Source organism: Fundulus heteroclitus, chromosome 3 (assembly GCF_011125445.2).
Source record: "Fundulus heteroclitus isolate FHET01 chromosome 3, MU-UCD_Fhet_4.1, whole genome shotgun sequence".
Taxonomy (NCBI): domain Eukaryota; kingdom Metazoa; phylum Chordata; class Actinopteri; order Cyprinodontiformes; family Fundulidae; genus Fundulus; species Fundulus heteroclitus.
The window spans coordinates 25,816,817-25,931,491 of record NC_046363.1 but is presented as its reverse complement, the minus strand read 5'-3'; the positions used below and the strand labels follow the sequence as shown (position 1 = coordinate 25,931,491).

Below are 114,675 nucleotides of genomic sequence, written 5' to 3'. Positions count from 1 at the left end.
CTGACAATAATCAGCACCAATCCACTGTAAGGCGTGCTTCCCTCACAGACGCCCCTTATTCGTTCACGCAGTGTCGGCTGCAGATGAGGTGGGTGCAAGGCTGCAGCGCTGGGAGACGTGTTTACCCCGACCCAGAGGAAGTCAAGCCAGGACACACTGCCCATTTTCCATTAATACAGACTCGACTCGCTTTTTTGGCTTTTTCATCAGTAACGGTTCGACATGGCCGTTAAAACGTTTAGAGCCTGCTCCGATGTGGTTCCAAGCGGAGCCAGTCGGCCTGAAGACACAATATCAGAAGACTGTGGGTCACTGATTCACTTGGGGGTTGGAGTCACTGTTTGTGTAACCAGAGCGATTCCGAAGCAAGAATCAGTCCCAGCAGCAACCCCGAATCAATACCGAGGTCCGTCGCAGAGGGGGACATATCTTTGTTCTTGGCGGCGGTTGAAATACTGCCTTGCTAAGTCGGCTGTGCCCCTATTGACCTGGTACACAGTCGTAATGGAAAACCACCCATTTGGAGCTGAATCAAGCCGACCCTTACTGTACCGAATTGATGTGTCACCATGGAAAAGAGACGTTTTGTTGTTGTTAAATTGGAAAATTTCTCATTTAAAATTGAACACTTTTCTAGACTCAAGTTTTTGGTTTAAAACATTTCGTACATTTGGGTCATAACATTTACACTACGTTTTTTTTTTACACAAAGTTTGATTAGCATTGATTAAATGTCAGGTGAGCCGATCTGTGTGGAGTTTTGTGGCTCTCTCTCTCTCTCTCTCTGTCTCTCTCTCTGTCTGCAGAGTGCAAATGGCAGGCTGCAGCCACAGGTGCTGCTCATCAGCGGTAAATACCAGGAGCATAAAAGGATGCAAGAGTCAGGAGGTGCTGGATCCTCACCCAGCTGCAACCGTGTTGCTGCGTCCTTAAGAAGAAACAAGTAAGCCGACCTGGCTGTGTATTCAAGAGCCTTGCTAGAACTGCTGTTCCTCCCCGCTCGGCCAAGCCGTCGCCTGCCCGTCCGCCCTCCAACGTTCTTCAGCAGAAACCACCAGCCAAGAATCACCGCGCAGACCTCCGCTCATACTGCCAATCACAGCTCTCTTTGTATGAACTCACACCCTCTCTGGAAACTCAACATAAAGTAAGCCAGCCACTGAACTTTATAAACTACCAACTTGCTTGTTGCCGGCGTTTAAATCCATTTATTCTCCATTTATTAAGTTTGTGAGCAGAGCCCTCCCACTTACCTTCCATCTCGTTCAATAAAACTTATTAATCATCCATCTGCCTCTGTGTTTGCTGTCCCGTTCAGATTCAGATTGGAAAAACAAAACCTACATTAAAAGTTGATAAAATTTTCAAAGACTTGGAATGGATTAAAACTCAGTCTTCAAAGCACAATGTGAGATCTCTGATCTGCTTATTTTGTTTAAAAGAAAAATGAATGTCAGTGGACAGCAGGCAATTTAAACCAGAACCAGGGGGTATGCAACCTGTGGCTTCAGACCGGCTCTTTAAAAAAAAATTGGCCCAAACCAATAAAGAACTGGACAATCTAATCTAATATTGGGTGACGAAAAGACGATTTTTGCAATTAGCCAATTTGCTTTGGAGGAATCTAATTTCCATTAAGAAAAAGTAAAACTCAAAAATGTCAATATTTATTAAAGAGATAATTTACTCAGATCACAGTTGAATGCAGCAGATTTCTATCTAAGTCTTTAGTAAACGGCACATTCAGCGCCGCTTTCATCTGACGACCTTTTGGCAGTCTGACATGTCAAGTCACATTCATACACTGATCAATCAGTGCACCAGGATTAAATTATGATGAATCATGACATATCCCTCATGCAAATAACATTGACTGATTGCACCAGACTGTTTGTAGTTTCCAGATTTCCTGCAACCACAATTACTGTCCACCCCCACCGCCGCAGTCGTCATTTGCTCTCTCCTCCGGGAAATGAATGTGGGCAAAGATGGCAGCTCCATTTGCAAGAATAAAAGACTCGACGTGAACCGCTAAGAATACTCCGCGAGAAACCAAACGACGGCAGCGACAGCCGTTCCTCCTCCATATGGACCGTATTTGTGAAACTGTGTTGGGGCCATATGGTCGCGTTGGGTCAAAGACGTGTTCTAGCTGCCCCCCTACATGGCTCACCTTATGGCAGGTACATGTGAAATCTGTTAATTCAAAGGGTTTCCCACACTGCAGCATGCTAGGATGACATATTGTGGCGTGTAATCGGTATAAATAGAAATATTGAGAAGATGTCATTATAAACAGTAGTATAATTAGCAATAACATATAAAGAGCATAAAAGTGCCGCAGTCAATAATAATAAAGTAAGCATTTTTCTTTTTTTAAAAAATTAATATCATTATTATTTATTAAATAAACATGTATAGGCAATCATTTTATAATTGTAATAAATAAATAATCCCTAAAATATTTTGTTATAATACCTGAAGTCTTCCAATAATTTATCGAATACACAATATAATTAAATCTTAAATTCATTGATAAAATTTTATTTGATTATGTCTCAAAATTGCATAAAATTATTGGATTATTTATGTAATTATTTCATAATTTGTGCACTAGAATCTAATAGACCCCAACATCTAATAACCTGCATAGCAACTGAAGTCTCACACAAGATAAAAAATATAACATTTACTTATGTAATCACAGATGCTCGTAACCAATAATAAATACACATTTTATATAATTAGTTTGAAGTATGAATCTATTAAACAACGAAGCCTGTCTATAATCAGCAGAAAATTAATTCATTAATTTATTTAATGTATTTATTTTTAAACTGAATGCTAATTATCACATACATAATTATTTACTGACTTCTTGATAGGGTAAACTGTGCGCTGTTATCCACCGATAATAACATACATTCACTTATATGCTGGGATGAGATTAAATTAGCTTTATTTAAATACCAGCATCATAAATAATTCAAAAAACAGCACGAATAAAACATCTGTGCAGTTTTCACATCAGTATTATTACATTATTTTAACCCTCAGATGCAAGTCAAGACATAAACACACACGGCAATAAGCCCCCATCCATGTGCCACAGAGACACATGGCTGTACCTGCTGTGACCTTCCCCTCAAAGACAAGGAAGCAAAGGGAAGGGACAGCTCTCACAGACCTTTAGGCAACCCGAACAGGTTATGACTCCACAAACACAAATGGTGGACGAAATTCAAACCTCTGAGATAAAAAGCAGAATGAATCATACATTTCACACAAAAAAAAAAAAAAAAAAATGTTACCGCAATAATGAAACCCCATAAAGCCATGCCGGTGTCCTTTAAATAGGAGAGCAAAAATTGGAAACCACATTGGGGCAAAGCAAAATGCATCCATGGTGTGTCACCACGCGTCTGTTTCATCAGTGATCCATCTGGCTTAAACGTGAATTAAAAGGCTCTTGAAAGGCGAGTTATTTTTACAGTGCAGAGTGGAAGCTAGCTTTGGAGAAGTCTTCAGGGGTTAGATCGCTCCCATTTGGCCCTTGGTGTAAACATTGGAAGGCAATTTAGCATCTCCTCTTTGGCCAAGGCCCAGGGTGCTCTGTGAAAACTCAGAGAGGGTCGAAGCTCTGAACACACCACAGGAAAATGCAAATAAAACCTTCACCATTTTCAACATTTACTTAGATACGGACATAGATACCTTAAAAATTTAACATGATTTGAAGCTTTAAGGAATTTTTACAAATTACATGTAATGTAGAAAATTACATGTAATGTACATTCATGTAAAAAATTACATGAATTCAAAAGAACCTCCAACTTTTGAGCTTTTATGGGTTTTGACTGCATAATTAGAATCATTTTTAAAAAGTGCAGAGTTGTGTGCCAAAGTTTCAGTTTATGGTCGATTTCACAAATCCACACAGGATGCAAAGAGGGTAAAAAGCTGTATATGTGAACACCTTCAGTAATATTTGTTTAAACTTCTCAAGTTGCACCTTGACAACACACCATTTGCAGCCATTAGCACATTGTCACCTGTACGTCTAGATTGATATTTGACTACTCGGTAATTTAACCTAGTTGGTTTCAGGTCTTCTGACCAGATTCAGGTTGAGACTTTGGGAAGATCATTGCAGAAGCTTCATATAAACCTGCTTTATCCATTCAAAACCTGTTTTGTGTGGTTTGGCATTACCATCTTGTTGGAACACACACTTGTGTCAAAATTTCAACATCTGACCCAAATGTTCCCTCTCAAATAACAAAAAAAAAATCATTTGGAGGCCTACGACGAACAGAAATGTCCAGCAACGCCAGTTTCACTGTCCTCAATGAAGTCAGTTTTACAAATCCTCAGCCCTTAGACCGTGCCAAGCTGCTGCACCAAAATGCAAGCCTTCTTCCTCAGCTGAAATTTGCAGCTGTTGGACAAGCCAACAACCTTCTGGAGAAAGGTTTTATGCTCAAAGGATGCAAAAATGTTAGCTATTTGGCCATAAAGGCAAGACATATGTTTTGTAAGAGTCAGGGTTCGGGTTACAAACGTAAGTAAACTGTATCTACTGTCAAGCATGGTGGTAGCTGCATCATGCTATGGGGTGCCGTTTTACTAGAAGCACTGCTGGTGCAATGGACCAAATGGGTGGAATAATGAAGGACTACCTCAAAATTCCTCAACTTTCCCGTAAAACAGCTAAACAGTTAACATTTGGAAACCACTGGCTCTGATCAGGACAACAATACCAACCCCACTGGTATTGGATTGTGTAAAGCAGACTAAAAGCCCTGGAACAACCCAAACCTCGATGTTACTGAAAATGTGTAGACCATGACTGAATGCAAGACCCCAACAAATTTAAATGAAGTCTACTAATTATGCCAAGAATTTGCATCATCCGACTAAAACTTTCTCTTTATTCCCGAGATAAAGGGAACCTGGTTAAAATGTCTACCGCGAGCTGGAATTCTCTGGCACAACAACCTCGATATCCACAATAAAGCCAGTTTTACATCAACGTGGACTGACAGGGTGCTGACCAAAAAGAAGCATCTGCACTAAAATCAACATCTTGAAAGCTACGTTGAAGCTTGAAGCTCCCCAAAAAAGACAAAACAAAAATATCCCCTGGAAAAAGTATAATGTTCAAACATTCAACTAATTGACCACAGTGACAATTATGATAGGGATGATGAAGGGGATGCGTTCAAACATAAGAACAATGTACCAAGCAGCATTGTAAAGTGGTGGAAGCAGCATTGTAAAGTGGGGCTTTATTACTAAAAGTTGAGAAATGGGGGGGGGGGGGGGGATAACTGGAGACTATCTTCAATTTATTCATCTTATTTGAAGTTCTGACCTCAACTGCAGTGAAAAATGTGTAGACTCGGCATGAAAGCCTGTTTAAAATGGCTCTATAATTGCTGTCATAAACAACGGTCAAATGTCCGGCCGGAATTAAGCTCATTGACGTCTGCAGAAAGCCTGTGGTGGAGGTGCAACTTTCTAAGAGACACTTAACCCAACATGAGATTGGGGTGTGTGCTAATAGTTTCATCTGGATGTTAAAGTCAAGGTTGTGTGGATTGGAGAAATATTCAAACCTGTGCTCCTAGTTCTTGTTTTTTTTTTCTTTTTTCTTTTGGTTTGTTAAATCTGCTGTATGCTGTGCAAACACTCCATACTGGAAATAAATATAGTTTATAAGAATCATTTAAAGCCCCAAATTAATATGACTTTTAAGTCACGATGGTTAAGCATTCACTTTTGACTGAGACTGTAAGTAGTCAGTCGGTTTGATTTAAAAACACTTTGGTGTTGTCAAAAAGAAAAAAAAGAGGAGGCCACTTCTCTTACTCTGCAGCTTTGTTAACGCTCAGATTTATATACTTAGGGCACTACTCTAAGAAACAACTTTAAATCTGAAGAAAGAAAACTGCCTCAGGCCAAGAACCATACATTTATATGCACCTTTAATGTGCCACATAAAAAAAAAACAAAAAAAAACTCACCTCTTGACATCAAACATGGGCACTTCACACCTCACAGACAGCAGGGCTGCATTAACTGTTGTTTAATTAACATTGTTTTAATCCTATCAAAAGGGACAGCCTTTGCTTCACCGAGTGCCAAATGCAAATTAACACTGTGCACTGAACTGATAAGGTTATTAGATCTTTCCTTCGCAGACAGCAACGCGCCGAAAAAGATGCTCGGATGTCACCATCCCTCCTGACGCATGTGTCTAAAGATCTGATGTGAAGATAAAAGAGCACAACTCAAATTATTTTGAAGCGCCGTGTCAGGCAGGATCACCCGAATACATTTTTCACCTAAAAAAAGGCTAAGTTTGTTAAGCAGATGTCTAAGGAAAAAGTTGCCTGCCTACCAGAGGTGCCTGGCGTGCGACTATTTCGGGGCGACGGTACGAAGCCACACCCAGGACTCATTACATAGCGACCCCTCGTTCAGATCAGCTGAGCGCTTCCCTCTTTGGCATTTAGCTGACATTCTTGTTAATCCTTCAAAGGGAACGAGGCTCTCACCGAGGTAGAAAGCCAGGTCCGTGCGCTGTTCAGCCATCGTTGTGTGTCGGCACATGTACAATTACGGCAGGATGTAGAATCTCTTGTTACATTATTCATTACAAAGCCCTGACTGATTGTGTTCCCCGCGATAATATGACAAAGAATAGCTCCCGTCGCGTAAATCCACCAGGACGCGACAGCTTTGTTCGCTGGTCTGTAAGCGGTAAAGGGCAGGAGATAATTACAGGTGCGTATACTGTTGAACCTTTTGGAAATATCAGGAAGGAGCACACTGCCTGCATGACACCTCCCTTACTCAACCCTGCAAGGATGGCCTTCACTTTAAAACCAACACCATCACGTTTTTTTTTTTGAGGGGACCAGTATACACTGATTACCCTGAGAACTTTTCTTTTGTTGTAAATTCGTCCGTTGCAGGGGGTGGCAGGTCCAGGAGGGAAACCAGGACATCCCTCTCCGCCTCGTTCTGGAGGATCTCAAGGCGTCACCACATGAGGAGGGATATACCGGTTGATACCGTCAGACATTCAGCTGATTACCTGTCTGTCAGTATGGAGGCCGTACAGAACAGAGTGATAGCCAGACGCTGCTACACGAGCGACACCGCAATGGCTTTGTTTGTTGTTAAGTGTGGCAATCGGAGACAAAGACATGACATAAAACACTTAATCATTTATCAGTCCATATCACAAACGGGGAAGAGTAAACAGAGGAATTATCAAGACAAAGGGTTTGGTTGCCATAAAATAGGATTCATGGTATGCCACACAGACTGGCGACCTGTCCAGGGTGTACCCCGCCTCTCGTCCACTGACAGCTGGAGATAGGTACCAGCACCCCTTTAGAAAATGGATGGATGGATGGATGGATGGATGGATGGATGGATGGATGGATGGATGGATGGATGGGTATGCAACACTACCCAACATCACTGAATGTGTTTCAACAAATCCCTTTGAATTAATCACCATAATAACTAACGGTGGTTTTTATCCACTGTTTGCACATTTGCTGCTACAGTAAAAGAGCAACAAGTAGCACGAGGGTCTTTAAATTAAAGGAAAAAAAGGTTTTGTTTTCCCCTTCACAGTTTTTATACCTTGAACTGCAGAAAGCAAACGTTGACTGACAGATGGTTCAGCCAATCACCTGCCAAATATTGCAGAACGACTGCCCCTTTTTCCAAGCAGTCTGCACACAGGACTACCCCAGATGGTTCTGCACAAGAAACCATCTGGCCAAGCAGGTTTACCAATGCACCGATTTCCCTTTTCACTACTTTAACTTCATTAATTGCAGCTGAGTCTACTGTTTGCACAAAACTACAAAGGTTTTAATATTTAGAAGAGAAAAGAAATAGAAACATCCTTTAGTTTTGGGAGAAGAATATTTTTCAGAGGTCCACAAGAATCCTAAATGATTACAATTTCTCAGCTACTACTACAGTTTAATGAAAGAATCCAGCCAAGGGGTTCGTAAAAAACGTAGAAAAAGTAATCAATGAATAATTATATAAATTTAAGACATAACTGAAGGTCATTTAAAACCTTGAACGGGAAATCTGGGTTTAGCTAAAACAGTTTAACGCCAACTGAGATTTTTTTTATGATCCTGCAGAAACCTTGTTAAAGGAGCTATCCCTGAATTTATTTTGGTCTCGTTTTCCTGAGCTACCTCTATAGTTATGCTGCTATAGGCTTAGGCTACTGGAGGACATCAGGGCCTATATTTCTCACTCTACTGATTTCTACTGTTCTCCAGTTTTGCACTGCATTGCATTGAAATGACAGTTGTCATTTAAGCTTTTAACTTTTTGCTCTCTCTCTTTTCTCTTCATAGTAGGTACACCTGGTCTGACGTTCTGTTAACTGTGACATCATCCAGGAAAGACAGATCACCCGCTATTATCATCTAATGTAGAACAGATTACTGGATCAATGTGTGCTTCTGTGCTTTTTTATCTCTCTTGTTGTGTCTCTGCTCTGTCTTCTGTAACCCCAGTCGGTCGAGGCAGATGACCGTTCATACTGAGCCCGGTTCTGCTGGAGGTTTTTCCTCCCTGTTAAAGGGGAGTTTTTCTTTCCACTGTCGCTTCATGCTTGCTCAGTATGAGGGATTGCTGCAAAGCCATGGACAATGCAGACGACTCTCCCTGTAGCTCTACGCTTCTCCAGGAGTGAATGCTGCTTGTCGGGACTTTGAAGCAATCAACTGGTTCCCTTATATAGGACATTTTTGACCAATCTGTGTAATCTGACCCAATCTGTAGAATATGATTGATTTTGACTTGGTAAATTGCCTCGAGATGACATGTTTCATGAATTGGCGCTATATAAATAAAATTGAATTGAATTGAATTAAGAAAAATGCTTTTCACGCAATGCATTATGAGTTGCATGACGTAATTCGACAATAGTGATTAACTGACTGCACGATCAAGCAAGTGTTTTTAGCAGGAATAAGCAGCGAAATGGGGACAACCCAGGACGGCTTTTCCAAGGTTATCATACCGTCAGAAACGCTGGCTCATGCTTACTACTGATCTCGCATTCTCAGCTCTACTCGGCTCGCTTGAAACTCTGGCCGAGTAGATGCTAAAAAAGCAGCAGGCAACGCGTACCTTTACCTGATGGTACCTTAAAAAACAATTCTGGTCCAGTAGGTATTAGTGGTAAAGGGGCTTTCTTCTGAAAATGTTAGGTGCTGGACAGAAAATGAGTGAAAAAGCTGCCAAGGTTCATAGAAAAGAAAATACCTCAGATAGCCCAGAGTTATAGTTACCATTATCACTTAGTTATAAGACAGTCTGGAAAAATAACTATGAAAAACAATGACTCAAGTCTGTATATGCAAACACACTAATGTAAATTACAAATGGCGTTTAATTTTTTGTGAAAGATTGGGAGGAACCGAGGAAGACGACAGGGGGGCGAGGCAGAATAGTTCTAAAGCCTATTTGTATCTTCTGTTGATATTTCATCCATGTTCAAAATATCGATCAGCCAACCCTTCTCAGACACCCAGATAACCCTGCTGCCATAATGTACCCTACATATTTGATATGGGAGCTATTTTTAAAACTTGGGTCTTTCAGCTGTATGAAAAATTGAAAAGCACTGGAGGAGGGAGGGAGTGAGAGATGAAGGGAAGGAGGCGGGGAGGGGCAAGAAAAGGAGAGGGCGAAGGGTGGCAGAAAGAGAAAGAGGGAAAGAAAGGGATTTACTGTAAGAGAGACAAATGTCAGAGGAAAGGGGAGGTGGTGGGATGGCCATGTGGGAGGAAAAAGATTGGTGATGGAAAGAAAAAGAGAGGTGGCAAATGAGGGTGCAGAGCAGGCAGAGCTGGATGGAGATGACCTTTTTATCGCTCAAGTAACACGGTTTTCTGTCACAACAATGCGCGCCGGTGGTGTGATGTGGTAGTTTAGGAGGATGAAAGGCGCCAGAGTTTAACCAGAAACTGAAAATCAGTTAAATCCTGTCATACTAAACCCAGTCATGTTCAACCACAAACGTCTACATATTTTACAGGGATCTCATGTGATAAAGACATAAAATCTGGCAGCTTCGACACAAAGAAGCGCAAACTTGAGAAGTGGAGGGAACATGGTTTTCGATACTTTGTAGAGGAAGCTTTTGCTGCAAGCAGAGAGACGAGTCTTTCGGGGTACATCTCTACCAGGTTTGCATGTGTAGAGAAGGAATTTCTTTGTCTAGTCTTTGCAAAAAAAAATGTAAACTGCCAGATTATGGATGAAAAACTTTTTACTACAGATTTTCCATTTCATTTTGGTCTGGACTTTGGCTGGTCCATTTTAACACATGAATATAATTTAATCTAAACCATACTATTGTTGCTCTGGCTGTAAATTCAGGGTTGTTGTTGGAAGGTGAACCTCTCCTCAGGTCTCAAGTCTTTCAAAGCCTCTATAGCAGGTTTCCTTCAAGGATTATTTGAAGGTGTATTTTGTTCTTTCCAACTCTAATTAGCTGCTCTTCCTTCCCACAGCATGCTGCGTCCACCATCATGTCTCATTGCTACGGATTATGTATTCTGGGTGATATGCAGTATTAATTGTCTGTCAAATATCTTGCTTATGATCTCATCTGACCAGAGCAACCTGTTCAAAATATTTGTTGTGCTGTTCCATACAAATCTTGAGGCAGACTGGAATTGGGTATCGTATGGATTTCTTTCTTTGTCGTATTCTTCCACGAAGGCCCGATTTGTGGAGGGTGCAACTCCTATAGTCGTCATGTTGACGGATTAATTCACCTGAGCTGTGGCTCTCTGCAGCTCCTCCAGAGTTACCATGGGCCTTTTTTCACTGCTTTTCTGATTACCGGTCATCTAGCCCAACAATACCAGTTTAAACTTCTCCACGACTCTATCCCTGCATCGCCTGATTTGTTCCCTGGATTTTATGACACAGAGTTTTCAGAAATGTTCACCAACAAACTTTTAAACCACAAGTTTTACCGCTTACTTACCTATTACACCGTATATATTTTTTACAATTATATATTGAAAATTTTTTTTTGTGTTTTTCCTTTCATACTGGTAATAAATTAAGAACAGATTGTTAAATCTAAGTATTTACCCTGCTGGTATTTAGCTAAATAAGGCACATTTGGTCATAAATCTGGCCGCTAGATGAAGTCTTAGTGCTTTCAATATGAACTTTGCAATGTGTTGAATATTCATCAAGAGGCATAAGTGGTATACATACATCACCTTGGCTGTGTGTCGGGGAATTAGTGGCCAAAAGGTCAATTAATGAAGGTGGATTTTAAAGAAAATTGGTTACACGGGGCTTTATTTAGGGTTCCACAGTAAATGAGGTTGATTAAAAATAAGTGACTTTGTGGAACAGTTTGAATACAGACATTAAGCAAAGTTTAAGCATAAACATATTGAACAGAAGGTATATAAATATTTCTTAATAGGCATATGGAAGATGAAGAATACATGTAAATATGTAAACACTTAGAACATTATAAAATGATTCAGGTATTTATACTGCTTAAAGGCATACTATGCAACATTTTTCAGTTAATTAATGTGTTCCATACCGTTTTGGATGATTAAATGAGTCATTTCAGGTCGAACAAAGGTTTTCTCGGCCGCACTGGTGGTCTGTGGGGGAAATACCGCACTTGCAATTGCAAGAGCTCACGGCCCGCACTCACAGAAGTCTCGCTTTACGACGAGAACTCCATGTGTTTTTGCCCTGCCATTCACTATATGCACGCACGAAAGCAACAACAAAGAACCGCGTGTTAACGTCAAATTAACATGCAAGCATATCGAGTTTTATTATTATTATTATTATTTATTTATTTTTTATGTTGGCGAGACGCTACCGCGGCGGCGAGGCGGCTGCCGCGGCTTGGCGAGGCGGTGGCGGTAGCGTCTCGCCAACATAAAAAAAAAAAATAAATAATAATAATAAAACTGGCGAGGCGGCGGCCGCGGCTTGGCGAGGCCAGGCGGCTTGGCGAGGTGGTTTGGCGAGGCGGCCGCCGCCTCGCCAAGATAGCGGTGAGGAAACCCTGATGTTCATACCTTCACTGTGTTAGTCATTGGTCGTACTACCGTTTTTTCGACTTTTCGTTGCGTTCGCCTGTCTGCTAAGCTCAAAACAACCGCGCCTGGCTTGATGGAGAAACCAGAACAGCTGAGCATCTTTACGACAGTGCACTTTTACTTTCGCCCTCTGGGGGGAGCCTCGCTGGAAAATCAACCCCGGTTGCATAGTATACCTTTAAAATTGTGTTTTATTTTGAAATGGATGCATTTTATGGCCATTGATATAGAAACTTATTTAATTATTTGAATTTTTGATATATCATATAGTTTATGTATATTATAGAGGCAGTATATGGACAAAAAGAATAAAGGGAGGGAATATAAAAGTGTAAACTTTTACCCTCTCCTTTTTCAAACATCTAGCTAGAATGATTTGTTTTGATGATTCCCTTGACATTTAGTGCTTTCTTCTTTTTAATATTATTATTAAAGCAACGTTGTCTGAAATTGTTCGAAATAAATAAAAAGATTCAAATTCAAAGACACAGTTGTCAGATTCCTATTTGCAAAAGGAAACAAAGAATTAAACCACAAATCACTTTTCTTTCACTGCACAAAATGCTCTAGAACATAAAGTCTCAATAAATTACATCGAAATCTTTTGCTACAATATAAAAAAAAACCCATAAAAAATAATACGGAGTATAAAAACTTTTTTATGTGTGCTTTACAACAGTCCACTAACAAAAAAAAGAAAAGAAGCGTGTACACACCCTCTTGGTGAGCTGCGTGTCCATCATGAAGTTGTGCACGTGTTTCTCAGCTTTGGTCAGCTCCAGCTTCCTGGCTACCACAGCAACCACCAGAGCTGTGCATCCTGCACCCTGAGAGAGAGAGACACACACAGAGAGAAGGAGAAAGGGAGGCGGAGAAAATAAACAGGCAGGGTGCAGACACATTAATATGGGAGATATCTGGATGGGGAGCTACCCCAGACAATTGAAGGTTTTGCAAGGGCAAATACAAGGAGCTGAATGACAGAAGGAGAAGTGAATAGGGGGAGAGGAGAGGATTAGGAGGAACAGCTCTGCTCCAAATCCACATTTCTTCACGGTGAGAAGCAAGCCAAGTCTATTTTCACTTTCAATCCATCTGGTGTAAGATGCCTTCTATATATTCCCTACATATGAGCTGAAAAATATACCTCCTTATGGATAAAAAAAAAAAATGGAAAAAAATCAAGGTTCGACACCACCTACTTTCATTTAATTATATGCTGTCGATTTGAATTACATGGTGTCAGTCTTCCGTTCTCAACGGAGAGTTGGGGGGGGGGGGGGCCTTCAGGACGTGTGAAAGTGTAAACCACGGACCAGTTTTGTCTGTATTCCAGATCAACCCACATGGGACACACAGCAAAAATTCATTTGGGAGAGAGTGACAGCAGCCTCTCAACCAGAAAGACATGCTTGAGAGGAGAAGAGGAGCAGGAACACAGGGAGGAAAAGGCAGACTTAATTAACTTTCAGATTAGACGCTGTTTTGAATGGGGCTGCTGAACGCTCCCAGGTTCCTCTGAAGGGGGCACACACACACACACACACACACACACACACAGAGGAAAGAAAGGGAGAAGGGATGAGGAGATACGGTGAAAGCAAGGAATCATGGAGGGAGGGATGAATGAAGGAGACGAGGGTGTGTGCATGCAAAATAGCAGGGGAGGAAAATGGAGAAGAAGGCAGTGTTAATGAGGTCACATATCTCCTGATAGGCAATGAATTAAGATTAAGAGTGGTTAATGAAAGTGTACAAGTGTCTTCCTTCCTCCTTGTGAGTGCGCGCATCTCACAGGAGGGTGGGGGGGGTGAAGAAGTAGAGGATAAAAGAGACGTATAAGAAGACAAACATAAGTTTAGAGAGGGAAGCTGCAACATCCCTGTAACCTGTAGGAAGGAAGGAGCCAAGAATTCGTGCGAACGCTTAAAAGACAAGAGAGGCTTGCCAAAAATAAGTTTGGCTGGCTTCGGTGAGATGTAACGCACAAACAGGCATTAGTGCCCACGTCTATACACTCATCCACTCTATTTGCACTCATACAACAGCTATGAATAAAACATGAGAGCCAAAGGAAAACCCTCAGAGCATTCATACGTGCGCTCAATGAACGAGCGTCACAGCACGCGCAAACAGAGTGTGGCGCGCACGGTCGCGGTTTCACGAGGGGTCCTCCTTTGGTCAGGAACAGTAGGGGAGTGATTGGTTCATCAGGGCCGGCAAGGTGTGTGTAGGTGCGTACACTTGTTCTAGGAAGTGTGTGTGTGTGTGTGTGTGTGTATGGGAGTTTATTTGTGTGTGCGCCCGCATCCATTTGATTCCAGCAGGCTTCCCTCCGCAATCTCCGCAGAGTGACACGACTGATGATGGCTGTGCTGCTGTGATTTGTTTCATGCGCCTGTCAGGGTGTTTCCCTTTGCTTCCTCCAGTACAGCGCAGCCGTCTACACAGCAATCAGAGAAAAGAGGGGAAGCTCCATCTGTGCTTGCGCACCATCATAGCTAAAAGGCTTTCCACGAATGCCGACGCAGTCTTGCGAAAAATAAGTGCGATACATCTGATCACGATGGTCATTGCAATATCAAAGTGTGCACTATCACTATTAGAAAAGATTGCCTGGGGGAAATGTTTGGTGGTATGACATTTTAAGCGTCGTGCACACAAATGTCTGCATTACCAGTGATGCATTTAGTTTGTTGGACAGAGACTTTTACAAAATTTATTATTTTTTTTTTTTTTACTAATTTAATGCCCACAGTTGATGTATATCTGTAGTGGCCGAGAGCTCAGAAACAGTGGTGGGGACATCACAATGAAGGAAAACATAGGAAAAAGGTCAGAAAATTGAAATATAATAATCAATATTAGCCTCTACAAGCACTCTAGAAGCACCTTTAACACAGTTCTGTTTATTTCTTTACCAGCCTCACATTTTTATTATTCTTCCTTACAAAGATGCTTAACTTCACTGATGTTTGCAGCCACTTTGTTTTGTATGGCTCTCTTGAGCTCCCACCCAAGGGGTTTTAATTATATCTAGACTTTAGTTGGGCCAGTAAAAAACCTTAATTCTTTCTTTTCATCCATTGTGATGTGCTGTATATTTATTTGCTGTGTTTGGGATTATTACCCTGTTGACGATCGACCTTCAGCGGCTGATCCAACAGCCTAACATTTGACTCTGTAATACCTCGATAAACAGAGGAGTTAATGCTTGCTTCCAAGGGGCCAAAGGTTGGTGCAAAACAAGCTTGGATCATCACCTTTCCACTACCATGGTTAAGTGTTAGCACAAAGTGTTTTTAATATTGTATGTTGTGTTTGCTTTTAACCAAACACAGCAATATGCAGGATGGCAGAGTGTCTCGATCTAGGTTTCATCTGTTCAAGGTACATTGTTCCATAAGTCCTGAAGATAATATTTTGTTTGCAAGGAATATTGCAATTTAGTGAATGTTTGTTTAGAGGTCAAAACAGCTAACCTGACTCTCGCCAGCTGTATTTCGCTCCGCCTAGCTCCACTCACATCCATCTGGACCTCTCCATAGGAATTGCCTTTTTTGAAGGCTGGGCATTATCAAAAATCCTTGCATATGATTGGATAAGCCACTTGTCTGTCATCTTTATCGACGTGCTATTTCAACCACTCACACCGAAGCTAACCCGTGACGTTGTGAGAGCGACGCAGAAAAAAAACAACATTATTTTTTTTTAATGTGTTTGCAGCTCTAGTGGCACCTGTATTATTGACTGTGAGCTGACAGGAAGAGGGGGGAAGACAGGCGGCAAAGCGCCGTAGGTCGGAGTCGATCCTGGGCCGACCGCGTTGAGGACTAAAGGCCTCCTAACATGGTTCGCGCTAACCGCTCCGCCACGGACGCGCCCCGGAAAACAAAACTTGCCAAATCCGGTCGGGAGAAGGGCGAAAACATCGTTTCCACCAACAAAAGCCTTCAGAGCCGTTCTCTGATGTTCTTTTAATGAAACAATATTAGGTAGATTGGACAACACGGAAGAAATAGCAGCATCAATGTTAACGCTTGCTTCCTCAATGCGAGCCGCCATTGTTGTCTGAATCAAAACAGTCTCACGTCACTGTCGCTTCTCCACTACGTCACATCTATGAAACTCCAGCCCTGCGTCCTGATTGGCTGGACAATAAAATTGGTTGGAGAAATCACTCTCTATGGGAGATGTCCCAGATGTATGTGAGTGAAGCTAGGCGGAGCGACATACATCTGGCGAGAGTCAGGTTACAAAACAGCAGCCAGCTACAATGTGTTTGATAAAATCTGACACAGATAACGTAGGGCAGGGGTCTTCAGCGCCATGCATGTTTTTTGTGTTTTCCTGCCTTCACCCACCTAACTTCAAGAAAAGGGGGATTAACAGGCCTCTGCAGCTCTTGATGGCTGCTGAGGAGGTCCTGCAGTCATTCATTCCTGGTGTGTTGGAGCAGAGACTCGTCTAAAACATGCAGGACAGTCGATCCTGAGGACCAGGGTTATAAACTATAGATTGTTTTAATAGTAAGTGATGATAATTTGTGAACTAACCATCATCAACAACTTCTCAATGGAAATAAATAGTTTGGTGATCTGTTCTCACATCAGCAAACGCACAGTTAAATTTTTTTTCAAAAAAACTAAATAGGATATTCTGCGATAAACAGGGTGTACCCCGCCTCTCGCCCGTTGACAGCTGGAGATAGGCACCAGCATCCCTCGCGACCCCAACAGGGATAGACGTGTTAGAAAATGGATGGATGGATGGATATTTACCAACATTGATTTTGCTCCATTGTTCTAGAAAATGCATGTACTTAGGGGGTGAAAGAGCACAAAGCGATTTAAAAATAAAGAAAAGAACTCATTCTCTTAAACTTGATGGAGCACAAGCTTATAAAAAGTAAGGGGCAACTGAGGCTAAGAAAAAGCCATCATATAGTTGTATCACTGCATCAGCCATATCTCCAGGGTCTGGAAATTGGTGTGAATGCAGGAATACCTCAAGCCTGCGCTGTTCTAAGGGTCAGCTGTGGGAGAAAACATGTCTGATTGCTCGAGTCTACAAAAATAACTTACTTGATTTGCTTATGACCTTAATCCTTTTCAGTTCAAAATAATGTTCTTTAGAGTAGAATAGATATACCTTTATTGTCACACAATGGGGAAATTCAGGTGTGACAGTGGCAAAAACACATTGACTGTATGTATTGATGCCATTTGGAGAAAAATAAAAGGTGTTCCAGTCATGTGTACATTTGGACAGGAGGACCCTGCTGCAAATGACAGATTTTTTTTAATGTTGAAGGGTGCAAAGATTCGGGCCCTTGCCAGACACTCACTATGTCTGCTTTGCTGAATTTAAAGCCTAAACACCAGCTGAAAAAAAAACTTTTTCTGGAAAACTGCCACACACATCACATATGGTGATGCAAACATTGTTCCGCTTGAAAACCACTGCAATTTTAATCTGTGGTTTGTAGTTAGTTCAGGGTTCTTAAACTCCAGTCCCCCTGATGTGGTGTCCTGCAAATATTTGATACTGGATGTCCCTGGTCCAATGCACCTGAACCAAAAGACTGAAAGCTGCCTCAGCACGGAGTCCAGTAATGATATGATTATTTGATCCATGCGTGTTTAATCAGGGCCACACGCAAAAGTTACAGAACACAAGCCCTGGAGGATTGGAGTTTGACGCCCGTGGGATGACCTGTAGTTTTTCTTATGGTGTGCATGCCCAGTGACAACTGTAATTATGTGAACTTCATAAATGCTTGATATAAAAGGAGCCTAATCAGCACAAAATTTCAGAGATGATCAGAAATGCATATGGGTAAGGTTAGAGCTTAAATTTCCAAATAAGCTATACCAGAGCTAGTTACCTGACTCTAAGATGGTCTCGTTCAACACAAGAACCACAAAGAGGATGGTATTCCTATAAAGAACATATTCACTCCAGGACCAACATATACACATTCCCAATAGCTGTTAATGCACACAATAGTTGGGGATAATTTCTGTTTCTGTCTAATGTGAGACGGGCCTTTGTGTTCTTTCTTTCTCAGCAGTGGTTTTGGATCTGTCCCTTGGATGCTATTTCTGTGCCGTGTCTTTCTTATTGCTTAATTAATCACAGTTAATTTAGGATTTAACAGTGGGGACAATTATATTTCCCTACAGCACAGGGTGGCTTGGATAGCTTTTTCTCCGTTAAAAACTGCATGTTGCATTTTGTCAGATTACCTTTGGCTGATATAAAAAAAAATAGTGACGAGAAAAACAGCCCCCCCACCCCACCCTCATAAAAAAGCAGAAAATCTGTTAGTCAGCTACTATCATGTGTTCCTGTGTTACCACTAAATGACACACCTTGTTGTACCTTAATTTTAAACAAACATCTCAGACTGTTCGCAGCGTTTCTAAGCTTTTTACCCTCCCACCATCCACCCGCTGAAAACAAACACACGACCGCCCACACGTGCTCACTTACACCTGGAACACCCCCAGGTAGCCGCGGGACGGTGGTATATTCCTCCATGCGTTGTCATAGTAACATCACTGAGAATTTCTCTCATGCAAACTCATTACATTAACTCTAAAGCACACACACGCACACACACACTCACACAGGCAAATAATACAATATATCCAGTCTATATGCTGTTTTTTTTTTGTTTTTTTTTGTTTGTGTCCACGACTGTGAAACTCCACCAGATATTTTCCTTTGTAACAACATTCCCAGTAACCATCTGACGCTCAACAAAAATAAAACGCTCTGACCGCTCGAAGGAGCGCTTGTTTATCTGTATTTGTCATAAAAGAGTGTGTGGGCGCCACGCTGAGAGTGCATGTGAAGTTCTCTGTCAGTGTGGCGTGTGTGTGTGTGGGGGGGGGGGGGGGGGGGTTGTAGCCCAGTCTGTAGCAGTGGGCTCTGGACTATCTGGATCCATCCCTCTGTTTTATGTCTGTCTCTTTTTCTGCGTGTCGGGGTGAGAGTTTTACTCAATCTCAAACATCTATTGGATGATTCAGCCAACAAATGGGGGTCCGTGCGCGTCTGTCTTGTGTGAAACGGTGTGTTTGCTCACACATTTAATGGACTGCAAAGTGAGGAAGGCAGGTGAGCTGGCAAATACAGAGAGAGAGAGAGAGAGAGAGAGAGGTTGGATACGGTGAGGATGAAAGGATACGCATGCTGTTTTTTTTTTGGTAGAAATCTGAATCATCTATCTGAATATTTTCAAAGATAAGTATACACACAGCTCAAGGAAGTTTTCAAGTGTGTTTTTTTTTTTTTTGTGAAAGAGATATTTTAAGCATTTTTGAGTAGTGCTCTTGTTTCCATCTAGCAGTCATTAAACTGTACCTAAAGGCACTTCTACACTAGCTTAAATACCCAAGATGCTGCTTGATTTTCAGTGCCCTTGTACAAAACACACATATTAAGTGAATTTAAGGATGCAAATGGAATACCAGAATTCCCACAGTGACGGTAATAAACATAAAATGCTATTAGAGCAGGCAGGTAGTCTCTTTTTCTTGAGTTACTGGAGTGTAAAAAGGACAGGTCGTCATAGTTCAGACTTTTTTATGCAGTTGTACACCTGCCCCCACCATGCAGTAAAACCACTAACCTTGCCTCTGCTCTCATTACATTAGTAGTAGAGGAACTGCCAGGATATTTAAAAACAAACAAAAACAAAGCTGTAAAAGTAATGTGAAATGATGCAGAATTGCAGCATATGGGGGGGGGGGGGGATTATGAGATGAGCTATAAATCACAGAAAGGAGGATGACAGCTTCATTTTCACTTACTAGTTCTGAACAAAATATCAAATCACAGTTGTCATCACAATTTCCATATGTGCAAAATTACAACAGTAAAAATGTGGTTTGATGCAATAGTTTATGGCCCTATATCATATAAGATCATGCATTCATGCACTGAATCCACATCTGCATGTTCTCTACAGATTAAAACATTACATTTACATACACTGTATATTCTCACTGTCTGATATTTGCTGTTTAATAGTTTGGGAAGTTTGTTAAGTGGAGGCACACAGGCATTACAGTTTGCAATGGTACCGAAGGGCATATTTAATTTAGAATTGAACTGTATATCAACTAAAATCTAAGTTTCCTTACACTCAAAAAGACAAAAGAAAAGTGACGGTTTGACTGCAGGGATAGGGAAAAAAATGACAAAAAGAGAAAAGCAAACAAGAAAACAAGAATGAGAAGAAAAAGCTGGAGAAAGAAAGATCACCAGCAGAGTAAACAGTGAAGAAGTTGTCTGCTTAAATACTGCCACCAGCAGATGGACGGCAGATAAAAATAAACACGTGGCCTCGGGGAAGAGGAAAACGGACCAGAAGAAGGGAGGATGAGAGAAACAAGGAAAGAATTTGATGAAATGTAAGGGGCGGATAGTGGCAAAGGAAGAAATTGAAAGCATGATAGAGTTAGTGAGAAAGTGAGAGTGGGAGGACATGGCACATTGAAAGGTAGGACCTTCATTATGCAATGAGGACAGAAACACGAATAACACACAAAAAAACACACACACAAGCCGCTAATGTGCTCCTGTTTGGACGCCTACGCCACCAAAACACACAGAAGCACAGATGCAGCTAATTCAGAGAGGATTGCCCAAATTTTCACAAGGCAGAGAAGACAGCACGCTCTTCAATCTGCTGACCTTTGAACAGGGTGAGGACAACGCCTCGGGGAGACTGCGAGGGACACAGGAGGAGGGGGGGGGACAAAATGTACTGACCATGATGCCTGTGAGCAGACAGACTCCTTTGCCACAGTAGGTGTGAGGAACCATGTCTCCATAGCCGATGGAAAGGAAAGTGATAGAGATAAGCCACATCGCTCCCAGGAAGTTACTGGTCACATCCTGGGCGTCATGGTACCTAGAAAAAAATAAAATAAATCCCAGTTCATAAACTGCTATCGATGTATTTTCTTGAGCTTTTATGGGAGAGACCTATAAAAAATGGTGCATAAATGTAATTCAGAAGGCATTTGCTAAATTTTACATTAAAATAGTGGTGTGTGTTTGTATTCCCTCCATCTGAGGTAATTATTGTCCTGCAATTTAATTTCCCTTTGGGATCAATAAAGTATATTTGAATCTGAATTACAGCTGCAACTCTCGTGGGGTATGACTCCACCAGCTTTTCACACCTAAAGACTAACATTTTTGGCCCAACTTCAAATTGTATGGAGTGGGAAAATTTTTTTAATTTTTTTCCCACTGATCTTTAGCTGGATTTAACCTTTGATTTAGCTTGGACCATTCTGACACATAAACATTGTGTGATATAAACACTTTCATTGCAGCTTGGTATGTTTAGTGGGGATGTCCTGCAGGAAGGTAAACCTTCGCCCCAGCCTCAAGTCTCTTGTACCCACAGGTTTTTTTCCAGCGTATTCCTGTATTTAGAGCCGTTCACCATTTTTTCCATCAACTCTGACCAGTTCCCCTTCCGCTGGATAAGCATCCACACAGTATGATGCAACTAACACGGCATCATGGAGAAAGGGTGCTCACGGTGATTTGCTTTTTGGTCTCGTCGGATCAGAGCAACCTTTCACACACGTTTTTTTTTTTTTCTTCTATCACCTATAAACTGCGGCCAAACTTATTTTAAAGTGGCTTTCTTCTGCCAGATCTCTGGAGTGCATGTCTAATTGTACTTGATAGATACTGAATTGTGGATCTGGGCAGCGCCACCAGAGTTGTCATAGTCCTTTTCTTTTAAGTGGACGGATATGTCTTGGCACATTTACCATTGTGACAAACTCTTGCTTCATGAGATGTTAGTGGCTTGAGGCAATTATAACCTCACCCTGCTTTAAGTTTCTCCACAGCTTCTTCTTCTGATATGGCTGCTGGGTTCCTTGGTCTTGATGATGCTGGTTGTTCCCTAACGCTATCAGAGGCCTTCACAGAACAGCTGGAGACAGGAGAGATGTTTGTGCGAGTTGTGACTTTTAAAATCAATCGGTTGCAATGGACTCTGTGTATGGGTATCAGAAAGGGGGCTGATATGTATTTGTTAGAAAATAAAATAAAAGACTTTGAACACATTAGAGAAACACTGCACTGATAGTAAAACATAACAGACCCACTGGCTCAGTCTGTAAATGTGGGCGTCAAAACTAAAACACGTGTCCTGTAATTTTTCCTAGCACTGAATAAAAAAACATTACTGCAACTCCATCATTCCTGTTCCCATAGCTACCAAACACAGATCAGAAAAAAAAGGAGCTTCTCTTTCAGGAAAACTATTCAACAGAAAAATAAAAAATAAAAGGTTACCTTGAAAGTTTGCCTCAGACACTGTACACGCACCGAGAGACTGAGCTCCAAAGCTTTATATAAACACATTCTTTACACCTTCTATAAATGAAAGTAAAGTTTATTTTGTTGTAAATGTAATTTGCAGTGGAGAGGAAATGTCAATTAAAGATGAATGAGAAGCAGGGCAGCAAAGCAGCCAGTCAACGATGTTTTTAATCAAGCTTATTAACCAAGTGACATTTCCCGTTATCGCCGAGATTATCTCCAAAAGCATCAGAACTCATCCAAACAGTGAGTCACTTTTCGCCTTCCAGGCGATGGTGCATCAGAAACATTACACAGCTCATGAAATTAAATTACCATCCTTTAAATGTAACAGAGCCATCCATGAGATTACCTCTTTGCAACACTCCTCGTGTATAATTGATTGACATATGCTTATAATCTGTTTTTTTTCCCCCAACATCTGGATGCTGAATCAAAGACCAACAACATCAGTAGTCGGCACAGTTATATGTTTGTTTGTGTAGTATGGAAAATGAGTGTTTTAATATGAATGTGTAAAAAGACACTTTTTTTCTGCACTGTTTCCTACAAATTAAGCTACTTCAGCAAATGTTAAAATTTCTAAATCAAAACAGAGGTCTGTATTTCTCTTGATCTGACACTTTGTTAATCACCGCTTGTGTGATTTCTTTCATGTGAGCTGCTACTCCCAATAATATAAAGAGTTTTTTTTTTTTTACCCGTGAATGTGAGGTTTCAGACCCTGAGGCAAGTTGCAATTAGCTTATTCCTATTTTACAAGATAATGCTACACAACCACTTCACCTGCGCTGCTATAAAAAGCTGCAGCTGGGAGAAAGAGCTTTGAGTGTGATTGCCAGACTGCTGTGTGCTGCATTTTATTAACTTTTGACCATTTCACCAAGGAAAAAAAACATATGTCCCTTCATATCAAGGTCAAAGTAAGTTCAAGAAACTGCATGCCAAGGTTTTGCAAATTCATTCATTCAAGTGAATTTGGGATAAAATTGGTGAGTTAGAACAGGGAAGGGCTGTGCTGAGTTTATTTTCAATGTTAACCTACCACAATGTAATACAGTGTCTGTTTCTGTACTGAACAGATGAATGTTTTGCATTACTACCCACCGTGACTTTTGTTGCTCGTAAAAATGTATGTGTGTATGTGGACAGGTATTTTTGCTGGCTCACCTGTCTGTAATACTGCAGAACCAGCAGGTCTAATTAGAGCTACTGCTTATAGTAACTTATGTTATATCAAAAACAAGCCCTAAAAACCACAACCCACTCACCGACCCACCGACTTGGCAACACTGTAATTTGGGGGACTAACATTAGTGGTGCAGCTACACTACTAATGTCCAAAGGTTTTGGCATTTAGGCCCAAATTGTCTGAAGTTAAAAATACTAGCGGGCCACAGAGATGGTCTTTTTTAAAAATAAATTAATAACACTTTTACTGTGACATTTCTAAATAAACTAAAACAATTTTTTTTTAAAACACAACTTCTTACTATGGTTCAAAACTAAACAATCCGAACAACTTCTTTAGTGATCTCCATTGCACCAAAGTTGTACTGCTGATAATATGTGTTACATTCAGTCACTCTTCTTATTTGATTCAGTAAATAGAGGATTTTTTTAAGCTTCTGTCAAATTGTTTGTAATGTTAGTGTAGCTAAAGCAAATTGGAGCAACTGTAAACAATTGTAAGGTGAGGGGATCTTCATCAGTGTGGACAGAATGTCTGCATAGTGTAGTAAGGGATTTACTAATATTATTATCTGGTCATCACTGTTTGAACAGCAGTAGAGTCATATTTAAACTGCAAGTCAGTGATAAAATACATTGATGTTTGTGGTTGTATTGTCATAAAATGTGAAAACCACAAGGGATGTAAAAACCTTTGAGAGGCAGTAACTTATAATTAGCAATTCAGTTGAAATGAAGTAAACAAAGAAATTAGCAAACCGTCTGCTTAAATCAAATTAAATGCACAACAAATTAAAAACTGTAATACTTAATCCTGATGATGAATCCTTATTATGAATCCCTCATAATAACTTTTTCACCAAATGCAATCATTTATTTAAGTTTCCTAACTGTATCCAAACTTGCAGTCAACATAAAACTTTCTCTACTGACCTCTCACACACTCGTACAGTCCAGGCAGCGATGATCCACAGGGAGATGCTGAAGACCAGCAGCACCGTCCCAGGGCAGATGGTCATGAGGGTTTTCATTACAAACCTCGTGTTAAAATGGACCTGAAATACAAATACTTGCATAAGCACAATCAAGAACAGGGTATAGCTGACTGAATGTACAATAGTCTTCCTGTGAACCTCTAAATCCTCAACCTGAGCCCACACAGACTGGAGGTTTTCCTAATTAGTCTTCAAAGTAGCTGTTGCTAGAAGCAGGACTCTGGGATACTGACAGTAAGAACACTAAGGCAGCTAAGAACAGGTCCTGACCTCCGTCTTGGGTCAAGCTTTACAGTGTCTTTGGATAATTGGCCAGTTTCTGAGTAGCTGTTAAACGCGACTCATTTGTCAATAAAAGGCAGACAGTAAGGTTCTGGCAGATGGATCATTTGATGGTTGTGTCCTGGAAGGATAAAATGGACGATAAATGAGTTGTCATTTTAGAGCAGCACTTCAGTGGCAGCCTCACTTATTCTCTTTGTCACTCTGAGCCCCAGGGCCAAAGGAATGTCATCATATTTACAGCAGCAAACTGTTACATCCCTCATCTAAAGTCTGGTTGATCTCCATTGGTGTCCTTCCTCCTTTACACCTGGTGTCCCATCTTAACATTGTGCTCTTACAAAAAATGGATGGGTGGAAGGAAGGAAGGAAAGCAGGAAGGAAGGAAGAATGGAAGAAAGGATGGATGGAAGGAAGGGAAGAAAGGTGAAAGGATAGAAGGAAGGATGGATAAATGGGAGGGAAAGATGGAAGGAACAAAGGATAAATGGGAGGGAAGGTTGGAAAGATGGAAGGATGGATGAAAGGAAGGAAAGAAGAATGGAAGAAAGGATGGATGGATGGAAGGAAGAAAAGAAAGGTGAAAGGATAGAAGGAAGGATAGATAATGATGAGATGGATGGAGGAAGGACCGCCCAGGACGAAGGCAGGACGGCGGGCCGCCGAAAGGTGCCGGTGCCTGGCCGGGTCTTCCCTGGCTGGGGGGTGCTGCTGGCCTGCCGCCGACCCAGCCGGCCGGCCGGCTGTCCGCCGCCTTCCGCCCCGGCCGGCCCTCCGCGTGCCGGGTCGCCGGCAGGGTCGCCATGCCGGGGGGCTCCGGCCGGCCGCCGCAGGCAGGGGCGGCCTGGCCGGCCGGCCGGCCGGCTGCCGGCGCGGCGGCCGGAAGGCCGGAAGGCCGGCCGGCCGGCCGCCGGCCGGCCGGAAGGAATTTAGGAATGGGACAAGGGACAAACTTCTGGAAATTCAATCATTCATGTAATTCCCAGGTTCATTTATTTTTTGGTTCGGAAATACATAGAAACAGCTTATTGTCACCTACTGGAAGGTTGTAATATTTTCTCCTCTGCACTTCTAATTTTGGTGCATAAAAGTTGATTTGTTCAACAATTAGCTCGCAAATAATGGATAGCTTGATAAAGCCATTGAGATACAGTTAAAGCACCTTTAAAGGCAAGCCCAACACTTTGAGATCCACAGATCTATCGTATGACTTCCTCTGCTGTTTCCCTATTCCCACTTCACAAACTCATTCTAGCCTCCTGTTTTTATGGCCCTGTTGAGCTGTATGCAATATCTGGCTCCCACTTGATGCCCTCATATCATATTGTATTATGAAATACTCTCCACGGCTTACACCTAAGTCTCTAAGCACAACAACAAACGAGGGGAGGAACAACACGTTGATGAAAAGAAGATCTGACCAGGAGTACAGAATGAAGGAACAAGCTCTTCTATTAAGAGATGGGAGCTCTTGACATCTGTGGCTTAAGATTTCCACAACTTTAAACCCGGAAGAAAATCACATCTTTGAATTCATGCAGCAGACACCCACAAGCACTAAAGTCGTCTGACCTTATTGAGGGCGCCTATACTCCTGGAGGAGGCGTCAGTGAAGAGTTTGCTGTGCAGAAGCATGACTCTGGCGATGAGGTAGAGGCGCAGGAACATGGGCACGCTCAGTACCATGTCCAGGTCAGCCTCGGCTTGCGAAGGCACATACGAGAAGGCCAGTCGCGCCCGCCACTGGAATTTAAAGTCCCCAGGCACTGGATGCACAGCAGACACCAGCAGCTCCAGGGCGATTAGCAGAACCCTCTCCATGGTCATGGCGATGCGCCAGTCGTCCGCTCCATTGTCTATGACGAACAGCTGCGGGGAGAGTAAGGACACGGCGAGAGTTATATCAGTAAAAGGAATGAGACGTCTTTTAATAGCTGTCTGGGGGGGGGGCGTCATGATGAACCTGTTCTGGCAGAGTCTTCTCATCAGTACAGCAGACTTATTGATGATTATAGATACCAGCAGCAAATAAGCGTAAATGTCTTTTCTACGATGTAAAACAAAATCCATTTAATCAGCAGTTGAGTCTCCTCACAGTCCTCTGGCTCGTTTTCATATACCCTGCAAGGAATGTCTTTCTAAAATTAAATCAGGGATGCTGAGTCATGTGGAGGGCCAGCTCTCATGCAAAGCAGGTTTCTAATTACCAAATTACTGCCATTTCTTTGTTTTATACAAGGATGTCATGTTTTATGATTCCATGAATGTTTGCGGGCTATTTTTGGAAATAAAGGGTAAAAGTGGGTCAAAGAAGTTAAAGATCTCATTTTAGGGAGAAACCTACAGTCATGGGACGTTTGTTAAACAGAGCAAAAAAAGTTCCATAAATCTTTTGTGCACTTTTGACAGTTCAACCTTTTATTCATGTGATCCGATCTGTTTGCTCCATTTATGTATGTCAATGCAATCTTTACAAACACCATAAAGTATTCTATGATGTTTAAAAGAAGACTTTTTTCAGGATTTAAGGCAAGGTTCTGTAAGCTGAAATTGGGAAGATGTGAGGAATGTTTTCTGAATGTGAAGATAATTAAAGCAAGCAAGGTTGAAGCTGATTTTACATGAATTTTGATGCAATGTCTGCTAGTAACCTCAGAACTGAACAACTTTGATAGAACAAGGAATCTCTTTTTTTTTTGGATTATACTTTTTTGTTATTGAAACAAATTCTTTGTTATCCATAATCATAGAATGTCCCACTCAATGAAAATGTATTCTGTATCTTGTCAAATTTAGTATTTCAATGAATATGTAACGACATGTAACTAAACAAAGCTTTTGTCAAGCAAGCTAGAATGGAAAACTATTTGACAGATAAAATTACAAACATGAAAATAAGTATGACAATACAGCGTCTCAACAGCAATTCAATATTAACCACTTGAGGCAGAAAAATGTGCACCAGTTGGATGAATCAGCTTGATGTCAACGATTAACGCGATTATTTATTTTAAAACTCAGAAGTACAAATTTATTTTGTTATTTAAAATTAAATATAAAACATTTTATATTAAATATTTTCTAAATTATGCAAGTTTTCGAAGAGAAGTAAAGCTTTTATGATCTTCCGCTGCAATGAGACTCGTTTGCTGGATTAAAAGTATCTTTGGAGACTAACCTTTAAGCTGGTATTATACATACTTTTGATTAGGATCACATTTCTGAATTAATAACTTCAATATTATAATCTTAAATGTCATGTTTTATTAGCAGAAAACAAAAAAATCATCATAATTAACAGAAATAAAAGCTGGAAAACATCAGCCTGTGTCAAAGACTGCTGGTCAGTCGTTCAGACATATTCAACGAAACCATTCTGAAAAAAGTCTGGCTGCCTTTGAATTAAAACAATAATCTAATTTATTAAAGGTTATAGCCACAACTTTTTCATCAAAACTATTACACCCACAGAACGTCTAATGTGGTGCAGAATAAAAGTTTTAATTTTACTGGAAAATAAAGTATATAAATAATTGTTTTACACATTTTGACGGGTTGACAGGTTGGAACGAGAGCGGGCAAGCGTGAGTGCACCACCTACTGGTCAGGAGGAGTTAAACTTATAGCTATCTCCTCTAAGTATGACTATATAGACACATCTATATACTTATGCACACAGCATGTACATATGTCTCTAAACATACATATAGGCATCCATACATAAATAATGTAAAATTTATTTATTTAATGAATAATAATCTTATTTATTTATTGAATCTTCCACCAGATGATAGCACTAGAAACAATGAGTGTTTTATTTTACACCTATATATTGTACTATGGATAGATCGATCATTTTCTTCAGCAACAGAACACAGCAAATAACTTATTTGTGCTTAGTAATGCCAAAGCTCCTAAGTGTTAAAAGAGATTATCATTTTCTTGAACTTTTGTACATGAAACCTGCATTGAATGAAAAAAAAAAGAGCTGCTGCTAACAACCCCTTCAAAGTGTTCAAAATTGGTAACTTGTTCAACTTCTTGGTTGTTATAATTTCAGGCCCTTATTTCCATACACTCTAAATAAAAAAAGGAGATAAACACATGTCCCTGGGGAACACTTGTATATAGGACAAGCCAATATAAAATGTTAATTCAGACTACATGAAGTCTTTCTCATAAAACACTTGCTAGTTAAAAATAATAGGGTTGCTACTTTCAGCTCACACAAACATTTTAACGAAACATGGAGCACAATTTCATTAAAGCCATCTGACCAATGCATTAAAGTAAATACTTATAGCTGTTTTTAATCATATGCTAATTTTGTGGGATTAATTATTGTGAGACAAAAAGAAATCTCACCATAAAGGAGATCAGATTGGTTACAACGCAACAAATATGGTATCAGTATATCATATAAGAGTTAATTTACCTAAATATAAAGAAAAATAAGCTAACGGACAAAGTATTTAGTCATACCTAATCTTTAATTTAGCCAAACAAATCTCCTGGATCTTTTATTTGCCAAGTACATTTGTGTCGAGGGAATATGGAGGAACTCAGCCAAGAAGAAAGCTTTACCCTGATAATTTTCTTGGAAAAGATATATTAACTTACATTTTTTTCAGTTTGGGGGAATATTCGGCTTTGCATCTGTAGATGACCCAGATTTTGATCACATACCTTTCCTCTAAATTAAAGGTTGATATGTTAGTCTAATCTCTGAAATACACACACTCATTGTCAGCACAACCTTACATCAAATGCTCTCTCATTACATTCACCACAAATTTCATTTGGACCTTCCCTGCAGGAATTGCTTCACAGAGTATTTCTTGTTCATCGTGGTCCTCCAGAGTGAAATCAAATTTCCGGCCTCACCGCCGAGGTTCCTTTAATTGCGGTTTTCCCTCCCCATGTTTGTGGATATTTCATGTGTGTAATTGTTGTGGTTACTCTTGATATTGTCACCAAAGCCGCTGCTATAAGGAGGTGATAAGAACAGGTTTTTCAGCAAGGGGGCCCTCCCTCCAGGAGGAGCTGACAGGAGCTGGGGAGATGAGAGGAGTTGGGAAGTCAGGCTGATGAGCAGCGCGCAGTGGAAGTAGATGAGTGAGGAGTAGAGGAAATGGAGAGATAAAGATAGGGACATGGGCATATTAGGGAAAGGGAGACATTTTGGTCGTTTCTGCCAAATGAATCACAAAAATTCAGACTTGCTGGACTGAATCCCCTCCTGTCTTTTCCAGATACTACTGTATGTGTGCATCCGTGCCAGGGGGATAGGTGCATCAAACCATTTAGTGATTTAGTGGGGGGAGAAAAAGGGTCCAAAGTGAAGTCTTTTGAAAAAAAAAAAAAAAAACTGTTTTTGGGATAAACCAGAAACAAACATCTGCCAGCTGTGCTTGCAATTACACTCAAATGTTTAGCTTGTAGTGGAATATTTCCAAAAGGTACGTTAAGAACAACAAAAAACATATATACAAACAATAAAGCATGGTAGTGGCAGCGTCGTGGTGTAGGATAACTTTTCCTCAGATGGAACTGCGGGGGTTTGAGAAAGAGGATGAGATAAGGAATAGTTCCAAATAACAGTCAGTTTTGACCCAAAACCTTCATGTGTCTGATAGAAAGCTACAGATGAAAGGGGTGGAGGTTGGGTGGAAAAGTGCTTTTAATATCCTTCATCTTTGTCTTGGATCCAGTGTATGTATGGTCCACATTTTAACTGAATCAAAATGTTGGAAACTTCACTATAAGCCACAATGTTTTCAGGTGACAGAAAGGGTAAAGAGCGAGTCAGGGGAGGAGAAACAGAAGGGTTGGGGCACCGTGAGAGCAGCGAGGAACTCCCCGACTGTAAATCAGCCGAGTTTACCAGCTGCCGTCCAGCCCAGAGAAACTGGCCGAGCTCTAACGACTGCTCTTTACCTCATGATTCATCTCAAGGGCTTTCAGGGCCCGCAAACATTTATTTAGCAACACAAAACAAGTCCAGCGACGGGTCAGGCGTAACGGCGACCGGGCCCCGGCGGCTGGTGTGTCGAGGCCGACCGATCGGCGTCACGGCGAGGCTGCAAGCTTGTGCAAACCACCTGTGGACGCACACAACGCAGGGTTCATCGTCTTCTCAATGTTACACAGGAAGACCCGTGTGTTTTTGCTCAATGCTCCGTGTGTGCACACGCTCAGACGGGAGTCATTGTGTGAGCTGTCGTCTGAACCGAGGGTCAAACGCTGCCTGTACTCCTTAATGACGGCAGAGAGCATGCATGAGCGTGCATTTGCATGTCTCTGTCCGTGTGTACTGTACTCTGTGTTTCTGTGTGCTTGCCCGGCGAGTGTGAGCATGTGTGTGTGTGTGTGTGTGTGTGTGTGCAGACCCAACCTCGTCATGGTGACTGTTGCCAAGGCGACAACATCAAAGAGCAGCCAAGCTTAATTAGGATCCCCAGTGAGAAAGAGGGAGTCAAAAAGAGAGAGGAGCGCAAGGAGCGGCGCGGAAAGCGGGAGAGAATACGGAGGAATAAGAACAAACGCTGAGGTGCGCGTTTGTGAGTGAAGAGGGGACACAGCAGACAGGTTGTCTAACACTCACCGTGGAGATTTGTGTGTGTGTGTGTGTATGTGTATGTGTGTGTGTGTGACTGCTCATACTTTGGTGAGGAAGAAATTACTCCTTACTGTCACATTTGGAGATAAATGACTACTTCCCTCAACTTTCACAATTACATTTTTTTCTTTAATTTATTCTTTATTTGAAAAGGGTTGGTCCTTCACAATTACAGTCTTCACTGTAAGATTTTATACTTTGCGATAAGTGTTGGGCTGGCCCGGACTGAGATTCTGACATGATAATTGCTATCCTTGCTGAATTGTTATCACATATTGCTAAAATAATAAAATTAAAATTAAAGAAGTGCGACATGCTTGTGTATTCAGCTTCCTCCAAGTCAATACATCTTAGAGCTACTGTTCATTTTCCTGCAATCACAGCTGTGAGCATCAATTTTCAACTATTGCCACATATTCCCAAAGGGATTCAAGTGTGGGTTGTTGTTCTGCTGGGAGATGAACCTCTATCCCAGCCTGCAACAAGTTGTCTTCTAGTACTGCTCTGTATTTAACTTGATCTATATACTCAACAACTCTGATCAGCTTCCCTGTCTCTGCTGAGGAAAAACAAAAAACATTCCCAAAGCATGACACTACCACTTCCACATTCCCCAGTGTTAGCTTTAAATGACACAGTGCTGGTGCAAGTAGGCCAAAACGTGAATCTCAGTAGAATACAGTCAATTTTGTGGCTGAAATGTGACAAAATGTTAAAAAGTATATGATGAATAACTTTGAACTGTATCAATTATTATTTAGGAACCAATTCTCTTTTGCTTTATATGGAAAGATACAAATAAAACTACTCAGAGGGCACTATAAAATCAAGGCCAAAATATCAGCCCCGTTACCAGAGTTTATTTTTTTTAGCAGAAAATAGAGGTAGAATACCTAAAAAAAAATAGCAGCTAAATTTAGTTTCAGATCTAACATACATTTGCTTATTGCTCAAAAAATTACTTATTTTGTTATTTCTAAAGTAACGTCGGCCACCGGAGTCAATAATCAGCTTCAGTAACAAAACCTGCACAGGGTTGTTTATTTTGGTGACAGAACTGCTGTTTCAACATTTGCTTAAGAAACAAAGTGTGGAATGATGGCCCTCTGTTAGCAAAAGGTGATGCTGTCTGTGATTTCTACCCCTGGGAAAATGTCCAAATGCTTTTATTTTTTTTGTCTGTATTTATGGAAAAAGCGTTATCCTGAATTTGGTCATGCTGAAACTCCTCTGAGATTGACCTTTCATGACAAGTTGAAAGTGACAATAATGGTTATATATATATATATATATATATATATATATATATATATATATATATATATATATATATATATATATATATATATATATATATATATATATATATATATATCACTCCCTACCTGTTCTTTCTCCTCCTAGCATCCTTCACTCAGCTATTTTTTTTGTCTCTCACAAAGTGACATTTCCCTGAATCAGAACTGAAGTGATCCTCCTTCCAGCACTGCTGGAGGAAACAAGCCCTTCTCCCTTCCTTTCTTCCCTGCGTCCTCCCCTCCTGTCCTGTCTTGCCGCATAGTCATGCTGTTGGTCTTTTCCTGGCAAAATTGCCATGAGGAAGGGATAAATAATTAAATTCCATTAGGAGGGTAATCTGTCAGTGGGAGTGAGTGAGTGCCACTGCCCCTACATGAAGAGGGCAGAGGCAGGGGATGACGGAGGACTGCGCAGCAAAATTAGTCTCCAAATGGTTGCAAATGGGTATTAGTCTTCATCATCTGCTGATGAAAAATAGGATTTTCAAATGGGTGCAGCGAGAAGTTCAACATGTTTGGTACATCTTTAAAAATAATTTTTAAATCCAAACATAAAACATTTCTTAACTGCACCCTTTAAACATGTTTTACAGATGTTTTTATATTTTGATAATCTTTAACACCTAATGTGCAGATATAAGAATATATTATTGTATGGAAACACTTCTCAAAGTGTCACTAATGCAGGCCCTTGGCCAATCATGGATTTTTACTTCCAACTCTCACCTTTTTATACATTTTCTGCAAGCTGTCCTGGCGGTCAGCGGGTGAGAGGTGCACCAATGCATCACAGCGACAACAAAGCAGACACATAACCATGCACACACTCACTCCTAAGGAAAATTAAGTTTCACTAATTGATCTAAAGTGCACCTTTTTCAGCTGTCAAAGAAAGCCGGAGAAGCTGAAAAAGTCTAACTCCAAGATCCGAACAAGGGAACCTCCAGCTGTGAGCCAGCAGGGCTGAGGGGAAACTCAGCTACCTATTTAAAGCAAGGCGGCTGATTTTCCACAGGTGCTGATCTGGGATTGGACAGACTTTTTTTTTTTTTTAAGATTTGCTCTTGCTTCCCGATCAGTGAACATACCATACATAGGCGCTACAGGTTGCGCTGACTCTTTGGTGTGGAAATTATTACTAAGGTTAACCGCCCCCAGCTTGCTAAACTGGATATTCCTACGGAGAGCCATACTGACTGCAGAAGTGGAGTAAAAAATAGTAGAAAAGTATATTTCTTTTAGTTCTCAAATAAATTGTAATTACCTCAAACATTTTTAAATGTTCATTAACTTTGTTAAAGGTTAAAGGTTGATAGCGCCTGAAAACGCATCTGGATAAAAATGCAAAAACAATTTATCTGGAGGAAAATTATTTTTAAATGATTAGTATTTTCCCCTAATTTCATTAGTGATTTCTATTGCACCATAATTGTTCCAACAGTTGTCTTTTTAGACAAGCAAGTTTTTATGAGACGCTTCAGTCGATGCACAGGGGGCGGAGGATAACAGTTTAATCAACTTGAACATAAAGAACAATCCCACGAGGGGAAAAGAGAACCAAGATTGTGAAAAGAAGACGTGGCCACTTAAATTTAACAGGCTCTGGCATCCAGGGGCAGAGGGCTGTGGACGGGAAACAAAACGGGAAGCGAATAGGACAGAAGGAGGACACAGTATAAGGGCAAAGAGAAATCAGCCGGAGAAGAGAAGACCAAAAACACAAAGAGGAGAAATGTGTGAGAATGATCGGCATTAAAAATAAGCTGAGGTGTCTACAGAGGTGAAGGTGTGAAGTCTGACAGGACACTCTCCACCCACGGCGTTTCCCCGTCTGCTCCTGCTGCCTGCCTGCCTGCCTGCCTGCCTGCCAGAGGAGCCTGCGACCTCTCAGTCTTTCCCTCTCAGCGAGCCAGCCAACCGTGCGTTAAACTCTAAAGCTTCCTCAGAGGCCTTCGTGTTTCTAATTCCAGATGCCTCAAATCATGAGGCCAGACTGAGCGCTGGTCCGACTGCAAATCCAGCAAGAAAGAATTTCTGAAAACATGGTGGCACTTGCACGTCCACAAATGCGTCCAGACAGTCTTAAAAAAAAAAAAAGATGGGGTGCATCTGCAAGAAACATCAGCATCAAAACGCCACTTCCCATGGGAGGGAGAGAGGCTAACACGTGCTAAAGGAGATATTTATTAAAGGAGACAGCGACAAAGCATGCAGAGGTAGCGCACACATTTCTACCCAGAAAACTGGGGAATGTCTGGGTCCAGGTAGCGTAGAAACCCCAGCAACAACAAGGCAAACTAAGTGGGGCGAACCGAACACACGTACACACTCTCGGCACACAAGCCCAGTTTCCCCACACCCTGATATGTATGAATATTCAAGGAGGATAACACACTTTTCCCCTCACTGTAATTGCAGTTGTGAGGGAACACCCCTGTGGCTGTTTCTACGTAAGGAGGAGTAAAGGATGAGGGGAAGTCAAGTGAAAAAGGAAGCGTTCCAAAGTGTGACAGACGAGGAAAGGATCGCAAGTTGGCCCTGTGCATGTGTTATGCAGCCTCGTTTTCAGGCTACGCGGTCTAAAAACAGCAACTGGAAGGGAGCGGGGAGAGATTTCCCCCAGTGGTGTCTGGAGACAAGGAATTCCCTTCGTCTGGAGCAGATATGAAAGACGTACTGTGTTCCCAGTAAATGTCCTTAGGATAAATAAGACACACATGGCATCTGATAAATTGGCATTTTCTTGGAAATAAGCAGATGAAAGGCCTCTTTCATGTCCAGCGACCAGATTTCTGTTGTGTTCCCCTGTCTTATTTTCGTCATCCTCTGTCATCCACAGACCAAATGTGGCATGCAGAATCTGCAGAGTATGACACCATTACATGACTGTCCAAGTATTAGGCATATCTTCCTGAATGAGAATAGACATCTCCCTCGGAAGACAACAGCTCACTTGGTTTTCTAATGCCATCTTGCTTCCTCTGAGCGTCCGTGAGTGCCAAGCCGCTGTCTTCTTGATCAATGGAATGCCTCTAAAACTCTCCAAAAGTAACCGAATAGCACGAGTCAGTAATGCTCAAAGTGCACTAATGGACTGGAAGAACATCCCTTTCTTGCACACTCTCTTAAAGTTTCTATTTGATTAATTTCAACATCAATTCAATTTTTTGCCTTTCAAGTGCAGATTTCTTTCAAACGTATGAGCTACAATGAATCTATTTCCTTCAGAGCAGATTGTTTCTTGTTGCTGAGTTTGTTTCCACTGGAAAAAAGAGAAAAAGAGAAGCCTGAGGTTGAGATGGCAGATAAGAGATTCATGCGAAACGCAGCACTTGGACTTCTTGCACAAAACACGTGAACGCTTCTCAAGTATACAATGCTATAGACAAGGGTTTTCTCTTTTGCTTTTTGCTGTTATTAAACGTGTCAGATTCTAAAAGTAAAGGTTTAATATCAGACAAAGATAACTACAAAAAGCCTATTCACATGATAATTTTATTTGTTAAGTGAAAATGATCGAACTGTCCTGTCCACTTTTTGGGAAATAAACCCCACCACCTTGTGAAATGAAGAATTAACTACAATTAATCAGATTTTATGGAAGCATGCGTTCATGTTCACTAACCACATCCGGGCCTGAATATTACCAGAGCTGTAGAATCAAGAACATAGTCTAACAACAGCTGTCTGGCAACCTGGAGTAGACTAAAAGATCTCAAAAAGCAACACATCATGCCCCTAACAGAATCCGGGAGCCATTATCCATAAATGTAGAAAACACAGAACAGAACAGAACTGTCCCAGGAGTGGCGGATCTACCGAAATGATCCCAGAAGCACATCATTGACTCATCCAGCAGGTAAAAAAATAAATAAATGAAAATACTCAGAACAGCATTCTAACCACTACAGTGCAGTTAAACATGGTAGCTGAGAGTTGGTCTGGGGTTGCTCTGCTGCTTCAGCACCTGGACGACTTGTCGTAATTAACGCATTCTAACAAGCAGGCCTGAAGGTGAAAATTTGACAATGAGTTTAACCTTAAACTTAAGTGAGTTGTGCAATCGGACTATGATATGAAACACACCAGATTGTTGAAACTTAAATCTATTATTAGATGCAGCTCACTGACCTCAAACAGGCCATACATGATGGAACTCCCTCCATTGTAGCTAAACAATATCATTTCGGCAAAGAGTGGGACAAAAGTCCTCTACAGCGATGTAAAAGACTAATTGCCAATTATTGCAAATGCTTGATGGGAGCTGTTGCCATCAAAGGTTGCCCGCCTAGTTATTAGGTTTAGAGGCCATTACTGTTTATAGGATAGAACTGGATTGCTTTTCTCCCTAAATAAATGAAATCATTTGAAAACTGCATTTTGGGTTTACTCTGTCTGATATTAAGATTAGTTTGATGATCTGAAATACTTAAGAGTAACAAAACAAAATGGAGAAACAGAGGAAATCTGTCAGAGAACTTTATTTGATTTCCCCTTTCCATTAAATGTATAACTTTGAGCGTTGTCTGGTGTTAGGCCTTAAAATTATCTATCTGATTAGCCAGCTGAATCACAACTGATTCATGGTGTTTCACTGTTCCATCAGCTGCTGTCCTAATGGGTTTTGTCTTGATTTACACTTTAGAAGACCCATACATTTCTCTTCTCAGTCTCCATTATGTCTGAGCAATCACAGTCAATTGGTCTTGTACTTAACTCAGTCTAATGGAAAGGGGTTGTTCAGATAAGGCCGTCAATCACAACACTCCAATAGTGAGTTAATGTTGGTTTTAACTATCGCGACTCGAACGGCAGTAAATAAATTAATACGGACAATTACTGAAACTAAACAAGTCAGTATTACTGGAGTGGTGTCTCCCAACAATATGAATGTGCTGTTACACAAGCAATCCCGAGACTTGCAATTTTATTTTTCTGTCTATACAAAGAAAATTGCTAAAACATTGACCGAGAAGTCAAAGTTTGCTGAACCTTAAGTGAAACATTCAAAGCATTACTTCACAAACTAAGGCTGAGCCTTTGATTGTATTGTTAAACTAATGTCACAGACAAACGCAGAACTACTTACAGGGAAAAATAAATAAATAGCTTTAATCTCAGCAATGCCTATAATGTTACTATGTCTTAATCAATGTATTTCTGAATTATCAGTATCTAGTGATACCGGTGCACTGTCTGTGGTTTGTTGATTGGACAAATCTATATTTTCCATAATAATCTAATAATCTCATCCTTTACAATGGTAGTCACTGAGCGTGATAGAGACTGTATTGGCTGTGGCAGTTTCCCATCTGTCTATCTGAGTAATCCCGTCATCAACTCTGCAAAACACTAAGTTCATGGAGCAGGAGAAGAATTTCTCAAAATTTTGTCTGCATACGGCAATCAAATAGGTTAGGAGCTGATTTATCAATGAGTCATATCAAAATAGAGAGTAAAATGCTAGCATTAGCCTAGCATTAAAGAAAACTGCTGCATGAAAATACTAACTGCAGGAGTAAGATGTAAGTTAGCTGTATGTCCTGAGGCAGATAGATCTTTGACTACAAACGCTATCAGCCTTTCAAGTGAAATTCTAATAGCTTTGTTAATATAGCTAATCTGATATTAGAACAGCTGTTGCTGACAAAAAAGCCCAAAACAAGCAAAAATAAAAAAATAACATCCATGTAATGCTAATTAAAAGCAGGGTGTTATTTTAATTTAGCCATATTAGCCACTGTTTTTGAGCGAATATGTTTGGGCTGTACAATATTAGGGAAAACATGTTATTTGTTATTATTGCTGAACATAGCGATCGCAAAATTTATTACAATTAATTACAATTAATAATTGAATATCTCTGACTCTTTTATTTCTTTTCTTTTAGCATGATCACTCTTTGTGCACTTTAGTATCTCAGCCAGTAAACTGTCTAGGTATCAAGGGCACTAATAGTTTATCCAACAGGGAAGAATATATCATTGGCCTGCAGAATATTCATGCAGGGCATTAATGAAATATAATGTCCAGGCAAATATTTTAAATATTTATCCATGAAGTCCTTTACCACTGCAAAATTTCACTCACTGGTCATACTGCAATGAGGACTGTGATCTGACATATAGTGCATCTCTAATATACATGACATTGATTATAACAACTGTAATGCAGTCTTGGACACAGACTCAATAATGGCAAATTAATAAGCCCAAAGGACACCAATGGATATAGGGGAAATAAATTCTTAATCAGCACCTCCTTAGTTAATATTAGTTAATTCAAAATTATAGTAACTAGCTAGATGTGCAGATTAAACCGAATCAAAATGAATGAAAGTACAGTAGCAAGAGTTTTAAATTACTTGCTTTGACTTTGCTAATCAAAAGACAAGAAAGTAACCAACAACCACCATCTTCTAAATATTGGAAATAAAATACAAATAATCCAATCATTTATCAATACTGTTCATGTTGAGTAGGAGAGGTGCTTAATGTGTCAACATTTTATGGCAAATTGGAACATTTATTGCCTTGCCAAGGATTTCAACTAGTTTCTTTCCATTTCATTTTTCATCAACAACAAAAGGGTCACCCCGTGACATTAAATCCTCTAATACTGCTGTCACTGCTTGCAGAGATAAACAATGAGCAACCGCTGCTCAACCCCGCAGCAAAAGATGGATAGATCCGAAAATTAGTCACTGAATCCATATCTGGGTCTAAAAGCATGAATATATCTATTACTTTGTGGAACACAGCTGCAAAGTAGTTGTAGAGACAACAAAAGTACACAGAAAACAACAGAAAGGTTAACAGTAACTGCAGGGATTGAAAGAGACACTGTCAAGGACGGCTTTGAAATCCCTCTGTAGCAGAGCAATTCCTCATCATTTTATATTTGTCTGATAGGCTTTTCTTGAATGATGAGACCAGTACTCGGTGTCTTACACTGCAGGCAGGAAAAGGCCTCCTTCTTATCTCTGTTAATACATTTGTTTTTTTCTTCCTCAGTAAGGCACACTACTGAAGAGCTGACAAGAGGCATTGTTACAACTGAGTTAATCCTGATACCACACTAACAGCAATAGTTTTCTTTTTTTTTCTACACACATTTAGATTATTTTTACAACAGAATAAATCAAGAATTAAGAGATGATAGTTTAAGGGGGGAAGAAATTATTGTCAACTTTTGTGAATGTGTAGATAATAAACCGCTAAATATCCCCACAGGTCTGCACAGCGGGTCCTGTGGTTGGCATTGTTGTCTCCCAACATGAGGGTTGCCAGTTTAAATCTTGCCTGTTCTCCCTGTGCATGCGTGGGATTGTTCTGGTCCCCTTCCAGAGCCCATTAAACAAAAGAAATGCAAATTTAATTAACCAAGTATTTTAATATTTTCTTTTACTAGTGTCTGTATGCACATGACTAAATGTTCAGGGAGTATGTGCCTCTTGCCCGCTGCCTGGAATATCAAAAGACAAAAATATTACAAACATGTCAACAGCAGAGAAAAATATAATGCATACTATGGTACAAAATTTAAAGTATGATTTAAGCTAAATATGTGTGATTATTTTCTACGCAAGGCATGAATTACCCCTAAAAAGCTCTAAGCAGCACAAATCTGAGCTGATTGCAATAGATGTTGAGCAGGAACTTTTTAGGCAGTAATAATGAGCAAGATTTGATGGCTGGTAAAAGTCCAATTTTGTGCTTTCATGTAAATTACACAGCAGAGCTGAGTAGCCACAAATAACCATCTGAATAAGCACTTAAGAACTTGCAAAAATCTACAAGCAGACATCATTCAGATGAGAAACCGGTAAAAGAAAAAGAACAAAACTATCAATATATAAATTGGTTATTACAAATAGTTTTATGCCCTAACTTGCCCTTATCTACTGACTAAAGTATAGCTTCTTAAACTCTTCTCTAAATCCTCAATGAGATGATTTGTGGAACTTCTGCTCTTTAATCTGAGTTTCCAATCTCTGAATTTTGCTTCAAATGTGGCCCAAATTACACCTGCAGTTGTTTTTGTGGATTGGCTTAAACAAGCACCCAAGTAGACGAGAGACCAGGGTATTTTGCACATGGTGACTACAAAGTCACCTGAAAGGTCTGAAAGGTCAACAGATATGGACACGTTAGCTGTTGTCTCTTTAATGACACACATCAGACTCCCATCAGACTCCAAATCGGTCATAGATGTGCAGCGTTAAGGACCGAGTTAGAAACTTTTATGAGTCAGAACCCAGATAAATGATTGAAATAAAACATCTGGGCATCCATTATCTTTGTAGGAGGGTGGTTAGAGGTCTAGCGGAGGAGGCTATTTTTCACTTCACTGAGTACACAAGTAAAGTAGTTAAAAGGTGAAACAGGAAAATGCCTTGTAAAAGCATGTTGTTCATTTCTACATTCGGATAAACTGGTTTAAAAATTAAGCACGTATCCTCAATAGTGTTGGAGGCTAAGCTATCAGATCACAAATACTGCAAAGATCACAATTCAAACATTTAAAATCTCATCCCTTTGTCACTTATCCCTGCCACTTTCTACAATTCCATGGAAAATAAGAAAACCTTTTGAAACACTCTGAGGCCACAAGCAAAACAATATTAACAATTTATCCCTGTTTGCGTTTAAATAGAAATGTCCTTAATTAGGTCTTATTCACACCAGAGTAAGACTGCACAATGACACAGAGAGTCAGCTAGAATGGGCTTGTCTCCGAAGACTGTTGGACAAGATCACAGTAGTAATGTTTCCATCCTATTGTCATGCGACTTTTGAGTGAACGATTAAAATGTTGCATAATAGGTGAAAAAAAAAAAAAGTGTGAATTAGGCGTGTTTCAATCGAGTGGTTTGGAGCAAATTAACCAGGCTACATAAGGCATAATTTTGTCAAAAGTTGATTTTATGCATGGCTATAATAAACAGGAAGTAGAGGTGGCAAACTAGCATGGACCACACATCAGAAAAAAATGGGGGAGTGTGTTACTAAGGGGCAAGTTGTAATCATTCTGTCATGTCAACTAGTACTGGTGATGTTACATGCTGTCCGGAGAATGCCAGCCATGTTTTCAGGTGTTATGGAAATATCCGGACTGCAACAGTGGAAACAATTGATACGCCATGTGAGGTAAATGTTCGCTACGTGAGAATTTACTCAGCAAATGTGTTTCCATCTCCCGTTTAGTGCATTATCTAATTTTTGGAAAAGCCTTAAAAACCACCTCAAGTGAGCATGACAAAAAAAACTTTTTTGTGAAATTGAGGAAGTGATTTTGAATTTTGCTGTTACCATCAACTTTCTCTAATGCGATACTTCAAAATGCTCATAAAAAAGTTGACGGCAACATGGCTATTGTTGCCCCATCACCTAGCTACGTTTTGTTTCAACAATTTAGGAAAAGGTGATCCCATATAAAATGAAAGCTCTAGCATCCCCTTACTACCAATTTGACACTGTAGATTTCATGATTCGTTCTCCACGTAAACCAGACTAACTTAATTGTTTCAGATGTTTGGTAAATTGAGCACCACGGCTCTCAAATGCACGTTACACATGTGCGCCATGGCTACAAAATCTATGAAAACGTCTGTTTAACAGAAAGTTTCTAACAACATTAAAATCCTCAGTCATTAATTAAGAAGCAGTTGCAGCATTCTTCTTTTGTCATGTTAATTAGACAAACAAAGCCATTGTAGTCAGTGATGATAACCAACCTAATTGCACCTTTTAGGCTAACCACAATGACTTTGGGTTGTCCCCAACAGATTACACAGGAGCTTAAACTGTAAGACCTGAAGCCTTTTAGAGAGGCAATAATATAAGGGAATGCAAATGAAGACGATGCAGAGCGACTCAGTGAGAAAAGACCATCAAACTCTTTTGGTCGTCCTTTTACTCCTCGATGACACATGAATAAAAAAAAAAAGAAGGGAGTGAGAAAAATTCACGAGTGTGAAAGTTCAACCGGGGCAAAGAGGAGCAGGTGAGAAGCTGAATGCTGTGTAACAAGGGAGTAAGAGGAGTCTGGAGAAAGGGATCTGGGACTCCACAGCAAAATTGAATTGAAGCCCGTTGGAGGGGGGAAAAAAAAGAGAAGAAATCTAATCTGAAAATGTCTGAGGAGCAGGAGGCAAAAGACAGAGGGAAGAAAGACGGAGACACATACTTCTGGTGGTAAACAAAACGTACTAAGATAAAAGACGTGAGTGAGGAGAGGGAGATGAGAGGAGTTCAGAGAGAGAGAGAGAGAAAGAGAGAGGAATCGGAAATGCCAGTTACACCTGATAACAGCGTTCACATCCCAGAGACTGCTGAATGAATGTCTTATAAAAACACATACATGCGGTTTGTGTGTAATATCCTGCAAGATGGGGGTCAAAATACTCTAGGGAGTCTGTCTGATCTCTGAATGAGATATTCACTGAATAACACCTTCATTTTCCATGACAATACTTCTCACAATGCGGGTCTGTGTGTTTGTCCCCGGTGAATTCAACAATAACAACCAGCTACCCTTGCAGCATGCAACGCATTCAACCTGTTCAGCCACGGAGGTAAACAGGGGTGGAGCCAGAAGGGCAGATGCAAAAATATCATAAAATGTCTATGGTCTGACGTAGTCTTCTTAGGTGCAGGTTTGAATTCACACAGAAGTAATGAATAAATCTCAGGGACACCCCACTCTCTCAGTGCCAGGAAGCAGCTGCAGCATGTAATTACACCGTTTTTCTATAGCTGTTATTATGGAAGGCTTGAAGAAAAACTAATATAGTAAGGTAAAAAGCATTATGATTTTCATTTAGTGTAGTTTTCAGTCACAGAGAGTAAAAGCTGTTTACAACAATCCCACCTCCTTGCATCCCCACCGGCCTTAAAGAACTACTGAGATAAAGACAAAGCCTTTAATGTTAAAATGGTTTTTAGTTTACCTGTGAGGTACAGCAGGCACAGACATAGCAAGCAGCTCACAGCTCATGTACAACACATGCTTTTTTTTTTTTTTTTTTTACAGTCCACTGTAGAATTAGTACCAGTTTTTAATGTATATTCTAAAAGTATTTTTTTTTATCCACCCATTAGTTTCCTGCACACCTATCCCGTTCTTCCAGTGTGGGAGAGAGCTGGGGCCGGTCCCTGCAGTCAGTGGGTAAAGGACAGTGTGCACCACTGGAGAGTTAGTCGGTTCATCACAGGGTCAACACAAAGACAAAAAAACCAGAGACAGGAACAGAGTGAACCAAATTGCCACTGCACTGATCTGTTTCCATTTAAGAGCTTCTAATAACCACTTGCTTCTAGATTAATGTTAGGAAATAATAGGATACCTTATGGAAGCTTGATTTTCTAACATGTTCATATGGATATTAAGTATAAATTTAAACAACACTGAACATTTTCACTAATGCATCCAAACAAATAAAGAAAATAAATTAATGAAAAGGTACTTCCTGGTGAGGAATAAATCACACCCCAAACTTTTTTTCTTATTTAAAATGGTTAAAAATACACAAAGGCCATTCACATCAAGTGTGCATAATGAGAACATTAGTATTCAAAGGGTGAGCAGAAGTCCGGTATTGTGCTGCATTTTTTTACTCCTGTCCCGGTTCCCACAAACCGAAACGTTGTCCCACATTTTACTCAGTCACATTGTGGAAAGGCAAAAAATTATGCGACAGCTGCCTTTCTGAAATATAAAGAACGCAGAGCTGCAGTCATCGTCACAGAGCCGCGCTTGGTGTCAACCGAAATATGCAGCAGCGTCCCACATCATGAGCAGCTGCGGGCGAGGATACTCCCAAAATAAAACAAAATGCATTTTGATGCATACAGAATATAACGGAAACTATATCAAAAACAAGGAAAAACTGCCACAACAAAGTCTGAAAAACGGTTTATAACTAGATGCAGCCAGTGTAAGGTGATATTCAGAGCTTTTTGTGAAGTTTGCCAAAGTTATTGTTAAATTTTACACGTAGAGGAAAACAATGAGAAGGAAAAAAAAAAAAAAGGGCACAGCTAAAAAGCCTCCTGCTGATCTTTAGACTCATTTTTCCTCAAACCCAAAGTCAGAAAGACCAGGAAACAGCAGTAGCCCAGAAATAATAACAATAATAAAAGGGTTTGAATTTTAAAAGCTTGCATAATTTTTTTCTAATAAACTTACTTTATTAAACTTTTGTAAAAGTTTGACAGTTTTGTTAAACTTCAAAAAAGTTTAATAATGCTTTTTATAAACTCCTAATAATTAATCGTTGTGCACTAACGAGAACGATTAATGTAATGTGGCATCTGTGTTAAATTAAAATGTATGACATCCTCATAGTGTTGTTAACAGGTCTCAATTCAGGGACTGCATCCTTCGAAGGCTGCATCTGTAGGCCGATGAAGTCCCAATTCATGACACCTTCTAAGGCTCCTTCAAATGCGGCTGACAAATGTGTCATTCTTTTCCCAGATTTGAAGAACTGGTCTGGTGTATCTTTCATGGCCAACCATTTTCCATGATTCATTGTGGGTCGGAGCGGATTGGTCAAGCAGGGGCAGCAATGGCGGAGAGAAGTGACAGGAGGAGAGAAAAAGCTGTGAATATACTGTAGTTGGATATATTACACTTGCTGTGACATAAAAATAAATTTAAGGATGTTTTTAGGTGAGAAGTTAGCTATATAACCCAAAAATATCTGCTCAGTGAACTGATATATTGCTTAATTTTAAAAATGCTTGGACATGCTCTGAGACGTCCGCTGCTACTGCACTGCAACTTGTTCCCCTCACCGGCTTTCAGCTGACTGGGTGATTTAGGCTCTCTGTGTCGAAAGAGAACGCCTCTCTCTCGGCACATTGCTTTCAAACTCCTGCAATTAGTTTAAAGGAGAAATAATTCAGATATCTGTCAATGTTTGGTTAGTTCATTATTATTCTCTACAAATAAATGCATTTAAATTTTGCTCAGAAAGTTGTGGGGTTATGTGTAGTTCACACTGCAAGATTTTTAAATTCTCGACCGATTTTCAAAGCCAGACGGACACCACAGATAACGATAAAAAGTGGTACATATAACAGGTTTGCTCGTACAGTGTGTGGAGTCTGGTCAAAGGGCAAGCAGCACAACATACCATACACGAACAGATTTCAGTCGGGAACATTCAGATGGGAAATCTCGCAAAATCTCTCAGAAGCAAACGTGAGTTCAAAGAAAAATGATGCCATACTCCAGAACAGTAGGTGGCGATAATGATCCTTTGGGTTGGTTGCCAAACTGCTAAAAAAACCTAGAGAAGGAAGAACAATGGGGATAGTTTCTAAACTAATTTAAACAGAGGAAAAGCATTATAAAAAGGAAGGCTGTTGGTTAAAGGAGTGTAGACAGCGTAAAAAGGGGCAATATGTTTGCTGCACTATAATATGGAGGAGACCTGTCTCAACTACATTAATGCCATTAATGGTCCTTCGAGCTGGACACATTGCCTTAACCCCCTAAAGATGGAAGACGATCAGGATTTTAGAACCAGTGGCACACCTCCTAAACGCCAAATTCAACCCCCACAATGTTATGAAGATTATGAGCTTGATTTACACCATCTTAGTATTTACAAGGTCTCATCAGTAGGGATTGGCCAAGAAGACCCCCCTCAACTCCCCATGTGCTGCTCCATCATCTGCTGAAGCACCTCTCACTTGGGAAGCTTTCACACATTATACAAGAGGTATTCTACTGCATGAACTAGATAATCATTTAGCCCAGCAGCATTTCTCTGACAGAACGAAGGAAAGGTTATAGAGCCATCCTACATCACACAGTGCCTTTTTCCATTATGAATGAAACTAGGTCACTAAGATCAGACTTAGAAAAGCTTCAGTGGGAAAGGTTCTTCCTCCAGCAGTCACAACAATGCATTTGAGCAGATCTGGAAGTGTTAAGAGCATTGCAGACAGGTAATGAATGCTGCCCATGACGTTCAACATGAATGTGCCAACCCTCCTGACCTTCCTGTCAACAGTGAGGATGAGGAGTGGCCACCGCCGCCATGTTGCGTAACTGAGGTGGAGGAAAATGAAACCTTCGAGAACCAGCCTGTCCTGGAACGCCTGAAAAAAAATTATGAGTGAACTTCAGATTTTGGGAGGTCAGGTTCTGGAAACTAAACAGGGTCGGTCATCGATGACTTCACCAGTGGCACAAACAGGATGGAGTTATGGACAGGCAAGGAGTACTCATAAAACCAGCAGTCACACTCAACCACTAATCCCATAGTGTGCACCATTACCTCCTCCAGCTCCTTCTACCCTGGTATTTAGCTCAACAACAAACTACGTGCCGATGAATATTCCAACTGCTTCCCCTCAGCAAACTATACAACAACCAGCTCTTCAGCCAACACCAAGTGTGTATAAAACAACATTGAGCCATACCATCAGAGCTTCAGCACAGATACAAAAGACGCCTGCAGGGAGGTCTTTTGTTTAGAACAAATGTTGGCCCCATCTGTCTGATCTGCCAGTAGCTTGATTCTGCCTTTTCTAAACAGCTTTCAATTCCACTGGAACTGACTGCTTTGGGCCATTTGAAATTGGCCGTCGTTTGGGAAAAAGATGGGGTATAATATTTAAGTGTTAGACTGTTAGAGCCATCCATTTGGATGTACTGACCTCACTCGACACAGACCCATTCTTGATGGCACTATGTCGGTTCATTGCTCGAAGAGGGACACCAGCTGAACTTTGGGAACAAACTTTAGATCAGGGGATGTAAAGCTAAGTGAGGCTCTTTTATCCATGGCATTGGATCTACAGCAGCTACTGGCTCCATTTTGGATCCAGTTTCATTTTAATACCCCTGCAGCTCCTCGCTTTGGTGGTGTTTGGGAGCGAGAAATTCACTCTGTGAAGACAGCACTGTATACTACAGCTAGAGCTCATTCGGTCACAGAAGAAGTCCTAGGCTCTGTGCTTGTGGAAGTGGAGGGGATCCTCAACTCAAAGCAACCGGGCTATGTCTCATCAGTGTTAGAGATCCAGATCCGGTGATGTTAAACTGCCTTCTTATGGGGCGGCCAGATGGGTCGCTGCTGCAGGTAGTTTATCCTAAAGAGGAGCTACTGATCCGGTGATGTTGGAGGTATGCAAAAGTGCTTGCTGACCTCTTTTGAATGTGCTTCATTTCTTTGTACTTACCTGAATTACTTACCTGACTCCGCCAGATAGATTTGCTCCGCATATCCATCTGGAAAGCTTCCGTTGAAGTAATTTTGGGAAGGGGCGAAAATGCTGGTTAGCTGATTAGCCTATGTTGGTGATAGACGGGCCAAATAAATCAGATTTGTCGTCGCTCGTAACAGAGCGACGACGAAAACACAACTACAAGCCAAGCTACTCTTGCTGCTGCAGGTAAAGGCTCGTTAGCTCAGCAAATAAATACTCTGTAATTCCGATAAAACTTGCTTGATAGCCACGCTAACGCTAGTTTCATCGGCTGAAGCCGCCATGTTCTTTAGACTGAACTGTCGCGCTTCTCGATGCGTCACACTTCAACCCGCCTCAAAGCCAACGCTGATTGGACGTTCGTTTGGTGAACTGCTCCAAATTTTCTTTAACGGAGAGTAGCCAGACTGATCTGCGAGTGAAACCTTGAAAGCTCACGAGATCAGGATGGTCTCACGAGGCTACTGAACTACAGCCTTACCAGAAATGGCAAACCTCTACAGAAGACATCAAAGAAGGGGCTGTAGCTATCACTTTGGAACCGCATCTACCCAGGGCACTCTGACCAGTTGGCTACATCATCAAGGTTCACCCCAGTTCTGATAGACACTTTAGGTCAGCTGATGTTCGGATAAAAGACAAAACTTACACCCAACCTGTGGCTGGCCTGGTGAACCTCCCAGCTATACCTGATGAAGATAGTAGCCCTAAGATGCTAGGTTGACCCTAGCAGGGAGGTCTTTTGTTTAGAACAAATGTAGATCTTACATTTGGGACGGCTGTACAAAAGGCCGTTATTGATAGAAGTCTTAAGTTTATTGTTAAATAGTGATGTTTGTGTTTTGTTTTTTCTGTTCAGCATACTTTTGTCCTTTGATGCATACAGTAAATAGGGGTGTGATGATGTCATCACGTTAGCGTCTTGAATCTTGTAACACTGCTGACATCTTGTGGGTGAGTTCGGTAGCAAGACAACAGTCTTTTATGGAGCGCTAACTGCTACTGCTGCGAGTGGATATGTAGTTGGAGTCAGGAGACATTGGAGTGATGTGAAAGACGTATAAAATGCCACCTGATGTTCGGACTGCAGACAAAATCCGATACGTATCCATATTAGTACCACATATGGAAGTGGCTGGAATCGGATTTTTTTGGGTGGGTGAAACGATCGGCCATTCACACTGCCGTAAAAAAGACAGATATGGGTCGCATATGGGCAAAAAGATCGGATTTGGGTTGCATTTCCCTGCAGTATGAACATAGCCTAAGTGTTCTGGCCGACACTCCAGGTTAGGAGCAGTGACAAATATGGACAGTACCTTATGGTCCTTTAACCTCAGAGCTTTCTCGTCTACAGATTGGAAAACATGGAGGGAGACAGTGCAGCATTGTTAGTGGCCTTCAGGGGCACTAACTCTGGAAGCTTCAGGTCTAGCACCCCTAGTGGCTCAAAGTTGCAGCTTTAAATCCGTTTTTAGTTGCTACAGTGGTTGTCCACAGTAGTTCTGTAGATTAAATAATTATATGTGCACCATGTCTCTCTTTGTAAACGAGATCTTGGATCTTAATAAGGAGTAGTCAAAGTAAGATGTTGGAATTGATGGGATAGATCGAGACAAAGCAGTGCACAACTTTGACATAACATGTAACATGATGCTTGGTTCTCAATTTCTTTTCAAAATAAAAAAACAGAGAATCTGAAAAAATGTGTCCATCATATGTAGCCTAAGCCCTCATTTCTTCCAGTTTCCCATAAACGATTCAAGTGATTTGTATTTTGTCTATTTAAACCCAGTTTTATAGGTTAAAATTGGATTAGACATTCTGCTACATGCTTTGCATTTGGTAAGAGGCACATATTTCAGGATGGTATCTAAAGGCAATAATGTGGTGTTTGGTTCATATCTTGGTATTTAATCTGTACTATCCGCCTTACATCTATTATTATTATTATTATTATTATTATTATTATTATTATTATTATTATTATTATTATTATTATTATTATTATTATTAGTAGTAGTAGTAGTAGTAGTAGTAGTAGTAGTAGTAGTAGTTGTAGTATTATATAAAGCATATCAGTAATTCCTGAATTCCAGCAGTTTTAATCAGGAAATCATTCTAGTACTCAAGGAATAAAAAAAGAAGAAAAAGTCGAAGCTCATGCTGTAGAATTACCCTGTTGAGCTGTCATCTGCTCTTTAGTAGAAATGCGCACATATTATCACCTGCCTCACTCAAGCGATTATCCAAAGTGATTTTGGGCACAATTCCAACATTGCCTCCCCCAGCCTGCTGGGATTCCCGCCTCTACGTTGGCAGCGTCCTCCCCAAACTCCTACCTTTATTTAATCAAAAGGAATTACTTCTCAGGTAGATTAACAAAAGACCATTTTATATCTCTTGTCGGCTCAACATGCTCCCAATCTCCTGCCAGTATTAGCGACCCTGTCACGTGCAGCAGCCACAGCGGGAGTGGGGGATGACGGACACTTTGTGCGAAAGTGAATTCCAACTTTATGGGCAGAAATGAGACCTCTTTTTTTCAATGAATGTTAATCCATACACACACATATCTGTAGAGGGAAGGCAATGAGTGGCTCTTTTTTGTCATTATTACCATCAAACAGCAGCTGTCAACATCAGAAAGGCAAGGCGAGTTTATTTATAAAGTACTTTTCAGTGACAGGATGATTCAAAGTGCTGACAGTCATTGGTTTATCAGTAAAGAACAATCACTTTGATTTTTAACCGACAGATTGATCACAAACGCTTTAAATAGATCTACTGCAAAACTCCGATATCAGGGATCCAAACTTCATTGTCTAAGGAATAAATCTGATTTCCAGATAAGGTCACTGGTCTAGACCAACCAGTAATGAACAAATTCTCTTTTATTAAATTTGCTAACAACTTTGCATTTTATGCCTAAAATTGTGTTTGTGACCCTGAGATGGATAATAGGAGCTCTAATTAAAAAACACACACATATTGACCTAAAATTGATCGGCTGAATTATTTTTCATGCTTCAAGAAATACAAATAGTCTTCCAAAAAGATAAAGAAAGTAAATAATTTGAATTTACAGTGTAACAACTAAGCTTAAATTGACAGATACCCAGAGATTTATAAAACATAGGATCCTTGTGCCTAACTGTCCACCTTCAATTAGCTGTTTGCACTTTTTTCCTTATTACGTTTCCTTTTTTCCAAAAATCTTTTTTTTTTCTGTGTAAATGTTTCTCAGAAATACAGGTTGTACAAAGTCAATACAGTCTTTAACCTAAAAAATATAAAATCATATGAATTAATGCATAATATGTTTACAGTTCAAAAGAAAGAAATCAATAACCTAAATTTATTAAAATTCTTTGATATTTTATTGTTTTGGTAAAGCTAATTGATACCCCTCTTTAAACTAATCTATATATGTTTTGGCCTTTCCACAGTATTTTGCAAATATTCTGTATAGTTGTCCCAACAGAGTTGTGTGATATTAATGTTCGAAGCAGACTTTTTGTTGGTTAATATGGTTCAAGTGTTAAAACCACATTTATTTGGTCATAAGCTATTTAACCTGGTGGATGGGTTCTCACAGCAGTGGATATCCACACCTGAAATATATTAGTTGCCAACAGTAGAGAGAGAGAGGGAGAGAGAGGGGGAGAAAGAGAGAGAGAGAGAGAGAGAGAGAGAGAGAGAGAGAGAGAGAGAGAGAGAGAGAGAGAGAGAATACAAGAAAGACAGCAATGAGAAATGTGGGGACTAAGAGCAATTTATGTCGCAATTACAGTATTTCCCAGTTAAACTGTTATCGCACTATTTTCTAATATTGTGCTACCCTATCTAAAGCTACATCATATCAGTTATTTTGTTTTAGCATTTTTATGAATTATGACAATAAATGTTCATAAAAATGCTCCAATCTCACATTAACTTTAATTCCTTTGTATATTATTATCTATAAACTTTTTTATCACACTTTCTTTACAGTGATTGTGATTCTGATCCCCATTGGGCCAGAAAAAAGCAAATATGATGGACTATGAGCCCGGATCACATTAAAATAACTACTCAATCTCCTATTGGTAGATGTTATGTAATGGAGTCACATAACATTTCTGTACGGCATGAGCAGTATGAGCTTGTTTTATGTGTCCCAGGGAGCCAAGTTATGAGCAGACAAGTCCTCTAGAGTCTTGCTACTGATGGTTATTTGACACAAGTGTGTTCAAGCAGAGACACATAAAAGTTGCAGGACACCGGACCTTGAGTACTGGACTTGACTATCCCTGCTCTAAACCATGGCTTTTCCAAGGGAGTGGGTAGGAATACACACATTGTCCAAAATATCCCGTGCTAGACAGCACCATATTTGTACCTAAAAAAGTTGGAAAAATATAACCAAAATTTCAAAAGTACAAAATGCCAAAGGGCACTTTGAATATTATTTTTAACGACTGGTGTTAAACAAGCATGCAATGCTGCACTGTGCTCAGGTTTCTTCAATTCTTCAACACTGTCCCCAATCCCCTAAAAATAGGGATTGGGCTGGGCCCAGATTGAGACCTTTTCCTTTGGAAATCTCCAAGCTTTGGAGAAGAAGTAAAGGGGGAAAAAGTCAGAGTACTGAACTATTATGTTACAAAGATGAGTACGATACCATGGTCTACCTGCAGGGAATAATAACCCCTCTGGGGACACTCATTGGCTCCCACAAGGCTCCCATAATAGTCAATAAATTGTCAATGTGCATCAACTGGAAAGGGTTTCAGATGAGAACCCCAGCTAAATGACTGCGGTAGCATTGTATCAGTGAAATGACAAACACCACAATAGATATAATGAACCATGAAAGCATTTCTGATTGATTCTTTCAGCCTTACAAGAGGTGAAGGCTGTGTGTGATGTGTGTGCCTTATTGGTTTCTGTGTGTTGAACAGCGTTCTCTGTGGATCTGTTGAATGGCAGTTTTATTATTGGCTCTACATGTATTTAACATTCAGTGTGTATCTATTTGCTGCTGGCCCACGAAGCAAACTTTGTCGATCCCACTAAGGCTCTCATTAATGTCATTAATTGGATGGAGTCAACACACACCTGGGTACTTGGGTCTATCTCAGCAACCTGAGGGAAAACTACATAATGTGAACGATATGGGCACAACTATATTTAAATTATTCTATAAAACAAAACAAAATAAGCTGAACAAAAATGACTGCTCTGCAGTTTCCTAAAAACTAGCAAGGCTGATATAGGTCTTGTATTAAAGAAAGATGCACAGAAAAACAGTTAACCAAACTGATTTTTAATGCATGTTAATGAGCCTGTTTGGATGCTTTTCCATCTAAGGTTGGTGAAGCACCAGCATTAGAACTGAAAAATCTGCAACACACAGCAGCTCTAACCCTGCTGAACTAGAGCAAAGATCCACTTTAGTCAGCATCAAGGGTGGACTTAAAGAGATCAACATCCAGATATGTCTATAGAGATGACATTTTATTTTACCAATCCAAGAAATGTCTCAAGTCTTTGATTGTGATTCCAAGTCAAGTGTCAAATCTTTGCCCCAAGTCCAAGACAACTCTCCAGCTTATTATTCTAAATCAAATTTTATCCCAAGTCTCATGTCTGTCACTCAAAGTACAACACAAGTCTCCAGTCTTTCATCTCAAATTTAAAGTCCAATAGGCTCAAAGCTAAAATCTGCAGTTCCAATGTCAAGTCTTAAAGATTTGTTCAAAGTCAAATCCATGTCGGAAGTGTTTCACCCCAAGTCCAAGTCAACTCTTCAGTCTATGTTCCCCAAGTTCAAGTCAGGGTTTTAAATATTTTGCCTAAAACCCACGCATATACCAGTATTTTGCCCTAAACTCAAGTCAGTTCTCCAATCTTTCATCCCAAATCCCACTTAATTCTTAGGTATGACATCTCAAGACAAGTCAAGCATCCAATCTTTTGTTCTAAGAACAAGTCAAGGCTCAAGCCTTTGATCCTCAGTCCTGCTAGAATCTCTAATCTTTTATCCAAAGCCAAAGCCAAGTCTAAAGCCTTTCATCCTGGTGCGTGTCCTCTCATTGAATGCATCTCATCTGGTCTGCATGAAGCACTGCATTGCCATAGGTTACGAATTCAAATGATGCTGTTTTGCACCTGTTTTGTTTTAATACCAATAACGTATTTTTTTGAACCCTTGAATAACAAATGTCTTTTCAGAATGCTTTATTCCACATGCAATGAGACTGCTATAAACTATATTTTTTACATAGTCACAAAGTGTAATTGTTTCCTCATCAAAGAAACAAATATTGATTTATTTTCAAACAAAAAGCAGAAATAGGCCAGTTGTGTAGTTAATGCTGGTCTGAGCACAGCATAAAGCTATACTGATAGCTGTAGTTTTCAAAATAATGTAGAACAGCTTCACCTATCCAGGTCATTTTGAGGTCAACTAAGTAGCTTGATGCACGCTAAACAACCAGCATCTGAACCTGTTCAGATCATGAAATGCTATTTGTGTAGATTATTAAAATAACACTCTTACGTAATGTGTCATGCTGCTAAAGTTATGGGCACAAATACTGGATTGGGAAGAAAATAAACGGGTGCAAGAATTTACAATTGTGCACTGAGACAAATTAATGCCTGAAAGGCATGGACACGGCCATTTTTGCACCTGCTTGTGCGAGTACAAAGCTTTCCAAGCTTACAATTTGGAGAATATTTATTTAATTATATCAAATCTACTCCCAAAATAAAAACGTGTTAAGTTTTGCACTTTGAGTGGCTCCGGTGCTGAAAGGAGTTTAGAGGAATCAAAGAGAGGAAGAGGTAAAATAAGCTTTTTGTAGCACTTTATGATTTTAGCTGCCAAATTATGTGTTTCTTTGTTCTCTCTTTCTGTCTTAGTTTCTTTCTTTCTTTTTTCCTATATCTGTTAACCATAACATACCTAGCTACAATTAATTTTATGCGTTTTTACCTGCATTACCCTGAGAAACTCAAATGACTGTTTAACCACTAATGTGTAAAGAGGATACTATACACATTCATTTATGTTTTTTGAAAGAGCTGGGTCTTTTGCAGCTATTCAGTGGCAGAAAAATAATTAAGTTCATTATAAATGTCTTCAGTGCCGCATGCTAATGGAACAGAGACTTGCTACTTAGAGTTGACTCTCTCACAAGCTGATTATTACGTTCACAGTGTTAATGCATACAGCACAGTCTGCACTTGGTTTAAAGTCGAGTTACTTTAATCTGGACTCAGTTTAATTTGTAGCAGGACGGAATAATATAAGAAGTGGACTCTCACTCATACAAAAGAACTTAACATAAACTACAAAAACAGTCTTATAGCAGATAAGAAAATACTCCTCTAAACTAAAAAGATAATAATTCTCCTTTATGAGGTTCTTACAAAACAGAAAAAGAATAACAGCCCAGCTCACTGCTGCCACTAATATAACGCCAAACACAGCAGCTTTAAAAACAACTTTAGAACCAGACCTGTGTTTACCAGCCTGGTTTAATCCCTCTTCATGGATAAGTATCATCTTTATAGCAAAAGAAATCTGTGGTGTCACTGAGTGACCACTTGCACAGATTTAATCTATCTGAGGAGTCAATTAGTTATACCGCTACATGTGTATGCTGATTGGAGACATCTGAGAATGCAATCATTGCCTCTCTTTATTGACTCTATAAAACAGGGGTGAAATTAGAATTTAATTGAAACTATATGTCATTGCTTCCCAATCTTGGTGCTGAGGGCACACCACATTAAGAGGAAACTATTGCAGCAGTAGTCAGTCATCAGGTTTTCTAACAATTTGTTAAGGGGCTCAATAATTTAAAGAATCTACTGTATATTAAAGCAGGGACGTGTTTAAAACCCACAGAGCTGGCTGCCTTATGGGAACTGGGAAACACAACTGAATCTGAATTTCAAATCAGTACTGAATTGTACTAGTGCTGTCCAACTTAGTTGGACAGTGATTGAAACGAGACAGTTTTACTTTGATCTTCTCATCAAACAATGAAAAATGCCCCTCTTCGTTAAAAAGAAAATGTCAAATTCACAAAATCAAAACTAACAACCTCATCTCACTTTTTTTGTAGCAGCTATATGTTTCAGTGGCAAAGGGGGATAAGCTAAGTTACCCCAGATTCTTTTTAAACCTGTTGGAAAAAATTCCAAAGACACAGATCTCATACCAGCAAAGTATGATTCAACTTTCAGAGACGCTACAGAAATGTAGCCAAAATTACTTGATATTAACATTGTTTAATCTCATGCAAAAATCATTAAGTGCTCTCTCTGCACTGAAAAAAGATTTTTTCAACTAGGCACGTAGATTTCTAGAAACTGATGGTGAAACTGGCAGCATGAATAATTTGAATAATAATGCAAAGAGCACTAGGTAGCACTCATACAGCGCTGAAATTGTATTTACAGATGGTCATTTGAAAATAAATGTATATTTAAAAAAAAAACACAATAAAGTAACATCACAGCAAAAGTAATGTGCCCTCCCTGATTGAGTTGAGCATAACACACAAGTTCCACACTCTTGATCCCAATATACATGCACTATTCAGAACAGGATTGCATTAAAATCAGGACACATGCTTCAAAGGCCAGACAAGACTTGATGTTTTAGAAAAACACACACATTTTCTCATTTTAAGACCCATATAGCACACTTTTTTCATAGCAAACCATTCGTGGCAGATGGTGTGTAACAAGAGCTTTAGAAGGCCATTTATTAACCGCATGCTTTTTCATGCACTTTTATGGGTTTAATCAAAACTCATATAAATTGGGGAGATATACTTTGATGCATAAATGGGATCTCTGCAGGATTTAAATTCACTACCTCTATCAATATACTGCCAGCACATTTTATTCTTTTACATGATCACAGATCACTGCGCGTCCACACATGGCTATAGATTACCTGACTCCGCCAGATAGATTTGCTCCGCATATCCATCTGGAAACCTTCCGTTGAAGTAATTTTGGGAAGGGGCGAAAATACTGGTTAGCTGATTGGCCTATGTTGGTGATAGACGGGCCAAATAAACCAATCAGATCAACGAAGCATATGACGTACTCGTCAACATGCTTCGTTGTCGCTCGTAACAGAGCGACGACGAAAACAGAACCACAAGCCAAGCTTCTCTTGCTGCTGCAGGTAAAGGCTCGTTAGCTCAGCAAAGGAATACTCTGTAATTTCGATAAAACTTGCTCGATAGCCACGCTAACGCTAGTTTCATCGGCTGAAGCCGCCATGTTGTTTAGACTGAACTGTCGCGCTTCTCGTTGCGTCACACCTCAACCCACCTCAAAGCCAACGCTGATTGGACGTTCGTTTGGTGAACGGCTCCAAATTTTCTTTAACGGAGAGTAGCCAGACTGATCTGCGAGTGAAACCTTGAAAGCTCGCGAGATCAAGATGGTCTCACGAGGCTAGGCTATACAGGTGACTTACCTGAACCTCACGTGCATGGTAGGCTATGATGAGGCCCAGCAGGATGACTGTGGACAGGCTGATCAGACACTTCAGGGCCAGAGAATACATGGAACTCTGCAAAGAGACAACATCCAGTGATTATTATTATTATTATTATTATTATTATTATTATTATTAATTATTATTATTAGGGACATAGAATAAGATACACATTTAATATTAAACTTGCTCCGCTGGTTGAATTATAGTACTTCAAATACCACAGAAGTTCACCACTCAGATTTAATAATTAAAGTTAATCATTCAGATTTCACATGTACAAACAGGAAGTTGAAGTGAAGTGGAACAGTAGTGTTTGACCCATCAATATCTGTCTGGAGTCAAGCTTTAAATCCTCTGCTTGTCTGGTTTGATAGTGCTTATAATCAATGCTGTGGGGAACTTCCAATCAATACAGCTCATAGCACTTCAGTGGCTACTTCTTAACCCGCCAAGCTCTCATTTAGAGCAAAGCAAAACCTCCTGGTGTTACCATACCAATGTAAACAGATACACACACTTCAGTATTTGTGCAAGAGACTCCACAAGAAAGCAAAAATAAAAATATACAGATTCGTTTGTTAAGAATGAATGAAGCCAAGTTCCATGGGCTATTAACAAAAAGCAGGACCGTGTCGGTGTGGATAAGATTTAATTTAAAATTCATCAGACGCAACTAGCTGCTGCATGAGCTACTTGTAGTAGGTTTATTGACTGTATTTAATAGGAGAAAAATATACATCTCAAGGTAACGGCAAGAAACAATGTGGCAAACTCACTTCTAAAGCTCACCAAAAACTCCATTAGTGTGTTAAACATTTAATCTACTGTTTGAAATATTTGAACCGTTCCAGTGAAGAGGGGGAATTTGGTGGGCCAGATTTAGTCAGGCCCACCAAATTCCCCTCGGTTACTCCTTCCTCCTCTCATCCATTTTCGTCATGCATCAGGGGATCTACAGACATGCTCGAAGGATTGCCATTCAGACAGCCTTGCTGTCTGTCAAATCGTTGGACTCACATTTCACTGAGACAGCAACATCATGCTTTCTATTGGTTTGTAATAAAGTGTAATAATATGTTTTATTTTTGAGACATGGATTCTGCTATTTACTTGTCAAAGCTTTGATTTATACAGTACAATATCGTAACTTCTATTTTGTAAGCTGCAACTCAGTGGGATACTGATGTTCATGCATGTGTGTGAATGAATTCACAGTTTTCCAAACTGTAAGTTGTACATTTTCTTTTTGTTTATGCTTTTAATAGTGGACCGGTTATGCACAGTGGCACAGTTGTTAGACTGGAATTTGAACGCTGTAAGACAAAAGTGCTGAGGTATTTCTACATGGGGTTTCCATGTTTTCCGAGTGAAGGCAGGGGTTCTTGATGGTAATCCAGCTTCCTTCCACAGTCCCTAAAATATGCATTTAATTGATATACCCAGGGTGTTCCTAGGTATTAAACCTAGACAAGGTGTGCCCATGTGGTTTGGGCAGCTGAGGCTTAATGGGTAGCGTAGTTGTTTTGCAGTCTGAAAGTGTGGCTTCTGTTTTGTCAAAGGTTGACATGCCCCTTGGTAAGGCACTTAACCCCAAAATGCCTACCGATCTGCATATAGGTGTATAAATGTGAGTGTAGTTGGATGAATGTGGCACTAGTGTAAAGTGCTTTGAGTGGTCAATATGACTGGAAAAGCGCTATATGAATTCAGTCCAATTTCCATTTACCCAACCTCTCGTCAAATGACCGCTGGAGATGGAGAACGAATGGCTGTTTATATTGTAAAGTGCCTTTAGAAGACAGTTGTGAATTGGCTCCATATACTTCAACTGAATTAAATTAAATTATGTATGCCCAGCAATTAAAACTTAAACTCAAGGAGATAGTTTGTCACAGATTGCCACAATCAGGTCAGCACTTTCTCCTAATTTAGTTTAACAGTTTATGGGAAAAAAAATGCCGTGTGTGTATACTGAGTCATATTCAATAAATTAGAATATGTGCCATTTGGCAGATTAAAAGCACGTTTTAAAAATAACAGGTATTAAATACCAGGTATTAAAATCACTTTTCATTAAGCTCCCATTTTTGTGTTAAAAATGCTTTTTATTGGTCTAATGTAATATTCTACTCAACGCATTTTTTTCATTAGCTGTGAGCAGAAAATCATCATAATGAACAGAAATGAAGGCCTGAAAACATCAATTATTGTGTATATAAAGTGTTTCACTCATTGAATGTGAGTTACTGAAATAAATTAATTTTCGATAATATCTAATTTATTAAATATGACTGCAAGAATATGAGTCAGCTATAAATGAATTTAATCTGGAGTTTCTCCATTAATATAAATCTAGGCAGGAAACATAATTTAAAATAAAAATGAAGTTTTTATGTTGAAATGTGGCCTTATTATTGATTAGGTCTGATACAGAGAATAATTTGTAGCTTTGCTAAGTACCAAGTCTTTCTCAGATTATTGTAATTAACAAAAAGCCTAAACATGTTTTATTGCAATTCTGATCCCATTTGGACCCGGTTCAGTAAGTTTTATTTAACCACTTTGTGCAAAGAGAAGCATTTAATCTGTATCATTAAGACAATGATATAAACCGCGCTCAAACAGTTACATAATTTTTATATAACCCCAGGTGACAAATATGAAAAAATCCTTTATGTAATACAAATATCAAGCATTTATTCTGAAAATAGAACAAATGTCAAGATTTCTAAGATCCAAAGGTAAATCTTTAATGGGATTTCAACAAAGTGGTTTTAATTGGTGTCATGAGTCCGGGTACTTTTTCAGTCAAAAGGTCACTCTTTGATGTAGCCCACATTAGTCATACAGAAGTAAAGATTAATTTCTTGGTCCCTATTCTTAGCTATAGATTAATATGCATGTGGTGCTTGGGTCAACAGGACAGACACCTCAGGACATCATGAGATGCTCAGATACACATTTGTTTTAAGGATTAGTTTTTGTTTTTGATCTGGTAGCGTAATTCCTGCAATAGTAAAAACCTTCAACATGCTTCGACTTTAGACTGTATTTTCCCCAGAGGAAATTAATTTTCACAGAATAGTTTTTTTTTTTTTGACAAACACCTTAATTGTAAGAGAAAGACAACAGCTGTGTTTCCATGCACCATCAAATTGTGCAAAATGTATTTCTGAAAATAAATTTGCTTAATAGAAACACGGCAACTTTTAAAAATAACTCAAGCTTTTGGATGATTTTCGGCAATATCGAAATCGGTGTATTTTGCAAAGTTCAATGGAAAAAAGTTTTTTCATATCAAGTTGTCAAGTCAAGATCAACAACCGAATGTTATTACTGGTGAAAAAGATGAAGAAGATGACAGGAAGTTTTAAATTCACAGCACTTCTATGAAATTGTTGGCTACAATGTCTCCTCTGATGGCTGATGATGGGCGCTAGTGCCATGGCTGAAATATATACAGTATACCTCAAATAAGTGTTTACACAAGTTGCCGCCATGTTTTTTAATGAGTTATCACAAGAATAAACTTAGTCATGTGTGATTTTAATTGCATTTCTTATTTAATGGAAACCCTGCAATTGTGAAATTGTGCTTTTTCGACATTAGCAGAATAGCGAGTTTTGCGCACATTTGTAACAGAAATACAACTAATAACTAAAGATAAACATTACAAGTAAAACATGCACTGATTGACCACTTCATTAGATGCACAAGATAAATTAAAAAAGTGACAATCCTATAGCAGAAACTTAGAGCATTTAGGCACTTAAACACGGTGAAGTTGCATTGATTGCCCGATCATGGAATGTCAGCAGTGGTTCAAAACACCACCCATTATAACCACATCTAAATGCACAAAACATGAAACCTGGAATGAGATGGACGAAAGCAGCTGAAGTTAAAATGAGGTTACAATTCACAGAGGCTCACCAAAAACAACATATTACAAAAACATTTCCTGGAGAAATAAGACATTCAGATGGCAATGACAGAATCTGGTCTAAACAGAATGCAATCATGGGTCCATCTTTGCTTTGTTTCAAAGATTCAGGTTGGGGTTGGTGTTACTGTGCAGAGGATGTTTACTTGGCACACTTCAGGCTCCTTAGAACCAACTTAGCATTGTTATAACACCGCAGTTTCCCTGAGTATTGTTGATGATCCTTATTGTCATTCCTATATGACCACAATGTATCCATCTTCCTCTAGATGCTGATGCAAGATAGTGGACCATTAGATTCCTGTACTCCAAAAGGCTCCACAGTCACTATGTCTCAATTCAATATAGCAGCAATTATGCCATTAACAAACTGTTCTTATAGTTTTTTTAATGGCATGAAGTCTCCGTCAGCTTCTCTACTGGATATCGATGGTGCAAGTTGAGATGATTGTCTGGTGAGAGACATGAGGTTTTGATATTTGTGCTCTACATTCTGGTTTTAATGGGAGCGTTTTTGTTGAGGTAATGGAAGGTCGATGTTAAGGAATGGCCATCTACAAATATTTTTTGTACTTTTTGACAAATCACAGTATTTTAAGGCAATATTTGAAATCTTTAATAAATTCCAGTACCTAAAAATTACAATGAATTGTCCATATTTCTTCTATCAGCTTTAAATTGTACACATTTGCACAAATGCCCTAAAAAAAACTAAAAACAAGAACCTAAAAACTCATGTCTTTTCAAAAAAATGGGAAACTTGCTGGTAGACGACTGTAGAGATCTAAGTCCAGAAACAAGTTCTTCAAGTACTTTACTCTGTTTTGCTCTTAGCAGTTTTAAATGATTCCTACCTGTTATAAATGGATGGAATCTAAAATGTTTACTTTAAAATTTTATCGTCTACATGGCTGAGGCTTAAAGATAGGATGAGGAGCTCAGCTATCAGGATTACCCCTGAGCGCCTCACTTTGGAGGTTTTCAGGGCAAGGAGACCCTGGGAAAGACCCAGAACTCACTGGAGGGACTATATATCCTGTCCTGTCCTTTTTGTGAATCTTCCAGTATCAATTTCCTGTAGAAGGCATTGAAAGCAAAAGACAAGTTGACGGAGAGGGTTTTTACATTTAATGATTACCGATATCAGGGCAGTAGGACAGTGATCGGTGAGCCCTATGGACCTTGGTTTCTTTGAGACAGTACCAATGGTACCTGTTTTTCAGACAGGCCATACTGTGGCAGTCCAATGTGATGCAGAACAATGCTGGAGAGTTGTGCGCTCCTGAGGTTCCAAGTATTTACAGCAAAACAGTGTTTTCGGTTGCTGTGAAAGTAATAAGAAAAATCAGCATAGATGGCAGATAAAATGTATTAGTATGCCACTATTTATCAAGGCTCTAATATTTACAAATGAGAACTTGCAAAAACAACATCTTTATGTGTCATGAAAATGTTTGGAATTGCTCTGCTGATGAAGCTTGTTGCAGTCGATATTCTGGTTTCTTCAGGCCATACTTGCTAAAATGATGCATTTGTCCACATCAGCTCAAGGACTAGGTTTAGAATTGCAAAGCGTAACACACACGGGCACAAACAACCTCCAAAATACATTCATCATTACCTCCAACAAGGTCAGTTTGAGTGCAGCAGTCAGGTAACCCCATGAAGACGAGATCCGAGCCACCTTAAGACTGCTACACTTCAGATCAGATATGTCTGTGGGATTTTGAGTGGAATGCTGCTAAGCATTCATCACAGAACACTCCACACAGCCTTTTGGATTCATAACAATATATTGCGAGTCAGCCTCGTGGAAAACAGGAGTGTGTTAGTGTGTTTATTCGGAGTCTCTGTAGACTCTTCCTGGCCTTAATAGCATTAATTCAATATCAAACAAACACTTAAACACACAAAGAGTCTTGTTTGTTAATCCTCACTGAGACGCTTCTTTGTTGACATTCAGTTTTTTTCTCCCATCATTCTAAAAAAAATCAGAGAATGTTCTTTACAAACTGATACAGCATTTTCATTATTTATCCAATACAAAAAAAAAAAAAAAAAAACACACAAAACACAACTTGACATCCTCACATTTGTTGCTTTTATCTGTGCGGTTCTGGGCCAGTGCACAACGCTGGAAAAGCACCATCTTGTTTGTCCTGCATCAATCTCCCTCTCCGCTGCTAAAACCTCATTTGTACTCTCCGAAGCAAACTAGGTGCAAGGGAAGCCAACGCTGTTGTGCTAATGAGAAAAATGCAGGTTTTCAGCGTTGGCTCTCAGCAGCAGCAGCAGTGCGTCTGCTCAGACACGGTCACACTGACTGAGCTGAAATGTAGCTGGCTTGGAGTTCACGTCATCTCTCTCCCTGGTCTCATTCTTCAACCACCTGTCGTCTACATGCTGTTCCTTCTTTCATTTATTTTCAAATCTGCCTATTATACTGTCACTAATGTCGAGCTTCTGTTTTTTATACCGCGACGACTGAAAAATCTCAATCCTAATGCAAAGCCAAGGCTATTTTGCTGTCAGAAATACTGCACCCTGCAAAAGTATTCATCCCCAATGAGCTTTTTCACGTTAAAACAGCAAACTGAAATGCGATTTTCTAATATTTAACAAACAAAAAGAGCTGTGGGGTTTGCATACCTAAGCATTTCGCCTGATGTTATAGTTGTAAACCTACTTCTATCCATCCATTCATTGTCTTCTGATTATCTGAGATTGGGTCGCAAGGGGCAACAGGTCCAGGAGGGAAACCCGGACATCCCTCTCGCCAGCAACTTCCTCCCACTCATTCTTGGGTGTCCCAGGATGTTCCCAAGGCCAGATGGGATATATAGTCCTTCCAGCAAGTACTGGGTCTACCCTGGTGTCTGCTCTCAGTGGGACGTGCCTGGAAAACCCCCATAAGAGACACCCAGGGGGCATCCTGATTAGATGTCCAAACCCTGTCGACTGACTCCTTTTGAGGCGGAGAAGCAGCAGTTCCCCCACCCCAATAAAAGAGCTATCAGAGAGGTGAAACGTAGACAGTCCAGTAAATCGAGAGCTTTGCTTCTTCGGCTCAGCTCTCTATTCGCCACAGCAGACTGAGACAGTGGCCGCATTAATGCAGAAGATGCCCCAATCCATCTGTCCATCTCCCGTTCCATCCTACCATCACTCGTCAACAAGACACCAAGATACTTAAACTCCTTTCCTTCGAGGCAGAGACTGATGGCAAACTAACTTTTCTCTGCAATTGCAACTTCAAGTATTTTGCGGCCTGTCTCTACCAACTTCCATCTGAATTTACATTTTGCCCATTCTTCTTGACCAAGTATCTAAATGTCAGTGACTAAGTGGCTTATTTCAAGTCTTAATACAGTTTTTATATTAGCTTTGATCTTTGTGCTGAAAATTTAGGATTGTTCTCCTTCTGAAGGGTGAACTTCCGCTTATGTCTCAAGTTTTCTGAAGCCTCTTAACAGGTTTTCTGACAGGATTGCCCTGCTATTTTTTTTAGCTCTATTAATCTTCCGATTAACTATGACCTGTGTATTTGACCCTGTTCAAAGAAAGGCATCCCCACAGCATGAAGCCATCACCACCATTTCTTTTTTCATGGGGATTCAATTCAATTCAATTTTATTTACATAGCTCCAATTCATGAAACATGTCATCTCGAGGCACTTTACAAAGTCAAAATCAATCATATTATACAGATTGGTCAAAAATGTCCTATATAAGGGAACCAGTTGATTGCATCAAAGTCCCGACAAGCAGCATTCACTCCTGGAGAAGCGTAGAGCCACAGGGAGAGTCATCTGCATTGTCCATGGCTTTGCAGCAATCCCTCATACTGAGCAAGCATGAAGCGACAGTGGAAAGAAAAAACATCCATTAGCGGGAAGGAAAAACCTCCAGCAGAACGGGACTCAGTATGAACGGTCATCTGCCTCGACCGACTGGGGGCTACAGAAGACAACATCCTCCCACTGTCTGTACTCAGACAATTAGTCTTCTATCGCACATAGTGTTTCTTTTAGAGAGTCTGACATTCTTTTTTTTTTTTTTTTTTTTTACAAGTTTGAATAGAAAAGATCCTTTATTGTGCCACAGTGGGGAGATTCAAATCTATCAGCAGCAAGTAAGGGAAAGGTCTGTTCTGTCCCTTGCAGAACTAAAATGCAGAGAGAAATACTCTGACTCCCTTCAAATGTTCAACAGTGTTGCCTCTCTTCCATATAGATAAGATTTGAAGATGACCAAATGGATCATCAGAACACTCCACAAGAAATCTGGGAATACCGTTCCAAAATCTAAGCCTGCTTTAAACCTCTGCACAACTTTATGCCTGAACCGTCGGCAGCAGTCCTGTGTCTTCATGATGCTGTGTGTAAACTAATCTTCTTTAGCCAACCACTGTGGCCTACAAAAAAAACAGCTGTATTTAAACTGAGACTAAATTACGCTCAGGTTGACTCTACTTACCGTAGACCCTTGATTCACTTTGTGTTAATTAGGGGTATCAGAGCAAAGAAGCAGAATATGTATGCACATCACATTTCTCTGATTTGTAATTGTATCTGTTTTTCCCACTTCTCAATAATTCATCACTAGTTGAGCTACAAAACATCAGTAAAGTTTGTGCTTGTAAAGTGAAATAGTTAAAAGAAAATTAACATTTTTGCGAAGGGCTGAAACTGATTCTATGGCTGAGCAGAGCGAATAATTATAGATGCAAATTGGCTTTGAATTTGTCTGTATGACTGGAATGAACTGCCTTTTTTTGTTAAGTGCCTTAAGATGATATTTGTTTTAATTAGCACTATACTAATAGTGAAATTAAAACTATATAAAAGTGAAATTAAACTGAATTGAATGTGGCAGTTCCAGGATTGCATGCAGAGGACACGCGTGCTTTAACGTCCGGTAAAATCTGCCTTTGTTCCTTCGATATTTTTGAATTCCTAATTTGTTATTGTTGTTTTTTTTCCCCTGCATGTGCAAGCACAAACACCAGAAGCTAAAACTGTCACATCGCTGCACCCAGTTAATGTTTCGTACCATTTGAAATGCATTTATTTGCGGTCTTGCTGGGAGAACAGGGGGTTAGGTTAGCATAAAGAGGAGAACCAGCTGTTCTGCTGTGTGCAAAGTTCAAAAGCTTGTCATCTACCAGAGCCTCCAAAAATCCCCTAATTAATGACAGGTTGTGTTTTCACAGCCAGATTTAATGCCAGAAACTTTCAAGAAAGCTTTCCATGACATTCTTTCTTCTTCAAATGTATACCCTGTGACAGTATATTACCAATTCTAATTATGTTATTTCATCTCATGTTCCTCATGGTGCTATTTTAAAACTCCTTCCTCATATGGTCACAGTTTAAAAGCTACTTTATGCTAGTTTACTCTTATAGTAGAAACCTGGTAGTCAGGAGATTTAAAGAGTAGGGGTCTCTGTGAGGCTGCATGAGAAGCAAGGGTAAAAGCCTAAGTAGGCCAGGTTCTCGCATGACTAACACATAACAGACAGCCGTGGATGCTTACACCTGCTTACAGCCAATTTAGAAACGCCAATCAATCTAACATGCGTGTCTCTGAGCAGTGGGAACTAAATCATTCACCTGGAGAAAACCAACGCAGGACAGAGGAGAACATGCAAACCCAACGCGGACAGGAAGCATTGCCCCAGCTGGCAAACCAAGACCTACTTGCTGTGAGGCAACAGTGGTAACAACCACATCCTCGACATTCACCCTGATTAGCCAAATCAGACTGTTTCTGCCTGTTATCACTCAGGTGCACAACCACTATGCTGTGTGATGCTTCAATAAAAAAATTTATAAAAAAACAACATGAATAAAAGTTATGTCTACATGCAAACCAAATGTCTACGTAGTTGGATATATTGCATACATTTTCCACGCTCACATACTGTGTCTGCTGACCTGATTTGTTCTCTACCTGGCAGAATATGGTGCATTGACCTAGCTGTACTGAGATGCTGTACTGAGGGTCTCTGGAGCTGAAATATGCTCATGGTTTAGTCCCTTTTGTCAATGAAACTGTCAATTAAATGTCATTAAACCGAAAAAGCTCAAACAGATAATGACGTAGATGGATAATTGATCGGCCAGAATACTAAATCTATGTACGATTCATAGGTATCAAACACTTTTTATATTTGCCGGCCTGCTTTTTGTTTCCCTGCAGCTTTCCATCTGCATTTTGACGATTTACCTTTGGTGATGAGCCCCAAGTCTCTGAGGTTGCCATCACCCTAATCTTAAACTTGGTACTCTGGCTGGGGCAAACAAAACATTAACATCACCTCCTGACAAGAAACTTGTTAGGAAATTAAAAGATGACTTTAAACTATGTGGAGCTTAACTGTATATTCATTGCTCTGACTGTAGCAATATGGCAGTTTTAGTCTGACTCAAAAAGATCAACACACATCTGACATAGTTGAATGGCATATTACTCTGTATTTTTCCACTTTGTGGCTCATTGCTAAGAGAAATGGGCCTCTGTGTCATGTCCCATTTACACCCAAAAGGACACACAAAGTCGTCAATTACTAGGTCCCTAGAATGTCTGATCAACTTAAAAAAGGAAAACTATATAGATAGAAAAAAATCCTCCTGTTATCTCGTCAATTTGTTTTTAATTACATTTTACTGATGCCTAGAAATGCAATATTAGGGATTTGGAAAAATAACCAAACATTTATTTCCTATTGTGAGATTCCCCCATGTCAGTAAAGGCACTAAAATTGAGGGTTGGATTTTCCTAACACTTTAATATTGATTTAATATGCAACTTTCTATACATATTTACAAGGGCTGATGACTATGATGCTATCTGCATCCCAGTTAGGATTCTAGACTATTCAAAAGGATGGGTGTTATTTATAGAAGGAATTAAAAAGAGGCTTAATTTCACTTTCTTCTTTTAGCCTAGAAGTCCTGATATTGGAAGCTCATAAACATTCTCTCTCGATGGGAGAGCCGAATGCAGCAAAATCATTGCTAATGCTATGACTAACATATGTTGGAGAGTCTGTGGTGAATTAAGGATGAGACTGGGGAGATGCTGTTCATCAAGATAATGGCTCACAACTCCCTCTAATCTTGCAAATTGCAATTTTAACCTTTGTGGTTGCATACAGATTAAGCCAATACACTATGTGTTAGTTAACATCAGCAGCTCTGATGATTGCTGCTTACTGCTGGGTGTGAGTGGGTACACGCAGTCTTGTCCAGGTTCTTATTTTAATGAAGCGTTTTATAATAAAAAGGAAGTAACCATTTGCATTATAAATGCCGAAAATAATATCAGGACATAACTGAAAAGAGACGACTGATTGAAACATTTTAAAAGAACTTGAAAACAATCTTTCAAGGTTTACAGGTTATAGAAAAGAAGCAGCTGAAATGTTTGTAGACCCGGCACATCCTGCACACAAACAATTTAGACTTTTTTCTTTATATCTTTAGGCTGGGGCAACAGAGTGCTATTTACATTAACCAGCTGCACCAGAAACAGTTTCTTCCCTTTCAATCTACAGAACCATTACCCAGATCAATACATTGGTTATTTGTGCCAATCCAATTCTCTTTTGTTGAAATCTATATATTCATATTCACTGTAAAAATATTCCTATTTACCTTATTTTGCACATTGAACTTTAAATGTCTTCATTTAGAGCAAAGTGGAATCAAAATTAAATTTCTTTTGTGATGCAATTTGGTACATAAACTGATTCTGAAGTGACACAGATGTCATTGTATTCTTGCAAAACATTTTTTTAAAAACATTTAAACATCTTAGCATCAGTAGGAGCTAAATAATAAATTACAATATCATTAGCAAAGAAGTAAAAATCTGTGTTTGAATGCTCTATTCTATGTTATTTATGTGTAAAAAATAAATAAATATGTACTACTGCTACTACTACTAATAATAATAATCATAATAATAAAACCCAAAAATGTAACATTGTGGAGTTACAGTGACTCTAAGGCTGAAACGTTTATCTGAACTCCCTGGATTTTCTGCCTATTAGACAATTTGCAAACAGCTGCAAAATTTTCTATAGCTTTTTTTTTTTTTGGATAAACAATAATCTGTAGAGCCTACATTATCAAAGGTTTTAGAAAAATCGGAATATTATTGATTGTACAGAAATAAGTCGTTTTAAGAAAGAGTGAATGATACACGATTTAAAGAAAAGCCTGTGTTTGAATGGACACGTTTAATAAAAAAATGTCTTAAAAACCCACTAGTTTCAAGGCAAAATGAATATAACCAAAAATGGAGAGCAAACCAGATAAATATCAGCCACTGCAATTAGTTGAATTCATCTTATTTGTAGAAAGTCAGCAAGTTGAACATGCCCTGTGTTCAACCTACGTGAAAAAAGATGAAATATGTAGCTTAGCAACCATTTAAGCAATCTCTTATCCTTGAACTGCAACTATCGTTATCAAAAGGTTGTCAATTAAAAGAATTTGAGGAGAAAAAAAATATATAGTCATACTCAACAAGTTAGAATACTATTGATGAACACGAGGTTTTGTTCTGAACGAAAGTGTATTTTCTCATTTGGCTTTGGAGTGAGTTTGGACATGCAGGGTTATTAAAGCAGTTAGAGGAGCAACAAAGAAAGCCTTCTACAAAAACCTTCGCTATATTGACAAGGCAGGGTAGCAAACGCGACAGACAAAACAGACATTTGTTGTTGCTTTCAACTATTAAATACCACAAATTTGATCCCTGCAGAAGCAAACGTTGGAACAGAAGGACGTTTACCACTGGGTTGCATCACCTTCAATCGCACCTCATCTCCAAGGTCACCTCTTTAATCAACACATGCTGTGGTTTTAAAAGCGAAATGTTTCCCCAGTTTTGGTTGATTTAGGCTAGTGGTGTTCAAAGTCAACCCTCAGCGTCCTGCACATTTTTTACGTGTTGTCCAGGTTCAACACAGCTGAACCTGATGAGTGCCTAATTAGTCGGCCTCTGCAGACCTTGATGACAGACCGAGAAGGTAATTCATTTATTTGAATCAGATGTGTTGGAGTTAGAGTTTTGTACCAAAACCTCATTCAGTATCAATGTTACCTCCACAGACGTTCAGTGTCCTCAAGTCATCATTATTAATTTGCTACCATGATATCATGGACGTTGTTTGTTTTTTTTCCTCCGAGTCAAAAAAGACTTTTAAGATGTGGTTTTTGGAGTGATGTAACACAATCTCAACAAGACAGAAGTTAAGAAATTGGAACGACATGTCTGGATTTTTGGTGTGCTTGGATCTTGCTTGCCATTATGTCACGATCCTCGGGTGTTTGGGTTTTGCTTTTTATTCCTGTTTGTTTGTTGATCCGTTCCTCGTTGTCTATTTAGTTTTCAAAGGTCTTACCATATTCAGCTGTTATTATTGCCCTCAGGGTTTTTTTCCTGTAGGTTTATTCCTTTGTGTTTAGTTTCTTATTATTATTATTATTATTTTCTGAGTTCTTTAATCTATGCATTTTGATTTTTTATGTCATGTTAACATCAGACTTTTTCTTTTTTTGTTTGTAGCTCATTTGCAGTCACTTGGTGTTAACTAGTCTCCCTCCCTCAGTTTCCCTGCTTTTATTCCTCCACAGCTGTTCCACATCTCCTCTGATTAGCTCATCTGGTTCCTTTGTCATTTTCCACCCCTGCCTTAGCATTTCATTTTTAAAGATATGTGTTTTACTCACTGAGCTATATTATACACTGGAGTGCTGACTTTGCCGAAAAACTGAAGTCACTTTGCCACTCCCTACTCCCACAGAATCCCATAGGATTTGGTTGTAACAACAAGCAGTTTTAGAACATAACATAAAACTATATGGCATTTGACATTTTAAGTCTTAAGCCCTCCCTGAACATGAGAAAATCCTCGTTATTCGATGCTGTAGCGCACATATTCCCTAGTTACTGGGGGAAAATAGGGAGTACCAATATGGCGGCTGGTGGCTTCAAAGCGACTCGTTCTGACAGCGGGCGATTAGCACTCCAGTGTATAATATAGCTCAGTGGTTTTACCACAGTCCGTCGCAGCAATAGGGTCCTTTACAAGCCACATCATAACGCATTAGTGGATGCATCAGACCACTGTGTTTTCTCAGCCTCTGCATTAATTTCCACCAGTGAGTTTCTCTTTTCTATCAAAATGCAGTAAAATCAGAGGATTTGAAGATTACAGCCATCCGACGCAAGCTTTCCCTGTGCATTTTGGGCATTAGATTATTTAAAATTCTGAGAATTTATATTGACATTGAATTCAGAGTTACAGCACACCTTATCACAATCGCATGTTTTTCCTAGACAAAAATATCTAACGTTCTTACTCTTTTTACATCCAGTTTTTTAAACAAGAAATAAGAAAGTTTACTGTAACGTTTCAGCAGATATGTATAAAGTGCTCAGGCTTTACATGTGGAACCTGTAAAATCCTAAGACTGTAGGTGAGATGGATGGACGGTAATAGAAAATATTTATTTCCAGAGTAAATTATTGAAATACAAATATAGTTCCATAGTCCATTTTCTCAACCTACAGAAAAAGTTCTGACTTTTCCAGGTTTGGTAGGAGACAAGTTATTTTTTTTCCTGATGTCCACTGCTGTAAATGTTTTCACTGTCTAATCTTTCAGTGACCCTTCAGCTTCATACATTTGAATTATTAGAATTATTTAAAATAACTATCAAAAATTCTTTTTTGCCATTTCAGTACTTTTTCCCCCCTTGAATTTGATTATTAATCTTTATGCTTTGAATATATTGTCTGTACCAACCCAACCTTTAAAAACACTAGGCATATGTTCCCAGGTATATGCATTTGTTTTGTAACCATGTAGGTGTTTTTCTTTTTCTTAGCCCAGCTGTGCATAAGTGTGCGATTAGCGTGCATTGATCACTGACTTGGTGGACAGCATGCAGAGATAATGAGCTTTTTCAGCTTCTTTAGTTCGGTTGGAAGGCCGCCACGCATCCGCCTACACAGACGCAGCCACACATATTTAGACACAAACACAGGTAGTATCTGAAGGGGCTTTCCCCAACGGTCCCCCCACGGCACCGGCACCAATGCAAAGGCAATGCACTGTGCATGACGCTTACAACTAGGGCTGGGTGTTGTTAAGAACCTCACAATACGATTCAATTTTGATTCTTTAGGTAGCGATTCGATTCAATATTGATTTAAATGTTTCGATTTTGTTAAAGCAGAAATAAACTAATTTTTAAAAGTACCTGTCGTTTTAGATATTTATTTATTTCGATTTTGTCCATATGAATAGCCATAGTATACCAGGGCATATATTAATATATTTAAGCAACTGAATATTGATATAGATTACAAAGGTGAAACGTGACAGAGTTGTATTAACATTGCTGGATTAAAATTTTAATGATAAACAAGTATACATCAGTTGCGGTTCTCAGATGGCCAATATAATATACAGCAACAATAAAAGTATTCAGCCTTTAAGGTCAATTATTAAAAGGTCAAAGTTTCTTTCCTTACAACAAAATAACTTTACTTGAACCTGACAAAATAAAGAACTGTAAAGCTACTGTATTTATAAACCTATATTGTTCACTTAATGGTTCTCTTCTTATCTTATCACCCTCCAGTATTTATAGCGCATCTGACTGAAGTTCATCTTTAGTACAAATGTTTAAATGTGTTGCTGCAAGTTTCCTATATAGCTTTCTTTTTTTTATTTTTACTTTTGAGTGTGACTTTACGACTAATGAATGATTTAATGTTGCTCATAGCGTCACCGAATGACGGATATCACTCCGCCGAGGAACAACATCACGAGCTAGAGCCATAGAAAAGCGCATCTCTCTGTTAAATGTGAGGGCCAAACGGAGTTTTTTTCGATTTGTTACTGCTGAGTAATAAACGCCACAGAAGATTTTTGTTTTTGTTGGCTTTAAGCTGGGCATACACTGTACGATATTATTATTTTGTTGCCCTTTTTGGGACGGTTCTTCAGTCGTGCTTGAAGCGGAGCTACGAGCTGATTTCCACCAACCTCGCGCACTGGGCATGTGCAAACAAGGAAATTCTTCTTGTTCTTCTCAGACGAAAACATAGGAGTGGAGAGAAGCATGGCGGCGGTACGTGTGACATGGAGTCAAACTACGGAGGAGCAACTCGAAGAATTGCCAAGGCAGCGCGTTTCGTTCTAGTGAGCCTCATATTAATCAGTGAGCATTGACACTTCCTTCTTTTTCTTCTACTGTTTACATTTGGCTTTCGAATAGACGACTCCGACAAGTGACATCTCTCTACGGGGCTGAGTCCGACGTGCGGTTTTTGAACGTACAGTGTGAGCAGTCAGGTCGTATAAGAGCGTCGGGCCGTACAGTGTATGAACAGATATGGTGAGCTGTGAACTTTTAAACCGTCGTACAGTTTGAGCTGTATACGAGTACCACAATTGAAAATATCGTACAGTGTATGCCCAGCTGGGCAAGTTTTTCCTGATGTCAGCTGTTCAGTCTGTTGGTCGGCTCTGTAGCGCCTGTTCATGGGTTAAAACGTCTATTCCACGGACGCACACTGAGCAGAGCCTTTCCTCCATGGGCTGAGCCACCAGCACACCTGCTGGGAAATCCCTGGTAGTCCCAGTCTGCCACTGTATTAACTCTGCAGTATATAGTAACTCTGTATTAACTTAACATTACTTAGATTTGCGCTGTGCAACGTCCAGCTTCGCCCGTACGACGTCACTCAAAACTGAACCCAGTGGACTGGTGACTAATCCAATTTAGAGGATTTTCTGAATCGATATCGAATTGGGGGGAAAAACATTTTTTGCCCACGCCTACTTACAACACATCACTCTGGTAGAGATAAGTTGCCGGTTTCACATGTTTCTAATGAATATCAATGACCATGTGTGTGCATGCTAATGACTTAGCCTTGGGATTCTCTCCTGTCAGAGTGATGCCTTCTTGCAATCAGTCTCCAGGGAAACAGGCAGACGGCAGAAAAGCGATTGCACCTTACCGGGATAAACACACACACACACAGGGACCACATACACACTCTTGACTTCACTTTGGAATAAGCTATTACAACCATACACACTCAATTAAATCCAGACAAAGGGAGATGCGAGCACTCACACATCAGCAGGTGCATCCGTGGGTTTTTACTTTCGACGGAGCCGAACACAAAATGACACCAAGACAAACACATTTCGCACATGTGTATACACACAGGAGACGGTATGCACACTGTGACATGAGTGTTTATGTCACGGCCGGATGATGCAAGCTCTAGCACACCCATGTGTGCCAACACGCTCACACGTACAGACGGAGGAAGCCTCGTTATGCTGGAGGAAATGGCGATATTTATACCTGCTGGTGGTGAGACTCAAGGGATCTAGAGTCCCCTGGAAGCACGGGAGGAGGAGTGTGGAAACCGAGGAGAGGCAAGGGGACAGAGAGGTGCTGAGATGGCTGATAGCCTCTTTAAAGAATATGATGGCAGTTCAATTCCCCGATCATCATCATCATGTACCGCCTGAAAGCAGCACACAGCCTCCGTAAGTGGTCAAGCAGAGAAAGGTCCGGGGAGGTCCACCAGTAAATGTCTGCCAGAAATGTCACAGATAGAAAAGCGAGGGCGGCGAGAGAGGGATGGCATATGAGCAGAAGAGGGGCGACTGAAGGAGATATTGTAAGCCGACTGAGACGGCAATGACCACCCTTGGGGAAATGGAGACATATTTAAGAAATACCAGAGGGAAAGAACATAAACAGTCACTTTAAGTGACGCGAAGAAGGAGAGGACAGGAAGGGAGAATGTTTGGGGGAAGTGTAATTTTTAAACTAATTCATGCCTGAGTGATTTTCTTAAGTGTTTTTGTCAAACAAGATCCAATTCAGAAACGCCAAAGAAAACATACACAACCCCAGTAATACTATCAAGTTTAATGTAGAGAGCATTGGTGTTCAGGATCAGTCCTCAGGGGCCGATAGCCTGCATGTTTTAGAGGTTTCCCTGCTTCCACACACCTGGATCAAATGAATAGGCCATTAGCGGGCTGCTGCAGAACTTGATGACATGCTGGGCGAGGACACATCTAAAACCTGCTGGACCCGAGGCCATTGATGACTGGAGCTGGACACCCCTGATGTTGCGTTTTAACACAGCTTAAAGCTCAGTCCCAGAAACGGGTAAGGAGTTTTAATGTTTATGGCCTTTTTAATGAAAATGTATTCATTGAGTAGGTTTTAACATTTATCTTTTGTTGGCCTGAGAGTCCCTCACTCTGAAAAAATAAGCACAGACTAATCAGCATCGTAAAGATGTGTAGCAGAAAAATAGGGATAGATCTCCCAGCTCTACAGCACAAGAGTTACAAAGGAAGGCTAAAGCTGTCCTTGCTGACCAAGGCCACGCTGTTTTCTATAATTACAGGCTGCTGCCATCTGCTCGCAGATGCATGGTGATAAAGTGCAATACAATAAGGTATAAATGTTCATTTGTCCCTGTTAGTGTCAGTCTGGTTAATAATTTGGCCTGATGGGCCCCCGTACAGACTGTAGCAGCCTATGTTTGAACTCTGGCTGTACCATGAATGTTGTGTTTTTGTCAGTTGTGTTTGTACTTGGTTGGCTGCAAAACAAATTACCCCTTGGTGACGCTAAAGTTTATCTTGATCTCTTGATTGAGGGAAAAAATTGATACTTCATGTAATTTTCTGTCACATCTTCCCCTCTTCAAATCAGTTTTTACCCCCATTAATCCTCCGTGTTCCTTTTTAGGACATCATTGATCCTCTCTGTCTGTCTTGGAATTTTCTTATCCATCAGCTCTCCTAATGACTCCTATTAAGCCATGCATGCCATTGCAATCCCTTTCCACCCCACTCATTCTCCTCATTCCTCTCACAAACACTTTTCGCCCCATCAATCTTGCCTCACCCCTCTTTACTGCCCCTTTTCATTGTTATATTCCTTTTTTTTTCCAACTCTTTTTCAAGCCATCTTCCTCATCTACCCTCACGTCCATTCTACAACCTTCTTATCCTCTTTATGACCCATTTTCTTCACGTCTAATCCCTGTTTGTGACGCCTCCTAATTGCTCTAGTCTTTGTCATTTCACTTCACAAGCCCTTCTCATCCCACTTATTCTTCTTTTAAACCTCTTTTCATGCCACTCAACCTTTCGCCCACTCACCAACCTTCTCATCCTCTTCATCCCTCTTTGATAAACCATTTTTTTAAACTCTCATTCCTATATCTCTTTATAACCCCCTTCATCCCGCTTTTTAGCCCACTCATCCTCCTCATCTCTCTTTACAGCTCCTTTTCATCCCCTCTTTGTCTTTATCCCCCTTTTTGACCCCTCTCCATCCCTCTGTTTCCCTTCATCCCCTATCACAACCCCTTTTCATTTTGTTTATTTCCTCATTTCTTTGTAAAACAACTTTTCATCCCATTCATCTCGGTCGCCCCTGTTTACCACCACTTTTCTTTCTCGCCAACAGTCAATGGAGTCCCCAGATGAAGTGCAACCTTTCGATCCATCTATTGCCTCATCCTCCCTCCTCTTTGATTAAACCAGTGAACTTCCATTGTTGTGGCTCGGTCCTTACTGGTGAATTGAACTCGGTTAACAGCAGCTGTGATGAGCTCGTTGCTTGCAGCAGCCCCTGTGTTTGTTTCTCAAGGAGTCTCTCCTCTGTTTGTACTGAATATTTTAACAATAAGCGTCTCCAATGAGGGAGCTGAAACTCGTGTGCATCTAGAAACATATCATAATGCAGTACCTGCATTAAATATTAAAACCTTCTCAGTGTTATCACTGAGATGGAGACAGGATCAATCAGGTTATGAAGGCAGAGGATATTACGTGCTTTATTTCAGGCGAGTGCGGTGTCACACTTAGTCACTATTTACTAGTTCAGGCTGGATTCCTTAACATTGTCAAAGCAAATTTATTTTTTCCCCCAAAAACAAATGACTTTATCACTTTACTTTCCATATGGACGCATTCCCGTAATCAAATCTCGAGCATGACCTTTAGAGTTATTAAAATCATCACCGACAAGCGCTAACAGGTAGCCCAGCAACAAAGGAAAAAACACATTTACAGGAAAATAAGTTGCTGCAGGTGTATAAATAGTCATTACATTGATTTTTGTATTTTGTCCTGCGTGCGAGCAACAATTTAATGCTTTCTGGGCTTGGTCATATAGAAGGAAATCTGTTTTAGCTGGGCGTGATGTAACTATTCATTCACATCAGCTGCTGTTGGCTTGGCTTCTTCTTCTTCAGAAGCAGAAATAGCCGTTCAGTCATTTTGAGGGAAACGTGCCTCTTCGCAACAGCTGTTTGCCTATCACGTTACACAATTGAGACTTTAAACTTGTTCTCGAAATGGGGGGAGAAAAAAAACCAAAACCTTTTATTCCTCGAAAAAACACGATGTACCAAATGAAACAGCTTCTGATGCACGTCCTGAGAAACATCATGTACAGCTCATACTCCCACTTGTTAGGCCGTCCCCGTGCGTCACACATGTGCAGAGCGAGGGCGCTGACGGTGTGACAGGTGTGTTTGACAACAGCTGTGCATTCTCTCGGAATAGCCGCGATGCATCTGAGGCCTGCAACGTGGCGTGGTGCGCGTCCGCTGAAATGACACCGGCAGGCTCCGCGCTAATGCCCCAAAGTGTGCAGGGTCCTTTGCTACTCTCAATCAGAATCGCCCCGGTTCCTGATAGGAATCCATCATGGGTGCGATATGTGACGAAATGTCCTCGTTGTGCCATTAAATGCCCACAGAAATGGGCGGAGGAGTTAACAGGAGATGCAAACCAAAAAAGTGCCTGTAACTCTTAGCATGTACGGCACAGATGAGGACTTATGGAGTGAAAATAAAAGGCTCTGTGCTGCTCTTTCATCTTCCAGGCTTTGTAAGTGAAAAGTCACCATTTTGCCTGACAGCAAGTTCAATTATTCATGCTGCCTGCCGTACATGAGAACAGTTTTTTTTTAAACGTGCGTCCAGAACTCACCGTGTTTATCTTATGTCTCCATGCTGGGGCTTAAACTTAACTGAAAAGGGGGGGAAAGATAAGGACGGACAGAGGCCGTGTAGCAATGAGGGAACCATCACGACGTCAGAATGTGCTGATGGCGTCTAACAGCTTTTCATACGCTTGCTGGCAACATACACAAAGTTAACCTCTCTCGCAGCATCCACCCAAATATTCGCTCTGTAGAATCCAGCCCGCCCCGCTTGGTTCCAGTCTTATTCTTCGCCTCTATTTTTGGGAGCAAAATCGAGCAGCTGGACCTCCTGAAGGGAGCTCTGAGAGATATGTACACACTAGCAGTGGACTGTACAGGGACCACTGGTATCAGAATATGCTGTTTATACAGGTTCTTCGCAGCATATCAGAAAATCCTCCAATGGTTTCTGAATAATTCAAATAACAAAACGGAATTTCTGTAACATTACAGTGACATATTTTAAGTTCTTGTTTTTGTTAATTTTGATGATTATGGCTTGCAGCTAAAAGCAACTCAAAAATTCGATTTGAGGGAATTTTAATATCATAAAATGACAAAAGGATTTTAATACGTTATGTTATGGCCTACACAGTCATGGGGAAAATTGCTGATGTGACAGTTGTCCAGCAGACAGTCATTGACTCGCTCCACTAGGAGGGTGATCTACAAAACGCAACTGCAAAGAAGCTGAATGTTCACAAAGTGCTGTATGAAAGCATATTAAAAAAAAAAGTTGAGTGGAAGGAAAAAGTGTCTTAGCAAAAAGATCCATGTCCTTAGGTTCAGAGCACTTCAGGCTTCCTCCTGTAAACAAGTCAACTTAATTTTGCAGAGGAACTTGACATCTGTCCACACTGCCAAAAGTACTAATGAATGACCATGGTTTTAATGTGCAGGATTGGCCAGCAAACTCCCGCTGAGATGGTACGGAGTATCAAGAGGAAGACTTAGAGACACCACACCTAAAAATGCAGACGAGGTGAAAGCAGCCATTAAAGCAATCCTGGGTTCCTGTACACCTCAGCAGAGCCACAGGCACAAGCACTGAGCTCAAACATTGTGCAGTACATGGGCATAATTTCATAACAGGCTGACATTTTGGCATTAAAAATCCTTTTTAATGTGTGTAATTTTCATTAGCTAGAAGCCATAATCATCAGAATGCACAGAAATAAGAGCTTGAAACATATCACTCTGTGTGTAATAAACCTGTGGGATAAATTAATTTCATTTTTTAATCGAATGTTGAAATAAATTAACTTCGAATGATATTTCTAGTTTATTGAGATGCACCTGAAGTTTTTTTTTTTTTTTTTAATACAACCTCAGGGAATTAAATGTGCAACACAAAATGCGGTCGAAATAAATGAAATAAAATCAGCATCCATTGTGAGTTTGTGTCGTTGGGGGTGGACAGCCCATGTGTGGGTGAGTGATTTTCAGAAATCAATACAACAAATCATTCACATCTTCCAACCTCAGACGGATTTAAACTGCATCTCTGCAACCTTTCTCCGGGCTCCCACTCCCATTCGTCCCTCTTTCCCATCTCGCTTTTATCCCCTTGATTTTCACCACAACAACCGGTGGGCCTCTGTCCACCTTAGTTATCTAAGCGAGTGTTTGAGCTGTTTGATGGTCCTCCAGTATCAGTCTGACTGAAACCAAATCAAACCAGTGCTTAAAATTAATTGCAGGAGCACATTTGGCTGTGCTGGTTCCATCTCGGAAAAAGCTTTCCCGAAAAGTTTTTTTTTTTTTTCTCCATCCCGTTCTTCCTTAAAGTCCACTCAAACAAGAGTGATTATGGATTATTCATTAAGGGGATGGAGCTGGCATAACCCCGGCTCAAACACACCAGATCTCCATTCATTTGTTTTGACAGACAATACCGCCAGTTTAAGATGGGTCGCATTGATTGTAGCTTAAGAACCTAAATCAGGCTTTTCATTATCGCCTTTCCTTTCTTCTATCCTTCCACAGACTCTCATTCTCACTCAGTCGCTTCTCTCTTCCGATCACACTCCCCCGGTTTGACGCCCACTGCGAGAGCAGAGAAGCAGGGAGAGTGAGAAAGTGAAGCGAAGAAGGAGAAGAAGAAAAGAGAACAATGAAAGAGAAAACGGGAATAAAAGGGAGGCCCGGATAAAGAGGCGAGCAGGGATTCCAAAATAAAAAAAAAGAGAGGCCATATGGAGGAAGGGGACATGAAAGTGCGGGCCGTCTCCTCCGAGAAGGACGACGGGCGGACGGGAAGCGAGGAGAAAAAAGACAAAGAGGAATTGAAAGATAGATTCAGACCCATGCGTTTTCATTAATGGAAGACACTGCTTCTGAAATAGTGGTTTTCATTCAGTAATGAGAGGGAGAAAAGAGGAAAGGGGGGGAAAGGGGGAAAGCTGGCAGCACATCCCGTCCCGGAGTGACCAGCATGATAAACTGGAGGCCACACACGTTGAGAGAGGGATGGGAGGCACAGCCAGCGTTTAATCGGCTACCTGTAAATCTGAGCGCGCACACGATGCCGCCGACTCGTCCGCATGAGCAATGATCCCTCGGTGACAGGCTGTGGCAGTAATGTTTCTGCCTCATTAGATAAAGAGAACATACCCTCTGTGATGTGTCAGACCAAAAAAGAAGGATGGGATGAGGACAGGGATATCGGGGAGGCGATGGGAGGCCCGGTAACACACATACACACCCCAAAAATAAACACACAAAAACAGCCAGGGGGCCAGTTCAGCTTATTACACTGGCCATTACACAGACAAATGAGATCCTGGCCTCCTACTGATAATCTGCCCCGTATGTCCTTTGCGTTGTTGCATTACATCACCCGGAAGCGGCTACTATCAAGCTCGGTCATTACAGTAGAAAACGCTCCTCCGGCATCATGTGTGTCCAGAACTGGTCTAACTGAGAGAAGAGTTGCAAGAAAGTACAAAGTGGCACATATGGTGGGTTGAACAGCACTATATCCCCCGTCAAAGTTGTGTTTCTTACAGAGCTCTATCTAGTTGTTGCATTTCATCTGGTCATATTAGGTCTAAGCTAATATTGTGGCCCCTGGAAATGAAGGTGAGTGCTTTAAGTTCGACACACCCTCTGAATATGTTGCTCCGAAAGTAAAGACATTTGTATTTGATTTTTTTTTTCTTGGTTGCAATAATCCTTTCAGGTAATGGAGCCACAATTGTAACTGCAATGCATTTGTGGATTGAGCAGCAGATCTAAGGAATGTGGGTTGCACCCATGCGACCACTGGCAATCCCGCATCGCCACAGACTGGGAGCTAATGCCATCGTCCAACATAACAACACTTGCCTCCACATCAGACACCGCATGCAGCATGTGGGAGTGGAGAGGATGGAGTGGCCTCCTTGCAGTCCTGACCCAAACCTCGCTGAATATTTGTAGGCTCACGATGTTTGTGACAGACTCACCGATAAACACCCACGTATTGCTCGTTTACAACAAATCCAGCTCAAGGAATGAAATAGCTTTTCACAAAAGTGTGTAACCAACACGAGGAAGGACATGGCACTGCTCAGGTCCCCGTTTGGTTCATTAATAAACTGTATCAAAGATTTGCTTATATGGGATTTTTTTTTTATCCAAAACAACAAATAAGAAAATAAATAATTAAATAGAGCAGAATACGCTGTTTGGAATTGGTGGACAGGATACTCGACTCCACAGTCCAACCCATAAATGCATTTTCCTTACAAATGTGGAATCCTTTTAAAGAGAAATAAACATACTTATAAACAATATGAGATTTATTAACAAAAAGCATTGGTACAACAAATCAAAGCTCTACCAAACACGCATTTCCTGAAGTTTATGTTTGCAACTCCTGTCTTGACCAAAGAAAGAAGGTAGTTCTAGTTGGCCCAATCGGTTAATAAAGAACAATTGTCCGGCTGGAATATTCTACACTGATTAGAGGTTCCTCAAAAGAGATTTGTGCAAAAACTAAAAAACCAGGGTACAGGCCTATTTAATTTTCTCCAAAATATGGCTAAAAGCCTCGTCTTGTCATATAGATGAATTGTTAAACTTTGTTGACCCAATCGAGACGAGCGTAACCTGGATTGTGACATTCTTTATCCAACAGCTTCAGCTCAGTTTGCCCCTATTTATACTCCCACTATCATTTTATCCTAGTTTATGCCCATTTCATACCTGAAAAAAACTTTATTGACTAAATCGTACCATATTGTCAGTTTATTTCTCCTGATATTTTAGTATTTTGGATGCATTGAGGAGAAAATTTACCGTATAAATTCTCAAATGTCATACAAAACATGTATTTCAGCCTTTTTCAGTGGCAGATAGCAGCTTAAACTTAAAAAGTCGAATATGAATCGCCCAAAGCAGCAAATGTATGAAACCTTTAAGTGACAAAATAACCTTAGAGGTTATCTGTAATACAGGGTGTAAATACATAAAAAAAGGCACAGAAAAGTTAACGTAGGAGATTCCACACCCATAACGCAGTGGTTCAGTGTAATATACCTGGGCTTAGGTCTCTCATTAAAGAAGAATTTTCAAATTTAAGTATCATGTTTTGTGAAAGATAAGGGGCTTATATGAGCCATTAAAGACAACAACAAAACATTTGAACTCAAAGCATGGGAAGATATAACTGATGCACTGAAAAATCAGCTGATGACTACAATCAGCTGAGTCTCACCATGACCGGTGACCAGTCAGCTGGAAACTCAACAAATGTGATCTTCATCTCAGGAAAGGCACCATTCATAATTGCTTAACAGGTCCCGAAACCACAACTTCCTTTGGTGCGGAAGTTATTACAGAGAGAAGAAGACTAAAATGTATTTTCAGTATAACTGAGGTTTTAAAAAATAAAGTCAGAGTAATAAAAAAATGTGTAGAAAAGTATTTTTTTAAAAAGTATTTCCTGCAAATCAGCTGCACAGTCAGGCTGCTGCATCAAAAAAACTAGACTTCAGTAGGTTCTGGTCATTTTATGCTTTACCGCTTTATATTTTTGCAGTTTCTGTCGTTTTGTACCAGATTTTTGTTTTTTTTTTCAGATAGGAAAATGAGCCATCTGCCACAAAACATCAATTTATACCGGCATTGGGGACAATTTGTCAAATTGGCATAGCAGTGAATTGATTTCAGCAGATACCAGGAAGGCTGAATGTATTCCAGTAAAGCTGCTCTGTTCTATGTCTGCAGAGCTTTTTTTTTTAACAGCCTCTGACTGTTACAGAAAAATGCTGGATTTGGACATTTTTGCAGCCTTTTGAAAATCTAAGAGTTAAGGGAATGATCCAAATTCTGTAGGGAACACATGTTGGTTTTTTTCAACCTAAGAGGTTCTAGTTCTTAACTAGGACTGGTACCAGAGCCTTCTCTTAATCAGCTGTGAAAAAGAACCAGTGGGCGATTCCCTCACCTGAGAGCCAAGTCGGAGCCAAATCATTATAAATGTCTCATTTATATATGGTTTGATCTTCCCCCTGTTTTATTCTGTTTTGTGAAGGATTGTTGGGCACGGAGACAATTAACCGCATGAATGATATTTTTATCCCAGTTTTTCTGCAAAATGATCCTATAATGTTACCGCCTTAATTCATTAGCGCTGTTTTAAACTGCCTGGGGTGCTTGTGAACACTGAATCCAGATCAGCTGTTCTGCACCAGCAGCGGGAAAATGAAAGTTAAGTACAACTTTTACAGCAAGATCCATTAAGCAGCAGGAGATATTTGAAAGGCCGACCGTGGTAAAGGACTGAGTCTGAAATTAAATGCATGGACTTGGTGTAAAATATGGGTGGTCTCAAAATAAACTGCTTGAAGATGAGAAATAGTCCGTTTCAGTTATTCTGACTCTAATCCAACATATTCTCTTAGAGGTGTCACGTTTTTTTATTGTTTTGAATTTGACCAAGTCAAGACAAAGCTGATCAGTTTTAAACATGGTGGTCACAACGTTTTGCCTCGCTGCTGTACCCCCATGAGCCTGCTCCTAGCTGCTGTTTCACGCTGGCCCTGAAGTAAACCGAGGCTGGGACAGCTCAGGGTTTGTCTCAATGAAAAGACAAAGAACTGATGCTCAGTAAGCGCTAGGACCAGTTCAGCGCTAGGACCAGTTCAGCGCTAGGACCAGTTCAGTGCTAGGACCGCTTTGGCGGTAAAGGCCCCATGGAGACTATTAATGCTAAAGCTAATGCTAATTGCACTAATTGTAGATATAAGATGCTAAAGGTTCTCAGTAATGAGAGGGAGAAAGTTCTCAATGTCAAAACCAAATCATTTTGTCTTTGTTTTAAATAAGTAAAACCCTGTTTTCCTAAGACTGCCTTTCTCCAAACACAGTGTGACATATTGCCTCCGCTCCTAACGTGAAAAACAATGCTATGCTGTTGAAGATAAATTCAAATGGGCTAAAACTGGTGTCGGCAGTGCCAGAAAACGATTCAGTGCACCTCTAAAAATATAATGTTTTTAGTCTGTAATAAATGTCTTTTAGAAAATATAGGATCTATTTTAGTTTAGGCAACTCATACCAGCTCACAAAGTAAAGCTTTTTCATAAGATAAGCCACTTTTATTCTCATTGCACACAGAGAGCATACACAAGATTCAGGTTGTGTGTTTTTTTTTTTTGTATTGTCTGATAATGTTTTGCTACTTTGAAGTGATTGTAATGCATGATTTTTCTTGATTTTTATTCACAGCAACCCGGCTGACGTCACGTCATCATGGACACGCGACACAGCTGAAGAACGACTGGCATTCCTCACCTTGGTGTACACTCCCCACGACAGCTCCGTCTCAATCACCATGACCACGATGCCAAACATCCCGAAGATGAGGGCGTAGTCGCTCAGCCTCTTCCTCTTCTCGAACAGTGCCCTGCGGTGCCCCAGCTTATAGCCAATGTTTTGGTTCTTCCGTTTAGGGGCCTTGGACGTGCTGCCTCTGGCCCCGGTACCCGTTGACCCAACCCCTCCCTGCCTGCTGCTCCGCTCCGACTGCCCCCGCCGGCTCTCCACCAGCGCGTGGTTCTGGTGGTAGATGGACATTTGGTTGGACGTGGAGTCCGTGATGTCGTACCCTCGTCTCAGGTACGGCGAGTCCTCTTTGGAAGAGATCACAATCTCTGGGGGGCTCTGGATGGGGGGTTGGTGAGTTGACGACTGGGTCTCCGAGTAAGCGGGAGGGACGTCCCGCTGTCTGTCATGTCCGCCAGCAGCTGTCGCCCCGGCAACAGCTGAAACGCCGCCCTCTTTGGTTTCGCTGCTGCTGTCCGACTCTATGAGGTTTCTCCTGGAGGCGCTGAGGCGGCTCAGGGGCTTCATGACGCCGCCTGTGTACTTACAGGAACTCATGGCGATCTCCGTGAAGGGGTTGCTGTCCCGGCGGTGGACAAGAGGGCTGGCCTGTCTGTGTTTGCTGCCCCGGTCTCTCTCCCTGTCACGGTCTCTGTCCCTGTCCCGCTCCATGGAGGGGGAGTGGGAGGAGTAAAAGAGGGCGTTGTAGACTGGGGAGTTGTCCCCACTCAGGCTGTGCTGGGAACCCAGGCAGGAGGACAGCGGGGTACTGGTGGGATGCAGCGCATTGGGGATGGGCGGGGGCAGAGGCTGGGCTCCGGAGGAGGACAACGGCAACTTGGGGAGGGATGCCGGGGGCAAGTTGGGTGTGGTGGAGGACGGCGATGGAGTGCTGCCATTCAGACGGTCAATACTCGAAGCTCCTGTGTGGTTGGAGTGGTTCGATCCTGGCTGGTTGCCAGCCGTGGAGGGATGGGATATGCTGCCTAGGGGGAGAAGGAAGCGCTGGTCCTCATCCTCGCTTCCCCCTAGCAGAGCCAAGCTCAGAGAAGGGGGAGGCTCCATAGTCAGAGCTGTGGCCAAGCACCTGTCTACAGTTGAACACACAGGAGACAAAAAAAAAGAAACACAAAGAGACGATTACCCACTTTTTTCCTTCATACGACAGCAGTGAAGAAAAGATACACAGCAGGGATGGACTGAGGTCAAAAAAGGAACGAGGAGAAAGTCTCCAAATGTTGGGCGCGTGAGACGAAGGGGGTCAACAGAGTGGAGGGAAGCTGCAATAATTTGGAGGAAATGTTATTCCTTGAGTCACATTTGAGTCAGCTGCCCAGCCAGCAGCCTCTCCAACCTTCCTTCGCTCTGATTCCCAGTGACTCCTTGTTCTCTCACATCCCACAGCTCTCCCATAAAATGTCATCTGTGTTGCTCTGTCGCTGATGGCCAGGAGCAGGGTGAATATCCCCAGGCTTTAACCCCCCAATACCCCCCCCCCCCCTTCCAGTAAAAACGAGATCAAGCTCAGGGACGGTAAGGACGACAATTACACATCTGTCAATTTGCCTCCGCCGGAAAAGCAAACGACGAAGGCTCATTTACGCACAAGTTGGCTGCGATCAGCTGCCGCCGACCGATCAGAAAGCAATAACCTACTTTCAGTATGATATAACCAGATACCTCCAAGCCACCGTCCCCTCCCTCCCATCTGTCCCCCCCACCTCACCTCACCTACCTCCGACCTCTTCTCCCACGGTCCTTGCCCCCAGGTTAGGTGCGTTCAGTCAGCGGCTGGTTGAAAAACAGGACCTCCACACTTTTTCTTTCTCATGTTGTCACGGCCATCCCCTGATCTTTCACACACACACACACACACACACCGCTTCGTCTCCTTTCAGCTCCTCCACAGGTCTTCGCTTCACCAAAAGAAAAAAGACACAATTTGCGCGTCGCCTCCTCGCAGAATGAATGGATGTCTCCCCCCTCTTCCTCTTCCTCCTCCTCCTCCTCCTCCACCTCCTCCTTACTTTGAATGTTCAGATTGTTTCCCCACAAGCGATCATCGCTGACTTATCGACGGTGCACGTCCCCGTCAGGTTCAGGGAGAAGACGACGAGGAGGACTAATAATCCACTGAATAAAATCGGCCAACCTGTGGCTGCGCGTCAGCAAAATGTGCAAAGAAGAAAAAAAACGAGAGAAAGAGATGAGGGAGAGTGGCCTGGGTGTGATCTAGCGATCCAAAGATGAGCAGTAAAGTCAGTGATTAAATATGTGACAACAGCGCCTATAACACTCAATCCCCAGCTCCCCGTCTCTCCGTCTCTGTCTCTCACTCTCTCCTCCAACTTCTCTGCGTCCTTTCTCCGCCTCCAGACCCGCCGCTCCTTCCTCATTGGACGGCGAAGCGAGCGCTGGAAACAGGTGGCAGGGTTTGTGCGCGATGTGGCCACCACACGGGTGTTTAATTTCTAGGCTACCCTGGTTATTTCTAGGTTATTATTTTTACTGTAACCTCACAAAATTGATTTGGCGCTATATAAATAAAATTGAATTGAATTGAATTGAAAACATAATCCATAAGACATGTGTAGCTGATGCCTCTGTAATGTAGGTGAGAACCACACATATGGTTCTCTAAAGCACCTGTTGTTTATATATATATATATATATATATATATATATATATATATATATATATATATATATGAGGCTCATTTAATAGATTAAATGTAACAACCTTTAAGCAGGTATTAAACATACTTTTAATTAAGTCCACGTTTCTGTGTTAAAATCTGTTCTAGTTGTGTTTGTATTATATGTAAGGAAACCATTTATCGTTATTAACAAAATTAAGGGCTATATGCAGCATCAGCATGTGAGCAAGTAAACCACATAATGTGTATATACAGTACAGACCAAATGTTTGGACACACCTTCTCATTCAAAGAGTTTTCTTTATTTTCATGACTATGAAAATTGTAGATTCAAACTGAAGGTATCAAAAATATGAATTAATACATGTGGAATTATATACTTAACAAAAAAGTGTAAAACAACCGAAAATATGTCTTATATTCTAGATTGTTCAAAGTAACCACCTTTTGCTTTGATTACTGAGGCCTTCGCTTTATTCATTCTCTGCGCTGCACATATTTATATATATTTATTCACCTTACTTTTATATTTTATGTGTTTCTTGTGTTTTTATGTGTGAAGTGTGAATGTTTATTATTACTACTGCACAAAAATTGCCCATATTGGGACAAATAAAAGTTACTACTACTACTACTGCTACTCTTGGCATTCTCTTGATGAGCTTCAAGAGGTAGTCACCTGACCGTCTTCCAACACAGATGCTTAGCACTTGTTGGCCCTTTTGCCTTCTCTCTGCGGTCCAGCTCACCCCAAACCATCTCGATTGGGTTCAGGTCCGGTGATTGTGGCGCAGCACCCTATCGCTCTCCTTCTTGGTCAAAGAAGGTCAACCTTGCAAGTCAGCTCTAACCTACAGGACTAATTCCCGTTGGACTGAAATCATGATTCTGTGATCCTTTTGGATTGAAGGGCTTCAGTTGCAGTGGTTAATTTTATCAAGATGCCTCCTGAGAGCCTTGCCTAGGAGGTTTTCAACACGCATCCCACAAGTAAGAGACTCCAGAAAACAGCCAGCTACATTGACAACATTTTCCTTTTTGACTTAGGAACTACTTGTTTCCCCTGAAAGCTGGAAAGCATCACTGGGAAAACTAATGTCAGTGTATCCCTCCTGGAATTGGTTCCACAAAAGCAGAAAGACAGTGAAGGAATGGACGGATGGATAAATTACTATTTTATTTTATTTTAGAATATTTTATTTATCACCACGCCAAAATTTCTCTACTCCGGTTTACATTACGCATCATGAGACAAAAACTGACAAACAAACAATGAACAAGAATTAATTTTTATTTTATTTTTAGCGTTCATCAAAGTTAGATAACAGACAATGAGGTAGTATGGTGCTCATTGAACAATGATGATTTGAGGCTTCGGTTTACAGCAATGTGCATTTAGATATTCTGAGATGATGGTGTGCAGTAGCCAGTAACATTAAGGTGATTGTAACGTATGACGGGCTAGTAAGAGCGTCACCATTGACCCTTATAGAAAATGGTATTTAATTCCCTCATTAATCCCCCATGTGTAGTATTACTAATGCAATTTAAAGCCACAGTTTACTTTATAACGTTACTGATTCAATATAAGCCTAGATAATTACGCTGCTTTACCCGACCTAATCTGTTTCATTTCATACCATCATTTTCCACATTCCTTATACACCTTAATCGGATAAAGGTGGAGGGGGAGCAGATTAGACCGTTTGCATATAACAGGTCACCCTACTCAGCACCATATTATGCAACCTGACACATATCAATAAAGAAGATAATAGCATGTGAAGTCAAAGCCAGAACACCCACCATATGGCAAATCCTCGTTTTTCTTAGGCAACAACAACGCTGAACTCGTGTTTACGTCCAGTTTCAGTATTTCTTGGTAGTTTTTGTAATTTCTTAGTGTGTTTTTTTTTTCCCCTCTCTGAATTTGAAAGCTGGATCATTTCATCCATCTCTTCCTCATGACTTGAAATAAGCATGGTAATTTCCCGCATCTGCCCTGGGCAGACTCGTGATGGGTCAGCGACGAAGAAAGGCTGGTTCAACAAGCTGGAAATTGTTGGAAACGAGGCATGGGGAAAGGCCATAGATCACAAGTGCACCCCCTCAGATCACAGTTACGTTTTAGTTTAGCTTGATAAGGGAGGAATATGTACAGTTTGAATTCTGAGAAGTGTTTCATAAATATATTTTTTTTCCATATTTTACCAAGCAACCAGGCATGATTTGTCTAGTGTAGGAAGGCTAAGTTGAATTTTTGGTAAATAAAAAAGGTCAGGGGGAAAAAAAAAAAAGCACCAGAAAACTTTGATTTCCCGCTTTTGCCTATAATAATCCTATTAATTTAAATTAGCATTGTGCACATTTTTCCTCGTTATTCTTCACCTCTCACCTCTCAACCACCCACTGAATTTGATAACTAACTGGATTTGTAAAAATACTATTATGAATGTCTTTTCTGAGATATTTTGAACTGAAAGAAATAACAGACAAAATGTTCTGATGAGTCTACTCACTCTTTACATCATACATTATCCATTGTTTCTACTCTAACAGTATCTATGACTTACAGTCTTAGCTTTTAGCAGATTTGCTAGTATATTTAATATTGATGGCATTGACTCGTGGAGGAAGTGTTTTAATGGTAGTTATTAATTGATGTTATTAACTTCCTCAGCAACACTAATAGGTCTATGGGAAGATACTGAACACACCCAGTGCAGTAATCCTGCATCCAAATGGCAAAAATCAATGAGGATATTATTAAACAATCCTATACCTTTGGAAGTAGTATATGCATGAATATTTCTCTCCTTTTCAAGCTAAATCTAACATTTTTGTAATAGGTTGTAAGCTGCTACCTTTATAACATCCTGAATCAGCTATCTGTTGTGTGTCGCTGGTTAAATGACACACAAACTGTCCCCAAGTGCTAATGAATAACTTATACCTGCAGCTTTCACTAAGATTTACGTGCCCGGCAGCCATATAACAAATTAAACTGTGTTTTCCAGTCAGAATGGGAAACTTCCAGAGGCGTTTTTGTTCTATTTTTTGTACTACAAAGCAAAAAAACAGAACACGTTAAAAAAGCACTGACGTTTTGTGTCTTGATACCGTTCTTCAGTGTGCTTGCCGGATGTTAAGGAATTTGATGAATTTTGTACATATTTCCCCCCCATCTATTAACAACATGCGTGAGAAACCAGAAAGTGGCCAAAAGTGGCCGAAGCAGCATGAGGTCGACAGAGAACAGTGAGCTTGTGTGGGAAGGATCCTAATTGGAAGGCATCCTCTAAAATTATGCTAGTTTAGAAAATTAAATTCCCTCTAAAAAAAAAAAAAAAAGAAAGAGAGAGAGAGAGAGATAACAGACGTTTTTATGCTTTTCGGTTTATTTTCTTTTGTTCAGTGGGAAGTTTCTGTTGAGTTAAAGTTGCCATGTCTTTCGCTCCCACCTCCATCCGCAGGTGCTTCTGAGTGGGCTGTCCTTTTCCACTTCTTCATTCTTTTGTAACAATTAATAAAATTGTATTTCTGTGAACATTTACAAAGGACGTCAAAGACAATTAGGTATAATATGTTAGTTCTTTCAATTTTCTTTAATCAATCATGCTAAAAGTAACATAATGGGTGGTAAAATAATTAGTCCTTGCACCTTAAGGAAGAAAGTCATCAAAGATGAATAAGGTTGTGGAAGGCCTTCAGATCATCAGTATTGTTGCTATATTGCTCCAGTCATCATGTTGTGTCTTAAGACATAAAATATCCTCAATAACTAACGTGAAAGAAAAACATCTGAGGTATAATTTAGTGATCCGGCAGCAGATTAGTCCACATGTGCTCAGTCAGGAGAACATAGGTGAGCAAAAGCAACCAAGACAGACTTTGACAACACAATGAAGTGCAGTAAATGGAAAAAGGTGTGCCAGGAGTCCAGGGGGAGATTAGAAGTGACAGAAAATAGAAATGGTGTCAGGGCGCACTGTATATCTTTCACAAGTCTTAATATTGTCAAGGTTAGTGGTCAGCGGCGAAGGATGGAGAGTCTGTTGGAGGAGGGAGGTGACGGTGAGGAGAAATGATCGGCACTCTGGATGAAAAGCTTGGCAAACAGCGGCTGGCCTGCAGCATATGTGCTCTGAGAAATGGGAATGAGAGGAATAGGCGAAGGATAAAGTGAATAATAGAATAGGAGGAGGAATAATAAAAAGGGCTGCCAGTTGCTATGCCAATGCGGTGGTACACAAACCAGCCCTTGTTTTCGCTTATCTATCTTTCTTTCGGATCTCCCTCTGAGTTTAAAGCCACATCGGAGCCACAGGAAATGACACACTATAAATCACATCAAACTTCTTGGTGAAGCAACGGGCAGGTGGGAGGGGGAGGAAATGGATAAAGAGCGATGAGAAAAGGAGGTGTTGGGGGATAGAAGGAATCCGGTTAAAGAGGCTCAACAGAAACTGACCGATAAAACACAGGAAGATCTTCTAAACAAAATCCAACTTTCAACAGCGAAACCAGTGAATAAAGATCTTCATTTTGGGGCATTTCCCTTCAATAACAACTTTAAAATCATTATAAAAAAAACACGCCTGGATTGTAAATGATTTCTTTTTTTAAAACTGCATGAAAGAACTGTCCCTACACAGCTGTGCATCCATGTCCATGATGCGGTGTAGAGAGGACATAAAGACTAAACATAAAGACTGAAACCAGGCCGAAAGAATCAGCAGAGAGGAGCGAGTAAATCTGCTAGCTTTAGTAAACAGTGGGATGGAGGAGCAGCATTTGATCTAAAGAAATTTAAAATCAGCCGAGAAACAATGACACTGACGTCCGTCAGTAAGCTACTGGCAAACGTTGCCTGAAAAATTACCGAAAATGATTGTATTCATTATTTTGGCATTTGGACAATAGTACTAAATTTAGTCTGATTTGAATCTGTAAAAAATGAACGATTTCAGACAGTGAGAAAAAAAAACTATGCGTCTTTTTATACAGACTTTTCTGTTTATGTCTGGCGAACAATCAAGGTTTTCTTGTTTGTTTGTTTTTTTGCCTTTCCTGCTTTATAATTCTTTTTCCTCTCCTCTGGGTTGGGTGGAGTGGCGATCTGTTTTTGTGTAATTTAGTTGGAAAACAATAACTTTTTTACTTTATGGAAATGTCTTTGGAGTAGAAAAGTAATTAAATAACAATTTGTGTTTCATCTTATTTCCCTTTCCCTCTGTTCAGAGCGACAACTTTCTTCCTTTCTTTGTTTTCTCTTTGTCTGTATTTTTCTTTTCTCTTCACAGCAAGTTGTGTTGTTGTTGTCTGGCATTCACAGTTTACATCAGGGGATGGCCAGATTCTTAATCAATCAAGATAAATCAAGAAATCAGAGATGATGAATGAAGGATGTAGGAATAAGGGATGAAGGACATGAAGGATAAAGGAGGTGGGGATGAGGAGAAAAAGAGGAAGGTATGACAGAGAAGGAGAGAAGGAGGCCTGGATGAGGTAAGGGTGAGAGATAAAGAGGACGAGTGATGAAGAAGATGAGGGTTGAAGGAGGTAGGAATGAGAGATAAAGAGGATGAGGGATGAAGGATATGGTGATGAGGAGATGAGGAATGAGTGATGAAGGAGATGAGGAATCAAGGAGGTAGATACGACATGTTGGAGAAAGTAAGGATGAGAACTGAAGGGGCTAAGGAATAAAGGATTTAAGGAATTAGGGATTGGAGATGAAGGAGGCTAGTATGAGGGATGAAGGAGATAAGGGATAAAAGTAGAAGGTTGACAGAGAAGACGGAGGGATGGAGGAGATAGGGGTGCGAGGTATGGAGAAGGTGGAGATGAGGGAGAGAGGAGATTTGGGATGAAAATGGAAAGCAGATAGAAATAAGGGAAGGATGGCGCAGGAATGCATAATGGAGGAGGCAGGGATGACGGATGGAGGAGGTGAGGATGAGGAGCGAAGGGGTTAGGACGTAGAATGAAGGGGGTAGGGATAAGAAGAGAAGTGATAAGTAAAACGGGATGAACAGCTAAGGCTAAGAGAGGGCGGGAACGAAAAAGAATATGACAAATTACAAACAGACTGCTGAACAATTAGAGGTGTGACGAAGGCGGGGCCCTGGTCTCCAAACCAAAGCCAACACATTAACGCCATTTTTCTACCTTCATCTGTGTCACGGTGAGCAAATTCTGCACAGAAGAAGCATCGACTAACTTTTAGACGGCCCCCGTCTTGTCAGAGTGCACGCTGAAGTTGAGCATGACGGCCGGCAGTAACAACAAAGACGATGACCAGCATTCACGGAGGCCTTACGCTGAGTGAAGCTGGTGGTGGGAACTCACGCTGCGGTATATGCTCTTAAGGTTTAATCTACAGAGCCGCAGTGTTGCGGCGAATGACAACAGCTTCCCGTAGCTACTGGTCACATACAGAGAGAGTTTAAAAGGTGCGTGTAAAACATATGCTGTATAAAGCAAGGCAAACTTTAAAGAGGCTCTCTGGGAGGCAGATAGAAAACTCCAGCGGTGGGCGAAAATCACTGAAGCAGCTCATTCGTTTTGTGAGAGGATCCGGCAGAGAACCATCGTTTTTCTGGGGGTAAATTCACAGGACATAACTTGGTACCCGAGAGCAGGTGAGGCGGCGGTGAGGTAACAGATGGAAAAGCTGAGGAGATGTGGGTGTGTGACAGGAAACACAATAAAACAGGGCAATCTTAACACCCCAACGCTCGTTTCAGTTGTGCTTTTGTATGAAAGAAAGCATAAAAAGGCACTAAATTAAATAACACCTCTTAAAAATATTTTATTGGACGATACGGGGCAACTTTCATTTGGGCAAGGTAATATAAAACCGCTGCAAAATCTCTCTTAGAAATATAATTTTATGGCTGAATTATTTCAGAACATCAGCTTTGACGCTATTACTGAGATGTGAAACAGCAGTCCATTAGTGGGACTTCGTAAACTAATGCCTAACAATCATCTGACACAGCGCTGTATTATTCTTTAATGTTTCTGGGTAAAAGTTCAATATGGAAAAGTTTGGGAGGAAAAGTGACATATTCAATGTCAGGAGATATAAACTCTGAAATGTAATATGTGAAGTGTAATGTTTAAAACACTAAGCAGGAATCTTTTAACGAGAAAAATATATAGAATACACAAGAAATATGGCACAGGTAAAAGGAGCCTTCATGCAAACAGAAACAGAGTTTGAAACCTGTAAAATGTACTAAAGGCTTGAAATTGGGTATAAAATGTTTTATATCTCCTGACATTACTGTAGTTGTGTCACTTTTCCTTCCAAACTTAGTATGTTTCTTTTTGTATCCATTTTTTCTGTTCTTGATTAGCATTCCTTCGGGTTTTGAGGTTTTTCTTTTGACTTTTAGTTGTTTTTCTCTGTCGTTCTACTATCAAGCACCCAGTAACATGCAGCGTGCTGCAGCAAATTACCATAGCAAAACAAAACGGTTAACCCACAGGCCTCAGCAGTGGTGCTCATGGTCAAAGTGACACATTTTGCTCCAACCATGCCAAACCATTTAAAATATGAATCAAAAGCAAGTCTTGCCTTCAAAGAACACAACTTTCAACCAAATGTATCAACTTCTCCAATCAATCATTACACAACGGACAACAAAACAAATCAGTCGGCGTGAATCAATGCACCGTTGCTTGTCATCGTAGCCTATTACATAGCCTTCATGCTATAAAGCTATTTGTTAACTTTCTACATAGGCCGTCTCAAACCTTCCTTCTTGCAAAGAATTGAATCCAGAATCAGAAATGCTTTGCTGCAAATTTCATCGATGCCATTGTGTTATTTTTCAAACTGTGGCTGAAACCTGGAATACTGAAAAATGTAAAGAACAATCCAGACGAGGTACTTTTTACAGTGAGTCCTGTAGACTGATTGCTAATTGAAGAGTTGTGTAAAGGAGTGTCAAACAGGCGCTTCAGTGATTTCCTACTGATCTGGGTTGCTTCCAATAATTAGGAATTTCTGTTTGGTTACCATCCCTGAAAACGTTGGAGTTTAGACTGCGTGAATGACATCTGTGTTAACTGTTTTGCAAAAGGGGGTGGGGTAAATGCGTCAATCCAACGTTAACACATTTGTAAAGAGGTGTTCTGCTCTGCTGAAGTAGTGCTGATGAAAGCTGAGTGAGTCCCAGTTTCTTTAAGCAGGTCAAAGCAATCAAGGAAAAGTGATTGAAAGTGATCAAGCAAAGCACTGGCAGAGGACCTGAGAGGAAGCGTCGTCTTTAAAGTGATCATTTACTGTTCACAAAAGTTTTAGGGAATAAACCCTTTTTGGAAATCACCAGAGATGTCTAAAGTAAAATGGAAAAATGTGTTGTCACAGGGGCTTTTTAATAAATTAAACTAAAGCAATGAGAGCGAATGGTCTGTTTGTGATAGCGAAGCGGCTGAAGATCCAGTTTGAAAAGCTTGTGATGTTGGACACAACTATGGTTCTTCTCTTGAGTCTGGAAGCATCTCATCCCTGAATGATTCATCCATCAGTGTTAAACAGTTAAAAACAACAGCGAAATGCATTCTACTGCAAGTGATCAGGGACCAGAGATTAGTGGGGAAAATAAAAAAGCAGCCAAAAGTTCAAAGAAAAAAAAATTCAAAGCCTTTTAGAGAGTAAAGAACTACTAACAAAGACCCTTTTGAGTTATTCCATAGCAGGTTTGGCTTGTTAAAAAAAATAAATGGAAATCAGGAGTGAATTGTAATGGTGTATAGTCTTTGTACTTGGAAAGTGGGATTTTCCTGAGTTTCCAGTCATAAACACAACAAAGCAGGAGATTACCGAGCGGTGCCAAGTGCAGAATGCAATATAGCTGCTTTTCAGCTGACAGTTTTGATCTCATTAAGCCAGCGGCACACATAGTGCTGCACAACCTATGATTTGGAGCACAACATTGGAACACAAATCCCACCCCCCTCTCTCTAATTAGGGACAATAAACTACCGTAAATCTGAATCCGGGCTTGTAAAGTTAAAGATCCCCCGCCGGCAAACTCCATTATGACTGCTGTGCATAAAAAAAAAACATAAAGTATTTATTTGTATTTCTAACAGCTTTTTATCTCATTAAACCAGCAGCACACATAGAAATGCAAAATCCCTTTTTGTGAACATGTTAAACTTCTATTTGAACACATAAATGGTAGAGAAATATGTAGTTAATTACTAATAACAGCCAGCATCACAATAATTAGGAAATCCCAGTGGTGTTCTAACTTGCAATTTGCAACACGTTCAGCTCAGGTGCATTATTCCCAAAAGGCTCATTTCCATTTCCAATCGAACGCTGCGTTGACGGAGATCAGAAAATAAAGGTGTTTTCTTTTTCGGTTTTATTTGTGTCCCCTGGGTACAGAATATGTACCGCTGATGAAGCCCGGACCATTTGCACCAATGCCTGCAGCTCTCTCGTTCGACTGTGTTGAATATGAGCCCAAATAAACATTTATCAAGCTCACGAGGAAGAGTGAGTAAGTTCAGACGCTGCAATCCGACACCTTTTGATCCGTCTCGACATTGCGTTATATTGCATGCGAGCTTGACTGTATCTGTCAGCCATAGGACTAAACACGGCACTTGGATCAAACAAAAAAAGAGGTGCGATATTTTAAAAAGAAAAGCCTAGCTCTCAACTAATATTTGAGAGCTGGGCTCTCTTAGTTCAATACATTTAGCAGCACATTTTTCTAACTAGCAAATTCATTTCCCTGAGATCATACCCGGCCAGCATGCGTTTTGCACATTCCCTTAGGCGGAAAAATGAAACATATACGCAGCTTTTTTCCTCTTTCACCAAACAATTACCGTTTAGCGACTGCTTTTATGAAAAATGTCAGAGAAGTGATGAGTAAGTGCGTTGTTAAGCTCTCCGGCTCTTCTTAATAGACCACTGGCCTGGCCTCGCTCTATCAGACATGCCCTAATTGTTGCCCTTACACTGCTTCCTTTGTATCCTAATGGCTCAGACTGTACGAGGGGCTGGGAAGCTATAGAGTCTGAGGCCGACCGCTGCACATGCAGATGGATTTCTGCCTGCCGAACAGCACTCCATCTGCCTGAGAGAGGACTAATCAAATCCGGAGAGTGGGGAGCTGCAGGGGGTGAAAGGTACAGGGGAGGAGGAGGAGGTGAGGAGGAGAGGAGGGGGAGTAAATGGTGGAGCTCGCAGAAAGCTGTGGGTAATGCGTCTGCTCTCCCATTTAAGCGGTGAGCAATCAGTGCAGAATATCTCGCCTCCAAACAACTGTGCCCTTTTAATGAAAAGAGCGACACACTTTTTTGGCACTCAAGGCCCCCACACACACCCTCACACTCACGCAGCTTATTGACTCAGGTTTATTGGACTCTGCGTGTGCTCGAAACGGTATCAAACACAGAGCCTAATAATAATCACCGTTTCAGAGGCTCTCACATCAGATATACAGACATGTTTGCTGTCAGGCCGCTAATATTTGGCGTTTTGAAGTGTTCAGTGGAAGGCCACGGCTCCACGGAGTCAGCAGTGCTGTGGCTGTGCTGATGGACTGCATCTGGGTTTGTGTCAGCTGTCTCAAAATAAACGCCCGTCAGCAGACTTGTGACACTGCCGGCTTTCCTCTCATACAGACTGTTCCTGACAATCTAATACGCGGGAAGGAATGGTCCCCCCCCCCCCCCCCCCTCCTGTGATAAACAGGCTGCATTTTGTGCTGCCAGTTAGGGCAGACAGTGATTAGTTTGGACTTTTCCAAGGAGCCTTATCATTGTGCTGCTGAGATAGGGTGAAAATCCTAATACACAGGCTTTCCTGATGGTGGGGTTCCTCTAGATCAGCGGTCTGCAACCCGTGGCCCAGGGGCCGCAAGTGGGTCACTGGACCTTCTGCAATGGCTCTTAATAACTTTGGCTAAAAATGGTAAATAATTATTTTTTAAATGTAGATATAATAAATTCAGTTCTTAACAGTGTTTCAGAACAGAGCGCCGCTAACAGCACCAATATTGCGTTTTAGATCTATTTTTCTTGTCATTAGGGTTAGAGACTGGGCTTTTTTTTTTTTTTTTACGCAAATATCAACACCCCACAGCAGACAACACATCCGTCCACTTTTTTTCTCCAAACGTTTTCTAATGTTGTTTATTTTAAAAACTTAAAAATAAAATGGCAGTTCTTTAAAAAGGGCAACAGATTTCCCATAGTAAATATCAGTAAAAAAGAATTACAGGATGAAAAGCCCATGGAACTCAAAAATGCATTTTTGTTTGACTGGACTGAGGGCAAAAATGGCTCTTTGGATTTTAAAGATTGCAAACCCTTGTTCTAGATCAACCATTGAATCTTAAACTCATTGCCCAGGCAGCAATCCCTGCACTCGTATTTTATAAAATCCAACTCTACAGGCTTTCAGAGTCTGGCTTTATGCTCTTAGACGCCATCAAGAGAGCTGAAGTACCTTCTCTGCTTTTCCTGGGTTTTTTTTTCTCCCAGTGCTCCAGATGCTTTTAACAAATCCTTTGAAAAATATGTTTCTGCAAAAGCTGCCAAGTTACACCCTTATCAGGAGAAATGTATTTATACCATAGTCAATGTTTGCAGTGTCTTTATTTGTTTTCTTACTACCTTCTGTGTTGTTTTTGCTTCCCTTAAATAAAAATGTTTGCTCATAATCTTTCAATTCAACGATTTTAGCATTTATTGTAGTTTCTTTGTTTTGTTTGAATCATTATGCATTTCTATATTTATTTAGCTTTTCTGTTTTTTTCCCCCTTTTACTCATTTGTATTCCACATTGTTAATGCTTTTTTTTTAATTTTGTAGCAACCAATTAGCATTTTCCTGCTGGTTAACATTCCCCCTGAATAGCTCATTCATTCTTGTCTTACTTTGGCTGTTCTTGCAATCACTTTGCACATCTTTGTTTATCATTGGAGTCAGTATGTTTTGGTCATTTTGCACATCTCTGTAGTAACAAGCCTTTCAGTGATAATTTTGCGACTGGTAAGCTGGTCTCTCAATACTATTGATACATTTTTTTCGACGGGTAGGCAACGAAAGGGGGACCCGTCCGGTCCTGATTTGACTCATTTTGTGAGATACACCCTAAATTCCTGGAGGAAAACGGTGTGTCTTTCGACCTTGTCATTCCTGGACGTTTGAAATTTTCACATTGGATTGAGGATACTGGGATCTCTACTTATTGGTCTTTGTGGAATTTTGAAGTATCTGCATATACAGCGGATGTCGGAGCCATTTGGCCTTGATCAGGCTGCCGGCTGCATGACGCGCTCACTGTGGCTGTGAACGGACAAACCTGGCAGGTGAATGGAGCGAAGCCGAAAAGCTGCCTGTGTTGGAACACAGACTGACTTTGGTGGTTGAACTCAAGGGGAGATGGGATAAAATCTGGAAGTGAAGCGCGAAAAAGCCCAATAATTTGGAAAATTTGATTTATGTGGAGCCAGCAAAAGACTTAAAAGCTGACAGGAAAGGCAGTGCAGCTTGTCTCATAACAAATAACATATTTGGATTCCCTCCCTATCTCAACTCCTGGATTGTTATGGAGGAGAGTGCTCAGAAAAAGCCCCCGGCTACCCCCCTCCCCCTTGCTGACACCTGAGGATGCTTCTCTGAACTGTGGGCCGGCTGATAACATCAAGGACAATGGCCTCTGGAGAGTGTTCACGGAGATAAAACACTTTCGCCCATACACACACGCATAACTGATACTCATAAAACTGATGAATTACGCACACGCACCATGTCTCAAATGTTTACCTTCTGCATACATGTTGTATTGTGTTATTTGTGCTTTTCGTGCTATGAGGGTTTTTTTTTGTGTCGGTTGTTTGTCTCTTTATTTGTGAGAGCATAAATAGGCAAACATCTGTCTCTTTCACCCCTCCCCCCCTCTTTCCCCCATGTTGTTGCACTTCCTTCGACAGTTCAAGGGCAGCGCCTCATGAACTCCGTGTAAGCGGGGTTCGAGGCTGTTGGGAGGAATGTGGCCTTGACGGCTGCGCTATTTAGCAGCGGCCGACTGGCTGCGTTCCTTGACAACGCAAGGCCTCAGTCAATCGTTCCCCCCAAAATGTTTGTTTGTTTATGTGATGGACGGTTGTACTGGAACTGACTTTTTGATTGCAATGCAAATTGTAATTGACAATAAAATTTGATTGATTGATTGATTGATTGATTGATTGATTTTTAAATTTTGCACGACTCAGCTATACGCCGTGTCATCTGTTCAGTAATTTATCTCTAATCAAAATAATAGTGAAAATGAAACAAAATTGTCTGTAATTGTATATCTGAAATTGTCATGTCCTGAAAATTTTAAAATTTGCACAGGCGTACCTCAAATTACGCAAAGCAGATGCCAGGAGACATCCATCAAACATATGTACACGATTTAGGATGTTTTACTTCTCCTACCGTAACAGTGGAGACTTTTACATCATCGTCACGGTCAAGATTATCATGTTTACAGCAGCTTACAATCTGATGAACCCTCACAAGGCTATGTGCTTTCTGAGCTTTATTTTAAAGAGTTTTGTGGAGGCCGTCTTCGTTCAGTCCTAACTTGTCTTGATTAGGCAGTAAGTGTCATATTTCTATCAGGAATATGTCCATTTCCTGATCCCCTATATTCTGGCGAGCAGAATCGGGAGTCGCCGATCAAACTCGGCTCCCCAAAGCTGTTCTTGGTCTGTTGTCTGGCGTTATGTCAGCCACGTCCCGGTGAGACGTACAGCTGCATTTGGCATGGACAGTTTTTGGTCTCTACTCATTTGTGTAGCTGGTAAAACTGTATCATAGCTTGTGCGCATTATTTTGCTGATCAAATCCTAGGGTACAAACCTTTTAGAGGGCATGGTTTTTGGTACATGTTTTGATTTAGACATCAGCAAATCAAAGCACACCAACAGAGAGGTTTTTATAACAAAGTTGTAAATTCATGAAATCTTGTTTTAGTTTGTCTGCGTGAAATGAAAGTAAGTTCTACTTAGCGATTGTGAGCCCAAGCTTACTTAATAGTAACCATCCAGAACAGATACTAAGTTCTTATGGGACCCACATACACATGCAACCCTTGTGATAATACCAGTTAAAAGGTTGCCAGTCCATCTCAGGGCAACACAGAGAGCAACAAAACAGACAACCTTGCATGCACGTACTCCAAAGGGCCCTTTTGTGCAATTTTTGGCTTAGACTTAGACAACTTTATTTGTCATTTTGTATGCTTCTTACTAATAAAGACAAGAGAGACCATCTAAACTAACATGCAGGTCTTTGGTAAGAATGGTAACTGGACTATTTGGAGAGAACTCGCCGAAGCAAAAGGAGAACATGCAGACTCCATGCAAGAAAGAGAAAGCTGGGATTTCATTCCAGGACCTTTCAGCAGCAAGGCAACAGTGCACTCATTCTTTATTTGGCCACTGTGCAGCCACCTAATCAGCCAAGAATAAAAAAAAAAAAATCTAAATCTCTGTCCTCGCATACGTTTTATGGATCGCTGTTTATGCATCTTTTAGAAGGACAACAGCATTTACACAAGGTGCAACAACATGTTCACAAAAAGGGAAAATGTTTCTTATCAAGGTGAAGGGTCTGTCTCTCAAAGTGTTATCTGGTTGCTAATTCTGATGGACCAAGAGGATTAAAGTATGCGCTTTGAACTCAACACCCCATATCCAAGTTTAAGACTTAATTTGAAGTAAAACAGAAACAACACAACTTTTTAAAGTTGGCATTTCTAGCTGCAATCAAAAGTTGGCACACTGGATAATTTGGTGTTTTAGGTTTTCCTCCAAGATGTACATCGTTTTATCATTCCCCCCATTTTTTTATTTACTGCAACAAACAGCCATCAGAGATGTGGGTTAGGAGTTATCACAAATCATTTGCGCTTCACCTCCTCTGATTTGTAACACTAAACAACTGCCAATCAGCCTGCTTTTCACCTCCAATGTATCAGCCTCCACGCTGCTGAACAATGATTATAGTTGCTATAATGAAGAGGACAAGGTCACGTGACAGATTTGTGGCATCTTTAATTGTACTGCTGGCAGGGATTCAAGGCTGTTTGACAAAAGGAACGCCGCACCAAGTCACCCCTGATTGAAAAGATGAATGACGAAGATGAAGTTATGCAACATTTACTTATACCGAGGATGCACTGAGTCACAGAGCTGTCTTATAATACAGGCCTTTGATACAGGAATAAACAGAAATGTTGATAAGCAGGAGGATACAAATTAGTTAAAAAGAAGAAATAAATATTTAAAAAATTTAATTTCTAACACAAATGACACTGCAGCAACAACATCAGCTGCAATTAAACCTACAATGTATTTAGAATATATTTAAAAATTTCATTTATTTCAGGAATTCATATCAAAAAGTGAAAAATATCTAGAATGGTTACGCACAGAGTGTTTTTTAAGTGTTTATTTCCATTAGTCTAAATAATTATAGCTTAAAGCCAAGTATTATGTAAGAGGCTACTGTACACAATCATAGGGATGACTGCTGCTTACTAGTCAGTTGTCCAGCGGTCAGTCTTTGACAACTTCCTCAAGGAGCCACAAAAGGTCATTGCTACATATGCTTCAGTTGGCTAATCATAAAGTGCTGTACCTATGTATATCATTATAAAGTTGGGAATACACGTCATGTTAGCTCTAGTATTAAATTTCCACAGTCACTGGCGATTTAGAGGGCGTCATGTTATCATGCCACGGTGCACTGAGGAAGGACTTCATGCAAAACGAGCTGAGACCAAGTATTGGATACAAATACAGTAAATGGAGACACTTTCATTAGACAAACATTTATGTATTAAAATATTTTTTTAGTGGTCTTATGTAATATTTAAATTTTTTTTAGATAAACAGTGGTTACATCATTGCACTTTTGTCCTGGAGGTTTTGGGTTTGCCACTCTGGGTCCCTGAGCAGGACCCTGCACAGCACAGTGGCAGCCCACTGCTCCCTAAGAGACTGGTTAAATGCCAAGGACACACTTCACACGAATGTAGGCTGCAATGACAAATGAGGATGATTATTTTATATACAATCTGCATTGACTCTATATATATTAATTCATATATAGTATTTCCCCTTTTTAAACTGACTTATTGGAACTTTTCAATGTTAGCGCTTGTATTTCAGCTTGCAGTCAGTCAGTGACTTGCTGGATTTGCAGCAAAAAAACATCTTGCAATTATAGATCAACCCTAGGAATAAAGTATTTAAGATCCCATATTACAGGGCTGGGGCTGGGGATGTAAGAACTAAAACCCTGCAAAGTATTCATGCTGTAGGTAAGAGATAACCAGGTGATCTGTATCTTACCTTACATCGAGGTGTTTCAAACGTTTAAAAATGTGAAAGCAGCTCAGAGGATACAGTTTTAACGCGTCAGCACAATGGAAAAAAAAAAGTTATGCAAGCTTGGTGCTTGTATGCCTCGGAGATGACTGCAGTCTCCCTGAGTCAGCTGCGTCTTATCTCCAAGTCAAATGCCACCGCCTGTTTGTCATTTTGTGATGCTTTTCTGAAAGAAAAGCTTTCATTATACGGTAAAAATCGAAATTTCTTTGTTTTTGTTTTTTTTACTGGATCCAATCTATCTTGTAAGCACCTTGTCCAGACCAATGTACCATGTTTATTTTTTTTCTAAAGTAGACTTAGACTGTTGTAGCGTCATGGATGCACTAGCCGCTGTGCTGCCGTACATCACACATTTGAATATGATTCAGATACAGTTATAATAACCCGTCCTTCCCATTTGTTATAGTCCAAAAGAAGCACAGATGAGGATAAAAGTGAAAAGCACGTTCCTGACTGCAATTAAATGCCTGCTCTTTTGGACTTAAATAAAATATTTCTTTGTCAGTGAGGGAGGATTTTCCTCATTACCAAACTCTTCTCTCAGTCTTTCTGACATCAAGCTACACGGGAGCCTTTTACTAGGTTTCCTAACCTGATGAAGAAGCAAATATATTCCCAATTAACAAAGCGCTGTGGCTCTCACACATCAACTGCTCCAGTTGTTCTGACGGATCTCTGGAAAGCTGCGCGCTGCTCGGTCTCACAGACACGGTAAAAACAGAAAGTGCAATTGATGAAACCGTCCCAACTTGCTGGAGCTCGAACTTTAGAACATATATCAAGTTCCTCATTAGCAGACTGAGATCACTCATTGCTACAGAAGTTCAATTTGTCTGTAATTATATAAATAAATAGAACAGGCTGGTTTCTTTGCCCTTATCTCACCATCTATAGATGGTGGTGCTCTACAACCAGAAAAGCAAGCGATCACAATGTGCATTGTTGAACATAGGAGGAAAATAAAAATAAAAATCTTTACAGGTCCAATATTTTTTTTGTTGTTGCCCAATCTGTATAATCTGATTGAATTTGACTTTGGAAAGTGCCTTGAGATGACATGTTTCATGAATTGGTGCTATATAAATAAAATTGAATTGAATTGAAAATTGAATATTGCACCGTTGGTGAGAATAACAACAATGCTGTTTGTGTTGCATCACTTTTGTACTACAGAACAAAAACAAAAAAAAAAACAAAAAAAAACAAAGGAAACCAATGCTCCACATGTAAAAACAGTAAAGAGACGAAGTGAAAATAATTACAACAACATACTGAGTGCAAAACGTGTACGCTGCTCATGGGAAGAATTTCTACAAGTTTGAAAGACACAGGAAAACATTTCATATATGGAGGTTTTCCTGTCTATTTCATGTCACTACATCATGTAAATTGCAACACATAGGTGGAAAACAATTCTTATGTGGAGATTATTCCCAATATTTCATCTGAGCACACAAAATAATTTCATCATGTGAGACACCTGGAAAAAACATCTCAAACATGAGCGGTTTTTCTGGATGTGATTCACATGTTACTTCACATTTTTAGGAAACCTTTGTTAAAAATTGCATAGACGCAGACGCATAAGTAATTGTAATATCCAAATCACTTATATCCCAGTGCTGAGAAAGATTTTAATAGCAGACTTGGCAGCTGTCTGGCAAACAGCAGGTTGTGAGTACGATTCCAGCTTCCTCCACCCATATCAAAGTGTCGGGGCAAGTAATTCTTACCTGAGAGTGTTGAAGGGGAGATGAGATGTGTTGGTAAAGTGTTCTAAGTGGACAACATGACTAGAAAACTGCTCTATAACCATTTATAATTTCACATGCAACTATGGGAAAAAGATGGAATCTAATGTGTTTCACACGTTATATCATCAAACTCCTCCTAAATCACACGCTTTCCATGCGCAAAACATTTGTTTCACACATCTGTCATGGAGTGCAAAATTTCACATGGGATGTGATTTTTTTCCACGTATTTTTTCCCATGGTAGAAATAAAAGTTCAGTGCCACAACTAATAAACTACCACAAAGAAACTAAAGACGCATTCAGTTTTTTGTGGTTTTCTTTGGCCATAACCACATGATTTATCAATTTAAGGATAACAGCCTCATATTATCTGTCAGTCTTTCAACACTCGGATGCTCCATCCATTTTTACGCCTTTGATTATCATAGTCTTATCCTTCTTATCTTGGTTGCTAAGCTCTCCCTCTCCACACTCAGCCTGAGCCTATTCCCTGCTTCCCAACTCTCATTTATTTCCATTGGAGAGCATCGATTGGCTTATTTAAGCCCTTCGCTTTGGCCTAATATTTCACCTCACGCCGTCTCACTCAACTCATCCATCCTTCTCGTCGTCGTTCCTCATCCTCTCCCTTCATCATAGGACCTGTCCTTCAAACAATTGACTGCAGAGACAGTATGAGTCCGACTTGATGGGTTGAGTTCCTGATTAGAACAGGCCCTTGGCAGTGCATGGATCGTCTGAACAGCACAAACATGCATTTATGATTATAGGCCAGTGTTTACTGAGCCAACTTTAGACAAGCCTTTCTGAATTGTTGGGTGTGGACTTAAAATGTCTTTTCACCGGAGGTAGTGGGACTACATTTATCAGCTCTGCTCTGAAATTAACCGTTTAAGTGTTTTCAAACTAGATTGGCTTTCCTTCTGCAACAAGAAAAAATATAACTCTGTGCACTTGTTTTACTAAATCGTACGCTCGTTTTACTAAATCGTGTGCACAATTTACTATATTGTGCTCTCGTTTTACTATAGCGTGAGCTCATTTTACTAAATTGAGCTCTCATTTTAAGCATAGTAAAACGAGGGCACAATTTATTAAACGAGTGCACTATTTACTCAAACGAGCGCACGATTTACTTAAACGAGAGCACCATTTAGTGAACATGGTTATAGAACATTGTGTGCACGATCTACTTAAACGTGGCCACAATATGTAAAACGTGCACTCAATATTGTCTTGACACACGTAAACATGAGCATGTTATAGTATATTCGAGATCTCGATCTACCAAAACGCACCCACGAATAATTAAAACGTGTGCTCGAATAAGTTTTATCAATTCGAGGAACTTAATTAAATGAAAACGTGCTCACGTTTTATTAATTCGAGGGCTCAATTAAAGGAAACGTGCTCACAAATTATCACGACCTGAAAAAAAATATCATATAAAGTGAGCTCTCCCGGGCTCCGTAAATTATAACTATAGAAAAAAATAAAAACATCAATTGACCTAATAAAAAATTAGAGTTCTCCTGGGTTTAGTCATTATCAATAAACCTGCTCTATCTTTGGTTGTTAAAGAACATTAATGAGCAAAACTGCATCACAAATCCCAAGCAACACAGCAGACAGGACATGAATAAAGCAGGTTTAGGTTATGAAACAGCATCCCAAGCTTTCAGCGTGTACCAGAGCGCTGTCTGAGCCTTCTTCCGATTTAAACGGTATGGCAAAATGGCAAACCTAACAAAACATGGCCTTCAACCTAAACTGACAAAAAACTGATAAAAAATAAACAATACACAAAGGACAGCAGCCAGGCGGCTCATGGTAACTCTGGAGGACTGCAGGGATCCACCGCTCAGGTTGGGGAATCTGTCGACAGGACAACTATTAGGTGTGGCCTCCGCGTCCAGCGTTAAAGCGAGATTGGCAAGAAGAGAACTAACTCTAAGAAGTCCTCTCTGCAGTTTGCTGTGAATGTGATCCAGTCAGAGAACTACATATATGGTAAAAAAAAACAAAAAAAACTGCACACCAAATAGCCCTTAATGCGTCATCCTCATCATGGAACGCGGTGATGGCGGCATCATGCAGTGGGTATTCCTTTTCTTCAGAAGAGACAATGAATCAATTCAGAGCTGACTGAATATAATCCAGCCCTTTCCTGGGGAAAAACCCTGTTGGCTACAATGGAATGGTTTATACCAAAGCTTATTCATAAATTGCGATGGCCCACTTAAAGTCCAGATATTAATGAAATTGGCAATCTGTAGCAAAATCTGAAAACTGATGTTTACAGATGCTCCGTGCAATCTGTCCAGGTAAAGTTATTTTGTGCAGCAGAACGGCCAAAAAAAAAAGAAAAAAGAAAAAAAAAGACAGTCTGTAGATGTGTAAACTCTGTGGAGATTATTTACCGACTTGCAGATATAAATGCAGCTAAAGATGGTTCTTCAAAGTATTGACTCAAGCTGAATACAAATGCATGTCACACCCTTCAGATTTATTTGTAACACATTTTCATCGCCAATTATATTTTAATATCCCAACTAATGAAATAATATGTTGCTTGCTGCTTTTAATGTAAAGTTTTCTAAGTAGGCTGTGGCACCACACCATCAATCATTAAGAACAAATAAATGTCTCAAATATTCTGAATCAGTCATTTATATTACCGTTTCTTGTTTACAATATAGATGTTTCGGCATGTTAATAGTTTAAATCATTAGTCCTTTCACCCCAAACCCATTTGACGCACTTTTATATAAAGTTTTATATAGAATTAGACACTTCTTGGCTCTTAGTGCTTTTTGGGGAATTCACTCAAAATAGACTTCTGATTAAAATGAAAGAATAATCTGCTCAAAGTAATTGCAGATACAAAATATCCTGATACATTTACAGAGTTACAGAAATCAAAATGGCCACAAAGATACGATTTAATGCACTAGGTGATCAAACCAAAACTCATAATAATGTTCCCTCAGAAATGTTGTTCAGTGTCCACCATGAATGTAACGGTTGCCTGCAGCCGGCACCGTGCAGCCCAAGGGCTTCACGTGTGCACATATCTCCATCTGCTGATCCTTTAAGGCATTGTATTGGGATACAGACTTAGTTGAAGTGAGTGGGAAAAATCTGCTCGTAAAGACTTTCATCCTTCTTTCATCAACTGTGAGCTATACTTTGGGTGAACAAGGTTTGGTTAAGTTTTTTTTTTATTCAAATATTCAAATGTTATCAAATATTTTTGGTTTAAGATCATCAAACTAACTCTTATTTCAGACAAAATGAATCTGATTAGTTAGAAAAAGCAGTTTTGTATGACAGTGTCATTTATCCAACCCAACTTGGCTCTATATGGAAATGTAATTGCTCCCTTAACCTAATAGCGGATTCTCCTATGTTTTGGACGAGAGGGGAAACGTCTTCAAGAAACAACACAAGCAGTTGTCTTCTACCTGGAATAATGACTCCTATATGGTGAAAACTGCCTCCATGTGTTGTCTGTTCATCTTTACCATTGCTGCAGAGAATTTTGTATCAATTCAGCCAAAATGGAGGACTTTAAGCATGGAGACCATGATAGTTGAATTTAAATCCAGACTTTGATTAAGCCAAGCTGAAACCTTTTAGTTTTTCAGAGCCATTCAGTCGTGGACATGCTGGTGTCCTTTTGGTCATTGTCCTGCTGCCTAAGCCAGGTCTTAAACTGCCTCCTGCTTCCACAAACCCAGGTTGTATAGCTTTTTCTTTCTTTTAAAAGGGAAATAATATTGAAGCTGTGTTTTGTATTTACTTTGACATTAAAATTTGTGGATTTAATACTATTAAATTAGGGAAAATTATACAAATTAGTTAAAGCAGAGGAATACTTAGAGGGAATTGATGCCTATGCTAAAGATGGTACGTCTTTTGGTGTATTTTTTTTTATATCGTTTTTGGTGATAATTCGCTTAGTTGTGTTTTACTAGAACAGTAAAAACAAAAGTTTGTTTGAGAAGCGGTAATAAAGCTGAACAATCTGAGAAACCGAATCAATTTCATAAATGAAATTAGATCTTTATCCTGGCAGATGTTCTGACAACAGTAACATCTGGTGCAGGAGGGTAGATATTTGAAGGCTGTGTTCTGCAAACAGGAATACTTGGTTGTAAATCTTCCATTCATGTCTGCTTTTTGGCAACTAACTAGTCTCTCATGGTTTGTCCAATGCAGCTCAATATACATACATTTTCAAAACTCAAACGTGTTTGAAAACAAATCACAAAAAACCTCAATGTTGACAAAGCTTTCCAATACGGAGTCTGAAAAGGAGGTCTTATTATGAAGGCTGGTTTGAAGCAGTCTAAATCAGCCATAAGTTGTCACAGAGATGTCATTCAAAGATGAAACAGCTCACAAAAGATAAAACTCTAACATAATGAGATGAAATGCCAAATCTTGCATGGTTTTGCCACAATCCCAGTTGATGTTTCAGGAAATGTCAGATTTTTCCCAAAGGTCTCTCCTACTTTAGGCTGTGATGTTATCCACTCTAGCTGGCTTGCCTGAAAATTAACCTGAAAGATTTTGTCTGCCACGTCCACAATAAATGCGGTACATGGACAAATTATACATCAAAACGTAGGCATGTCTGTCTTCTTTCCCGCCAACGTGACCATCATTGCGCTCATCTGTACTGTTTTCTGTCAAATGGGCACAGACCGAGATCAAGTTGAACTTTTGGCCTATCAGTTCAGCTTTTGTTGCAGCGAAACAAGAGGGAGAGGCCACTAATGCAAGGAATCAGTGTTTGTGACTTTCATGTGTTAAGCTGCAGAGTATCCAGTTAATGCAGTTACTGTCATTTGCTGTGTGAACACAGTTTCCCCATCTATATTTGTGTGTCTATGTGTATCCCGAGTCAGTGTCAAAGATTCTTGGTAGTTGGCTGACCTTTTAGCAACGGGCTCCCTCAACGCCATGAGAGAGTCTGCCGTTACACTTGTTGGCCTTTGTTTAATGCTACTGCTTGGGTTGTTATTCAATGTTGATAAGGATGCAATTCTGTGGTTGAGAGGCGTTAGGAACACTGGATTTGCATTGAAAACTAGAATCTAGCTCTCCTGGCTACTTGAGTTTGAAACAAAAGTGTCAAAAGTAGGATACTGGTGAAGATTCTCAGTCATCAGGGTCATGGTCATTCCAAAAAAAAGGTAAAAAAAAAAAGTAAAAAACAAAGCAACTGGACTTGTTTTTTGTAGTTGAAGACGTTTCGCCTCCTCTCCAGGAAGCTTTCTCAACTCAAAAAGTCTGGAGTAATGCTTGTTACTCCACATTACTCCACTTTTTTTTTTACCTTTTTTTGGAACAAAAGTAGGATGCTGAATGACTTTCAAGCCACTGAGCTAAACATCCAGCATTTGGAAGATTAAATAAAGGGACAAATGGAGCAGCCAAGCAGTGAAAGTTTTCCAACTTGCTCTGATGGGTCCAGCATCACATCTCCTTCTCCCCCTGTTGGACGAGAAGACAGGTGATCTGCAACCACATGCAACAGATCCCATCATATTCATGGAGGCGCCAATGTCCCGCCAATGAGCCACTCCTGCTAGCCTCTGTCTGGTCCTCGGTAGTCTGCAGTGGCACCAAGCTGCCAAAGTGTGATGGACAACACATCAAGAACTACACCCCTCACGCCTTCAGCTAGCAGCACAGTGGCTGGAGGGGCGAAGAAGCTGCATTAGTACCCCTGGCAGTAGCATTGAAGGAGAATGCACTACAGGTGCTGCTCGGCCTATGCTCAGGCTGAACAGCGGGACGTCCAGGCACTAACCACGGTGATGGAAAGGCGATATGGACAGCGGCCTTCTCCTGATCAGAGCAGAGCGCATTTAGCCAAATGTAATCATCAGAAAGGAGAAATTCTGTGCACCTTTGCAGCTGATATGCAAATATATGCTAGACATGGTTACCCAGAGTTTCCTGCAGCAGTTCTGGAAGATCTGGGTCAGCATGTCTTTCTGCAGGGGCTTTTCCCAGGGTGATGATCACAGCGACCATCAAATCATTGCTACTGCTGTGATGTGCCAACAAGTCTCCAGCACCAAAGCTATCCAACAGGGAATCCAGCAGTTTACCCTCTCCATGCAAAGGGCTTGTATTTAAAATGCATCATTCGTGACAAGCCTTGACAATGTGTTGTGTGTGTAGATCAAGTGTTTATTCCCTTTTTTTTTTTTTTTGATGATTAATGCATACAGCTAACTACAACTTAAGATTTATCTTCTACGGTTAATTTGGAATATTACATCGAACTAAGAAAATCTTAACAGAAATAATTTTATGACCTTTATGCGTTATATTCTAAAATGTTTTAGAACCTAAAATGAGCAATAAAACAATTCTGAATCCAGCTATCTTATTTCTAGAGCAGAAGGTATATTGATCCAAGCTTAGATACTTCACATCCATTACATGCTTAATAAAAACACAAGGAAATTATTGTATAATGAAGACAAGACAGTAGTTGGAAAATCTAAATCTGTAATTTAGTTTATTTGAAAATCATCAGCCGTCACACAAGGCGTCTTGGTGATCTCCCGCCCTGTGAGCGTAAAGCCGTCAGCTTTCACCATAGTCCGAAAGAATCTGTCAAGCACAACTATTTAATAGGTTCTCCATGTACCTTTGGTGTTCTTTATTTTTTTATCTTCATTTGACAAAAAACAGGTAACCATAGACACCCATCAAAATATTTTCAGAAATACTCTAGTTGGTGCTATTGTCTCAAGTCAAAATATCTGCCTTGGAAGTGGTCTTATAAAACAGAAACCAGTTACACGGCTCCAGTGTGTACAACCATTAAGATAATAAATATATGTAGCTGATTACCATTTTTATCGTCTCAATTTCCCAAAGGTTATTTTTCCAAAGAAGGATATATTCCACTGGACTCTAAATAAAATAAAAATCCTGAAAATGAAATATAAAAAGCCATTTTATTATGTTTTAGAAAATATATACATTAAAAAACACAAATACATACACACACAGACCCCCATATGTACAAGCATCAAACTCCAAGCATCTCTTTGTTGCATACAGTGGGATCCAGAAGTCTGACTCCACAACAAATACTTACACCATCTGACATTTAAACTAAATCAGATATCTATTTCTACATTTGTCTTCTTATAAAGCCTATTTACACAGCCAGTATTGCTACATTATGTGGTCAGATCATAACTTACAGCCCCTCTCGTTACAACTGAAATGTAAGAACCAAATAAAATGTTGCAAAAAGAGGTGGCCCTCTGTTCTACAGCAGCAACGTAATGCTGAAAAATCAAATAGTAGCTCAGCAGACGGACACACAACGGCCTGAAGTATCACTGAGTGTTTGCATAGCTCTTCCTTGCTTGGAATAAAAGGAGGGGGAAAAAAATAAACCTGTGAGGCATATCTGCATATGAGCGTTAGTTAAATTAAATACTCAATAATCTGTCTGGTTTGGGTTTGAAAGGACATCTTGGAAAGTCTTAAACGAGCTGACGCCAGACCCAGGCTTCTGAAACCCACTGTATGTCTGTGTAGTCATGTATTTGTGCACAGCTGATGTATATATTGCATCATCCGCTTTATTCAAGAAAACAGCACCTCTTGCCAACAACTAAACTCCCCCAACTTTGCCGTCCTCCTGAGAGGGTCACGCATCAAGCTCTATCCACTTCCCATGTAGAAGCTGAAAGCAAGATTTTAGGCGTTCAACAACATTACAATAGAGAACAATAATTACACATAAAAAAAAAATAAAAAAAAAAGCAGAAACACTAAAAAACAAAACAAAAAAAAAACAACACATAAGCCACAGGAACAACAATATTGTACTCATTTCAAAGTATAACACATTTCTCTGTAGAAGCTTGTAGACGAGAACAGATGAGACCGACCAAAGGAATGCTGTTATTTAAGCGGAGAAAATTAAACCTCTGGTGACAACGTGTCAAAGGATGTGCAGGAAACTAACAGACATTGAATGGTAAATCAGATCGGCTGGAGTAAAACCAGAAGCTTCAAACACAACCGTGGGCCTCTGATCGGCAAAGGTCGCCTCCACGTACAGTAAAGGTTTGGGGACTGTTCTGAAGTTTAAAGCAAAGCCTTTCTTTTTTCCCCTCCCTAACCAAATTAGGTCAGTACCCTTTTTAAAATTAAATATGACTAAAATAAACCAGCAATCCAGCTCTAAATGGGAGGATGATAATGGATATATATATATATATAAAAAAACAAAAAATCTTTGACTTTGTTAACCAGAGTCAACTCAGGTATTTAGGTCTGACTGCAAACATAAAATTACAACAATAAACCTGATGTTGG

General features: G+C 40.2%; 2 protein-coding genes and 1 long non-coding RNA gene across 4 annotated transcripts in view; 2 read left to right on the top strand and 1 right to left on the bottom strand.

Moving 5' to 3' along the window:
* LOC118557555 overlaps positions 1-947 on the top strand; it is a 12,971-nt gene extending 12,024 nt beyond the window's left edge. Inside the window, exon 4 of the mRNA XM_036127740.1 lies at positions 807-947. Within this exon, the coding sequence (XP_035983633.1) occupies positions 807-947 (141 nt within the window). The remainder of the gene's footprint in view (positions 1-806) is intronic.
* A 4,408-nt stretch (positions 948-5,355) lies between these two features.
* Positions 5,356-87,825, bottom strand: kcnn3 (potassium intermediate/small conductance calcium-activated channel, subfamily N, member 3). 2 transcript variants are annotated; one of them, XM_036134272.1, is made up of 8 exons: positions 87,195-87,825; positions 85,439-86,559; positions 57,620-57,715; positions 26,555-26,851; positions 24,639-24,760; positions 20,934-21,075; positions 12,866-12,976; positions 5,356-6,267 (listed from the first exon to the last, which is right to left on the bottom strand). In XM_036134272.1, the coding sequence occupies exons 2-8, from the start codon at positions 86,531-86,533 to the stop codon at positions 6,235-6,237; spliced, it is 1,896 nt and encodes a 631-aa protein (XP_035990165.1). In that variant the 5' UTR covers positions 86,534-86,559; positions 87,195-87,825; the 3' UTR covers positions 5,356-6,234. The 2 variants fall into 2 exon arrangements, with proteins under 2 accessions (XP_035990165.1, XP_035990174.1); XM_036134281.1 differs by lacking the exons at positions 5,356-6,267; positions 12,866-12,976 and adding an exon at positions 13,240-13,667.
* On the top strand, positions 75,683-77,377 carry LOC110368722. The gene is made up of 3 exons (XR_002428338.2): positions 75,683-75,814; positions 76,059-76,109; positions 77,132-77,377. It is a non-coding gene; the product is annotated as an uncharacterized LOC110368722 (long non-coding RNA).
* Positions 87,826-114,675: the final 26,850 nt, after the last annotated feature.

What these genes read in the sequence shown, in the direction of transcription:
- kcnn3 (XM_036134272.1), bottom strand. Translation starts at nt 86,533, where the DNA reads ATGGAGCCTCCCCCTTCTCTGAGCTTGGCTCTGCTAGGGGGAAGCGAG. An exon ending in CGTGGGGAGTGTACACCAAG is followed by an intron (nt 57,716 to 85,438) that starts GTGAGGAATGCC and finishes GTCTCTTTGCAG; the next exon opens with AGTTCCATGTATTCTCTGGC. An exon ending in ACTGTACGAGTGTGTGAGAG is followed by an intron (nt 21,076 to 24,638) that starts GTCAGTAGAGAA and finishes ATTTTTTTCTAG; the next exon opens with GTACCATGACGCCCAGGATG.